Source organism: Globicephala melas, chromosome 5 (genome assembly GCF_963455315.2).
Source record: "Globicephala melas chromosome 5, mGloMel1.2, whole genome shotgun sequence".
NCBI lineage: Eukaryota > Metazoa > Chordata > Mammalia > Artiodactyla > Delphinidae > Globicephala > Globicephala melas.
The window spans coordinates 37,416,216-37,552,072 of NC_083318.1; the positions used below are offsets into that span (position 1 = coordinate 37,416,216).

General features: G+C 45.0%; 4 protein-coding genes and 1 pseudogene across 7 annotated transcripts; 3 read left to right on the plus strand and 2 right to left on the minus strand.

Annotated features, from left to right (window-relative positions):
- Positions 1–13,078: 13,078 nt before the first annotated feature.
- Positions 13,079–36,847, minus strand: ZBTB49 (zinc finger and BTB domain containing 49). 3 transcript variants are annotated; one of them, XM_030864203.2, is made up of 8 exons: positions 36,722–36,847; positions 31,049–31,219; positions 28,014–29,116; positions 25,008–25,054; positions 18,876–18,949; positions 17,323–17,405; positions 17,070–17,231; positions 13,079–14,137 (listed from the first exon to the last, which is right to left on the minus strand). In XM_030864203.2, the coding sequence occupies exons 2-8, from the start codon at positions 31,198–31,200 to the stop codon at positions 13,473–13,475; spliced, it is 2,286 nt and encodes a 761-aa protein (XP_030720063.1). In that variant the 5' UTR covers positions 31,201–31,219; positions 36,722–36,847; the 3' UTR covers positions 13,079–13,472. The 3 variants fall into 3 exon arrangements, with proteins under 3 accessions (XP_030720063.1, XP_030720067.2, XP_060155137.1); XM_030864207.2 differs by lacking the exons at positions 25,008–25,054; positions 31,049–31,219; positions 36,722–36,847 and having other exon boundaries at positions 28,014–28,064; XM_060299154.2 differs by lacking the exons at positions 25,008–25,054; positions 28,014–29,116; positions 31,049–31,219; positions 36,722–36,847 and adding an exon at positions 27,935–27,961.
- Positions 36,848–36,892: 45 nt separating this feature from the next.
- On the plus strand, positions 36,893–59,637 carry LYAR (Ly1 antibody reactive). The gene is made up of 9 exons (XM_030864208.3): positions 36,893–37,042; positions 41,870–42,045; positions 43,432–43,546; positions 46,636–46,743; positions 46,861–46,944; positions 50,115–50,541; positions 51,437–51,523; positions 54,356–54,441; positions 54,936–59,637. The coding sequence occupies exons 2-9, from the start codon at positions 41,924–41,926 to the stop codon at positions 55,068–55,070; spliced, it is 1,164 nt and encodes a 387-aa protein (XP_030720068.2). The 5' UTR covers positions 36,893–37,042; positions 41,870–41,923; the 3' UTR covers positions 55,071–59,637.
- A 16,323-nt stretch (positions 59,638–75,960) lies between these two features.
- Positions 75,961–106,175, plus strand: TMEM128 (transmembrane protein 128). Of its 2 annotated transcripts, none has more exons than XM_030864210.2 (5): positions 75,961–76,091; positions 77,731–77,872; positions 81,026–81,184; positions 83,247–83,355; positions 106,039–106,175. In XM_030864210.2, exons 1-4 carry the CDS (start codon positions 75,995–75,997, stop codon positions 83,344–83,346), a joined length of 498 nt encoding a protein of 165 aa, XP_030720070.1. In that variant the 5' UTR covers positions 75,961–75,994; the 3' UTR covers positions 83,347–83,355; positions 106,039–106,175. The 2 variants fall into 2 exon arrangements, with proteins under 2 accessions (XP_030720070.1, XP_030720069.1); XM_030864209.2 differs by lacking the exon at positions 106,039–106,175 and adding an exon at positions 84,602–85,255.
- On the minus strand, positions 80,600–80,897 carry LOC115857085 (transmembrane protein 126A pseudogene; annotated as a pseudogene).
- Positions 93,230–135,562, plus strand: OTOP1 (otopetrin 1). The gene is made up of 6 exons (XM_030864212.2): positions 93,230–93,740; positions 106,039–106,175; positions 111,081–111,139; positions 117,338–117,468; positions 118,705–119,633; positions 133,840–135,562. Exons 1-6 carry the CDS (start codon positions 93,335–93,337, stop codon positions 134,008–134,010), a joined length of 1,833 nt encoding a protein of 610 aa, XP_030720072.1. The 5' UTR covers positions 93,230–93,334; the 3' UTR covers positions 134,011–135,562.
- The last annotated feature ends 295 nt before the right edge of the window (positions 135,563–135,857 follow it).

The following is a 135,857-nucleotide window of genomic DNA, read 5'->3' on the forward strand; positions in this document are numbered from 1 at the left end:
TAGCATTTACCGTTCTCTGAAAATACCTTGCTAGCTGCTTGCCTACTTGCCTCCTTCCACTACAACGTAACCTCCAGGAGGTCCACGTCCTGGTCACCAGGCTGGGTCTGCAGTGTCTGGCCACTTCAAATCTCTCTTTGGTTCTGCCATCACGTCGCCTCCTTCTTTTGTGTCAAATCTCCCTCCGCCTCCTTCTTATAAAGACCCTCGTGATGATGCTTAGGGCCCAGCCAGATAATACAGGATAACCTCCCCATCTCAAGATCCATGACTTTAATCACACCTGCAAAGTCCCTTCTGCTGTATAACGTGGCATTTACAGGGTCTGGGGGGTGAGGACCTGGACATCTTGGGGGCATGGCTGAGCTGGCCCCAGGGCCTCGCAGAAGGCGTCTGTGCAGGGGGGCCTTCTGGAAGCCAGGGCCCGACAGGGTGTTGTCAGCCGCTATCGGCTCCAGTGACTCGGGCAGCGGGGATGGGCAGGCTCCAAAGAAGGCACACAAGTGGGCACAGAATGACTGCAGGCCTGTGTCCGCCATGGCCAAGGTCATTTCACAGCTGAGAGTGAGCTCCAGCTCCACCGGCTACGGGAGACTGTCCTGCCTTCTCCGCAGCAGCCCCGACACACGTGCTGGAGGCGCCGGACACAGCTCCCAGGATGCAGAAGCATGCAAGTGGGGAGAGAAATGGCGGGAGAGCCGGGGGTGGGCACGGCTCCACACCCGAGAATTTGTAAATTAGATGTCAGATTGAAGCCTTGAGAGCCGACGGGACTGGCGCTCTAACAGCTGGATAACGGCACATAGCGCATCCTCCATGAGTGACTGGGGAAACTGCGGGATCTGCCAGGATCTCTTCTGGGGACCAGGCTGAAAGGGGCAGACACGAGAAAGCAAACACTCTTCCACTTCCATTGCCCTTCGCGGAGCCTCTTGTTCAATAAACTAGTTTCGCTGTCATCCTCCCTCCTGGGAGGGCTCAGGTGGCCTCGCTTTAAGAAAACCTGGTAGGACAACACCAAGCCCCATACAGGAGTGAGAAACCCTGAGGAATCTTCCTTTCCAGCCTGGGCTTCCACTACAAGCAAGCTGTGCTTTGAAAATCTGCTCTAATGAACGACAGCAGCAAGGGGACTGATCCTCACAACGTTTATCACAATGAGTCTTGTACACAGAAGGGTCTACCTGCGCCACCGGCAATGAACGTGCTGCTCAGACAGCTGGACCTTGGGCGAATGGGCCCGTTTCTAGAAGGCTCTTGGTATTTTGACCTAGAAGCTTGGGCCTCTGCTGGAGGTCTTTCTAGACCCCAACCAACCTTTTCACACTGCCTGTGTGCAAGATGTCGGGGAAGCAGAGACTAATTTCCTCTGCCTGCCACATTCTGGAGCCCACGTGTCCCGGCACATTCATATCCATCACCATGAACAGGGATGAACAGGTGCCACGCACGGAGCCAAGGGCAGCTGTAACAGTGGACGGTCTCAGCCCCTGCTCTAGTGGGTGAGACAGGCACAAACCCAGGGAGCACGGTCCCTGATGGAGGGAAGGGCGCCAGGAATGATAACAGCACAGTTGCATACCTGGATCAGGTGAGCTTGTGAAGGACCATCCCACACTCGCTTTGTACCAGCCCCATGAGGTAGGTGTATCACGTACGAACGAGGAAACTGAAGCTGGGATGAACTTGCCTCTGACCACGAGAAAGGATGGACGTGACTGGGATATGGGCTTGAGTGGACAAGTGGTCACACCCATAACTGCTATACTGTGCGGTCTCGTAGGCAACTGTCCTCTGGGTAGGGATGGGGAAGGTTTATTGCAGGAGCTGAATTGTGGGGTAGGAGCTGAGGGGAAGCAGAGAGGAGGGGAGAAGGCACGGATGCCTGGGCAGGAGGCGGTGGTGATGGTGTTGCCATGTGAGAGTATGGGTGGCCCATGAGCAGTTGAGAACTGCTGGGATTGTCTGCGTGGAGGGAGCTGTGTGTGGGGAGCCAGGTGGAGCCCGGCATAGGTGTAGTGGAGTCTGAGTGACGAGCTTCTGCTTCCTGTTCAGTCACTTGCTACCATCTTGGACCTTGGGGGTGATGTGGGAACACCCTGTGTACATGCTGAGCCTCCTCTGATCCCCAATCCATCACCTCGACCAGCTGAGAGCCCAGGGCCCTGTTCCGAGACCTGAGCATTGTCTCGGCCACTACCACTGTCTCTGGCTGGCCCCAGGCCACCACCTCCATCCCTCAAGCCCTGAAAATCGCCAGGCCGGTGAGGGGAGCTGGTCCCTGATGGGTGCAGCTGGATTGGACCCCAGCTTCCCTTGATCTTGTTTGTACAGGTGGGAGGTCTGTTTGGAAAGCTTGGGTTCCAGCAGTGTCTCCTCTGGGGGATTCACAGGAAACACAAGGAGGCCACTGGAGGGCTCCAGTCAACGGCAAGCAGAGGGGGCCTCTGGCTGCGACTGGCAGAGATTGGGACTTGGTCTTTGTATTCAGGGAGACTGAGCCCCAGAGCCTCATGGCAACCAAGGCTGGAAAATCAGGGTGGGAAAGAGAAAAAGGGTTCTAGATGAGTTTGGAGCAGGGCCGGACATTCGCTCCTCTGGCTTTGTAAGCAGTCAATTCCTTGTCTTTTCTGCTTGAGAGGTTTCTGTTTTCCTGACGGAACTGCCTAGGGTCTCGCGTATAATATATAATGAACAATGGTTTTGCCTTCCTGTCTCTTGAAGCTGCTTTGTTGCTGTGATCCTCAAGGTGTCCCGTCTCCTGTGCATCCGTCACACCCACTTCAGATCCCGCCTTCTCTGGGGAGCCTCCCTCTGACCACCGCAGCCCATAGTGCTTGCTCCCTTCTGCCAACTCATTCATTCGTTCATTCATTCACTCATTCGTTCATGAGTGTCTACTGAGGGTCTGCTCTGTGCCAGAAAAGACAGGTCCTCCCCAGCACTAATCACTTCCATCCTACTCAAATCGACGATGCTGACTTTTACCTGCCCCTGGAAAACAGCGAAGACTTAGAAACCCCCTCACCCTTTTGTGCTCTTCAAAGACGGCTCACTGCAAAGCACCAACCTTCCCCAGGTGACTCGGTTGCAACTCACAGATCCACCCCCCACCCCCAACATTTATTTACCTGTGACAAGGTCAGACCCTCCAAATTACCATCCTTTTCTCATGAAAGATTAGCTGAGGAATTCCCTGGTGGTCCAGTGGTTAGGACTCTGCACTTCCACTGCAGGGGGCACGGGTTTGATCCCCGGTCGGGGAACTAAGATCCCGCATGCCGCGTGGCATGGCCAAAAAAATAAAAAATAATTAGCTGAACTGTTTGTCCCCACTGACCAAGCTGGACAGGTCCATGTTTGGTCATCCGACTTCACCAAACCTTAGTGAAGCTTCTGCCCTCCCCCAAGGCTCCTGAGGTCTGGCTGCCCTTGGCCTGGGCCAGCATACTACAGCCCTTAGCGGCCTCCCAAGGACGCTCGGCTGACGGCAGGAAAGACGTCCTCCGATGTACTGCCCATCACTCCACCTCCACCCCGTCCACCGGGCTCTTCATTGGCACGTTGGCACCTCCCTGTGGAGGAAGGGCCCTTCCCCTGCCTGGCCCTGGGAGGCTTGCTCAGCTCGTGATCCCAGCCTCTACCCTAATGTGATTGTCCCTCCCCACTCTTGCAAAGATCCTGTCTGGAAAAGTCTCTCCTTACCTAAGTCCAGATTGGTTTGTTTGTTTTTTATATGTGCTTGTCTCCTTTTTTTTCAGTTGTAGTAAAAACACATAACGTAAAATTTACCACCTTCACCCTTTTTAAGTGTACGGTTCAGTTGTGTTCATCGTTATGCTACCTCAACCACCATCCATCTCCGGAACTTTTTCACCTTGCAAAACTGAAACGCTGTCCTCATTAAACCACTTCCCATCCTTCCCTCCCTCAGTCCCTGGTGACCACCATTCTCCTTTCTGTCTCTATGAACTCGTCTCCTGTAAGTACCCATATTAGTGGAAGTCTACAGTATTTGTCCTTTCATGCTGGCTTATTTCACTGAGCATAATGTCCTCAAACGTCCATCCATGTTGTAGCACGTACCAGGATTTCCTTCCTTTTCAGGGCTGAATAATATTCCATTGAATAGACAGAGTTAGACCACATTTTGTTGATTCGTTCTTCTGTTGATGGACACTTGGGTTGTTTCCACCTCTTAACCCTTGTGAATAATGCTGCTATGAACGTGGATGTGCAACTATTTTGTCTACTTTCAATTCTTTTGGATATATACCCACAAGTGGGTTTGCTGGGTCTATTTTTAATTTTTTAAAAATTAATTTTAAAAATTTAATTTAAAACATTTTAATTTTTAAATTTAAATTAAAAAAATGTGAGGAGCCCCTGTGTTGTTTTCTATAGTGGTTGCCCCATTTTACATTCCCACCCACACTGCACAAGGGTTTCAATTTTTTCACATCCTTACCAACATTTGTTCTTTTCTTTTTTTTTTTTTTTTTGATAGTAGCTGTCCTAATGGATATAAGGTCAGATTTGTTTTCTACTTGACAAAATCAAGCAACTTACTATGCTCCAGGTGCCAGGGGATGCACTTGGGTGGCTGGAGGATGAGAAGATGAACACTGCACTGGGTGTCACTGCAAAGGTCTGTGCCCTGCAGAGGCCTCAGCGGGTGAGTGATGGGGTCAGGGGCTGTGAGGCGCCCCTACACGTCCACTCCAAGGAGGGCACGAACTAGCGAGAGATGGACACTCGGACCAACCCAAAGACCCTCCAGACTGTGAGAATGAAAGCATAAAGGCTAAAGAAGCATGGTCTGGAGGCCCATGACACAGGTGATGGAATTCTAGACCATTCACTCCGAAGGGGCTTTGGGGATCATTTCATCCTTCCTCTTTGGTGCAGCTGGTCTGGTTGGCCCTGTTTGCCTGGAGCACAGTGTTGGGGGAACCCTGAAGTCGGTGTGAGCTCGGTGAGAAAATGCTGGGATCTGCCCACCAGTGCAGGTGCAGGCAGGCAAGCAGCTACAAACATGCTGGCATGGCCCCTGGCACACACCTGGGAACAGGGCTCCTCCCCGCTGGCACCTGGCTGGCCCGGCCCTGTGGTTTGGCCCGAGCCCACAGCCCTCGGATTCCCATACCAGCTCCTCCTCTGCAATGAAAACCATCACCAGCCCCTGCAAGAGGACTTTAAGATCTTCAAACCACAGAGCTGGAGGGAAACTCAGATTTTAGTCTGCCATTTCCCAAAGTGATGATTTCATAGAAATCAGTGGCTAAAAAATTAAAAATAAGAAAAATTAAAAATAAAAATGCCAGGTAACATTTATTTTTGAGCACTGCCTGGGTGTCAGGCACTGTGCTGGGCACCCTGGACCCAGCACTTCTCTTGAGGTGGCCAGCTTAGCCCATAAGAAATGCTGAGATTCCAATAACAGATTCCCTCTTTCCTTTCCCGCCAGGAATCTCATGGCTGAAGGCGATTCTCACGTGCGTAAATTGGCAGGACTGTATGCATACTGAGAGTTTGCTAGGGCTACCATCACAAAGGAGCACCACCAAGGAGCTTAACAGACATTTGCTACCTCAAAAGTCTGGAGGCTAGAGTCAAAGTCAAGGTGATGGCAGGACTATGGCCCATCTGAAGGTGCTAAGGAAGAATCTGGTCCAGAGCTCTCTCCTAGTTTCTTGGTCGTGGCAGCAGAACTGTAATCATCACATGGCATTCTTCCTGTGTGTCTGTGTCCAAATTTCTCCTTTTATAAGGATACCAGTCATGTTGGATTAGGGCCCACCCTACTCCAGGATGATCTAATTTAACTTGACTGATTGTATCTGAATGACCCCATTTCCAAATAGGATCATGTTCTGAGATCCTGGGGGTTAGGACTTCAGCATGAGAATTTTGGCAGGATGTGGCTGTCTTCTTGCTATGTCCTTACATGGCCTTTCCATGGACAGAGAAATCTCTGGTGTCTCTTCTCATGAAGATACTAATCCTATTGGATCAGGGCCCCTCCCTGGTGACCTTACTTAACCTTAATCATCTCATTAGAGGCCCCATCCCCCAGTACAGCCATACTGGGGGCCAGGGCTTCACCGTATGAATTGGGGAGGGGGACAGGAACATTCAGTCCATAACACCCCTGAACAGGGTACATTGTATGTTATATACACACCCCCGTTTCACCTTACCCCTGCCTCTGTGTCCTCTTTCTCTCAGTCTCCTTGTATACTTTAGAAATATAAAAGTTTATTTATATTTCTATAATCTTCTTGGAGCAAAGCAAGTCTTAATAAAGAACAAAATAATGGAACCATGCAGGGGCCGGGTGGCAGGAAATGCGGTGACACTCCCAGCAGTAACCCCAAGGCCAGCAGTTTGCACACTGCTCTCCTTGGAGTCCCCAGGGGGCCTCGTGGAGCCTCCTTGGGGTCAAGGCTGGCGGGCAATAGAGGGATGAGGGGCCGTGCACACAAGCCTCTGGCCCCATCCTCTGTGAATCGGTTTCTTCTGCTCTGTGGGTTGGGCTTTCACCTGCCATGTGACAGATGAAAGATCCTATGGCCAGGACTGCTTGGGAAACCCTGAGGCCAAACCAGCCCCAACAGGTCAGCTGGCAGGAAGCAGACTCTATTCTCAAAGCCGATGGCCCATTCTCTCTTTTTTCCTACAGTTGAAGGGTCAGGCTGTCTACAGCCAAGGGCCCTGATAAAATCACTTGGTAATTGGAGAATCTCAGGGACCAAAAGTAAAATGACCAAGTTCCTTTAGCAGTCAGACTTGTCTGTCACTGGCCTTGCTGCTGTGGTCTCTCAGAATCATAGGCAGATTCATGAACTGGGTAACTCAGCACACTTCTGGTGGCAGCCCCTGGGGGCACAGGCACAGCTGCCTCCACCAGGTCACCCAGCAGGATTCCTGGCCATCCCTCCATGCCATGGACTCCAGCCCCCCGTCCTGTTTCTTGCGCTACGTTACGGGCTGAATTATGATCTGCCCCCCACCAAATTCATATGTTGAAGTCCTAACTTCTAGGACCTCAGAATGTGACTGTATTTGGATAGAGTCTTTAAAGAGGTCATTAAGGTAAAATGAGGTCATATGGGTGGGCCCTGATCCAATAGGACGGGTGTCCTTAGGAGAAGAGATTAGGAGACAGACACACACAGGGGGCGACCTTGTGATGACACAGGGAAAAGACGGCGGTCTACAAGCCAAGGAGACAGGCCTCAGAAGGAACCAACCCTACCAAGACCTTGATCTCAGCCTTCCAGCCTCCAGAACTGGAAGAAAATTAATTTCTGTTGTTTCAGCTGCCCAGTCTGCGGTACTTTGTTTTGGCAGCCCAGGCAAACTAATATGCTCTATGTTTGGAAATCTACCAAATACAGGCATAAATTAAACAACAAACAGGAGAAAATTTGGTCTATTCTGGATCAACCTTCACTTTCAGAAGTCTGTTAGAAATAATTTCCAAAAAAAAAAAAGAGGAAAAAATCATGCCTCTCACATAGATATAAAAATGAATATGTGTTGTAGATTTTATTTAACGTGTTAATCAGGGAGGGAACTGGGCAGATGTTCTAGCTGGTTCGACAGAGACGCCAAAGAACCGACACATTTTCAGGTCAGGAATATTGAAATGATATGAAATGGAGGCAGGGCTGTTTTTTTACATCAGGGGAGAAGCCAGCTGAACCTCTGCTGGACAGGACAGGGTCTGCCTGTCCGTAGACAAGAATTATTTTGCATTGCTATTGGCCCCAGGCTGAATCACGTTTATGCTTTTGCATTGTGTATGTTTAAAGGGTACTGCTTGGAAAATTATTCAGTTTGTTTCTCTTTTGCTTCTGAGAACTTCCTCCACGATGATCAAAAACATCTATCTGCCTTGGGTGGAGGTGGGGTCAGGAAGATCACAGAGGAAGCAGAGAGAAAGCTCCAGGTACTACTCGGAGGTTGGCATGCAGAACAAATACTGCAGCAAGACAACAGATTGGAGAGCCAGGGTTCTGTGAGAGACAGGGTTTTCACAATTCCTTTCTCTCCTCTGTCAGCACATCATGGGCCAGGCCCAGCTGGTTTAGAGGGTTCTCAGGAGATGGTGAGACCCGCTCTGGGGCGCAGGACACAGGATACTTTTGTCCTGAAGCCAGAGGGAGGAGAGCAGACCCATCCTGATTCAGGCATCCTGTGGGTGAACTCACTGAGGTCACCCCTTAGGAGCCTGGGAAGCCCCGGTGCCCACTTCCTGATCACCTCTGGGGTCCCTTCTTATAAGGACGTGGTCCTATGGGATCGGGTCCCAGCCTTACGGCCTCACTTTTTGGGGAGGGAGACACAATTCAGTCCTTAACAACCACTATCTAGTTCTAGAATCTTTTCATCAACGCAAGTGGGAACCCCAAACTCATGAGCCGTCACTTCCCATCCCCCCCTCCCCCAGCCCCTGGCACCTGCTCATCTGCTTTCTTTCTCTATGGACTTGCCTATTCTGGGCATTTCATATAAATGGAATCATGCATCACATGTGAACTTCTATGTCTGGCTTCCTTTACTTAGCATCGGGTTTTCACGGGTCACTGTGAGTTGGAGCTATTTTTAAAGCCCATTCGTACAGAGGAGACATGAGAACCCAGAGAACCGTGGCAAGTTCACACAGCTGTTTTGTGGCCTCTGCTCTTAGAGCCACTTGAACCCAGGAGCCTGGGACGTTGTTGGCACTCAGCAAGGTTGAAAAATAAATGAGCAAGTGACTTCCCTTCCTAGTGACACATCCCTCCAACTGGGGAGGAGAATGTTATGTTGCCAACAGGCTTCTATGTGGGGTGGGGGGCTCAGGTGAGCGCAAGCGGCCCCAGCAGCCTCTGGGGCCAGCCTTGGCATTTGAGGTCCTCCAGTCATGGTCTCTGCTATTGTGAGGGGCTATACTGCCATCTGGTGGCTAGGAGAAAACACAACATGAAACAGCTGGAGTGGCCTGTAGATTTCCTTGGAACTTCAAGGAAAAGAGGGCTTTTCTTGTGGAGCACCTGGCATCTGCCCTTCACAAACAGCTTCAGACTGCAGGGGTCGTGATGGGATGTGAGACGAGGAATCAGAGCAGTGAGGTCAACACATTCTTTGACAAGAAGAGATATTTATGACAATTTGCTTTGTGAAAAAGCAAAAAGATATGTGTATGGTACGAGCTGATTTAAAAAAAGGCGAAGTGCCTAAATTTATTTGTATCTGATTGCAGAGGAAACAAGCCAAGATGTAAACAGTGTTCTAACTCCTTGGCTGTTGAAGGGGCTTAATGAGAAGATGCATGAGAAGTACGGAGGCTGGGGTTTCCCAGGCTGGGGTGTCCCAGCAGGCGTCAAGCTGGCGTCAGGACTAGAATCACATTTGTCATTAACATCATCTCTGGGTGATGGAAATATTTTTCCTTGTTACTTGTTGTATTGTCTGATTTTTCTCTTTTGATCATGTTACTTAGAAAAAAGAAATTAAAAAGAAGAGGGTGTGATAAGCTCCCGCAGAGGCGAGGTCACGTTTCATGAATATCACAGCAGCAGGTTGTTCTCTGAAAACGCATCACCCACCCGGGCAGGCAAGCTGGGCTGGATCTGATCCTGGCTTTGGGGCCACCAACTCACCCAGGACCTTGGGACCCAAACTCCTGGGTGGGCGGAACTGGGCAAGTTCCATGACCTCCTGGAGGTCACTTTCCTCATCTGTAGATGGGGACGATCACAGGATCTACCTTGCAAGGGGTCATGGAGCTTAAACGAGTTGACACTGGTAAAGTGTTTCCATCGTGCCTAGCACAAGACAGACACCATGCTGCTATTATGACTGCGTAAGTCACCTCCCAACTCAGGGCATCTATCCGATGAGGGACTCAGACTAGAGCAGAGTTTCTTCAACTACTGTCCTTACACCACCTGCCTGAGAATCATCTGGGAAACTTGCTAAAGAGCAGCTCCTAGGCCTTGGCCCTGACCTACAGAATCAAAATTTCCAAAGATCTGCATTGTTAACAAGGCTTCCATTCGACCTCATAGAAAGCGGAGACGCATGGAAACAGGAGATAATTCCTAAGGTCTCTTCCAGTTCAGACATTCTAAGATGCTGGGGTTCTTCTGGAGACCTGCCCAATCTCTTGGCCTCTTTACCCCACTTCTGTAATGAAAGGCAGTTCTTGGCCCAGGAAGGTTCCATAGGAACCTAGTCACGGGCTGTCCTTAGAGAATGTTCACAGAACAATAAAACTGAGAAAACCTCATTCCACTGTCTGGATACTGAAGTCCAGAGAGAGGACGGCATTTGTCACACAGTTGGTGATGGAGCTGAGAACACAATCCAGGTCTCCTGACCCTGGGGTCAATGATGTGCGTGTGCACGCATACACATGTACACACACACACACACACACACACACACACTCTCTCTCTCTCTCTCTTATTCTTGCTGAGGATGGTCCATGCTATGTGCACAACACAAAGTCAAGGCCTGGCCTACTGCAAGATAATCTTCCATCCAAGAACCCATTAGCACACTTCCAAGCCTTTTCACTAATCCTAAGTTTTTCCTTACTTAGGTTAAGTCTTTGGGGCAGAGTAATAAGGGGAGAAAAGGAAAGAGGCAGGAAATATGAATTTTAAAGCTTTGGTTTTAATTTTTTCCTATACTTTTATTGTACAAGAACAAATTATTGTCCTTGTCAAGCAGGTTTATTTACGGTTACCCCAGCCTAGGCAATCTTATTCTCTGTGCCCTTGGGCAAAACCCAGGTGTATGGGAGGCGCTGCATAAATGTTACTGATGGAAGTGGGTAACTCTTCGGGTTTTTAGTCTGAGCCACCGGAAGAATGGGGTTGCCATTTAGTGAGGTGGGCAAGAGAAGGGGAGAGGATGACGAGCTTAGTTTCGAAAATTTTCGGAGATGTGTATTGGACATTCAGAGAAAGATGACAGGTAGGCAGTTGGGTACAGGATTCTAGGGTTTTGGGGAGAGGCCCAGGACACACACAAGTTTGGGAGAGATGAGCAAACGGATTAGGGTCATTAGACATGCGGAGAAGGTCTAGTGAGACGAAGGACAGGAATGGTCCAGGCCTGTGCTCTGGGGCACCCCAACTTTTAAATGTGGGCCAGTGAGGAGGGGAACAGGAGCCCGAGACTGAGCAGTCAGTGAGGAAAGGGGAAACCTAGAGCGACTGGTCCTCCAGGAAGTCTTGGTTCTTGTCTCATGGAGGAAGGATCAATTCACTGCTGAGCTGTCAGTACTGCCCGACAGTCAACTGAGATGGGGATTGAGAACTGATCACTGAGTGAGCAATGGAGACCTGGACAGAAAGGGTTCCAATGGAGTAGTGGGGACAAAGGTCAACTGACTGAACAGGGTGCCAGAGAGGAAAGGAAATTAGAGGACCAATCCAGGCGGGCCCATATTGTGACTAAAAGGAATTCCAAGATCATTCCTTTGACAATTATTTACTGAGCATCTATTAAACGCCAGGCACTGTCCGGGCGCTGGTGATAGAGCAGAGAACAAGAGACAAACATCTCAGGTGCTTACTTCCTGGTGGGGCAACAAGAGAAACCTATAGTAGGTTAGAAAGTGGAAAGTCCTAATGAGAAAAACAAGGCTGGGTGCCGGGGTATAGAGAGGTGGGGTGGGGGGAGGCAGCAGTTAGGTGAGGGTACAATCTACAGGCACAGCGATTTGGTAGGTGTGGGGGGAGGTTGAGGAGGCCTTCCTATTTGCTTCTAAGTCCCCAGAGAAACAGGAAGCAAGCTCATGGGCGGGAGGATGGAGAACACTGCGAAGGCTGAGAAGGAGTTGTCCAGGACGGCACAGGGCCTCGATCAGTGAGGAAGGAGGCCACACGGACCCCAGGCTCACCAGGAATTTGTGGTAGAAACCAGAGGATGGCTGCTTCTCACCAGCCTGGCTCAGCTCCCCACGTGCAGGAGGAGAGGGCAAGGCTTTACCAGGGAAGCTTGATAAAGAGGCCGGCAGGTGGATCACAGCATGTTGGCCCATGGGGTGCAGCCTGGGAAAGAGGTAGACAGGGACATGAGGGGTGAGGGGCAGTGAGAAGATGAGCTGACCAATGGGCTCCAGGTCCTGGTGGGGATGCAGGGCTGCTGGGGCTGGAGTACTAGAGGGAGGAGCTGGAAAGAGAAGGCGGGGATGAGAAAGGGGACAAGCGGGAAGGCAGAGGGCGATGACCATCCATGTGCGACTGCCAGGCATCAAGTTCTGAGCCAGGTGCGGCCCCAAGGAGACCGTGGGTCTCAGCTTTACCAGCCGCATGTCCTCGTGCAGGCTGCAGCCCCCCGCGACCTCAGGCTCTTCCATCTTCAGGGCAGCCTTGCGGGACTGCAGCGCCCTTAACGGTTGGGAACGTCAGGAGCTGAACCTGAATCTGACTTCAGAGCTGACGTCCTATTCTGCAACCACGGGTTTTCCATGAAAATCCTCACCTACCCGTGCCTCTCTCGTTTGTCATATTTTATTTCCGGGCCAGAGCTGATGACGACGGCACCCTCAAGCATCCTAGTCCTTTGTGCAAGCAGTTCTACAGGCCAGTGACTTCCGCGGCCCACACAGGTAACCGCACTTTCAGTGCACTTGCTCTCACTTTGACCTTCCCGCGACAGCGCTACAGGCGCGACTCACTGTCCCGCAGAGGCCGGCAGGTCTGCTGGGAGGCTGAGAGACTGGACATGCTTAGAAGCTCTGTCAGCAACCAGACCCTGGGCAGGTATTTTCAAGTGGACGAGGAGATCATTTGAGCCTTGTAAGAATGCTGAAAGTTATTCATCTCATGCTGCAGAAAAGCAAACCCAGAGAAGGTTCTAGGAGGTTGAGGAGCTTGCCCATGACCTGACCAGGAAGTGGCAGCCAGGACTCAGGCTCCGTTCTGAGGGCTCCCAAAGCCCACTGTCCAAGATGGCACAAGAACTGAACCTGGCACTTATCCCTGCAGGGTGAGCCCTCGTTGATGTCTCTTTTCATACCACTATGGTCTTTGGGTTAATAAAAATATTTGTGGAAACACAATATTATACAGAAAGGCAACTTTTATTTATTCAAATTAAATTATAGTATGAGTTTCCTATACAAATAAAATCTTTTTGTAAATAAAAATACAAAATGCTACAAATTTCAGTCATGTAAAAATGCAAAAATAATATCTGTATTATTATACCCATATATTTTCCCTTTACCACGACCAAAATGTACAGTAGTTACACGCAGTTCACACCACGTCTGGGAGACGGTCTCTCAAGCCTTCTGGGGCACAAGGCTTGTTCAGTCCCTCGTCCACTTCCACGATGTGCCAGGAGGCCTTTCTTCCCACACGCTGAGCTCAAGGCACTTCCGACGACCACCCCCTGTCAGGAGGGACAGAGTCTAGCCTCTCGGGCTAAAGCCGCCTCTGATGCTGAGCTGCTGACAGAGGACCTCACTGGTCCAGCTCGCTTTCATTCTGCAGCGTCTTCATCGCCAGCCCCCAGAGGGTCATGCTGGAGAAGAACTGTCCCTCCGAGTTCCTGTACGCAGGGGCGGACGCGCGGCTGCCCAGGGGGTCGGCGCAGTGATGGTCCAGGGCAGCCAGGGACGAGCGGATCGCGGCCATACCGTCGGCTTGCAGCGGCTCCGTGCCAGCCGAGGCCTCCACGCCCGAGTAGCTGTAGGCCTGGTGCTGCGCCTGCGGCACATGAGGCTTGGCGAGCTTGAGGGGACCCAAGCTGAGCTTCTCCTGCTCACTTGCTCCGTGAGACTGAACCAGGGACCGGAACTTACAGTGGCCGTCAAATTCTGCCCCTGAGTCTTCTTCCACTGGGTGGACGGGGATTTTAACAGACACGGGCATCAAAGTCAAGGACACGTCCTGAGAAAAAGAATCCGAGCTCTGAGATTTCTCCAGGTCCGAGGTCTCGATGGCCTGCGTGAGCTCCTCCAGAGCGTCCTGCCCCTGGTCATCAGCCCTGCAGTGCATCTTCTTGTGCCGCCGCAGCACGGCAGAGCGGGTGAAGCACTTGTTGCAGATGTCACACGTGTACGGCTTCTCCCCTGTGTGAGTGCGGACGTGCCTGCGGAGGTCGCCAGATCCTCCGAAACATTTTCCTGGAAGAAGAAAAAGGGATTTTTTCAGAGGAGAACATTCTGGAAGGAGTCCCCTCCACCCCTGCTAAACCCCAAAGGACTCTGCTTCCATGTGAACTCAGCTGAGCCCTGCTGTCACCTGCTCGCTCTGATTCCAGACTCTTCCACTCTTCTCCGGCTGTAGCCCCTCCAACCTGCAGCCTTGGTCTGGGCGTCTCGTGCGAGGGCTCTGGAGCCCCGTCTCCCTGCACAGGAGTACTCGCTGGGTGGGCCTGGGCGCCTGCCCCAAACGCCCACACTGGGAAACCGCATCAGTTTTGTTCAGATTTTCACAAATCTAACACAGCCAATCTATAGTTTAGAAGCATCTTTTCTGAAGGTACTTATGTATTCAGCTTTTAACATAATTTTACGCATCCTTCTCCAGGTCCTATTTCCTTTCTCTGGGTATAAGCTAGAGGTAGGGGATCTAGTCCCGTCATGAGAGTAGGTTAGAAGATCGGAAGAGAAAAACCAATAAATAACCTTATAGAAGTCATAACACATTTACCAAGGTCTGAAACAAACTACACAATTTACATGGACACATATTTTAGAACTTTTCACTTATTCCTATGTCATTATATTTGAATTCTCAGCTATCCAGCCCTGGTCAAGCAACAGTGGGCTATCTGGGCTGCTTCCAGCTGTTTGCTACTATACCTGAGGTTCGACTAACATCTTTTCATTGTTTCCTTAAGATAAATTCTCAGTAGTGGAATTAGTAGGCAAAAGGTGTTAACTATTTTCAGGGTCCTTAACGTGTATAAACTTCAGCCACAGTAGAGTTCCCAGCGAGGCAGGGGATATGGGAGCGGTCTCCCCTCTGCCCTCAAGTCAAGACAGGGCAGCCAGGCTCGATGTGTGTCCATCAGGAGGTCACGGTGGGGCAGCGCTTGCCTCCAGGTGTGGGCCTGCAATCCCCCAGAGCACGGAATGTGAGTATGTCCCCAGATGGGAAATGAGCCAGCCTGGGGCCTAAGAGGACTGCCTAGAGAGGCGTCGGGGTGCCAACAGAGAAAGTCTCCTCGGAGGAAACTGCTTTTACAAAACCAAGCACTAAAGGAAGTCCCGCTGAAAGAAAATGCACCTTTCCATCTCGGAAAAGTACAGCTGAGTGCTGGGGAAGGAGGACAGAGTGGAAGGGAAGGCTGTCTTTAGAAGAAGCATGAAATGCTGGAGAGACAGGGACAGGGACAGGGACGGGGGAAGGAGGGAAGGAAGGGGCAGAGAGAGGACCAAGCTTTAAACTCAGCAAAGCTCAGAATGGGAAGCCACCTTAAAACGGAAACTGTCTTTTGAATCCAAGAAAATGAAAACATACATCCACACAAAAACATGTACATGAATGCTCAGAGCAGATTTGCTAAGTGAAATGAAGTCAGTTACAAAAGATCACGTATTACATGTTTCCATTTATATGAAATGTCTGCAACGGGCAAATCTATAGGGACCGAGAGTAGATTAAGGGTTACCTCGGGTTGGCGGGAGGGGATGGGGAGTGACTGCTAATGGGTGTGGGGTTTCTTTTTTAGGGTGAGGAAAAGGTTCTAAGATTACATGGTGGTGAGGGTAGCACAACACTGAATACACCCAAACCGCTGAACCGTTCACTTTAAATGGCTAGATTTTACAGTATGGGATTTATCTCAATAAAGGTGTTATAAAGCTTTGAACCTGTCATGAAAGACCATTCCTGCTCCCTTTCTCCCTCCCCCTTTCCCTGAAAGCTGACCTTGTTAGGGTCAGAAACCATGGTCAGTGAGTGGCTGGAGGGGTGGAAACGAAGTGGGGGGAAGAGAGGGTCCTGCTGCACTGCTTTCTCTACAGGGTCTTAGCCAGCAGCAGGCCTGGCTGGGGAAGGAAGAGAAGAGTGAACCTGAAATCAAGTTCACAGTTGTAATAATAATTTAGAACTGACATTTTAAACTAGTGATTTGAGACTGCATTTGTGATTTAAAGTGATGCAATTTTACCCTTTAATAGTAATGGAGCTGCCGACATTGGTGTCCAGGAGATCTGTACACAGTGTAAGTGGGAGATACAAACAAAGCTGCCTCCCTTTGGTTACATCCCACGCGTCCTGCCCTAATTTAGATACCAACCACAACTAGAACAAGCCACTCCGAGGATGCCCCAATTCCAGGCTCCCCACAGCCTGACTCTGAGCATTTTTCCTATTTGTTCTAAACAGGTAATCGTAAAAATGGTTATTCACTCATTTGCCTGCGATTCAATCCACATTGTCAGGGGCACACGTGTGCACATGTGCACAGCTGCACCACACATGCATACAGGCCCTCCCAGTTCTTCAGAGGTTCCAACACTCTGTTATCACAGGTACCAGGCGACCTAACTTGCAATCCTAGTTTCCTCATCTGTGCAGTGATGTGCCTGGAAACTGAGAGCTGCCAGCCTTCCCTTTCCTTCCTGATGACTTTTCTGAGGCGTCAAATGCCGTAGAAACGACCTTTGCTTCATGATACACAATATGATCTCAAGAAGCCCTCCCTCTTGAGCCTACCGTGTGCCCCCGAGGCCCCAGCAGGCCACCATGCTCTAGCCCCTGCTGCTGCACCCCACGCTCTCCCCCGCTTTTCCAACTGCCAACCCTCCACGGGCCCAGACCAGGAGCACAGGGCACCTGGGACTCAGTATCAGTCATCTGTGTAACTGGAGCACCCAGGACGGTTCCTGATACCTTGCAGACACTCAGTAAATGCCTGCTACACAAATGCAGACGAATCAGAGGACCAAGGTGGTTAAGAAACAGCATCACTTCCATTTTACCCATGAAAAAAGGGACGACTTATCTGAGACCCCTAACAGCCCAGGACGGAGTGGGCACAGACCCCGGTGCCCTCCCCACACGGATGACCAGGTGACCGCGGGTCTGCGGTGGGCAGGAACTTACCACAGGCAGAGCAGCTGTAAGGCCGCTCACCCGTGTGCCGAACTCTGTGCTTTACCAACTTCCTCTGCATGTTAAAAGACTTTCCACACTCATCACAGGTGAAGACTTTATCAGCCGTGTGTGTCTTTTTGTGCTCCTTCAAATTACTGAAGTTACTGAACCCTAGAGAGACCACAACAGGGGTTAAATTGAAGGGCTGAGAACATTTTAATCAGAAATTTTCAAGGAAGAAAAGGGAAACCCTCAGCTATACCTCGACCACAGATGTCACATAAGTGTGGTTTTTCTCCTGAGTGAATAATGATGTGACGCTGGACATCACCAGAGGCTGCAAACCTGTAATGCAATTTGGAAATTCAATTAAGAGCCTTTCTACGTCACTGCAAATCTTTCTAATTGCAAGTCGCTGAGGGAGGAGATGAGCTGCTCCCTCTATTACTTCGGAATGTGATGAGGAGTGGCCTGATTTCATTTCAGAGATTTAAAAAAAAACAAAAAAGTTTACTTTTATTCTCTTTTTAAAGGAAAGTAGAAAATGATCCAAGTGTTTTGTTTCTAAAACATTTTTTCTTACCTACTTTCACTAACCTTTCTTCTTCAGAGGTGATCACTAAGTTGGCTTGGGGAGTAACTCCAACCCAACCCCCAGTATGAAGCTCTATGCTCTTTCCTTCCCACCACACTCGATAGCAGGATAAGAGGTTGCATTTGGGGGAAGGTGTTGCATAGAGACATGATTTTAAATGCATGGAGCTCAGAAGGCTCACATTTAAAACATCCTGCAAAACAGGGACCCCAAGCGAAGCAGCAGGGGGCTTATACTAAGAGGCGCCTCAAACAGGCAGTACATGTGACCTGGGCACTAAACCTGGGCAGCTATGGCAGAAAGGGAGACATGTCAGGCTAGGTAGCTTTCACTTCTTTGTTTTCTACCATCTGCAAAGGTAACTGTCTTCCTGGAACCGAATCAAGAGTGCTGTCCCATCCTAGCAGAGGACTGTGACTATAGCTGTCCTATGCCCATCCCACCCCGCCCCCAACTCCTGAGTACGAACTTATCAGGGGCCGAGAATCTGTATGTTCCCAACACAGCATTTAGCACACAGTAGGTGACTAATAAATGCTGAATGAATGACTGGTTAAACGAATGAAGAAAACACTGTGTGACTGGTATAGTCCTGGTTGTTGCCTGCTGTCCTAGAATGACCAACCAATAGATCATAGAGTATGTGGACTCCCGACAAACACCCCCAGTGAGGGCGGGGAGTCCACGCTGCAGGCCGGTGTGCCTAGAGGAGGGACCATCTCCTCATACTGCTCTCCACCTCCAGAGGGAGACTGTCACCAAGTCAAGCCTCACTTTCCAAGTCCAAGGCCTCCCCAGCCCTCAGGCTTGCCAGGCCTTCCTGTGGCTGAACTCTCGGCCCTTCACAGGTCTGGGTGCGCAGCTGGGGTGCCTCCTACCACCTCCTCTCCTGATTCCAGGCATTCAGGCTGCGAGTCTCATTACCCCTACCAGACAGTCACCTCCGTGGGGGCCAGTCATCTATTTTAACAGACATTTTTGGAATGAATGGAAATTTTAGCATAATTTTGTTTCATGTAAAATCCCATTTCCTAAGACTTGTGTCCTAGATTCTCTTTCCTTTAATTAACATTTCCATTTCTTTTTGCTATTCTCATGTGTGTCACAAGAAAAGCCAGAGGGTTTGGCTTTACTGTGTTCCTGAGTGACAGTGAGCCCCTACGTGGCTCAGAGATGCCAAGACTGCTCCTGACGTGCGAATGAACGAGCCCAGCACTGACCTCTTCCCGCAGATCTCGCAGATGTATGGTTTCTCCCCAGAATGCCGACGTAAGTGAGTCTGCAAATTACCCGCCTGTAAAAAAGGAAAAGAAAAAACATGCCAATAGTGAAAAAAAAATTTTAAGAGCACATGAATTCAAAAGGAAAACTGGCAGATTTAGCCAGGTTCCAGTCCAACTTCCAAATGAAGACTCCGGATGCACGACTCAGACAGACGCAGCCACATGCAAGGAGATCAAGGTCCGGCCTGGTTCTGAGTCAGGAGCAGCCCCGCCCAGCAGTGAGCTGAACAGGGGAGCCTCTCAGCTCTGCTCCACGCCAGCCCCTGGTCCGTCCACGGTGTCGCACCCCTCTAAAATGGGCCCGACACACTGTGGAGGCTGCTTTAGGGGTCGCTAAGCTTGTGTTGTAAACAGCTCTTGATGTATTTTATTTCATTTTTTTTTTTAAAACCTGGACCACCTATACGCAACATCATTTGAAAAAAAGGTAGCACTTGTACTTGGTTATTTCAGTATTCGTTGTTTCTTCCTGAAAAATAGCTTTTGTTTATAAAGAAAGTAAGACATTTCCAAAAAGTATTTCTTCTTGGCAGTACAGTTGTTCTGCCTGACAGGTTGGTCATTTTCACCTTCGTGCAAAAAAGCAAATCAGGAGATTCACAGTAGTCCTTCAGCTGCAGGCCTTTTACGTTTCTAATCTCTGAAACTAGCAGGGCTTTACGAAGAATAACTGATTTAAATGGAGATCACAAAATAGATTTCCATGTACTAATCAACAGGAAATCAATATTAAATTGCCTAAAGTACAGTGAAATTAAACCTGCAAATGCCTCAGATATTACAAAAGCTACTGGCAAATGTTTCAAATTAGGATTTGGAAACACAATCTTCCATTGTTATAATATAATACTCTCAATCTGTCATTTCCCAACTTAATTTTTTTATAGTGTTCTCTTACAAAAAAACACTGAGCAGGATGACTATATCTAAGGGTAATAATGTTGCAGGCCTTATGCACAAAATTAGCCAAAAAAAGAGAATGAACAGTAATACCCAACTCACAAACTTGGCTATGTAAATTTACAAATTTGCTATGTATATTTTAAACGAAATGCAAAGATAGTTCATGGTTATAGGTTTGAAGGTGGTTCTGAACCCGTGGACAGGTATAAAGAATGTTGTCTGTAGATTTTATGTTATATAACACAGAAGATTCTTTATGTCTATCAGACTCTGGGAAACACTAAGTTAGAGACTACATTTCAGAATATGATAAATATAGCTTAGGAAAAAACTTGTTTATTTTAGATAACCAAAGAGAAAGAATCTGGCAAAACACTGGGAAATACCCAGCTTTTAACTGAATGACTATTAATAACAGTAATAAAACAGCAAATGTCAACAGCAATAGATATTTGGTCTACTCAGGCCTTTACAAGTACAGTATAACTAAATTACTCTTAGAAATTGGTATTATTATCTCTGTTTTCTAGGTGTAAAACTGAGATTCAGATAAATAAATTAGTTGCTCTAGTTACATGGTAGGCCAGAAATTAATATTAGTTTGTCTGAGTTTAAACTCTTGTCTTACATGAGGGCGTGCAAGTTTCTGTGAATAAACTAGCTTGTGCTGAATTCAGTATGACAAGCAGTCACTTTGCCATACAGGAACCAGTTCACTGGAGTGGAGATAATGCACCACTGAGGGCTTTAAATCAGTCATTTCCAAATTTCAGAAAAGCTTTTCATTTAAATAACAATTTGAATAGCACCATCTGCTCAACAGTTAAATTAGATCCCTCTTGTTTCAAGTTATTTTGTAAACTATGTATTATGATTGAAATGCATTCTGATTTGATTCTTAGCAATGCTGCATCTTTCTTTTTTAAATAAAGCGTAACAATTACTTATTTTCAAAGTAAACAAGTAAACAATTACTTTGGTTTTCAAAGTAAACAATTACTTGTTTTCAAACTGAATGATCTTCCACTTAATATTATAGTACACAACAGTAAAATAAACTTTAAGATGTTTCCTTAGCTATTTAATACTGGACATGTCTAATGAAAGTAATTATCATTCCCCCAAATAAAGGAGCACAAATTAGTCTGATAAATGGTATAAAAGTAGATTAAATAATGGAAACATTCAGGCAAAAACATCCAATAATGCATTCAGATAATTTATACCGAATTACATAGCACAGTGGGGCCCAGATTATTTGCCCTTTAGTCAAGAGTATTTATTTTTGGTAAACTTTGCTATGCTTTATTACACATCTTAGAAATCATCTATAGTTGGATCCATGAAAACTCCAGTAAGTGCTAATACTAGTAGCCCTCATTTATGAAGAGTTTACTATGAATGGAACACTTTGCTAAGCAGTTGCAAATAGTGTTTCAGTGAGTCGTCACAATGTCCTCATAAAGTATAATTCACACATTACAGGAAGTAAACAGAGGCTCTGGGAGGGAAGCAGCCTCAGCCCCCATAGCTGGGATGGAATATTCTAATTCAGCTTCGTCTGTGGACTCAAAAGCTTGTGCTGCTGTTGGGCTGAAAAATATCTGCACAAAAGGAAGTTCCACCCTTTCTAAGTGGATACCATTTTAAATTAGGATGGAGTTGTCAGAATTTTGAAGTGAAAAACTCTGTTGTAGAAAAGAAGTTAACACCTGATTTGTTGAGCAGTTTAAAAAATAAACTCTTTCTAATAGGTACCTGAAACTCAGTATTTAAACATGATCAAACCAGGCAGAGATTCTCCGGCAGAGTACTCTTCTAGTGGCTGCTGATTGTTTATATAAAAAAATAGAGAACCGTAAAACTTCAGAGAAAGAGAACTCAGATCTTAAAAGTAATCTAGTTCAGAAGTTTTAAGACTTTGAAACAAAACAAAAAAAAATATGGAGATTAACACTGAGATATCACCTAAAGAACAATGATCATTATATTGATAAAAGGATATTTAACACTGAAAATGTGAGAAATATCACCTCAGAGCTGAAAATTTAAAAATTTAAGAAAAGTTCATTAAAATATTCTTATTTTTTGCATTTTCACCATGGATGGGATGAAACTTTGCCACCCCTGGCATCGGGCCACATCACTGCCCTGGAATGTGTCTAAGCAGCCTCCTACGGGATGCTGTATCCCGTCAGTCATGCCCTGGACACGACACAGGAGCTGCTGGGAGGGCACCGAGCCTCTTAGAACCTGTCCTTCTGCAGCAGCTGCTCAGTGTTTCTATTCTGCCTCCTTGGAGAGACAAAGCAACTCCATTCCTCTCCCCAAAGACAGCTAAATACACTGTTTCCCTTTTCCTGTTTCTCATGTGACAGGCACTCCAGACCTGTCACTATCTTAGTTTTCTCCCCTGGATGCATCAAATGGCCCAGGTTCTCCTCCACACGGGAGACACGTGGCTCCAAATGGAGCCTCATTCATACTCTAAAGTACTGCGTGACTCTTACTTGCTGAGATCCAGGCCCGTACAGTGTCCAGAATTATATTAATACGTGCATAGTTTGTTGTCACAATCCAGGCTTATCACAGCGTTTTAAAGCTGAGGTCTCAAACTGCTTGCTGACTTATAATTAAGGTTGTGGCTGACCTTTTTTTTAAAAAAAAAAGACTAACACTGCGAAATACTACACAGCATAAAAGATTAATTCTTATTGGTAGGTCTGTTTTCTAAATCTTCCAGAAAGGAAAATATTTCCAGTCCATTGTAACCACACGTATTCCAGTTCGTATGAGAAATGAAGGACAGGTTACTGAGTATTCGTGTGTAAACGCCACCACTGCTCTCTCCACCTGGAATGCCAGAGACTCTAGGCTGATCAATGACTCCGTCTTCAGTGCCCACCCCGCCCCCGCCAGCTTTCAGGTAGAAATGACTACTCTCCTCTTCATACCGTTGCCTATACAAGTGTCACGGCACTTGCAGCGTTTCATTGTGCTTTATCAGTTTATACAACTGTTTCTTCCTCTAACCGCAAAGCTCCTTGAAGCCTTTACTTGTCTTTGTGCCCTAGCACATGGCAGAGCTTATTCACAAAAATTTTGTTACTTCATTATGAAATAAAACAGTGATATACATCTGTAAACTATTATTATACATAACTTTACAGTCATAAAAATCTGGTAAACATAGAGACACCAACACAGAAGAGGATTTCTGTAACGTTTATCTGACAGGGCTGCCCTTGGTGGGACTCGAGAGGGAAAGTGTAGGACAAGGTCTGAAGCAGTGGACAGGGCTGCCATCCAAACCACTGTATTAAAAAGTACCAACACTCAAGCCCCAGCCCCAACCAGCAGAGTCAGAATCTCTGAGGGTGAGCCCGGCATTAACGCCAGGAGAGAAGGCCGAAGGCAGATTCGATGCTTGAATGCCTGGGTACACTTTATTTGGTTAGCACTGAAGAGTCAAGGAAGGGTTCCAAGCAAGAAAAGGAGAGAACCTAAATTGTTATCACAACGTAAACGTACAAAGGACTTTCATGTCCATTTTTTCATTTAATTCTAATAGTCCCATGAGGTGGTATTATCCCTATTTTTAAGAATTAGAAAAATGAGGCCCAGCGTAGAGATTGCTAACTATTAACGGTCATTAATCCAGGTTTTACGCTTTCCCACTACACCAAAACTAGAAAGGTTAAAATGGTGGGATGTGGGGTGGAGAAAGTGCACCTTAGGAAGACTGGTCTACAAGAGCAGAGAGGACAGAGAGAGAAGGGAGGCAATGGCAACAGGAGAGGGACTAGTGACGTGTCCTGAGGACTCACCATGAGCCAGGTGAGATGCTAATCATCTTATGAACTCACTGACTCCTCACACACCATGGGGGTCAAGGGTCTCACACCCTTGCTCTATAGATAAGAAAGCTGAGTGCCAAATGGTTAGGTAGCTTGTCCAAGGTCAGAGCAGTAAACCAGAGGCTGGATCCAAATCCAGACTGTCTGGCTCTAGAGGCCAAGCTCTGACCCCCAGGTGAGGCTGGTAGGAAGAAGCACAGGCCTCAACGAGAGAGGCAGGTGGAGCAACGACCCCTCCACTCAGTTCAGCAGCAGCTCACTGAACACTTGGTGGGTGCACGGACCCTGCCTGGACTAGTAATACACAGGAACACGTTAGGATGAGGTGAATCACTGCTTGCAGCCAGTAGGAAGAGTGAGAAGTAATTAGATGGCAGGTCTGGGTGTGTGGGAGACTGATGAAGGGTAAACTGGAAGAGCCGGCTCCGTGGGGATGTGACAAAAGCAGGGGCCGCACTCCTGCTGTTGCCGTGCTCCACGGGGCCACGCTGCCCCGCTCTCTCCACAATAGAGGGCTCGAGTCCTCCGTTGAGGCCCAGCCCCAAGGTCCTTCCCCAGTAAGACAGCATTTGCACATGCTGTTACTCCAGGATTAGCATGCGTGTGTAAAAAACAGTTGTGGGGTGACTGCTTCCTCTGCAGGACTGTGCACTGGGACCCTGCGAGAAGCTTCTGGAATGCCAATGCCCGGCACGTGGCAAGGGAAGAGTTACCTTCCATTTCAGAAGGAAAAGCAGGATCCCACAGCCATTCTATCATGTTCAAAATTTTCTTTAGAACATTCAATCTCTAGGTTTCTCTACGTCTAGTGCCCAGATCAGTACAGAGCCCACAGGAGGACACAACACATGCCAGCTGAGTGAGAGAATACATGTGCAATGGTAGTGAAAGCAGGGAATGAAATGTGTTTGGTCTTTTCTCCAACATCCTAACACCTAGTGTCTCAGTAAGAATAAGGACATTTGTCTTGGATCCAGCCCAGCACAACGTGCAGCCCCCAAGTGGTGTTCAATATGGTTTATATCACTTGTGGAGGAAAAGAAATATACTAGAAATGGACCCATCCTTAATGGGGGAAAAAGGTATTGTGAGAGTTCACACACTTATAAAAAATGGTATTTTCCGCCCAATGAACTAGAAATTTCTTTTCTTGAAAATTATTTTTTTCTTGATTTAGTCTGAAGTCTTTTAAGTTACAGATATCATCAGAGGCTTCTCTCCCAAGTCCAAAAGTATATCTTATCTGTAATAAAAATAAACACTGGGTTTCAGGTTTCCAATTATTAACAATAAATAAAAGAATTCCCACCTGAGAGAAATGTTTCCCACAAATGTTACATTCAAAAGGTTTCTCACCTAAAACAAAACAAAACAAAACAACAACTTGTAAAACCATGGGTAACATCTGCAGGATAGTTTTCTGTGTAAAATGTTTAAGCTGTCTCTTTTGTCCCACCTTCCAAACCACAGCATTACATACTTTATCAACAGACTATGAAAACGGGAGCCTCTGTCCTCATCCTCATCATCTCTCGCGCCCTTAGATGACAGGCAGAGATGATAAAAGTGAAATCTATATTTACTTTTCTCTAAAAAATTAAATTGTTCTCCAAATTTACACCTGTGTTGAAATCAAACGTATTTATCTGCATTCAAACCATATTTAGGCTTTGGACACATACTTTTCCTTCAGTTGAAAATCAAATGTGAGTTTTCTGGCTGAACAGCATGAACCTGGTCACCCGTCCTCAGCCTGACTCCTGCAATGACCACCGATTCCTAACAGAACCAGGGTGACTCATTCACACCACATGAGGTATGAACCTGGGACAGCCCAAAGCAGAGCGGGATCTCCTGAAAGTGTGATAGGAAAAATCCCCTCCCCACTGCCTTTCAGCCTTGGTTGCAACGTGCTGACAGGGGAAAAGAAGATTCCATGATGAGACATGTTCCCCTGCTGACTGCCTGGCCCCGACTTCAGCAACTCTGAATAATTACAGTTTGGTACAGAATAGATGGAAAGAATGGACTCTACTACAAAGAAACCACAGCAATTCTGAAGACAGTCTCTAGAAAATAATCTGTTTAAAAACATACTTCAGGTACTGCCTTTAACACCTCTAGAACCCTAATAAACAGACTGTTAAGACCAAGAACCTTCCATTTTTCCCACTCCCCTCAAATCAAGTGCGTTCATTAAGAGCCTTTTAAAAAAATAACACAAATGTTTCCCTTCCTACTGTATTGCTGGGGTGTGCCAGCTTTATGGGCTTCTGCTAAGGTACTTTTATTTTGATCTTTTCCTAAAAACTATTTAATGGCTTCCTCAAGGATAAGGGGGGAGCTTCTGACCCCAAGTACAGTTGACCCTTGGACAACAGGGTTTTAACTGCACAGGTCCACTCATACATGGATTTTTTTCAGTAGTAAATATTACAGTACTACATGATGGAAGTTGGCTGAGTCTGCAGATGTGGCGGAACCAGTAAATGGAGGACCAACTATAAGTTAGACTAGGATTTTCAACTGCTCAGAGGGTCAGTGCCCCTCAGCCCTGCGTTGTTCGAGGGTCAACTGTAATTATAATCATATGGATGCTGTATTTTGGACTACATTTATGTCTGAAGTTAAGGGATAATAGATGTTACGTTAAAGTCCGCCCTATGAGATATGAGAGTCTGAAAAAAGAGATCACTAGTTCCTAAGACTCTCAAGTGACCAGGGTTAACAACCCTACTCCAGTGGTTCTCAAAACTTTTTGTTCTCAGGACCTCTTTACGCTCTTAACAACTGAGGACCCTAAGAGCTTTTGTTCACATGGGCCATATTTGGCAGTATAGTCCATATTAGAAATCAAAACTGAGTGATTTTTGAAACACACGACTAGACATTTTTCACTGGCCTCCAGAGTGAAGGCCTCATCACAGATCCTGCAGCCTTTAGCCGACTCCACTGTACACTTGTGGGAGAAGGAGAAGGAAAAGGCAAGGAGCATCCTACATTATGATACAAATAGTTTTGGCCTCAATGACCCCCTGAAAGGGTTCCCCAGATCATACTTTGAGAACTGCTGCCCTTCTCAATATATTTATGTCCCAGGAAGCAGCTGTGCCATATAACTGTATGACTACTATTAACCAAAGATGTTCTTGCAGAATAAACAATTCTTGTTTCCTTTAAAGCTAAATAGGTAAGTTTCTCAAATAAAAATTATAGTGATCATTAGGCTCCAGAAAATTACAGAATGACCTAAATTAAGTTTTTACAGGGCAAAACTGAGTCAATGATACTGTCTTCATATGGAGTAATAATAATGATAGCATCTTATATTCAAATACACCAAAATTTATAAAGGGCTTTCATAAATATTAATTCAGTCTCAACAGTGCAGTGAGGTAGTAAACACCTAAGCAAACAGGGAATCAAAAGTGATAACAGGACATCACATCAATGGTCACAATTACACAAGTACCTTGAAAAGCAGTTACTTTAGAAGCATCCTATAACATATTCCTTCTCATGCCTCTAAGATAATTGCCATTAATTTGTAATGTGTACTAGAGTCATCATGCTTAAATGCAGGAAGGAAAGTAATATATATGTATTATATTACATAATGTACACATACTGTATAACACTTTCTTTTAAAGCTTTTGGAAAAAATAAACATTTTGGAAAGGGGAGGTATGAATTACATGAACTAAGGTATGAATTAAGGTAACAAAACTTTGAAAATTCAATGTTCAGATGGAAGGATTTTCACTTGAAAATATCAAATGGTTAAAGCTGATCCTTATTAAAAAGTTTGCCTCCTGCCTCCCAAATCACAATTTTTTAAACCTGATATTCAAATTACCTTCCAAAGCTTTCAGGATTACTCAAACTAAATTACTTCAGTCTGAATTAACCTACCTTAGGCTTTTAAAAAATAAACAATCTAATTCTAAAGAGAGAACTAAATATTGCTTATCTGTTTTAGAATTAATTTGAAAATCTGAGTGCATCAAAATAATCTGCCATACTGTAGAGATGGAAAGTTTCCCATATACAACCGCAATTAAAGTTAAAATGAAACGTGTACCATTCTTTTAAACTGGTTCTATGAAAGCATTTACAGAAATGAAGATTATTCTTTAAAAGGCATCACCAAAAGTATAAAATAAAAAATAGCTAACACTCTTTGATTTTTGGGGGTAAATATCAATGACGTCATCAAGCAATAGCAAAACTTCTTACAAAAACAGGAGCAGGCAGTGGTGTCTGATCGTCTGCATTATTTCCTTTCCTTCTGCCTGCGGGGACCGAATCAGTGTACCTGTATGAGACCGTTTGTGAAGCTCCAAATTGCTGGGATGTTTAAAAGGTTTTCCACACAATTCACACGCATACTGTCTCTGTGACTGAAGTGTCTGGGATTGGTCTTCCAGGGTCGCAGTGTCTTCGGGCCTCTCCATCTCATTCATGCAATTAAAATTCTCAGAACTGATGAGTTCTTCACTTTCTTTTTCTTCAGCACTTTGGCTGTTAACTTTCTCTACACTATGGTCACTGGCAGATTCTATCCTCTTGGTTAACCTGTCATCTGATTTGGGTTCAGATGTCTGCTCTGCAGATTTCTGTGACTTTAGGAAATTTAGCTTCTTAAGGTGAATGGCCTTCTTGAGCCTCATCTGTCTGGTAGGTTGTTGGCTTGTGTGGTCTGGCTCAGGGTCTGGGGTAGGTTCACTCAAAGGCTGGGCCAGGAAGTTGGAAGGCAAGTGCTCGGAGGACTCCAGGACACACTCGGCGTGACCAACAGCACAGGGCTGGTGTTCCGCGGCATGAAGGTCTGAGGATGTGCTGAAAGTGAAAGGCTGCTTGATTATTCTCTCATGACTGGGACAGGTGGCTTGTTTATAGTACTGCTTACTGTACAAGTTTCTGAGCTTGTAGTAATAGTTTGGCTGTTTGAAAGGCAGTTCTGTGCAGCTGCCATCTAACGTATCAGGGGCTTGTTTTGAGGTTTCAGCTGTGGAAGTATGAAGACCAACTGAGGGTGGGGCATGAGAATGTGATTCATCCACAACTCTACCCTGCTGAACACCTGCTGAGCACTCCTGCAGCAAATGAGGGGCGTAGTTTTCACTGATAACACAATTAGCGTCAGGAGTCAAAGCACTTTGCAGGGAGAATGTACTGTGACAAGGCAGGCCGGGTGGCTGGTCTACACCGGCTGACTTTAAGAATGTGTGACACAGATTCAGAACATTCTGAACTTGCAAACACTGTGCCGTGTCCAGCATGACTTGTATATTGTCCTGGTTAAGATCCAGATGCGATGTGTACATGAAGTCCAGGATCTGCCCGATGCCGCTTACATTTTTAATATCCAAGTGAAAAACATCATTCTTCTGACCTGAAGAATTCTGAAAGAGGCTCCTGATAAAAGAAAGGATATCTGCTTACAGTGTTAACAGTTCATACATTCTGATAGCTTTTTTTATAAATAATATCCATGTTAATATTCAAAATTACCATCCTTCTATAAATGCCAAGATTTTAAAATTAAGTATGCTTTAATCCTTTAAAAGGTTTTGGCAAGCCATCCAATAAAGCAACTCGGACGCACTGAATTAGTGTGTTGAATATCCAAACTTCCAAGGAAATCTCACCATAAAATTTTGAAATATACTCATTGTTCTTTTTTTCAAAATGCAATTATCTATATGTAATACTAATTGCAGAGTATAGAAAACTAAAGAACACACATTTTTCAATATTTTGTGTTTAGTCTGACAAAGTACATATCTCAGACCATAAAACACATACAAAAATATTTCCGTATCTGTCTTAAAAACATCTGAAAATAAAAATAGCTATAATAAACCAACCCTAGATATACACTAATTTTTTAAAATTTCAATTTGTTAATTGTGGCAAAATACACATAATGTCAAACACTTGACTATGGTTCATACGATAAATTCAGTGGCATTAAGTACATTCACGTTGTTGTACAACCATCACTACTAACCATTTCCAGGACCTTTTCAACATCCCAAACAGAAACTCTATACCTGTGAAACAATAACTCCCATTATCCCCATCCCCTCAGCCCCTGGAAACCACCATTCTGCTTTCTGTCTCTAGGAAACTGACTACTCTAGGTACTTGACAGATACTCATTTTTTAAGCGGTAATTTATCTGGCTGTCAGATGTTTCTCAGCAACCCAATGGTCCATAAACCAGCAGTGAGAGAGCCCTATAAGTTAACGGGGGCAAAAGGCACCATAAAGCCCAGGCACTTTGTTCTGGGCACAAGTCAAGTTCACTGGTGAATGAATTTGTCGCATGTAAAACTACCAAGTTGAGTCAGGTAAATTGTCTTGCAAGTTTGTTAAAGACTTTTTATCAAATGCAATCACCTGCATCCCCCAAACAGCCTTCAGTTCTGTTCTAATATGTACTTAAGGAAAGTACATATCAGAAGTAGAGTGGGGAAAACTCAAAATAGCCAATGTATCACAACATCTAAACCTAACTGTTCTATGAAAACAGAACAAGCAAAGACCAAGTAGGGGACCATTTTGCACACGGGCAAAAAGTGCTGCCTACCTCAGTGAGCCAATCCACTATAATACAACTTGTAGCATATATGACAGCTGGGATTTAATTTGATGATTCAGGATTATCAAGGAATGAGTAAATCCTTTTCCATATGTTGTTTACTAGAGCAATAAAATAGTATGAATTTTAGGGGAAAAAAGGTACTGAAAAAGAAGCTTTAGTGCTTAAAGAGAGATAAATCTAGTTAATCAGAAAATGTATGTAGAATACATAATCTAATGTTAAAAATAAATGAAATACTATCGCTTGATATTATTATTTATAAGTAAATCTTTCACTGAGGCAAAAATGATTACAGGGGTAAGTAAACTGAGTTCAAACCTGTTTACTTAGAATAGTCAAATGAGAAACAAAAACTAAAATGTTTTAATTTAAAAAAAATAGCGTATAGAATGCTCTCTGATTTCTTATCAAAGAAATGTTCTTACCAGAAATTCTATTTCTCAATCTTTTTATTCTGAAAGGATAAGAAATGTATACAGAAGACGGACGTTAATTGGAACTATTAAAATCAAAGACAAAGTGCCAAAATAGTTTCAAGTGCCCCAAATATATTTTAGTTAAAAGGCTCTTTCCCTCTCAGGTTACTCTAAATATTCAATACAAAAGCAAAAAACCCACAATGTGCTACAAAAGATAAGGAGAGTGAAATCCAAGGAGAAAATAAAATTTAGTCAAAATAGTTCCATTCTAGAAGAGCTTTCTCTCCGTACAATTGGAAGAACAAAGTCTAAAATATGTACCTAAAGTACTGGCTGAAAGCTGCTAGAACATTCTTATGTGCTTTAAAGCAGACTCCTTTCACCACCAACATACAGTCACAAAGCAGGCCTTGAATACGCTGCTCGTGCAGCTGCTGGAGGAGGTGGCAGCTGTGAGTAGCAACTGGGTCCATGCTCCACCATCCAGGAGACCTAGGACAAAGGACATGGATAAGTTGTGATTCCTGATGCCATCACCAGAAATCAAATGGCACCCAAACCCAGTGGCTGACCTGTGCTTCACTGTCATGATTCCCTGTCACAACAGTTTAAAAAAACGAGCAAAAAACATAGCTTCTGAAGCATCTAGACCAACGCTGTTCAACAGAACCATCAGCAATGATGGACATGTTCCTTATCTGCACTGCTCAATACAGCAGCCGTGAGCCACACAGGGCCGCTGAACACTGGGAATGTGGTGAGTACGACCGAGGAACTGAACATGTAATGTAATTTATACTTAAACAGTCACCACATTTGGCAGTGCAAATCCAGAATATGACCATGCTAATACTACATGCACGTCTCTCATTTCTACTTAGATTACTTCAATGAAAAAATATACATATATAAACACTTATGAGGTTGGAAAATGGCCAACTGGATAAGATGAAATCAATACTATTGAGCAGCTGTATATGGGGCACTGAAGTAGAAGTTGAGGAAAATTACGAGCCTATTTGGGGAGATAAGACACAAGCCAAAATAAATGAACACACACCATAAGACGGCAATAAGAGAGGTACCGCAAGGCAGCACCTCCATCCATTCGTCCCTCCAGCCTCTCTGACAAGGCGCTACTTTAGCAGAGACCTGAGGAAGGAACAGGAATGAGCCGGGGCTCCTGGAACAGAAACACTGGCAATCATGAAGTGTGAGCCGGAGCTGAGTGGGCAGCTGAAGCCAAGGGAGAGGGAGGACCTGACACCAGGGGGAAGGGAGAGGCAGGGAGGGGAAGGACAAGCAGAGGGCCAGACCACGTAGAGCCTTGCAGGGCCTTTTAAGAACCTTGACTTTGACTCTGAATGAGACGGAAGCCATTACATGGATACAGAAAATTTCATCACTCATCATCTACTTACTGACTCCTCTGTGCCAGGCTCAAGGGCTACAGCGGTAAGCAAAACACCCCAGGTCCCCACCCTCCTGAAGCTTACATTCTAGGGGAGGAAACACACACACAAGTACACGACAATGAAGACAAACAGTCTGAGCTAGATACTTCATGAGTTAAGACACGGGCTCTGATGATGAGGAGCTCAGTCTAGTAAGAGATGGTGTTTGGAAGAGGAACAGTGGGGAGAAATGGAGTCAGACTGAGGTGAGACTATGGAAGTTAAAATGGCAGTTTGGTGGTAAAAACTAAAAAGCCATTACCTGTTTTCTTTGCTTTCATTCTCAATACATAAGCATTACTGAAGAAGTCACTAAACCATGAAGGCAAAATCTTTTTAACATGGCCTCTACTTCTATTATTGTTATTATTGTTATTATTATTATTATTAGGCTTACTTCCTATTAATCCCAGGTGTGCCCTCCAAAATAAACTACCTGCAGCTCCCCAAACAAGCTGTGTTCCTGGCCAGTTTTGGACCCCTAGCCCACTACTCACTAGCTATACGACTGGGCAAATGACTTCTCTGTGTCCTACTGTCCTCATCCTATCTCAGTTATTGAGATAATTGTGAGAACCCATGTGAACATTTAATATAGCCCCTGGCAATGTATTAAATATTCAACTCATGTTATCTAGAAGGAACACCTAGAGAGCCAGTTAAAATGCAGAGTCCTGGGGCCGAGGCATCTGCACTGTACGCATCCAGGTGATTCTGAAGCAGGTGGACTGCAGACCTCTGCCTTGCTCTCTCCTCAAAAGTCTCTGGTTCTGACACTTCCTGCCCTGGGAATACTTTATTGACAAATGACTCTCCCACCTTCCAGATAACGCCCACGCTCTGAACACGGTTTGGCTGAGCTGTCACCTGCTCCTGAAGTCTTTCCGGCCACGTTTCCCCTTCCCCACCGTTCCTTCCTCAAGTCTGACTTTGGGGTCACATCTGTGCGATCTTACCGCATAAATACTTCAGTAAGATACCCTGTCATTATGTCCTATCACCTGTGTCTCCAACTCTGCCGTGAGTTCTGAAGGTACCATCTTATCCACCTTCACCTGGCACACAGCAGATACTCAACCACTAAAATGCACGCTAGCTGATCTCTGCTGCTGGTTAGTAACGTTTTCTATTTGTTTCTTTTCAACTCCGTCTACATTCCCCACAACAGTGCTTCTGAATCCTTTCCATTCTCTTCATTCTCACCACGTCTGTCTCCCTCTTCCATAAAAATGACTGTGACGCTGACTTCACTCAGGTTGATTCCATGAATGACTTACTATACCCTGAGTGCCTTTAAATTCCTTTTGTGATTCCAAATTTCCCGCTCACCCCCCTCAATCCCTTCACCTCAAAGGATGAAGCGCGCCTTCTCCTTCCAAAGCTGACTTCCCTTCTCCTCCCCTTCTAGGACTCTGCTTCATCACCCCTTTCAGTGCTCCACTCTGTCCTCCACTGGTTCACCAGTCCCTGTAAACACGCCAAGATGGCCCCGTGTTGAAAAAAGCAAAACAAAACAAAACAGGACAACAAACCTTTCCCCCAGGTATATCTAGTCATCACAGGGCCCCCCTCTCACACGTTTGAAAGAGCAATCTACATACCCTACTTTACTTTCTCACCACTCCTTTCACCTTACAACCTGCTGCCCTTCTCACTGTGCTGAAACAGACTCCCCACAGTGGCCTGCCCTCAGTCCCTTCCCCCCAAGCTTTCCCACAACAGGTGGTGGTGCAGCCTGCCCACCTCCACTGTGGAACTCCTCCTGCCCAGAAGGCTCCCGGTTCTCCATGTCCCTGATCTGTCCCATCTCCAGGCTGCACTTCTTCCCCTGTGAGCCCCCCACACGTTAATGTCCCTTAAGATTCAGCACCTGGGCCCTCTTCTCTTTCCCATCACCATCACATCTATTCTTGGCTTTCACCTGCTCAGAGCAGACAATTCCTAAATTTGAAACTCCAGCTTCAGCCACCAGTTCCAAATGTCCAGCTTTCTGCTGAACATCTCCAACCGTATGACCCTTCAACTCAGAATCTCCACATCTCATCTCCCATCATCTCACCTCCTGGTTCCTAAACCCTGGATGGAGCCCATGCTCTTATGCCCATGAGAAAAAGGACATTAAAAACACAACATAGAACCTTCCTCCAAAGACTTAAATGTTAAAATACAGAAAATATTCTGAATCTATATTAGACATTCTCTAGCTATAGAGAAGTGACATGCAAAGTTATGAACCATTCCACAGTTTACTTTGACTATAAAAATTGTAACTATTCTATATTACTTAATATAGTTCTCTAATTGCTTCATGATGTCAATCCTGTGCCTCTCCAATAAGATTATAAAAAACTCCAGAAAACGAATTTGCATCTTGTATTTCTTATGTGTCCTATGAATAACAGCTATGAATAATAATGTATCATGTACCTAGTAACAATAACAACAAATATTTATCAAATGTTTCCTCTATGCCAGGCAGTATTTGAAGCTCTTTACACATATTAACTCATTTAATCCTCAGAATAACTGTAAAATAGATACTACATACTATTAGCCTCATTTTACAGACGAGAACAATGAGGCATTTGGTGGATAAAAGAGGTCCACAACTTCTCTGACCCTCTTCCCAAGGGGAGGTGGGATCTAGGTCTCCTTGAATCTGAACAGCCTCTACCTTAATCAACAGAACAGGTAAAAGGAAGGGTGTAAAGCTGTGCCCATTTCTGGGCCCAAGCCCTACAAGCCGACAGCTTCCACCTTCCACGTTTTGGACACAGGCTCTAGAAGGCCTGAGTCAATAGCAGGACTGTCAAACACACAGCTGCAGAGAGCACATGGGGCAGGAGAAGGGCTCAGCTGAGCCCAGCCTTCCAGCCATTCCTTCCCAGGTACCAGATGTGGGAGCAAAGCCACAATGAATGCTCCACACCAGCCCTTCCAGCTGATCACCACTCCCAGTCCACACATGTGGAGCTGAAGAACCACCCAGCACGGCCCTGACTGAATTCCTGACCCACAAAACCGTGAGATAAAATAAAACAGTTTTTAAGTCACCAAGTTCTGGGATAGTTTGTCACACAGCAATAGATAACCTGAACAGAGTTACAGAGGACAAACACAGCTAATAAGTAATAGGTAATCAATAAGGCACAGAATTGGGATTTAAACCCAGGGAATCTGACTCCAAAGTCCACATGCTTAACCACTTCTCCAAGTTACATGCAATAGCTCAAAGGCCTTCCTTGGAATAAGTCAGTAGCCTCTTCAGTCTACTACCTATACCTGACTATCCAGGTGATCCCAGAGATAAGCACCAAAGTAAAGCACAGCACAGCACACGAGGATGAACACGTGCAACACAGGCGCTGTGTTGTGATACAAGAGGCACGGGGCTCTCTATATATTTTCAGCTAACTCACTTTGTCACAAGGTAAAAAAATCTTCTGTCTTGTTGATCAGCGTATCTCTGGTACCTAGAAGTGTGCCTTCGACACAGTAGGTGCTCAATACATGGTTTCAGGATGGATGGAGATTCTGGGCCTCAGTTTTTTCCTCTGTGAAAGTGGAGGGGTTCCCCCATTGGGTCAGATAATCTCTAAGGTATCCTCCTGTTCTAAATGCTACAAATTTATACCAAGATAGTATAGATTACTATCTTGCTGACACCTTGATCTTGGACTTCTAGTTCCCAGAACTGTGAGAAAATAAATGTCTACTGTTCAAGGTCCCCACCAGGCTGCGGTATTTTGTTATAGCAGCCCTCACATACACCCTCTGTTCCATTCCCAACCCTGCTCACCTCCAGAAAGAAAGCCTCCTTATCACCCACACAGCCCCACTCTAGGCCTAATGCTTCTCACAATTCCCTGTTCAAACCCCGTTCAACCTTCATTCACTCATTGAAGCAACACACACTTAGTCTCCACCTCTGTGTGCGCGACCTGTCTTAAGGGCTGCGAAAAGCAGCCAAGCGATTAAGCCGTAGGCACTCTGAGTGCTTTACATTCACCAACTCCTGAAATCCTACAAGAACCCCACCACGTAGGAACCGTTATTACACCCGTTTTACAGACGCGGAACCGAGGCACGGAGAGGTCTTACGCCAGTGGGGCTGGGGGGGGGGGGCTAGGAGCTCTGTAGTCTTAAGCACTATTATCAACTACAGCGTGATGCAGCGAGCCGGGGCGGGGAGGGACCCGCTTCTTCCCGCGGGCGGTGCCCGGGCGGCCGACAGCGACTAGCCGGAGGAGGCCGGGAGGGGACGCGGGTGGGGTTTCCATGCCGAGGGAGCTGCACGAAGGGGAAGGCCCCGCTCGAGGCCCCGGACCGGTCTTGGTCTCTGAGCCAGAGCACCGCGCGGCCACGGGTTAACACGACTGATCCGGCAGCTCCACTGACCCTCGCGGTGCCCGGGGATGCGAGGGCGGCAGTGGTTCCATGCTCTGCCCGACCCTCGGGAACCCAGCGTGGGTTCCGGGGTGCTCCCACCGCGCCGAACCCGCACGCCCTTAAGAGGCCGGCCTCCTGGCCCGGCGCCTACCTTCCCCTCGGAGGCCGATCCACGCCCCGCCGCCTTCTCTTCTCTTGCCGCCGCCGCCGCCCTCAGCGCCGCTAGCCGGGTTCCGCCGGCAGCCGAACCACCCAGACAACGCCCCCTCGTCCAGCACGATCCGCCTCCGGCTTCCGGTTGCGTCACTTCCGCCAGGAGGTGTGGCCGCGGCGCGCAGGCGCGCGAGAAGGCGCAGAAGCGAGTTTTGCTGGGGGAATCTCTGGAGGGAGGTGACGGCTCCGCTGGGCGGGCGGTGGCGATTCCACGTGCTCTCGCGGCCGGTTGAAACCTTTGGCGGGCGCTGGCTCAGAGGTGAGGGGTGGTGGCCCAGAGGTCCGACCTAGGAGGCTGGGGCTCAGAGAGTGGGGCGGGGGACGCGCTGTGGCCGATGCCTGCGTTTCCACCGTTAGAGAGTCTCTCCTTTGGCGTATACGCATGGAAGGAGGAAATGCATTCAGGTCCCATTCGTACTCTGGGGAAGTGGAAGGAGTTCTGGACTTGGGATGACCAATCCCTCCGGGTTTTAAAATGGAAAGGCCCCCGTGCCTTGAACCCACAGAGGGGTTTGCAGCCAGGATGGTTGGTCACCGCTGGACTGGGCTACAAGGCATGTTGGGGACGAGGCGCTTGCCTTCTTTGAGTCTTGGGGAGCTGGGTCCCAAAGGAGGAGGCCTTAGGGCATAGTGGTTGAGAGCCCGGGACTTAGGGCCAGAATAGCTGCGTGTGAATCCAGGTTTGCCACTAACTGTACGTGTGACCTGCTGCAGGTTACTGAACCACTTCGTGCCTGGTCTGTCAAAAGGGAATAATATAGAATCTAACTCAGAGAATTCTTGTAAGGATTACATGAGCCCAAACGTGTTAACCGCCTATGATAGGGCTTGGCACATAGTAGATGCTCAATAAATGTCAGGATTTTCTGCAGCCCCTGCCTCTGAGGAGAGATTAGGGGCATGAAGTGGGGTGTGAGTGCGTACAAGGCTGCCTTTCCTGCAGAGGACCCATCTGGGACTTATTCAAAGAGCGGCCCCAGCCTTCCCCACCAGTGCCTAGCATAGTGCCTGACAGGTAGGCTTGCACAGATAGTTATTACACCAGTGTTTAAACCCGTGCTGGTGATGTAGTGTGTGGGGAGGGTGTGAGACTGGAACTGGGAGGCAGAGAGACACGGCTCAGCTTCTCCCAGCCTCAGCTGGCTCATCTGTCCAGTGGAGATGGGTGTACCTGCCAACTAGAGTTTTTGCAGAGCAAGGGAGAGGTCCTCCCTGAGTGCACATCCAGACGCTCATCACCCCACATTCAGAGGTTTAGGTGTGATGGTGGACAGTTTGTACTTGTCTGTCCTTCCCTTTCACCATACCCTTCGTTTCTTGGAATTCTCCCTCCTCCCCGCCACCCCCCAAGGGGCTCAGGGCTGGCCTAGATGACCAGATGCATTGTTTCACAGATGGGAGAATTTAAGTTTTGAGGGTTGAGTGCTCAAGGCCACAGCTCACTGGGGGCTGTTGACAGCTTGGCCCCTCAGGTGGGCTGTTTCGGTGTGTGATGGTGGCAATGGGGTTTAGGTCTGTGTGTGTATGCGAAGGAACGTTTTAAGAATAGTTGTTTTTTTTTTAATAAACAATACAAAAATGTGTAGGGAGGAAGGTAAAAAATCACCCCAAATACAATCCCAGAACAAACCTGAGTTCATGTCATCAGGGAACAGGGCAGTAGCGTGGGCACCCATGGGGTGGGGAGCCATAGGAGACTAGAGAGAGTTTATGAAGATGGATGGATGGACTGAGGGTCACATTTAAAGAAGCATGTGTTTGGAGGGGACTGGGAGCCATGTCACTGACGTGCAGATTAATAGATCACAAGAAATTCTACCATTGGGTAAGGATCCATCACTGACATCTGGGATCTTGTTTAACTTTCCACACAGTGCTCTACGATAGATAATAGACCCATTTTACAGATAAACGGAATCTGCGAAGTTTAGGTACCTCGAGGTCATTTAGTTTTCACTTGGCAGATGCGGGCTCCAGCTCAGATCCTCTGGCCCTGACTCCAGGCCCAGGTCAACAGAACTCGGCCACCGTCTTGATAAGAGGAGACTGAGGTGCCGGGATTGCTTCACAAGTTCCCGGCCCCATACTGATGCTGTCTGTTGCCCATCAACTCAGCGCTACTGTCCAATACCCATCATACTCTGCTGTGACAAGGGTGGTCTCCTTGGCCAGTGTGGCCTGGCTTTAGGCTAAAGACTTAGATTTCCTTTAAATGGACGGTCATGACATATATGGCACCTGAACCCAGTAGACAGGTGTCCTAAAAGTCTTAATGCAGCATGTTTTTAGCTTTTCTAACCTCTGAGCTACAAATGTTACAAATTTACCAAAAACATCATTTGAAAGTTTAATTATTTAAATTTCTTGCACATTTATTTAGTCTTGTGAAGTTTGAATGAGTTGAGTCTTTTGTTTCAGGAAGTGCAGTGCTATCTTCAATTAGAGGAGCTGAATTTTCACAGGGTGTCTTCTTGTAAGTTTGTAGCGTTTGCACTTCTGAAATTGTCAGCCCTGCGCTCAGGCTTGCCAGGCAGGCTGTGCAGTTAGGGTGGTTTTGGGCTTGCTGTTTTGCAGCCCCTCCCTCCTCTCCCCACACAGGCACACAGGCAAGTGTTTACTGCATAAAAGAAAGGGGTAAGCTCCTTACAGACCTTACCTCCTTAGCAAGCAGGTGGCCACACTGCCCCCATTGCTCATCAACTCTAAAAATGCAGTGATGGCTCTAAAAATCCAGAGGCACTGTGAGACTGAGTTCTGGCTTACTGTGCAAGCTACCCATTCTACCTTTTAAAGAATCGCAACAGATTTCTAAATGTAAACATATGCCACGAAAAACCAAATGAAAACGTTTGGAGGGGTATTTTTCTGACGGACACGTGACCAAGTTCTAATCCTCGCCTGAACTGATGTTTACACTGTGTATGGTTAATCCCCAGAGGTAAAAACATGTTTTACACAGATATTCCGATCATCTTTTTTGTCAACATCACTGGCTTTGAGTTGATAAATTTTGTCTCCAGCGGTCCTCTTCAGGCCTTTAATTCCTGACCTTCCACTGCAGCCTGCACCACCCAACTGGATCTCAAAGCTTGCCTAAGCCTCCTCCCCTCCCCTCTCCCCCTTGATTAAGATACAGAATAGACCTCAAAAATGAAGGTTGGAAAGCTCCAGTCCATAGCTTCAGTTTGAGGGGGTATTTTTTTCATTGTTGAATCTCCTTATGAAAGTACTTTTAAATTTTCCAGCAGGTAATTTGGCTCATCGCAGCTGCTTCTACCTTGTGTGTACAATGACAGTCCATTTCTGGGTGCTTAATTAATGGTTTACTGTCATTCTTAGACCAAAGTGCCGCTAGAGACTGTTTATTTGACAGTGTGGTGTGGGCTTTTGTTCTGGCCTTGTTCTCCTTGTGAGGCAGGGTGGCTTCTCTGTTGCCTGCCAGTAATCTATCATCCTTCTGCTGGGTACAGAACGCTGGCTTTGGGGGAATAGGTCATAGTCCAAGTGATGCCAGCCCCCCAGGACTTGTGACTGTTTCACATGTCTTTACCATAATCAGGCGAGAAGATGGTCTTCGTTGGTGCGCATCCCAGAACCCTCAGGTTTGTTTTCCTCTGGATTCTCTGCTAGGCTGTAGCTGACCACATGTAACCCTGATGGTGAGCTGAGGAAGGGGTCCTGGGGTCAGGGACCCGCGTTTTGTGTGTAACACATCAGGCAAACTGACATCCAGCAGTGCTCGGTGGGGCAAGAGACCCCCAAGAGAGACCAGCTGGGCCTCTGTAAACCCTGGAGTTGCAGCCAGGATGTACATTTCCATTCAGGGTTGAATGGATGGGAATAGCCCTGATCCTTGCTTAGGTATGTCCTCTCCAGCAGTGACTCAGAACGTGGGAGTGGAGGAGAGACAGTGATTTCATACATGAGAATTTTCCACGACCCAGGAGTCACTCATTTGTGCTGAAGGATTCTCGAATGAAGTCTTATCTGGAAACAAATTGTATCAGTTTACTTGATCCTTACCTTCACCATGAGGAAGAAAGTGCTGGGTTAAACAATTGTTCTCAATATTTTTGCTGTGAAACTTATTTATAATGTGAAACTTATTTATAATGTAAAATGACAACACTCTTAGAATCTAGTGATAAAAAATTATATAACCCTGGAAAGTTACTATGACTTCTGTCACACTTTTAGGTGAATTCATGTTTTGTTAAGCACAATAGCATCTCCGTGAACTTTTTAAATGGTAGTTATGTGTAGGTGTGGACCCACTTGATCATGGGGCAGTGCTCGGGACACTTGGGTTTGGGAACACCCTCCAGTAATGCAGCACCCAGCATTGGGACACCTGAATATGGTCCCGTTTCTTTCTTATTGATCTGACAGGGAGCCACACCTACTCCTGTCCATTAAAACTGAGAGGCACATCCTCATTTTTAACATCTGGTGGGTACATAGTTATGCCTATAGGAGTGCTTTTTGTGCTTATAGAAATTATTTTTAGGCCTCTTCTCCACTTTCCAAACCTTCCTCAGTTCCCCTTTTGCTGTGTTCTTATTGTGTTTGGGGACTTGAAATAATTTGCAGCGCATACCTAGAGGCATTAGAGAGAAAGAGAACGCATGTATGCACTTTAAGTTATTGGGAAAGGTAGGATATTTCATTTAACGCCCCCAAAACTCTTCATCTCTAGAGACAGCCTGTGAAGCTTAAATCCTGGTTCCGCTACTGTGTGACCCTGGGCAAATTACTTAATCTCTTTGAGTCCCAATACCTCGTGTAAATTGTGAACAGTAATAGTCCTTACCTCATAGGGTTGCTGTGAGGATTAAATAAGTTCATTAGCTTAAAGCTGTTAGAATAGAGCCCAGCACATGGTAAGCACTCAACAAAAGTTAGCCATATTATTATTGTTGATTATAATTTTACTTATGTGGTGGTAGAGGTTTATGTAGATTGCTAATCAGCTTTGATTCTGTTGTTGTTTTCATGTGAAAAGCTAGCTGTCTGAATCATATATTTGGAAAAGCAGTTTCAGACTACAATGATAATTATCTTTTTTCCTTTTTGATTTTTCTTTTAGGATAAGACTTAAAACCTGTCTTGGATAAAAAAATATTTAATCATTTAGCTAAAAATGGTATTTTTTACATGCAATGCATGTGGTGAATCAGTGAAGAAAATACAAGTAGAAAAGCATGTGGCTCTTTGCCGAAACTGTGAATGTCTTTCCTGCATTGACTGCGGTAAAGACTTCTGGTAAGTTCCACAGAATTCAGGTAGATCCATAGTAAAGGTCCAGACCAATTATGGAACCCCTGGTCCCACAAAGCAGTAAAAAAAAAAAAAAAAAAAAAGAATAAGCAAGAGGCAAATTTGAGAAAAGAAATTAAGAAAAAAAATTAAAAGTGCCTTACAAGACCATTTGCCTTTTAAGGGTGATGTAAAGAGAAGACTCAGGGAAAGGGAATTATGGGTTCGGTCATAATCTGATCAGTCTGTGACACTTGCTGTTGTGTCCTTGGCACCGTTACCAGACCCAGGGAGGTGACCACGTGGAGTAGGGTTTCAGGGGTGTGGTGTGCTGATCACAGTGAAGAAATGGATTTATAGACCGGAAAATGAATTTATTAATTCACAGTGGAGGAGCTATCTGGGAGAAGAGGCTCGGCCCTCCCTAGAAAATCGGCGGTGATGGTGGCAGTGAAGCTCCTGGCCCCCCGTGTGTCAGGTGCTTCCACTGAGAGGGTCTCTGGAAAGGGGAGGACTGAGGGGAGGGGCAGGATGGATCTTGCTCGTCCACTGTTTCTTCGGGAGGGTCATTTGTAGTTGGCCAACCTCAGCCTCATACTGATTCCCTTCAGCTTCAGACGGTTCAGGTAAAAAGGTCATTTTTGGTGCATCCGTCCTAATGGCCTCTATGGCATTTGGGGGATACTTGCTGACAGTCCCTTTTAATTTCTTTCTAAAGCAGTGATATTTAAAAAAAGAAAAAAAAAAAGTTTGGAAACTGCTAAAGTCTTCGTTCATACCTAATCCTAGGAGGAGGGATATATAGAACAGGTGAAAATTGGGTGGTTTCTCCTTAGGGGACTTTGCCCTCAACCTTGCTCCCACGTTTCCCTGAGGACCCCATAGAGCTTTAGAAAGATCGTTTGAGACAGAATCAAGTTTCCTTTTTTTCCAAGACTCCTAGATCTTTTTTGTGACCTGATACCACCATTTTACACCACCTTTTAACTTAGTCTACAACTGATTATTGATTGCCTACTATATTACCAGGAAGTCCTACAGGTTTTGTAATTTAAGATAAAGCCACCCTGTTGTAGAGAGTTCTTTCCTTTTTTATTTAGTATATATTCATATATGACTAAAAAAAAAAATGCTGCCTATCAATTTGATTTTAAGACATTTGTATATAAAAATGGGTGGAAAGTTTGGTGGTGGGTTTTGAACAGTTGGGAAGAAGGAAAATGTGATGTGACCAGGAGGTTACCAGTATAGTAAGTGAAAGAGGTGAGATGGCTGTACAGAGCACAGATGTGAATGTAAGTGTGGACGGCAGAAGGCTGGGGCAGCGTGCTAGCTTTAGACAGAGACTCCAATTTGAGAATCAATCTAACGGTGGAACTTTCTCACTTTAAGGGGTGACGACTATAAAAACCATGTGAAATGCATAAGCGAAAATCAGAAGTATGGTGGCAAAGGGTATGAAGGTAAAACCCACAAAGGTGATGTTAAACAGCAGGCATGGATTCAGGTAAGGTCTTCCTTTTCTTTTCTTTTTATTATTATTTTACTTGGACTGTATCTCTTTTTTTCTTAAAGACTTCAACTGTTTTGTTTTTTTTTAATTTGTTTTTATTTTTATTTATTTTTGGCTGCATTGGGTCTTTGTTGCTGCACGCGGGCTTCTTCTAGTTGCGGAGAGGGGGGGCTACTCTTCATTGCGGTGTGCAGGCTTCTCATTGCGGTGGCTTCTGTTGTTGCGGAGCACAGGCTCTAGGTGCGCGGGCTCAGTAGTTGTAGCGCATGGGCTTAGTTGCTCTGCGGCATGTGGGATCTTCCCGGACCAGGGCTCGAACCCATGTCCTCTGCATTGGCAGGCGGATTCTTAACCACTGCGCCACCAGGGAAGCCCTGTAAGATCTAATTCATCAAAAAGCTTCATCTGACATCTTCTAGTTTCTTGGGACACCTAAGAAACCAAGAATAAATGTTATCATCCGTGCAGGCAAGACCCAGAAACATCACGTCTTCGGATAGAGCTCTTTATTTCTCTTTCAGTGCAACTGCAGTGTATTTTGTCTTTAATCTACACGTTTTGCAGATTTCTTGCAAAAATATTTCCAAATTCTCACTGACTTTCCCTTGGCTACGAAACCGAATGGAACCTTTCTAATCTGTATCTGCATCTAGTGAAGATGCATTTTTTATAACTCAAACTATGTTAAGCTGTGGTGTCTGTCATCAGAGTCGGGCAAAACAGAGACATTTTCATAAATGTGAGGAATTTTCTACTTCTAAAATAGAATGAAAGCATACATTATAAAAGTGGCAAAAGCAATGAAATCCCTAGTTTACTGAGGTATAGCTTCCAGTATGTTATTCACCATTTACAGAAGAGTAGCAGGAGGAAAGATTCAGAAAGGAAGGTAGGAGAATGAAAAGACATGTCATCTGTGTGGAAACTCTGTATTTTCCTGGAAATCAAATAAATAGTTACTCTCTTTGATGACAGAGTTTAAATGTGAAATTTCTGATATTGACTAGCTTACTGAGTTAGAAAACTCCTGGGAGGGAAAATCGGTTCACGAAGGACTAACAAAGTCTGCCAGTGCAGATTGAGACGCTAGTGAGACCCCTTGTCTTAACTGAGATATTTGGGCCGGCGGCCATCAGCCATACTTTGGGGCCCTATGTCTGCTCTCCCTGAGTACCGGATAACATTCCTAGGCCCCTGAGCTGGAGGTACCTGGTGTGTGAGTTCTGTGTGTGTCTGTTGACATCACATCTTGAATGAAATCCTCTAGAGCAGAGGTCAGCAAAGTACAGCCCACAGGTCAGATCCGGCCCACTGCCTCTTTGTAAAGTTTTATTGACACCCAGCCATACCCATTTGTTTACACGTTGTCTATGGTTGCTTTAGTGCTACAAGGACTGCACTGAGTAGTTAGGACAGAAACTAAATGGTCTGCAAAGCCTCAAATCTTTTCAGAAAAGGTTTGCCCACCCTTGTTCTAAACTGTCAGGCTTCAGCAGCCGTGCCACTGTATTAGAGATCCGAGGACTTTGTTCCGGATTCTGTCCTGGTGCACCGGTCCGCTCCCCATCCAAGTCCTCTCTAGCTCCCTAGCTGGCATCGTTAGCAGACACCTGAGACCGAATGTGGTCTGCTGGGAGAGTGCACGGGTCCTGCTGCGACCTGTCCAACAGACATGGATTTGGGTATTTATTCTGTTCCTTAAATCCTTAAATTCTCCATTTTTAAAGATTGAATTTTGGAATCCCATCAGTGTTAATGTTCACCAAGCATCCTTCCCAATGTCTCTGTGCTTACACACAGAGAGTGGATAGTGGGTCAGGGAGAAATACCCTATTTGGCATGGATCTCAGTGTTTTCCTCCAAACTCGGTCGCTGGTACGCTTCTCCTCTGGTTCAGCACGCGGCTCTGGCCTGTGCTGAGCTAGCCTGACTTCTTCCTTGTTCATGCTTTCTTGATTTGTTTTTCTGCCTGGGTGCCTTATCCTCTTTGTATCCTGTATCAGTTTTTTTCTGGTCTGTTTATATATAGCTGCAGTTCTTCCCTAATGCAGGGACCCTTTCCTGCACTATATTTGTTTAGCTGCATTATTTGTCTTTATTTGTTGGCTCATGAGTGACCATCTTTCTTATGGATTGCCATCTCCCTAACTTTAATAATTACCTTTTTCCTCTGCCTTCACTGTGATTGCCATAAGCCCTTTCTCTAGATCACTTATTTATTTTTCATCTCTTGTTCTTGCTATGTCATGTTTGTTTGTTCGATTTTAATATTGTTGTCTTGATCTTAAATTTAGTCCCTAGAATATCCACTTTTGTCTTATTCTTTTGATCACTTTTGGTTTGTTTATACTTTTTTCTTTCAGTTTTTAAAAATTGTGATAGATTATACATGACATATAGTTTACCATTTTAAAGTATATACAACTAAGTACATGCACAATGTTGTGCAACCATCACCACCATCTATCTACAGAGCTTTTTCATTTTTTGGTAGGGATTACATTGGAATCTGTAGCTCTCTTTGGGTAGTACTGACATCTTAATAATATTGTCTTCAATTCATGGACATGGGATATCTTTCCATTTATCTGTATCTTTAATTTCTCTCAGCAGTGTTTTGTAGTTTTCAGTATATGTCTTTCAGCCCGTTGGTTGGTTTAGTTTGTTCCTAAGCATTTTATTCGTTTTGATGGTATTATAAGTGGAATTGTTTTCTTAATTTCTTTTTCGATTTGTTTACTGTTAGTATATATAAATGCAACTTGATTTCTGAGTGTTGATTTTGTATCCTGTGACTGCTGAACTTGTTAATTGGCCCTGAAGATTCTTTTTGTGGAATCTTTTGGGTTTGCACCGTGTAAGACTATGTTATCTGCGAACAGAGATTATTTTACTTCTTCCTTTCCAGTGTGGATGCTTTATATTTCTTGCCTAATTGCTCTGGACTTTCAGTACTATGTTGAATTTGTAAACATAGACATTAATACAAAATCTGTACGTGACGTGTGAACCCGCGAGTTTGACTTTCATGAAACTCATCTGTCAATTATTTATTGTTTTTGTTTTATCTTCATTTTTTGTAGAAAATTAATGAATTAATAAAAAGACCCAATGTCGGCCCCAAAGTGAGGGAACTTTTAGGGCAAATTAGTGGTTTTGACAACGTTCCCAGGAAAAGGGCGAAATTTCAGGTATGTGTTTGATATGACTTCCTTGAATGGAAGGGATATGGGCCTATTGGTGACAGCTTATGTATACCTGTCAAAATATGGGATAAGTGAGGTTTTTTCTTTTTTTTTTTCATACAGAATTGGATGAAGAACAGTTTAAAAGTTCATAATGAATCCATCCTGGAGCAGGTGTGGAATATCTTTTCTGAAGCTTCCAGCAATGTAAGTCAGATCTCACTCTAGACTTGCAGTGTGGCAAAAATGATTGGTAATAATGAAACGGGAATGTCTTATTTTTGGAGGTCAAGACAGCCTTCTTTTTCAGAGAGCCTCTCTGTGCCTTCATTAATGGGAAGGAATAAACAGTGCACTGCAGAGAAGATTTCCTTATTGTGCAGAGAAAGGTATTTAATCCCAATGTTTGATAATGGTACCAGCTAACATGAATTGATCCGCTTAGAAATCAGGCAGCGGGAAGTGTTAGAAAGAACAGGACCTTCGGGTTTCTGACAGAGCTGGTTTGGAATCCCTGCTGTGCTGTTTGCCAAGCGTTTGATCTTGAGCATGTTATTTAACCTCTCTGAGCCTGAGTTTCCTTATCTTAAATAAAAGTGGGTATTTATGCTCAGTACTTACTGGGTACCTGATGTGTGTCAGGCCCCAAACAAAAAATAGAAAATATCTCAGGTGTGATAGTGCCACCAAGAAAAATAAACAGGGTGAGGACAGAGAGGGTGACTAGGTGTTCTTTTAGGTGTGGGGTGAGGGATCACGGAAGGCAAATGAGGGTATACAGGCATCCCAGCTCATGGCCAGCAGGTAGGGGGCACTCGGTAAGTGCTGGTCTCCTTCCTTCTGCTGGACGGAGAAGTCATGGGAGTAAATGAGTCAACCACCTTCAGTCAAAATGGTTTGATCAGAGAGGCCCCAGACGTGGAATACACATGCAGAGAGTCTTACTTTGATATCTTGTAGGCACATTCTTGGTTACATTGTTAAACATTTTTCTCATTAATTCAGTTGCACTTAGCTCCTACTTGGAGCTTAAGTCCCATCTGGAGACATATTGTTAGTGTTTCAAAAAAACCAGTGGGGTCTGACTGGTCTTCTATTCTAGTCACCTTGTCAGCAATTGATTTGCTTTTTTATGTAGAGAGAATGGTTTTGGCCACAGATTGGGATAAAAATGAAACTTTCTCTTGGCAGTATATCTAGCGTGTGTCTCTAAACATACAAACTAGGCCTTTGAAACCTTACAACCAATCATTTAATTGGCAGTCATGTGGCACCTGCTTTTTAAAGGTTATTTACATTTTAACTAAGAATCAAAAGTTTAAAATTACTTAGTTTAACTCCAGAGTTCAAAAAAAAAGGGTTTTCCACTTTCCTTTTTAAAGCTGTGAACATACTAAGAATTAAATAAAATAACCAGCAAGCAGCTCGTGGTAAACTCTGAGCTCTGTAAAACGAGGCTTGTTATTGCATTGCCTTTGTGCAGTAAATGTCCCAGCATGTGCCTAGAGATTGTGGTGCAAAGAGTTCAGAGGCCCCGGAGGTGTTGGGCTGGAGACTTTATATTCTTCTCAGCTGCAACACTCTCTGTACCCTGGTGTGCATCGCACCTGGTCACTGTGGACGCAGCCATCCTCAGGCCCAAGTCCTGCCCTCCAGAGCTGTATTCTAGTGGGGGAGACAGACAGACAGCTGCGTATAAGGGTTGATGCTATGGTGTGAGGTGGTGATACGGGCCAGGAAGCAATGGGAGGCAGGAGACGGGGCAGAGAGTAAAGGAGGGTGCTCTGTCAGGAGAGAGTCAGTGAAGTCGTCCCTGAGGGGACCACGTTGGAGGAGAGCCTGGAATGACATAGGAAGTAGATGGGGAGTGAATTTGTTCACTCATTTATTGAGTAGCTGCTGGGTGGGTGAATGTGTGTCTCCCTCCCTCCTTCCTTTCCTCGCTCTCTCCCCTCCCTCTCTCCACCTTCTTCCAGCAGCTGGGGGATTGGTTTGGAAGTGGAGGCGAGGCAGCAGCTAGAGACTTAGCTGAACGGGTCAGTCTCAGGGCTGCGGCGCTCAGACCCTGGTGTGATCATGCCCACTACACACTGTACCCTAGGAAGGAGCTTGTAGGACAGGGTGTCCCTCTTCCTCCTGAGATCCTTTCTGAACTCATCCCTGCTTCGCCCGCATGTACATGGACGACTTGACTTCTCTGAACTGCTGCTGAGAAAACTCCAACTATTTAGTTTAATCTTTAGTATTAATATCCTAAATGCTACTCTTTGAGCCCGGGGCTGGGCATTGAGGGTTGCCTGAGGCGGGAGCTCAGTAGAGTTCTTGTTTGTCAGTGAAAGCCAGTCCTTCATTTGGTCCAGGTTGGGGGCAGCATTCCCCCCTTGTGGCCTCGCCTCTCAAAGGAGGAGGACTGCGGTGACTTGTGCCAGTCACCTGGCCGTTAACTAACAGAGATGGAACGTGGGCCCTGGCTTCGGACTGTCCACCACACGGGCAGCAGCCCCGGAGCCGCCAGCACTGACCTTGGCCCTGTCCCTCCAGATGCATCAGGGCTCCTTGAGCAGTTCAGTGAATTGCTCCACATCTTCTCTTGAGAAAGGGCAGGCCTAGAGACTGCAGCAGGCAATGGGGCTTGAAGTCATTTTTTAAAACAGTCTGTGTGCTGGTTTGAGTAAGGTGGTGCAGTAAATGGGAAGTTTATCTTATTCCAGCTCACGTTTCCATGGTTCCTTACTCTCCACTTTATACTCTGTCCAGGTGTCCCTGACTGTCCGCTAAGGGTAACCATCAATCTAAACACTGATGATGATAACAGCACCTCTGTCTAGTACTCAGTCGTTTACAAAACTCTTCCCGTACATCTGGCTGCTTTATTGAGCATCGCTTTTCTCCTTTTATTTGTACATGAACTGTATCAGGTAGATATCACTAGCTTTCTTTTCACAGATGAGGAAATAGGTTTGGAGCAGGTAAATAACTTGCCCTGAGTTACCTGGCTAGTAATGAACAGAGCTGGAACTTGAACCCAGGTCTGCAGATGCATAAATCTGGTGGTTTCTGCCACACCTACATGCTCATCTTCTACCAAAAAGGCAAATAGCGAGCCAGAATTAAAGGTCTGGCTTTTACATGGCATACAGATTCTTCACTTTTCCAGTGGAATGAAAATGTTAAGTGCAGAGAGGAATGTGGGCTGTGGGTAGTTTTTTCCATCTTTGTATATTTACTGCCACATGTTAACTGTTTTTGGGGGTGGTCACAGTTGTAAAATGGTAAGTAATAAAAATTTCCTTAGAAGAATTTATTCAGTAGATACATGAGATGATATGTGTCTGGAATGAGAATTTATGTGTTTCTTGGTTTCGCTTAATAATAAGGAACCAGTCAGTAAGGGGCAAGATCAGAAGCCGCTGGAGCAAACGGCCAAACCATGTGCAGAGAACAACGCCAAGGTCGCGTCCTCCAAAGCAAATGACAGCGTGGAAGAGCCAGCAGAGACGAAGAAGAATAAGAGAGAAAGGAAGGAAGAACGGCAGAAGAAGAGAAAAAAGGAAAAGAAAGAACTAAAATTAGAAAACCACCAAGAGAATTCAAAGAGTCAGAAGCCTAAGAAGCGCAAAGCAGGACAGGAGGCCGAGCAGGAGGCTGCAGGGGAGGCCGTCTTCGAGGCCGCCAGCTCTGCAGGGAAGAAGAGCCAGAGGAGCAAGGCTGAGTGCACCCAGGACGGGGCGGTGGATAGAGGCGCAGAGCGGGAAGGGGAGACAAAAACCAGTCTAGGGAAAAGAAAGCAGAAGCATTCGGAAGGTTTGTGGCTAGCTTATGCTCCAGGGTTTGTTTTTTGTTTTGTTTTGTTTTTTGTTTTTTTAATAAATTTATTTATTTTTGTTTACCTTTGGCTGCATTGGGTCTTCGTTGCTGCATGCCGGCTTTCTCTAGTTGCGGCGAGCGGGGGCTCCTCTTCGTTGTGGTGCACGAGCTTCTCATTGCGGTGGCTTCTCTTGTTGTGGAGCACGGGCTCTAGGTGCTCGGGCTTCAGCAGTTGTGGCTCACAGGCTCTAGAGCACAGCCTCAGTAGTTGTGGCGCACGGGCTTAGTTGCTCCACGGCATGTGGGATCTTCCTGGACCAGGGCTCGAACCCGTGTCCCCTGCTTTAGCAGGCGGATTCTTTTTTTTGTTGTTTTGTTTTTGTTTTTGTTTTGCGGTACGCGGGCCTCTCACTGTTGTGGCCTCTCCCGTTGCGGAGCACAGGCTCCGAACACGCAGGCTCAGCGGCCATGGTTCACGGGCCTAGACGCTCTGCGGCATCTGGGATCTTCCCAGACCGGGGCACGAACCCGTGTCGCCTGCATTGGCAGGCAGACTCTCAACCACTGCGCCACCAGGGAAGCCCCTGTTAAATACTTTTTAAGCTGTGAGTTTGGGATGTCTAAAATCTGTTAGACCTTGCATTTTGAACCACGTAAGGCAAAGAGCATAAGGTTTGGGATCAGGCCGTCCTGGGCTTAGTCTGGGCAGGTACCATCACCTCGCAACTGCCCATTTTGTCATCTGCCTTGGAGGAGAAACCCCACGGGGCTGGGGTGCTTGGGGAATGAGCAGGGTGATGGATGTGAGGGGCCTGGCCATGTAGGCTTCTCATTAAATGGTAGCCGCTAGTATAAATGCGAAGTATTTTTTTAAATCTTTCTAATTACTTAGTTGAAGCAGATTCTAAGAAGAAAAAGATTAAGCTCCTGGGACATTCTGAGGACGGAGAACCGGAAAACCATGAGGCTTCTGCAAAAGGTATGGCTGCCATCATTTGGAAGCTCTGCCCTCTTTAGGCTGGGGGAGGAGGAGGAGAGCTGGGCCCGTCCGATGGTCATGCCCTCCAGAGGCACGTGGAAGAACTTGAAGCAAAATCCGTTTTCTAGGGTGTGACTGCTAAGTAATGAGCGAGAGCTGTGTGAGTTGGTCGTACAGGGTCTGTCCAGCTTTGAGGATGGAATGTAAAGCTGTCTGGATTGGAAGCATGTGTTATCTTTGGAGCTTAAAATAAACCCTGGTTCTGAGGCCCTGTTCGCTCTCCCTGCTTTCTTGTCCCTGCCTCTCATCCTCTCCTAGAAGTACCCTGAGGTCCAGCCGGGCTTGGCTTTTCCTCCTCCCGTCTCTGGGTCTGTCCCTGCTGTCCCCGCGCTCAGAGCCCCATGGCCACCCCGTCCCTCAGCCAGAGTGCGCACTTGGCAGCTCCAAGGTTCCTCTTGAGCACTGCCCCCTCCGCAGAGCTGTTCCCACTGCTCAGGCCTAGAGCACTCCCTAGGGTCCTGCCAGTCAAGAACAGGCCCGAGGACTCGATGGGAATCAAGACTTTATTCACAGAACTTCAGTAACTGCTCGAGTTGGGTTAGATTTCTTAGCTTGTAACTTTGATTATGTGAAGCTTCTCTTTTTTTTTTAAGTTAAATTTTCAGTTTTGAGATAATTGTAGATTCACGTGCAGTTGTAAGAAATGATACAGACTTACGGACCCTTCTGTAGCCTTTACCCCATTTCCTCCGAGGCTGATCCCTCACACAACTGTAGGACAAAATGCCACTGGGCTGTTGACCTCGTACAGTCAAGAGACAAACATTCCCGTCCCCACTTATAGCCACACCCACTTTCCTCTCGCCCCACCCCCTCCTTTACCCCAGAGGTCAACACTGTCCGTTTACCTCCATTTACCTCTCCGTTTACCTCTCCATTTCTATAATTTTATAATTTCAGAATGTGACATAAATGGCATCATTTAGTCTGTAACCTTTTGAGATTGGCTCTTGTCACTCAGCGTTGTTCTCAGGAGGTTCATCCAGGTTGCTGCACATCTCAATAATCCATTCCTCTTCATTGTGAGCAGTGGCCTGGTGTGAATGTACCACAATTTGGTTATCCATTCATCTGTTCACAGACATCTAGGTTATTTCCAGTTCAGGGTTATTATGAATAAAGTGCATGTACAGGTTTTCCTGTGGACATGCGTCATGTTTTCTGGAACAAATGTTCAGGAGTGCAATGGCTGTCTAGTACGGTAGTTGCATGTTTAGTTTTTTAAGAAACTGCCCACTTTCTCAGAGTGGCTGTACCGTTTAATATTCCCTCCAGCAATGTGTGAGGGGTCCAGTCTCCCCACACCCTGGCCAACATTTGGTGTTACTGTTTGTTATTTTAGCCATTTCAATGGGTATGTAGTAACAGCTCACAGTGGTTTTAATTTGTATATCCCTAATGACGTTGAATATCTTTTCATGTACTTATTTCCCATTTGTCTATCTCTTCATTAAATTGTCTGTTCTCGTTCTTTGCCCATTTTCTAATTAAATTGTTTGATTTTTTTTAACTGTTGAGATTTGAGAGTTCTTTATATATTCTAAATACTAGTCCTTTGTGAGATATGTGGTTTGCAAGTTTTTGTTCAGTCTGTAGCTTGTCCTTTTATCCTCTTAACAGTATCTTTTTGTAGAGCAAAAGTTTTTGATTTTGATGAAGCCTCACTTGTCAGTTTTTCCTTTAAGAGATGATACTTTTGATGTCATCTAAGAACTCTTTTTGCCAGCCCTAAATCCCAAAGACTTTTTTTCTGTTTTTTTCCCGAAATGTCTTACAGTTTTAGATTTTTACACCCAAGTCCATGATCCATTTTGAGTTAATTTTTATGAGGTATGAGACTTGGTTCAAGGTTCATTTCTTTGCTCATCAACGTCCAGTTGGTCCACACCATTTGTTGAAAACACTGTCTTTTCCCTCAGTGAATTGCTTTTGCACCTTTGTCAAATATCTGTTGGGCATATTTGTGTAGTTCTGTTCTGGGTTCTGTCTCATTGGTTTGTGTATCCGTCCCTCCACCACACATTCTTGACTAGAGTAGTTATAGCCAAAGTTTTGAAATTGGGTAGGCTTATTCCTCTCGCTTTATTCTTTTTCAGAATTAGAAGATTTAGAATAATCTTGCCTATGTCTGCAAAGAATCTTGCTGTGATTTATATAGGAGTTGCATTATACCTGTATATTGATCTGGGGAGAATTGATCACTTTACTGTGTTGAGTCTTCTACGCCATGAACATAGCATGTCTTTCCGTGTATTTAAATCTTCGATTTCTTTCATTAGCATTATGTATCTTCAGCCTATATGTCTTCATCTCCCCAGAAGCAGAAGTTCCCGAGATGAGTCCTAACCTGCTGACAGTAATTATTTGTGGCTGTCCTCTGTCCTCTCTGGTTCAAGGTTCAGCTCCTTTCGCTCATCTTTGCCTTGCTTACTGTGCTTAGAAAGCCCCTTGATCTTAGTGGATCCTTAGTAAATCTTAAGTTCATTAGATACAAGCCCTATCTTTTTTATAGGAATTTATAGGATGGTGGTACTTAATGGTTCTTAGTTAACCTGCTCACTCTAAGAATGAGTTCTGTGGATGGTAGTCAGCGCTTCTCGGCCACTGTGATTGGACAGGTCAGGTGTCTGCAGCACGGTACTGTGGCATCCTGTCCGTTCTGGGCTTCTTCATTCCTGGGTAGCAGCAAATAGATGGTGCAGAAATGGTTTCTTAACCCTTTTGGTAGTACAACAAAATACAGTGTTTTACATATAATTCTCTATATCGTAGGTAAATTCAACTGGAAGGGAACTATTAAAGCTGTTCTGAAACAGGCCCCAGACAATGAAATAACAATCAAAAAGCTAAGGAAAAAGGTATGAAGTACGAACCAGGTATATATAAGCTGGGGAGAATCAGTTCTTTATTTTAAAATGTACAGTTTTGTTCTGTTTTTCTAAATCTGAAATACTGTCGTGTGTATGTGTGTGTCGCAGTGACTTTCAAGTTGCTCCTTTTAGCCCCTCAGGGCTTGTGGGGAAGGGATGGAGCCAGACCCCATCCACGCTTCCTCAGCCAGAGCAGTGCCTACATTAAATATGAAAATTACTGCTCTACGTATGTTGCTGTCTTTTGATTATTGCAGAACGATGGTTTTTTCTCGTAACTTTTTATCAGTGTCTGAAACATGCAGCCAAGTGCTCACACGTGTACAGCTACACGAATTGTCACGAGCAGGACACCCTTGTGTAACCAGTACCTGGGTTCTTTCATTTGTCACTGTCGGCCTTATTGTGGGTCAGAGAAAGAACATTGTAGGTCAATTTTCAGGACAAATACACCCATTTGACAGTTGTTTTCCTTTGTGAAGGTTTTAGCTCAGTATTATGCAGTGACAAATGAACATCACAAATCTGAAGAGGAACTCCTGGTCATCTTTAACAAGAAAATCAGCAAGAACCCCACCTTGAAGTTATTAAAGGACAAGGTCAAGCTTTTAAAATGAACATTTTTATATTTAAAAATTGAATCCATTCCGTTGATCTTCTCCTTTCACAACTGTTTGTAAAACATGTAATGATAACAACTCAAATTTTGCTTTCCAAAGCTGTATTTTTAAGTTAAGAAAAAAATATATTTTTGGTAGAACTTACATGAGAAAATAAAATATATTCTTGTCCCAAGTTCTAAATTTGTGGTAGTGAAAATATTTTTAAATGTGACAGGTCAAAAAATAACTTGGGGGCTGCCCTGGTGGCGCAGTGGTTGAGTGTCCGCCTGCCGATGCAGGGGACGCGGGTTCGTGCCCCGGTCCGGGAGGATCCCACATGCCGCGGGGCAGCTGGGCCCGTGAGCCATGGCCGCTGGGCCTGCGCGTCCGGAGCCTGTGCTCCGCAGCGGGAGAGGCCACAACGGTGAGAGGCCCACGTACCGCAAAAAAACAAAACAAAACAAAAATAAATAACTTGGTCAGACTAGAAAGCAGTTGTTTTAACTACATCACTTCTACACATTTTCAATTAGAGGGTTTTGTGGGTTAGTTTTTTGCGTGGTTTAATGTACATGTGAATTGTAGTATTTCATCCAGGAACAGTCGAAACAGTCCTTTGTGTGTCATAATCCTTGCACAGCCAGAAGTTCTGCTCTTTAGAGGGGGTTTCTCTGTAACAGTTTGGCCCATCCACTCTGGCCCAGTCCATCTTCGGCCACAGATGGCAGATTTGTCGGTGACTAGATTTTGGGGTGTGGCCTGTGACCAGGTATAGGGAACCGGCTCGTTGGAAACTGAATCCGTTATTCGGTGCTCCAGTTGGATTGACATGCTTTCAGAACTGGTCCTCTAAATCCTAGTTTATTGTGCAGGAGGAGAGCCAGGCCACTCTTTGATATTTGAGTAGGTTTTGCCCACAAGTCCCTTCACAGCTGGTGTGTGTGGTAAGAATCACCCCTTTAACCAGTGTTAACTATCATCACTAATACCTCTCACTACAGGTGAAAGCAAGAATGGGGCATGGAACAAGTGTTAAAAGGATTGGGGGGGCATTAATAGGAGCAGGGAGGCAACAGGGCAGATGGAGATACGCTGTGAGCCTCTGAGTCCCAGATGAGCCGGCTTTCCTCCTGCACTGTGTTCTGTTCTGATCTGGGGATGTGCTGCTGTGTCATGGCGGGATTCAGTGGCACTGTGTTAGGAGCAATGAGGACCCAGGCTTTAGAATCAGGCCTGGAGTCAGGCCCTGGCTTGGTCCCTTCATAGTTAACTGCTCTGAACCTCACTCTTTTCATCTGGACAGTGGAACAGTAAAGGTCCCTCTTGGGTTGTGAGTGAAGGGAGTAATTTGTGTAAAGCCACAACACCATACCTAAGCCCAGAGACACCCATTCAGTGGTTGCCATCGCTACTGTTAGCAGGAACGGTTTCTGAGCCAGGAGAGGCTTTAGATGTTTTGGAAGCAAAGGGGGGAAAAAGTGGGAAAGTGAAGCTTGACCCAGCACACACAGAGGGACAAAGTAAAGCCCTGAGTCCAGTCCAGGACGTCCCTGTCCGAGCACTCCAGGGAGCAGAAGCGAGCACCGCCGTCCTCCGGGGATGGGGGTGGGGCTACAGCACTACTCCCTGGGGGCACTACAAGCACCACAGTATTTCAGGATTTGTGTTGATTTTTATTTTTCCGTCAGTTTTACTGTCATGCGTTTAAGGCTGTTCCAGAATGCTAGCAGAACATTGGGCCGGAGGAGGTAACCCCTCAGCTCCCAGACGAAGCAAGGCCAGCAAATGGTGATTCTGATGGTCAGTGTCATGGGCAGGTCTCTTCGTTGGAAACTGCAGTTGGTGGCAGGAACGTCTCCCCATGCCTGGCTGCAAAGCACAATCTACAGCTCCTTCCCAAGGTCTTGGCACAGAGACCACCCTTTGGTTTTGGCGATTGCCTGCCTGACTTGAACTCAAACACAGACGATATTGGAACTCTGGGGACTTCGGAACCAATCTAATGACATTTGTTTTGGGCTTTACAGCTTCATTTTGTCTAAGTTGAGTGTAAGATTGGATTCTACCGTGTTCCGCCTGTCCCTCTGCTGGTCTGATGGGTCTGGCACTTGGGTTTCCCCAAACCTGCCAGGTATGCATTTTGACACACTTAAAAAAAATTTTTTTTCGATACCTTCCTTTCTGGCATTCCTGGCATTTGTCAACTGTATGCACTGGCCATTTTCTGTGATGCTGTTTACAAATAGGATTTGGGAGAAGGTGGGCTGTATTCTGCCCGCCAAAAGATTAAGACGTGTTGCCGGCTGGGGTCCTCCTTTATGTCAGATACACAAGGCATTTTGCAGTCTGATGAGGAAACTGAGGCTCAGAACAGTGAAAGGGAGGCCAAGCAGGAGTGAACCCAGGGCTGCCCTTTCTTCTGATTGGCTGTGACAGCCAGACTTGTGCTGATGCAGAAGTCTAAATATTCAGGCAGCTGAAGGCAGGGGGCATTTAGGTGGAGAGAGTTGAAAAATTGCAAAACCACTCAAGTTTCCCCAGGTTAATCTTGCTCCAGGCAGGTACGAGTGGTTTGTTACCTCGGTGTGAAGTAAGAAAAAAGAGGCTTTCAAAGACCCTGTTCCTAGTTCTCTGTTTAAACCCACCTCACAGGGTGGTTGTAAGAATAAACTAATAAAAGTCAAGGTTAATCGCATTGTAACAGGTCTGCAAATTTTTATGAATATCCTTAAAAAGTTATTGTATTATCCTTCTAAACACGTCATTTTTCTTTCAGAGTTAAACCTTGAGCTGATCAGGTCCTATTAAAGCAATTTACTTTGATAGTATTGGGTTGGCCAAAAAGTTCGTTCGGGTCTATCCTTAACATCTTGCAGAAAAACCTGAACAGACTTGTTGGCCAACCCAGTATCAAAGCAGCCTGAATTTCCTCTCTTTTCTGAAATAGATTTCTAGGACTTGGGGAGAAAAAGAAACAGAAGAAGCAATCTTTGGTGTAGATTGTTTTCTTTTAGATTGCAGTTGAATAAGGAAAGTTCTAAGAAATCAGTAGTTTTATTCAGTTCACCTCCATTGGTGAAAACATGTATAGTTCTTTATTCCACCACTGAAAACTGATCCTCCTAGGTGTTTTTTTGTGGACTCCCGCATAAAGTAGATAATTGTATATTGTTGACTTTTACCTGGATATAGAACCATGACACCGTAGCACTCTTAAGATTATAATTCCTTCCTTGTGGAAGGAAATTAGAGATCAGTTATGCTCAGATAGGAGAAAAGGCATTTTATATGTAATTACCAGTACTTTGTGGTTACTGGAACTCAGCATACGTTCAGCCTTTATGCCTTCTAATTAAGCTTTCAAGATGGCTAGAATAGGCCTAAGTTTCTTTTCTCCTTAGCCAAGGAGAGTGTATTGTATTTCTCATTTCCTAGGTACAGCAGTGTTAACTTTATGTTGATTCATGAATGACACATGGGCAGGAGGTGGGTTGTGTAGTTAATCCTCGTTCTCTCTCAAGTAAGCTGGATTTTGGCAGAAGAGTTGGTACACGTGAGAACCTCGCCCCTTTCAGGTTCGGAAGAGGAATCATTGATCATAAGCATGCAGTGGGATTTCACAATTAAGGAGATTCTGTTGGGAAGTTGTGTGCACTGATTTTTGCCTTTCCTCACAAACATATGTTTGGACCTGAATCCTCCAGTACCCTAAGAGCCTGCAGTTCTGCTCTAAGCCCTCTTGTTGTTAAAATTATGTTAAGTCACAGGGACTAATGAGATAATTCCAGAGTGCCTGCCCTGGGCCAGACTCTGCCCTGTCTTCAGGGAGAGGGAAACAGACAACCTCAAGGCAAGCACAGTAAGAAGTCCTGCGGATGAACCAGTTGTAAGGTACACCCAGAGGGGGAGGGAGTCATTCCGCTTAGGGTGGGGATGGAGGCCGTTAGGTTATTACTGGCCCTCTAGATTGAGTGACAGGTATTTACTAATTCCTTGTGGGCCCGGGTCATCTTTCTCTTACTCTTGCCACCTCACTGTAAGGAGGACCCTGTGAGGCCTTCCCGGAAGAGGTCCCCACCCACGTGCTCCGCCTGCCTTTTGTCTTAGAAAAACTTTAGTCAAAGAATAAATTTAATCAGAGAAGTGAGAAAATGCAGAAAGAAAGGAAAACAGGCAGGACAAAATACTCATACTTTAGCCATTAAACAAAGTCAAGAACCTTTAAACAAAGTCAAGTTCTTCCTCAAGGACTGTAGATAATATTCTGAGCCGTGTCCTTTGAGCTGTTTTGCAGATTAAAACCCTCACCAGGTGGAAGAAATTAACTGTGTGCTGCCCACAAGCCACGTAGACCCCAAACCCGTTGGAACCTGAAGGTTGATGATGCTGATTCCTGATTACTTCACCACCAACCGATCAGAAGAACGTCCATGAGCTGATCATGTCCTGCTCCTTGAACACTGTAAGACCCCTCACTACACGCTCCAGTGGGGAACACACAGTTTTGAGGGTGTTAGCCTGCTGTGGCCCCCTTTGCCTGGCAAAGCAATAAAGCTATTCTTTTCTACTTCACCCAAAACTGTGGCTGCGTTCCTATTTGTCCCTGGTGAACAGAGGCCGAATTTCGGCAACATCACCTCCTTTCACCCTGACTCTCATTCCCACCCACAAGGGAGACGGTGGGAGGCGGTAAACGCTAGGCAGGGCTCCATGTGCCAGAATGAGACTTGACATTGACTCTGACTTCATCTTATTAGCCAAGGGCAGGTTATGTAGCGTCCCTGAACCTCAGGGGTTTTGTCTATTATACTGCCTTCGTAGGGTAGACAGAGTGAAATTAAAATATTGTACATGAGGTGTCCGGCACATAGTAAGTATCTGATAATATTTCGTCTTCCAGTGTGTGAAGTCTGCCCAGACTGCACTGTCTACCATGGATTATCTGAGGCACTGGCCCCAGGGAGAGGCCACATCCTCTAGATACCTTGCTTTTTTCCAGCACATGGCTTTCCAAGTGACTGGACTGTTAAAGCAAAAAGAACCACAGTGGCCAAACCGAGCAGTAAGGCAGCATGTTTTAATGTAGAAATCCACTTTAATTCTGAAGTAATTCTCTAGTTTTCAGTTATATATAATCATTTTTCAAGATACAGATACAGCCATAAGACTGTCACACAAACCTATATTTTTGATAAAAGCTTTCTGTTGAAGTCTATACATACAGAAACATAAAAACTTGCATGGACAGCTCAAAGCATTTCACAGAGTGCACACACTTAAATGCCGTTACTACCCAAATCAAAGAAATAGACTCTAGCCGAAGGGTAAGCATATCCTTACTTCTGTCAGCATGGATTGATTTAGCCAGGTTTTGAATTTTATGTAAATGGAATCAGGGCGTGTACCCTTCGGGTGTCTGGCTTCTTTCACTTAAGATTCCATGAGAGGACTTCCCTGGTGGCGCAGTGGTTAAGAATCCGCCTGCCAATGCAGGGGACACAGGTTTGAGCCCTGGCCCGGGAAGATCCCACCTGCCGCAGAGCCACTAAGCCCGTGCACCACAACTACTGAGCCTGTGCTCAAGAGCCCGCGAGCCACAGCTACTGAACCCGCGTGCGCCACAACTGCTGAAGCCCGCGCGCCTAGAGCCCATGCTGTGCACAAGACAAGCCAAGACAATGAGAAGCCCGTGCACCACAATGAAGAGCAGCCCCCGCTCGCCGCAACTAGAGAAAGCCCGTGCACAGCAAGGAAGACCCAACACGGCCAATAAATAAATAAATAAATTTATTTAAAAAAAAAAAGATTCCATGAGATTCATCCATGTTGCTTTGTAACAGGAGCTTATGCTGTCTTTATTGTATAGTATTTCTCCATTCTACTGTCAATGAGATGTTCAGCTTTTCCTATGGGGCGGGGGTGGGGGAGGGCAGCTGAATGTCTAATGAAATCAACATCTACACATATACTGGTACATACACTTTCTCATTTCTGCTGAGTGCCTGCCTTGGTGGAGTGGAATTGCTGAATCATCAGGTGGATTTCAGCTGTAATAGATACAGCCAAACTGTTTTCCAGGGTGTGTTTCCCAGTTTACATTGCCACCCTCAGTGTGTGAGGAGATATGTGTTTATTTTGCCCCAAAATGCGCTGAAATTGAGTATTTCTCAAATTTCTATCTCTGTATCTAACTCCTCTAAATAGCTGTTAAATTCAATGCTGTCAAGTGTAATCCCCGGGGGTTACCACTAGATTATAAAACTGGAAAATGTCATCTCCAAGTTTTCAGATTTCAGTCTCGAATGATGTTAAAAATAAATCAGAATAGCAATTTCCCTCAGCTTAAAAAATGACAACTACTTAGATACTCTACGACTGTCCTTTTAGATTTCAGATTTTTTAACTTGTAATTTGGGGCTGAACCTTCCTTCTGTCTGTCTTGGTTACAGACAATGAGGATTTCGGAGAAACCACTGTATGCCCTGGTGAAAAAGAAAAGTTTCTTTGTTTTAGAGGTCAAAGGCTAATGTAGCTTTTTTTCTTCTGGGATCCAGGGAAGCTTTAATTTATTCCCTTTGATATAAGTCATTAAACTGCCCTTTTAGTAGCTTAAATTGTAATTGCTGAGTAAATACATGTGTTTGTCAGAGTTGAAAGGTCAGACATCGCTGGGAAGGTCAGGCCATTGTTTGGCCACAGAGCCAGTATTGTGAGCTGCTGAAATACGACCTTTGCTGCTGCGCCTTCTTGGCGACCTCAGGCCAACTTCTGTTGGCGGCCTGTGGTCATCCATATATTAGATTTCTCCACTGTAGATCAAAGGTAGGTAAAGACTGGGTCCTACTGGGTAGTTTGAACAGCGTTGCTCTTGGGATCTGGCATCGAGTTTACCTCGGGATACTAATAGTAATGTAATAGGATAGCTCTGCTCCAACCAATTTTATCCTGAACAGAGAGGTATTTTACAGCTAAAATTTAAACGGCAATCTCTCAGTTTTAGAAGAAGTTTAAGGTAATAGAATTTTCTCAATTTTAAGGTGTCCCTGCATAAAATTTCTTAAGCTTCTTGGCCCTTGTCACCACTTGATTCTAGTTTAGATGCTGTGACAGCTGGCATAAACTTTTATAGCATTTGGTTATGTTTTGCTTAATTTATCCATATTTCATGATATCCCCCAAAAGTGTTTGGTGCTCTACTGTATGAGGATGTTTGAGAATAGTGAGTCTGGAAGGAGAGATGGTGGTTCCAAAGCATTGTTGTGGTGGCAGGTACTGTGTGTAGGTCCCTAATGTCCGGCTTCCAGTTTCACCCAGCCTGATGCTGGGTTTCATGGTGTGGCCGCCCTTCCCTTTCAGCCAGTTCTGCTCCCATTGTCAATTTTTTTTTTAAGTTGATTTACAATATCGTGTTAGTTTCAGGTGTACAGCACAGTGATTCAGTTTTATATGTATATATATGTTAATAACCTGTATATATAGGTTATTACAAAATATTGAGTATAGTTCCGTGTGCTATACAGTAGGTCCTTGTTGGTTATCTGTCTTATCTAGTAGTGTGTATATGTTAATCCCAGTCTCCTAATTTATCCCTCCCCCACCCCCCTCTCCGTTGCCAGGCTGGTTTTTTCTCCCCCTTGTTGTTTTCTTAACCTGAGGGCCTGCAGGTTCCTCAGGAGTTGTGGCCGTGCTGGTGGAGGTGATGCCCAAGGGGAGGTCACAGAGCCCAGCTGACCCTTTGTGATCAGGATTTGCCCACCAATACAACCGTGAAACACCTTGATTTTCCTAAGATTGGCAGGGGGGTCTCCCTATGGATTCTGTTTAATATATGTATGTTTGCATATTTACTTTAGTGATTTTCAGTTCATCTAGATGAGTGAAGTGAGTCTTTTAGGGAATGACACGAAGATTCTTACTGATATAAAAGCAGTCCCCAGCTAGCATACTGTACTGTTGTCTGGCATGTCCCAAGCCCTCAAGCTAATAACAGCAAATAGATTGTATCTGACCTATCAACTCCAGTTAATTGCGGGTGGTTTCTGGTGTTCTTGAGGATTTGAGGTCTTATCCCTCTCTTAGGAAGGGGAAGAAATGCTGTTTCCTATTAGCAATGCCTGCCATGGGTTGGGTAGGGAAGGGGCCACTACATGTTCCCTTCTGGGTTTCTAACAGGATGAGGGAGTCTGGCACCAGGGAGCCAGCATTCGGCGAGAATGAGTCCTCCGGGCACTCTGACTTTTCCACAGCTTCTGTTCTGAGAAGCTCTGAGTCATTAGCACGGCAGCTCAGTGCTTAGGCTGGGAGCCTAAACCTCCGTGGGTTCAAATCCCAGCTCCACTTCACTAGCTGTGAGTCTTGGCAGAGACCTTTACACTCTGGGAAACTAGGTATTCACTCAGCAATTACAATTAAACTGCCAAACGGGTAGTTCAATTACACTCAAACCTCGTTTTACTGTAATTTGCAGACATTTGCATTTTTTACAAATTGAAGGTTTGTGGCAACCCTGCATCAGGCAAGTCTATCGGTGCCATTCTCCCAAAAGCATTTGCTCACCTTGTGTCTCTGTGTCACATTTTGGTAATTCTCGCCATAGTTCAAACTTTTTCATTATTATTATATTTGTTATTGTGATCGGTGATCTTTCATGTTACTATTGTAATTTTTTGTCTTGCATTTAAAATTCAGGTATGTACATTGCTTTTTTTAGACATAATGCTATTGCACACGTAATAGACTACAGCATAGTGTAAACATAACTTTTAGATGCACCAGGAAACTAGAGAATTCATGTGACTCGCTTTATTTATTTTTTAAAACAATAGAAATGCATTCTCCCACAGTTCTGGAGGCTAGAAGTTCAAAATTAAAGTGATGGCAGGGCGGAGCTCCCTCTGAAGCCTGTGGAGGAGAATCCATTCTTCTTCCCTCCTCCTGGCTTCTGGTGGCTGGTTGGCGATCCTGGCACTCCTCCAAGCTCCTCTGCACTCCTCGGCTCACAGTATATGCAGTACTTCAGTCTCTGCCTTCCTGGTCACAGGGCATTGTCCCCTTGCCTCTCTGTGTCTCTCTTCTTCATATAAGGACAATAGTCACTTTGGATTAAGCCCACCCTTCTCCAGGATAATCTCATCTTTGCTAATTACATCTGCAATGACCCTATTTCCAAATAAGGTCACATTCTGAGGTACTGGCGGCTAGGGCTTCAATAAAGCATCTTTAAGGGACACACTTCAACCCATAACGCTCAGGGTTGCTTCCTAGTCCACTGTCAGTTCCCTTAGCCCTGCCCCTAGCTTATTAAAGAATCCTTTCATTGAACCTTCTTCATTTACCCCTTTGAGTGTGCGATTCCTGCTCTGAAATGGATCTTTGACCCTTACGAGCTGTGTGACCTTGGGCAAGACACTTAACCTGTCTGAGGTTCCTTCACCTCTACAATGAAAATAATTTTCATACCTTCCCTACCTAATTCACTGAGTTGCTAAAAGGTCTTTGTAAACCAAAAAGGCCCATGGCACTGACGGGGATCATTATCATTCTGTGTGTGTTGAAAGGTACGGCTAGGAAAGGGCCATGTCTAGACTGTTCTCTTTGATCTGAACAGAACCTAGCCCCACATACCAATACATGCTGAATAAACGCTTCTCGATGTTGTTGATGACCTACCTCGTGCATCCTGGCCGGTATTGAGAGGCTGAACACTGAACTGCTCCCCGGAAGACTTGCTTTATTGAGGACATTTAGTTCCTCCTCAAGGGCTGTAGATAATATTCTCAGCCATATCCTGCGAGCTGTTTTGTAGATCCTGAAACCCTTACCAGGTAGAAGAAGTTAACTACATGATGACCAGACCGTAGCCATGACATAAGCTGCCCCATGTCCTCAGCCTGCCTATAATTCCGAGAATTGGCCTCAAATAAATGAGAACAAACCGATCCTGGAACTGAAGATCAACTGTACTTAAAACAATCAAGATGACGCTGATCAGACAACCGCGTGACCAGTTTCCAGATGACTGTCGGAGCTGACTGTGCCGTTTCTGCATGTAGCCCCCTCCCTCCACTTAGAAAAGCTCTTGCCCCCTGATTGTGTGCGTGGGGGGCAGTGGGCCTGTGGACAGCCGTCTGCCCCATCCCCTCCCCCGGTTGCCGGCATCTGACATAAAGCAAACTTTCCTTTCCACCAACCTTGCCTCTTTATTGGCTTTTGAGCAGCGAGCGGCTGGACCCCACTTTTGGTTACAGTATCCCAAGTGATAGATATTAACATTTACTGAGCATTTTTCACATGTCAGGCGCTTTTCTAAGGGCTTCACATGTGTGAAGTCACTCTTGGAGGCACTCGCAGTCCAGCTAGGGACCAATGGGGGCAGGTACATGGTACAACGGGAGAATCGGGTGGTATTGGTCAGGCCTCAGTGTTGCAAGTAACAGAAACCTGCTCAAATTAGCATGCATTTGAAAAATAAAAATCCTTCTTTTTTTTTGGCTCAGAAATCTGTGAAGTCTCAGCAATGGATAAGCACAACAGCTAAGACTTACTGGGGGAACTATATTCAATATTCTGTAATAAACCATAATGGATGAGAATTTGAAAAAGAATATATATATATACACAATATATATATGTATGACTGAATCACTTTGCTGTACACCAGAAACACACACAACATTGTAAATCAACTATACTTCAATTAAAAAGACTTATTGAGAGTTTTCTATGGGCCAGGCACTGTACTAAGCACTTTGCATGCATTTTTTAATTTATTTTTTATACAGCAGGTTCTTATTAGTTATCTATTTTACACATATTAGTGTATATATGTCAATCCCAATCTCCCAATTCCTCCCACCACCACCACCCTGCCCTCCTGCTTTCCCCGCTTTGTGTCCATATGTTTGTTCTCTACATCTGTGTGTGTATTTCTGCCTTGCAAACTGGTTCATTTGTACCATTTTTCTAGATTCCACATATATGCATTAATATACGATATTTGTTTTCCTCTTTGTGACTTACTTCACTCTGTATGACAGTCTCTACGTCCATCCACATCTCTACAAATGTGGCTGAGTAATATTCCATTGTATATATGTACCACATCTTCTTTAACCATACGTCTGTCGATGGGCATTTAGGTTGCTTCCATGACCTGGCTATTGTAAATAGTGCTGCAATGAACATTGGGGTGCATGTGTCTTTTTGAATTATGGTCTTCTCTGGGGTATATGCCCAGTAGTGGGGTTGCTGGGTCATATGGTAATTCTATTTTTAGTTTTTTTTTTTTTTTTTTTTTTTTTTTTTTGCGGTACTTGGGCCTCTCACTGTTGTGGTCTCTCCCGTTGCGGAGCACAGGCTCCGGATGCGCAGGCTTAGGGCCATGGCTCACGGGCCCAGCCGCTCCGCGGCACGTGGGATCTTCCCGGACCGGGGCACGAACCCGCGTCCCCTGCATCGGTAGGCGGACTCTCAACCACTGCGCCACCAGGGAAGCCCTATTTTTAGTTTTTTAAGGAACCTCCATACTGTTCTGCATAGTGGCTGTATCAATTTACATTCCCACCAACAGTGCAAGAGGGTCCTGTTTTCTCCACACCCTCTCTAGCATTTGCTGTTCGCAGATTTTCTGATGATGCCCATTCTAACCGGCGTGAGGTGATACTTCATGGTAGTTTTGATTTGCATTTCTCTAATAATTAGTGATGATGAGGAGCTTTTCATGTGCCTCTTGGCCATCTGAATGTCTTCTTTGGAGAAATGTCTATTTAGGTCTCTGCCCACTTTTGGATTGGGTTGTTTGTTTTTCTAATATTGAGCTGCATGAGCTGTTTATATATTTTGGAGATTAATCCTTTGTCTGTTGATTCGTTTGCAAATATTTTCTCCCATTCTGAGGGTTGTCTTTTCGTCTTGTTTATAGTTTCCTTTGCTGTGTAAAAGTTTTAAGTTTCATTAGGTCCCATTTCTTTATTTTTGTTTTTATTTCCATTACTCTAGGAGGTGGGTCAAAAAAGATCTTCCTGTGATTTATGTCAAAGAGTGTTCTTCCTATGTTTTTCTCTAAGAGTTTTATAGTGTCTGGTCTTACATTTTTTAGGTCTTTGATAGATTTTGAGTTTATTTTTGTGTACGGTGTTAGGGAGTGTTCTAATTTCATTCTTTTACATGTAGCTGTCCAGTTTTCCCAGCACCACTTATGGAGGAGACTGTCTTTTCTCCATTTTATATACTTGACTCCTTTGTCATAGATTAGTTGACCACAGGTGGGTGGGTTTATCTCTGGGCTTTCTCTCCTGTTCCATTGATCTATATTTCTGTTTCTGTGCCAGTACCATATTGTCTTGATTACTGTAGCTTTTAGTACTCTGAAGTCAGGGAGTCTGATTCCTCCAGCTCCGTTTTTTTTTTTCCCCTCAAGATTGCTTTGGCTATTCGGGGTCTTTTGTGTCTCCATACAAATTTTAAGATTTTTTGTTCCAGTTCTGTAAAAATGCCATTGGTAATTTTATAGTGATTGCATTGAATCTGTAGATTGCTTTGGGTAGTATAGTCATTTTCACAATACTGATTCTTCCAATCCAAGAACATGGTATATCTCTCCATCTGTTTGTGTCATCTTTGATTTCTTTCATCAGTATCTTATAGTTTTCTGAGTACAGGTCTTCTACCTCCTTAGGTAGGTTTATTCCTAGGTATTTTATTCTTTTTGTTGCAATGGTGAATGGAATTGTTTCCTTAATTTCTCTTTCTGATCTTTCATTGTTAGTGTATAGGAATGCAAGAGATTTCTGTGCATTAATTTTGTATCCTGCAACTTTACCAAATTCATTGATTAGCTCTAGTAGTTTTCTGGTGGCATCTTTAGGATTATCTTTGTATCGTATCATGTCATCTGCAAATAGTGACAGTTTTACTTCTTTTCCAATTTGGATTCCTTTTATTTCTTTTTCTTCTTTGATTGCCATGGCTAGGACTTCCAAAACTATATTGAATAATAGTGGAGAGAGTGGACATACTTGTCTTGTTCCTGATCTTAGAGGAAATGCTTTCAGTTTTTCACCATTGAGAATGATGTTTGCTGTGGGCTTGCCATATATGGCCTTTATTATGTTGAGGTAGGTTCCCTCTACGCCCACTTTCTGGAGAGTTTTTATCATAAATGGGTGTTGAATTTTGTCAAAAGCTTTTCCTGCATCTACTGAGTTGATCATATGGTTTTCATTCTTCAGTTTTTTAATATGGTGTATCACATTGATTGATTTGCATATATTGAAGAATCCTTCCATCCCTGGGATAAATTCCACTTGATCATGGTGTATGATCCTTTTAATGTGTTGTTGGATTCTGTTTGCTAGTATTTTGTTGAGGATTTTTCCATCTATATTCATCAGTGATATTGGTCTGTAATTTTCTTTTTCTGTAGTATCTTTGTCTGGTTTTGGTATCAGGGTGATGGTGGCCTCATAGAATGAGTTTGGGAGTGATCCTTCCTCTGCAATTTTTGGAAGAGTTTGAGAAGGATGGGTGTTAGCTCTTCTCTAAATGTTTGATAGAATTCACCTATGAAGCCATCTGGTCCTGGACTTTGTTTGTTGGAAGATTTTTAATCACAGTTTCAATTTCATTCCTTGTGATTGGTCTGTTCATATTTTCTATTTTTCCTGGTTCAGTCTTAGAAGGTTATACCTTTCTAAGAATTTGTCCATTTCTTCCAGTTTGTCCATTTTATTGGCATAGAGTTGCTTGTAGTAGCGTCTTAGGATACTTTGTATTTCGGTGGTGTCCATTGTAACTTCTCCTTTTTCATTTCTAATTTTATTGATTTGAATCCTCTTCCTCTTTTTCTTGATGAGTCTGGCTAAAGGTTTATCAATTTTGTTTAACTTCTCAAAGAACCAGCTTTTAGTTTTATTGATCTTTGCCATTGTTTTGTTTCTATGTCATTTATTTCTGCTCGGATATTTATGATTTCTTTCCTTCTACTAACTTTGGGTTTTGTTTGCTGTTCTTTCTCTAGTTCCTTTAGGTGTAAGGTTAGATTGTCTATTTGAGATTTTTCTTGTTTCTTGAGGTAGGATTGTATTGCTATAAACTTCCCTCTTAGACTGCTTTTGCTGCATCCCATAGGTTTTGGATCGTTGTGTTTTTGTTTTCATTTGTCTCTAGGTATTTTTTGATTTCCTCTTTGATTTCTTCAGTGATCTCTTGGTTATTTAGTAATGTATTGTTTAGCCTTCATGTGTTTGTGTTTTTTATGTTTTTTTTCCCCTGCAATTGATTTCTAATCTCATAGCATTGTGGTCAGAAAAGATGCTTGTTATGATTTCAATTTTCTTAAATTTGCTGAGGCTTGATTTGTTAACCCAAGATGTGATCTATCGTGGAGAATGTTCCGTGTGCACTTGAGAAGAAAGTGTAATCTGCTGTTTTTGGATGGAGTGTCCTATAAATATCAATTAAATCTATCTGGTCTATTATGTCATTTAAAGCTTGTGTTTCCTTATTAATTTTCTGTCTGGATGATCTGTCCATTGGTGTAAGTGAGGTGTTAAAGTCCCCCACTATTAATGTGTTACTGTCAATTTCCTCTTTTATAGCTGTTGGCATTTGCCTTGTGTATTGAGGTGCTCCTCTGTTGGGTGCATATTTATTTAGAATTGTTATATCTTCCTCTTGGATTGATCCCTTGATCATTATGTAGTGTCCTTGCTTGTCTCTTGTAACATCCTTTATTTTAAAGTCTATTTTGTCTGATATGAGTATTGCTACTGCAGCTTTCTTTTGATTTCCATTTGCATGGAATATCTTTTTCCATCCCCTCACTTTCAGTCTGCATACGTCCCTAGGTCTGAAGTGGGTCTCTTGTAGACAGCATATATATGGTTCTTGTTTTTGTATCCATTCAGCGAGACTGTGTCTTTTGGTTGGAGCATTTAATCCATTTACATTTAAGGTAATTATTGACATATATGTTCCTATTACCATTTTCTTAATTGATTTGGGTTTGTTTTTGTAGGTCCTTTTCTTCTCTTGTGTTTCCTGCATAGAGAAGTTCTTTTACCATTGTTGTAGAGCTGGTTTGGTGGTGCTGAATTCTCTTATCTTTTGCTTGTCTGTAAAGCTTTTGATTTCTCCGTTGAATCTGAATGAGATCCTTGCCAGGTAGAGTAATCTTGGTTCTTCCCTTTCATCACTTTAAATATATTGTACCACTCCCTTCTGGCTTGTAGAGTTTCTGCTGAGAAATCAGCTACTAACCTTATGGGAGTTCCCTTGTATTTTATTTGTTGTTTTTCCCCTGTTGCTTTTAATAATTTTTCCTTGTCTTTAATTCTTGTGAGTTTGATTACTATGTGTCTCAGTGTGTCTCTCCTTGAGTTTATCCTGCCTGGGACTCTCTGCGCTTCCTGGACTTGGGTGGCTATTTCCTTTTCTGTGTTAGGGATGTTTTTGACTATAATCTCTTCAAATGTTTTCTCAGGTCGTTTCTCTCTCTCTTCTCCTTCTGGGACCCCTATAATGTGAATGTTGGTGTGTTAATGTCATCCCAGAGGTCTCTTAGGCTGTTTTCATTTCTTTTCTTTCTTTTTTCTTTATTCTGTTCCATGGCAGTGAATTCCACCATTCTGTCTTCCAGGTCACTTATCCATTCTTCTGCCTCAGTTATTCTGCTATTGATTCCTTCTAGTGTATTCTTTGTTTCATTTATTGTATTGTTCATCTCTGTTTGTTTGCTCTTTAATTCTTCTAGTTGTTTGTCCTTTAATTATTCTAGGTCTTTGTTAAACATTTCTTGCATCTTCACGATCTTTTGCCTCCATTCTTTTTCCAAAGTCCTGGACCATCTTCACTAACATTATTCTCAATTCTTTTTCTGGAAGGTTGCCTACCTCCACTTCATTTAATTGTTTTTCTGAGGTTTTATCTTACTCATTCATCTGGTACATAGTCCTCTGCCTTTTCATCTTGTCTACCTTTCTGTGAATGTGGTTATTTTTCCACAGGCTGCAGGACTGTAGTTCTTGCTTCTGCTGTCTGCCCTCTGGTGGATGAGGTTATCTAAGAGGCTTGTGCAAGCTTCCTGATGGGAGGGACTGGTGGTGGGTAGAGCTGGGTGTTGCTCTGGTGGGTGGAGCTCAGTAAAACTTTAATCTGCTTGTCTGCTGATGGGTGGGGTTGAGTTCCCTCCCTGTTGGTTGTTTGGCCTGAGGGGACCCAGCACGGGAGGCTACAGTCTTTTTGGTGGCGCTAATGGCAGACTCCGGGAGGGCTCATGCCAAGGAGTACTTCCCAGAACTTCTCCTGCCTGTGTCCTTGTTCCCACAGTGAGCCACAGCTGCCCCCCCGCCTCTGCAGGAGACCCTCCAACACTAGCAGGTAGGTCTGGTTCAGTCTCCTATGGGGTCACTGCTCCTTCCCCCGGGTCCTAATGCACACATTACTTTGTGTGTGCCCTCCATGAGTGGAGTCTGTTTCCCCTAGTTCTGTTGAAGTCCTGCAATCAAATCCTGTTAGCCTTCAAAGTCTGATTCTCTGGGAATTCCTCCTCCCATTGCCGGACCCCCAGGTTGGGAAGCCTGACACGGGGCTCAGAACCTTTACTCCAGTTGGTGGACTTCTGTGGTATAACTGTTCTCCAGTTTGTGAGTCACCGACCCAGTGGTTATGGGATTTGATTTTATTGGATGGCGCCCCTCCTACTGTCTCACTGCGGCTTCTCCTTTGTCTTTGGATGTGCGGTATCTTTTTTGGTGAGTTCCAGTGTCTTCCTGTCGATGATTGTTCAACAGTTAGTTGTGATTCTGGTGCTCTCGCAAGAAGGAGTGCACGTCCTTCTATTCTGCCATCTTGAACGAATCCCTACATGTATTAGTAGTTTTAATCTTTACCCAATCTTGTAGACAAAAGAGAGGATCCCTGGCTTGCCCAAGGTTGAAACAGCCAGTAATGACAGAACCAGTAATGACAGCTGGCCAGGCAGCTGGCTCCAGAGTTCATGTTCTTAACTAGCTTAAGTAGGGTTTGGCTGGATTCAGGGGTTGAAACAGTGCTGTGAGACTGCTTGGCTTGGCTTGCATCTCAGAGCTTCCTTCCTAAGGTGGGCTCCTCTGTGTGTCTCCATGGTGACAAGCCCACATGGACCTCAGACAGGTCTTCCCAACAGCTCTAGCCTAAGTCCTGGGGACTGACAGGTCTGGTCTGGGTCATGTGCCCTCTCCTAGGGCAGGGTCAGCCTCCTGAGAACACTGCAGGACTGCTACAGAAGGGAGAAAAAGTGTTTTCTCAGAGGAAGGGATGTCTACACCAAAGACCAGGGTTAATTGTGACCAAGGGTCAAAGTGAAAACCGAGTAATGGAATTCCTATGTCGACGAAAATAATCAATAAACAATCAATAATTAGAAAAGAGTTTTATTTGCGCCAAACTGAGGACTAGCCCAGAAGCCTGGTTCCCAGATTAAGAAACTGCTCTGGAGAAGCAGGTTTTCAGCACAGTTTTGTATCTTGTCAGAACAAAGAACATTAAACAAATCAGGGATACATTTCTTCAAGGTTTTAAAAAAATACCAATGCATACACATACAGCACATACAGTAATGGCCTTGGCACCTGGGAAGGGAGTCTTATCATCAAAGGAGGACTAGCATTGGCGTCCCAGGAAGAGGGGCATTTAATCTTTATTTTTAAAATGGACATTCTTTACATCTGGTCAATGTGCCCTTTTCTTTAATAATTAAAGCAGATGTACAGGGCTTCCCTGGTGGCACAGTGGTTAAGATTCTGCCTGCCAATGCACGGGACACAGGTTCAAGCCCTGGTCCAGGAAGATTCTACATGCCGCGGAGCAGCTAAGCCTGTGTGCCACAGCTACTGAGCCTGCGCTCTAGGGCCCATGAGCCACAACTACTGAGCACACATGCCACAACTACTGAAGCCCTTGCACCTAGAGGCTGTGCTCCGCAACAAGAGAAGCCACTGCAATGAGAAGCCCACACACCACAATGAAGAGTAGCCCTCGCTTGCTGCAACTAAAGAATGCCCGTGCACAGCAACGAAGACCCAACGCAGCCAAAAATAAATAAATAAATAATTTAATTAAAAAAAATAAAACAGATGTACAAAGTAGGTTTGATAGGCCAAAAACAGGCTATTTTAGTTAGCATAAAATTCTGGTTAACTCATGTAGAAGCCAGAATGATTTCCCTATATCTCAATATGTAAAAATTACTTTTATCACCTGCTATGTGCCAGGTGTTTGCAAGGCATTGGGGAGCAGCTATGACATGGTTGTAGCCCCCTGTCAACTGGGAGAGCACAAGCAAAAGGAAACTTGCAACAAAGAGTAACTGGAGGGCTTCCCTGGTGGCGCAGTTGTTGAGAGTCCACCTGCCAATGCAGGGGACACGGGTTCGTGCCCCGGTCTGGGAAGATCCCACATGCCGCGGAGCGGTTGAGCCCGTGAGCCATGGCCGCTGAGCCTGCGCGTCCTGAGCCTGTGCTCTGCAACGGGAGAGGCCACAACAGTGAGAGGCCCACGTACCGCAAAAAAAAAAAAAAAAAAAGAGTAACTGGAGCCCAAGGAGAAGGGAATAACTGATGAGGAGGTAAGCAGGAACCAAATCCAGAAAGCCTGGCAAGGCCAATTAATAACTACCATTGCTTGAACGTGCGAGGCACTAGCCTAAACAATTGGTATACACTTATCTTCACTCTGGTACCTACTGTGTCACAGATGAGGAAACTGATACTTAGAACAATGAAATAACTTGCCCAAGGAATCCAGAGTGATGGCACCAGGATTCAATAGTCTATGAACACCTTGGATTTAACCACATTGCTAAGGGAAGGCTAGCAAAGGTCACAGTCAAATTCATTTTTCCCCCAAAAGTAATCCACAGTCAAAATGAAATTTCTTGGTTGGTAGCAAACTGATATCATACATCTATCATTTCGGTGCACAGTACACACATTGAAGAACTTATTTAATGGGCCCTAGCAATGAAGATGTGGTCATTAAATACCGGATTTTTTCCAACCTGCTTTTAAGTATCATCAATATGGTCTGCAAGAAGTGCATTTAAAATATCAGGGGGGAAAAAAAAGCTGAAAGGCATTCGGATCCAGATACAAAGGCCCTGAAACCACCAAAGGGGAAACTGATCTGACCCGAACATACTACATATGGAAACCCTGGAATGGTTGCGATGCTCTAGGGTATATTCAATTACAAGGGAGACCCAGCACTGACCTTTTTACAAGGAGACAATCAACAGAAGACTGTATTTGATGAGAGGAATTCACTTCCTGTTAACAAGGCTTCTAACCCTGTACAAGCAAAAGGAGAAGGGAGGGCAAAGACCCCAGGTGGCTTTGAAGAGATAAACCCTGGTTCTTTAGGAGTCTGAAAAGAAAAAGAAAAAAACAAAACGGGAAAAAGGAGGTATTGTGTAGAAAGGCCATATGATCCACCCAGTTGTTAAATCCTTTGCTCCAAAGGGTTTGCTACAAGGGCTGAAGAAATGATAGAAATAAACCCGTAGAAACTTGACATTCTTTTCTTGAATATTTATTGCATTTCTTCTGCAAACACTCACAACACATAGTGATATTAAAGAGTGCCTAATTCAGATTTTACTTCCTGGGTGCCTTTCTGGACTATCCATCCCTGTATTCAACCTACCTCAAGCCACTCTCCCTGGTCCCCATGTACTACAGCAGAATGAAGGGCTGCCCTTTATTTGGTGCTCTCATAACCTCATATGCAGTATCTCTGTTATGGCATTGGATGGAAATCGTCTCCACCACTAGATTCTAACTTGCCCCTGTCCTCAGCATTTTAGCAGATGTAGCTGCTCAGAAAATGTTTGTTGACTGAATTAATGAAACGCTTCCATACATTTATAAATAGTGCTTTCTACTGTACTAGGTCTCTGTGGTCATTTTTGGCCCAGGAGCTCCTCAAGGGCAACGTCACGTCTTATCCATCTTATCTCCATTGCCTCGCATGGTGCCTAACAGTTCCTAGCAGACAGTAGGTGCTCAGCAAAAGTTTGAAGGGTTAAGCACAAAATTTCTCAACATATGACACGGTAGGAAGGAGGCAAGAGAGTAGCAAACAGGGTTACTGATGGAGGAAAACTTGTGAATTAGTGACACAGTCTTTTTCAGTTTATGAGCGTTAGTGATGGGAACTGACGGATTTCTGGCAAAGTACAAATTTAGCTTTCACGTTTCTGGCTGGGGGTAATTTCTCACAAGCCGTAAGAAGGGGGCTAACATGAACCACATACGGGTGCTTCACATTTAAAACCCCAGAACAAATCCATGAGGCAGGTATAATCCCCGTTGTACAGAAGAGGAAACAGGCCCAGAAAGGTTTATTTCTTGCCTGAGCCCACCTGAGCGGTCAGCGCCAGGCCCAGACTCCACCGCAGGTTCCCGGGCCCGGCCCAGCGGTCCTTTCCTCCTCCTGGGTGACCTCTGACTCTTTCACGTCTAGCTGGGCGACTCCTGAGGAGGAGAAGGAGGAAAGAAGCTGGGGGGTGAGATGCTTTGGGTATGCTTTGGGCATACCGGAGCCACAGGGTTCAGGACGCAGAGCACAAAAGCAACGAAGTGCCCCCGTAGGGCCTAGCACACCCACTCGCGCGCATTCGCCGGCATCGGTAAGCTTGACCCTTCTGGGCTTCCGTAGTTCGGAACAAACTGGATATCTCTAGACGGGGAAGGATAAATATTTTGAAATTCAAATCATGTTTCCGGATTTGAGCACTGAGACAGCAAAGCCTAACCCTCCGTACGTTCTCACGAACTAAAACTGCGAAAACAACACAGCCTCTCCTCTTCACAAAAGGAAATCCCTCCCTCCTCCGGCGAACCGAGGCCGGAAGTTCCGGTGGGCTTGACGTCACTACCGCCCAGTTTCTGGGCGGTGCTAAGATGGACGCTCTACAGGCTCGGGAGAGACTTCGGCGGAGATACCTGTTCCCGCGGGACGTGGTGGTCCAGCAGGACCGCGAGGGCTACGCCGGGCCGGGTGAGGCACCCCCCGTGGCGCGCTCCGAGTCGCGCAGAGGTTCCCAGAGGCGAGGCGCCGGACACGGCCGGCCCCGCGGGCCTCTCGCAGCCCTACCCAGTCAGGAGGGACAGGGTTTCGTTTTTTCAAGGCTTACCAAGTAGTTTTGCAAGTCGGGTATTTACTGTCGTAAAAGACCCTTAGAGATCAGGTAGCCCTGCGCATCTTGGTCTTCAGGATTCCCAGGAGAGCTCGTTTAACACCGGTTTGGCCATATCCATTAAAATAAAAAATATCCACAGATTGTATTTCTAAGAACCTAACAAAGGAGCGTACTCGTAGCAGTATACAAGGGCGTGTGTGCAAAGTCTTTAATCTCAGCTTTGCTTGTAATAGCGAACGACTGGAAACATCAAATTGTCTGTCAGCAGGGAGCTGGTTAAATACACTTGGCTGTTTATACATGACACGGCAGGCAGACTTTTATGAACCAATGTGGATGCTTTTCAAAGGGAGGCGGAGAACAACGTATGGTATGCCACCATTTGTGTTCAAACCAGATAACATGCGGTGTGTGTTCACCTGTAGATGCATAGAACATGCAAGAATTCAGTAGACGTTATTACTGGTAGCTGCTTTGGGGCTGGGGAACTGGGGTTAAGGATAAAGAGAGCGATTTCACCTTAGATCTTTTTGTCCTGTATGTTGTAAATCTTGTGTATTTATTACTTTTAAAAAGTAAACGCAGAAAACAACATGCGCAGGCATGCTGGTTTATAAATTTTGAGGGTGTCTCGCAGAATTTGTATTATGAATAAGCTTCCCAGGAATTCTGATGGTCAGCTAAAAGCTCGGGAACCTTGGCTACATACTAGTGGTTCTCACATGAACTGATAGAGAGGGCATGTCAGTCACATGGGGAACTTGTTAGACCCCATTTGACCCATTCTTTCAGATTGGGTCCCAAATGGAAGGAATTTGACTTGTCCATCACCTGTCTAAGACAAGTACCATGTTGGGACTGGACCTCCAGTGTGCCCTTTCCACTTTTGAGCTGCCTCAAAAGGTTGTGTTTGTTTAAAAAATTAAAATATGTAGTTGTAAGTAGTGTTTTTGGAAAATCAAGTCCATTTTGTGTTCTAATGTTTGCCACTTGCATTTTTCTTAATTAACAGGACTAATGACTTTCCTAGACTACATGTGAAGCATAGCATTAAAATTCCTACACTACCAGATGGCATTATTCTTTCCAAAAGACTATATAAATAAATTTGGTTGCAAAACTCATTTAGCAGCAAAACAAGTTGACTATATTGGACAGGTTTCATGGCAGGCTCCTATTAATTATTTCTAAAAATATAAACCTATTTCGGTGGTTTTACAGAAGAAATTGGTACTATCATGGGAGAGAATGTGGTTCTTAGAAAGCTCTAGGAAATTATTTTATTTGACTTAAAATAGGTGTAATTTAAAAAAAAAAGAGGAATTCCCTGGCAGTCCAGTAGTTAGGACTCCGCGCTTTCACTGCCGAGGGAGCAGGTTCAGCCCCTGGTCGGAGAACTAAGATCCTGTAAGTGGCACGGCGTGGCCAAAAAAAAGGTATAATTTTTCCTGTGACGTTAATGGTTACTTCATAAGTTGAACTCTCTGTTACTTGCAGAAACCTCTACACCTGTTGAGAAAAAGGAGAAACCTCTTCCAAGACTTAATATCCATTCTGGATTCTGGATTTTGGCATCCATTGCTGTGACCTATTATGTTGATTTCTTTCAAACCGTTAAAGAAAACTTTCACACCAGCAGGTAAGAAAACTTTATTGCTTCGTAAGTTAAACACACTTGTTTTATTTTTCACATTTTGTGAGCCGACTTCTTCAAACGCTTAGTAGGCACCTACTTTCTGCCGGGCATGGTGTTGGAGGTGCTGGTGACGCAGAGTTGAAAAAGAGAGTGTGTGTTCTGGGCACGTACCGCAGAGTGGGTGAGGCTGGAAATTATTTCAGTGGGCTTTCTCAGCACAGGTGTTTTGTAGGATGAGGACGGTAGTGAATTTAAGAAGGACCTAATCCTTTTGTAAACCATGCAGAGAGAATGACTGAAGGTCTTTAAGAAGATCAAGTACAAGAGCATTGGGAGGAGGGAATGAGAATTGTGGTGGGTGGGAATTGGGTCTCAGAGCTCGTTTTCAGAGAATAGTTACAGCCAACAAGGTAACCACATGTACAGGCTGTGATTGAATTAGAGTTGAGGTCACTGGTGGGAGGAGTCAGGAGCTTTGAGGCAGGATGTCAAATAGTCCATCGTTCATGAGGATTGAAATCTCTTTAGTATAAAATCTAGGAGTTGACATGGAGGGGAAGGTTGTTCATCACACTCCTGAGTCCTCACTGGGCATTGGAGAGTGTTCTGGAGGCCTCTAGATAACAGAAAAAGAGGGAGAGGTGTTGGTGAGCATCGGAGCTGGCATCGAGAGGGGTGATTTGCTTAAAGTGCAAGTGTAATTGTTTGGAAGTACCAGCGGGGCTAGAAAGGTGCAGACGGGACTGTTTGATCCGGTGATATCGTTGGGGGTTGGGGGACACACAGTCTCTCCCGCAGAGGCCCTCAGGAAGAGCAGTGACTGCTGGAGGGGCGCCTGAGGAGAGTGAGGGAGCAGGTGGTCCGGGGAAAGCAGGCGGGGGGTGGGGGGGCGGTGTTATGTAAACTGTGGCAGGGAGAGAGCTTGTTCCCCTTCCTTATTTCCACAAGCAGGAGCTTTCCCTAAACACTCCCATCTTCTGGCCCTTCCCCTCACTGGCTTCTTCCCTGGGAGGTGCTAGACCTCCTGAAAGGGTTTGGGATGAAGAACCAGGCATGTAGCTCAGCACCTTCTTCCTCTTGGGAGCCAGCTGCCCATGGGAAGCACAGATTCTGGGCTGCTTTTCTGCACCATTGTTTTATGGGGCGACCCTGACATGAGAAGGTCTCTAGGTTTTCACTGTGACTTGAAACCCAGTGGGGAAGTCTGTCTCTTTCTGGGTTTCAGTGTGAGGAAGCATGTTGTCACCATTCACCAAAGCTGTCTTCTTTTCATAGCTATATCAGTAAAGAAGCTGACAGTTGGTCTTTATCAGTTTGGTTTCTTTGTGTCTTTCAATTGGTCTAGAACTTAGGCTGGGAAAAGAAGAGATGGTTGTTTCAGACACCATCAGTAGCACCTGCTGCTTCGTTCATGAAATATCTCATGAGAGCCTGAGATGTATCCAGTTATGGTCACAGTGATGAACAAGGCACATTTCTCACCCTCCACCAGCTCATTTTAGGCTGTGATAGATGAGTAAGTCATGTGGTGCGTACTGTTTGCGTGTGCGAGGGTATGTGCGGGATGCCATGAGTGCACCTAGAAGGGGCACCCAGTCCAGGCCAGCCTCAGGAGGTAGGCCTTTTTGAGGTTTCAGGAGAGATGACAGGATTTGTCCATTTGTGTCCTATGTATCCTCGTATATGAGAATACAAAGTATTCTTAGTAGTTAAAGGAGATGGTGAGGTAAGGAGTAACTCACTACACTGTAAGGTGTTTGGGGCGCCCACAGGAGTAGCGGCACACAGTAGCCCACCGGTGGTGTGTGACAGAGCCTGGACTCAGCCTCCGGACCAGGACTGGGGGGCATGAAAAGAAAGTGGGAGTCATAGGGCTGTCCTCAAAGAAGTGTCATCTTAGAGGAAAAGAGACAGAAACGCATGGCCGAAGGCTGAGGATTTTGAGTAGAGTCGTGTTGCGTTCTTGCTGAGGCCTCGGTAAGCAGCGGGGAGTTGGGGCAGCTGTGGCGGGAGGGCGCTACCCAGAGGCAGTCCGTGCAGGCTGCCTTCTGCTTTCTCGAAAAGGGTTCATTCCTCTGATTTTCCAAATCTGGCCTCCTCCCATGACCAGCAGGGGCTGGAAGGAAGGGGCTGATGAGCTTTTTCTCACACACACTGAGCCAAGTCTTCTGTGGAGTTGGAAGGAGCAAAAAGCCATTGGCCCTTGAGGGAGGACTGGAGATATTCTAGAAATAGGAGGGTTTCATTTAGAAATCTTTTACGAGAGGCAATATGAATTAACTCCTTCCAAATTGATATTCAGTATTTCAAGAAACCCAGCTTAACTTGGAGGAGTTGATGGTATCTGTTGAAATCTTTATTACTCTCACACTCAACACTTCAGAAACAACCAGAAAGCCGCTCGCTTTCCTGTATGTTTAAAGAAAACGTCCTTTTTTGTCAGTTAGTTTATGAAAGTGTGTGTGTGTTTAAAGTCTTACTTTTTCATCCTTTTGTGTGTCTCACTCTCATCTTTACCTACCCATCTCCTATTAGATCTAGACTTTCTGCAAGCTGGGATTGAGTAACTGTGGGTCCCTCTGCCCCTTCTCCAGTTGATATTCTTCTTAGAAATAGATATTTAGTCTATTAATGTTAAGATACCTGATTTGTTAAGTGCTGTCAATTAGCACTTTTTTTTTTAAACCACTTTATTTTTGTGTACATATTTGCTTAACAATCACTGAATTTCTAGTCAGCTTCAGGTATCTGAAGAGCCTTTAAAAGTAGTTTATATTGTCTAGACCCAAGGTATGCTGCACACAGTCTGGAGCAAAATTGCAAATAACATCTGTCCTAAGATAGGCATAGAAATTCTGATTCAGTAAGTTAAGATGCTTCCTTTCTCTAGTGGCAGGGCTGAGTCATACCTGGCTGGTAGGCCCTGTGTTATGGGACAGGACTCAAAATTCAAATCACCTGTATTCAAAGGTAAACTTACAAAACCTTTGTCAGATACATGCACTGTCAAAAATGGGATCACTGCCATTGGTATGGTAAGCCAGCAACGATATGAGCCTATGTCACATTTCAGATGTGTCAAAAAAGATTATTTACTATTAGGCTGCAGAGGATGTAAAAGAGGATAATAGAAGGGTATTATTTTTGTCTCTACAGTTGGTTTCTGTTTGGCGGTACCTTGTTGCTTGTTAGCTTATCGATTGCATTTTACTGCATAGTCTATCTGGAATGGTATTGTGGAATTGAAGATTATGATATCAAGTATCCAACGTTGATACCTATTACAACTGCTACTTTTATTGTAGCAGGAATTTGGTAAGTTACCTTTAGAATGAAAATTTTTTTGATCAGGTAATGATGTACATGGTACAAAATTCAAGAGGGAAAAAAAAAGGGAATGATGGGAAAACAGTCTTCTTGATTCCCTTTTCAGTAGTGTCTTTCTTTACTTATATATTTAGTTATTTAAAATACAAATGGTGACATGCTATATATATATATATATATATATATATATTGCATTTTGCTTTCTAAATCATTTTCATTGTGAAGTATAATACAGACATAAAAGTGGAAGAATCTAAAATATACAGCTGAATTATCATGTAGTGAGCCTTGGTGTAACCCTAACGAGAAAGATCTGTGCCGGCCCCCTCTAACCCCTTCCATGCCCCCTCCCAGTCACTGTACCTTCATTCCTGCCCGCAGGTAAACAGTGTCCCCACCTTCATGGTAACTGCTTTCTTTTGCATCTCTTATAGAAATGGGTTCATATAGTATGTATTCTTTTCCATTTGACTGTTTACATGCAACATTATGTATGATTCGTCCATATTGTGCATAACAGTTGCTCGTTTTCATTGCTGTTCAGCATTCCATCTTATAACCAACTCCCAGTTTATCTGTTCTGCTGTTGATCGCATTTGGATTGTTTCCAGTTTGGGGTTATTATGAGTGATGCTGTTAAGAACATTCTTGTGTATGTCTTGTGTGCCTGTGCGTGCTTCTGTTGGATGTATATGTACATGCATACATATATACATATCTCTAGAAGGGAAATCGTTGGCTCATCGGGTATGCAGACCTCCAACTCTAGTAAATAGTGCCAAACTGTTTTCCAGAGTGATCTTTTTTTTTTTTTTAAATTGAGTTTGGAATTCTTCCATACCAGTACATACAGATGTGTCTCATTCTTTTTAACAGTTACATCATTATCACTGCATGGACATATCATGATTTATTTAACCAGCTCCCTGTTTTTTTATTCTTTCGCTGTTATAAATAATGCCACAATTAACATCATTTTTCATAAGCTAAGAGGTTCTCAATGAAAAGTTTTTTTTATGTTTATAAAAGTATTTTATAACTTGCTCATTAAAGAAAAATCTGTAAATTACAGAAAAACACAAAGGAAGTAAATCTCATGATCCTGCCAACCAGAGAGAAAACTACACTGAACATTGTGTATGGGCTTTTAGGTTTTTTCCCTCTCTTTATATTAATTGCATTTTAATTTGGGGAAAACCACACACCTTTGTACATATTCAGTTTAAATGTATTTTTTCTATTATGTATTTTCTGTAGTTGAAGTTTATGGGTGTTTGACATATATTGCATTGTGATGCAGTTTTTTATTAACCCTTCGGTGACGAGTGTAGACAGTTGTCTTATTTTACAATTTCTTATAAGGCTAATGTCACCCCCGGAAATATTATTGTATGTTTTAGAACAGTAGGATTATAGCTATTTAAATGTCTACTTCTCAAAATATTATGTTAGTCATTAATTATCTGAAACACTTATTTAATTGACTATAATTTTCCTTTATTAACTTCTGCTGTTAAAAATTCAGTTCATAAAAATCATTGCACTTAGAAAGTGTGTTATTCTTACCTGGTGACAGGAATAGTATTTTTCTCAATGGAAAGTTTAATAGCAGCTTATAAATGATTACTTTTTCATTCTGTTTCTAGCAGAAAAATACTTTAACCGTCTTTTTTTTTTTTTTTTTTTTAACCATTATAGTTTGGTAGTGTGTGAGATCGTAAAAGCAGGCTGTAGTCATTTTATTTCGTGTTCCTTTACAGATACTAATGTTAAGAGACTGAAGTGTCTGTTAAGCCAGGCCAGCTCTCGTTAGAGGAGCTTTAGTGATTCCAGTTCTGAGTACTTTGTGAAGAAATTGTGATATTTCCAATATTGGCTAAGTCACATATCTGAGAAGCATGATTTATATATAGAAAGTTACAGGCTGAATGAACTTTCCCAAACCGGGTAAAAGTGAGTCCTTTAAATCTAGATTCTGCAGTAGAATATAGTTGTGTAGAGTATAGCTATAGTTGTGAACTGTGTGGCTATTTTGTCCTTTTCTTTTCAGCTTCAATGTTGCTTTATGGCATGTGTGGTCATTTTTCACTCCACTGCTGTTGTTTACCCAGTTTATGGGGGTTGTAATGTTGATCTCACTCCTTGGATGATTTCTAAAGGTAAGATTTCTGGAATGGTATTTCTAATAATGAATGCATTTGAAAAAGTCTTTCATGATAATTTTCAGTGGACATAGCAGTAACGGACTAGTAAATTATTTCAGTCATGTTTACACGAGAGTTGTTCATCCATTGAACTCTGAGGTAGAAGGGACTGTGATCCCTTTCCATTTGCATAATTTTGTTCTAAGTGACTACTTTTTAGAGAAGGCACCCTGACCTTCCAAGATCTCATGAAGAGAGTATTTGCACCTTCCAATATGGATAAGTTCACACATTGATTCATTTTCTATTGCAGTAAACTTCCATCTACTTCTATACTGATGACTATTGGCTAGATTGTTCTTAGTTAATGGGAATATGGGAAGAATGGGCAATTTTACCCAGTTGAGAAGAAAAATCTGTTTTCTAACTGTCCTGGCTGCCTCATAAAAATCTGATGGATGGCACACCAGCCTTTCCCTTCCATGTTATTTATAGAATTTCTGCTTCCCCAGAGACCACCGTGTCCCTGGGCCTGCTGCCTTCACGGTGGGGTCTATTTGCTAATTGTCAGATAACTCATTTATTGAATAAGTATGTGTTCAGAGTACTCACTGTACATGCTTAGGGACATGGTGAAAAAGACAGACGGTCCCTCTCTTCATGTTGCTTACGTTAGAACTTGGAGAAAATCTATTCCATATGTCAGTTTACTTACTTGTAAACTTGAAAACTGAGACCCAGAGAAGTAAACTTGGAAAACTGAGGCCCAGAGAAGAAAAAGTTAATGCACTCAATTATTGGGGTGCAAAAGAAAACTGACATTTCAGCTCACAGACAGCATGTTCTCCCTTTGGAGTTTTAAAGGAAAGTCCCTATAACCAGATAAAGAAGAAATGGATGTCCTCTCATTGTTGCTAGTCTGAAAATAGCTGCTAGCACACACATGCTGATGTGCAGAGTCCCCTCCACACGTTGTGCTGTGTCTAGGACCGTTTGGACTCTCACAGTATGTCCTCTGTCCCTGTTGACCTGTCGCCACGAGAGCATTCCCTCATCTGACCCTGTCTGCTTTGAATCTCTGGCTGTTCCGTATTGAGTTTTTCCACGTGTTCAGGAGCTTTTGACTTACTGCCGACATCAACGTTTAATTGGTAACAGAGAGCCAGAGAATGTTGTAGGCAGGGAGATTGAACTGTGCTAAAATTTTTAATATTAAATCCAACAGCCTGAGATAGAATGTCTCGCTTGGGTTTTCTTTCAGGTGTAAGGGCATGTCAGTTTAAAGTGAATGATTAATATCCTGCTAGCTGAAAGCACCGCAGACATAATGGAAAAGCTACAGTGTGTTTTTGCATCTATGAAGTGAATGGTTTCCTTGGAAGAATTGTAACTTTATAGCTCTGTAGTTGAAATCAGAATAAATTATATTTCATTTGTATATTCCTAAACTCATTATCGAATTTTTCAGATTCAAAGTAGAAATATTCTATTCAAGACAGAAATAACTAATTTGCAGTGTTAATCTGTTTGGATCATTGGAGAAATTGTTGGTGTAAAAATTTAAATGAATTTTCATTAGAGATGCATAATGTACTCCCGATAGTTCAGAGAAGTTGTTCACTCTTCCATTTAAGGGTGAGCAGTTCAGTGGTTGAGATGACTGGGTGTGTATATAGAGGAATGATAGTGTCATGTGCCTTTAACACAACTTCAGCAATTCCTAATAATACCGTTTTTATAATAGCTTTGTAAGGAGGAGGACCAGTTGAAAGGATTTTGTGTTTTCCCATCACTTAAGATTTATCACTGTGTAAATTACAGGGTTTTTAGCATTTGTTTAACATATGAACTTTTAATCATCTTAAGTGCGTGTAATTTTTTTCTTAATATTTAAATAAAGTATTTCTATAACTTTCTTGTGGGTTTTGTTAATACAAACTTTGGAATTGTTTCTGTCTTCAGCTATTAGCACTTTCACTATAGAAATAAGGCTTCTTTTTAGAGAAGGCTACTCTGCTTTTCAAAGACCAATGCAAGACAGTATTTGCACTTTCAGATGCAAATATGTTTACATTAAACCTAAACATCGTAAGCACTGTGACATTTTAAGTACCTTATGTTGGTTTCTGCGCTCCCCACCCACAAGGGACTTCAGGTGATGATATGTTTCAGTCAACACTTGTGTCTGGCTCGGATCACACCCTGCAGTAGTAGTTAATCTTGACCTTGAGCAGCAGTTAGTCTTTCTCCAGCTGTGAGGCAGGAACATTATCTGTGTTGTTGGGTTGTGGGTGATAAGAATAATGTTTATGAGACACCTACTACAGTGCCTGGCACACAGTAGGTGCTCACTCAATAAATGGTAATGGAGAGGGAATGAAAGACAAAGTAGATCAAAGAGCAGGAATGGGAAGAGGCAGGCATGATCGGTAAACAGAATCAAGCTCAGTTTGTGTACATATGCGTGTGAGGGTGTGTAGAGAGAGTCATTTAAAGTAAGGAGCAAAGTCAGGCGAAGGTCAGAATCAGGTGGCCAAGTCAGTCAGTGATGTGAGGGTCTAGTGCAAGGCGGAGGTTGCAAACCCAGGAGGTAGGATTAGAGGGAGCACTGATTCAGACCCTCCGGAGGGAACTTGGTGCGGGGCAAGGGACGTACCCCCCCGTGACAACTCCCACAGAGTCTTTGGGCAGATTCTGCAAGAAATCTTTCCTTCCCTCCCTCCCTTCCTTCCATTTTTCTTTTCTTGCAACGTAGTTTTACTGTTGATACTTGGTTAGAAACCTAAGGCTGGGATTTTCCGTGTAATACAGTCATTAGAACCCAGTTAGCCAAGTGCTGATACTGTGGTATAGCTAGGGTGGTAAGGAGATGATCCTGTTACAAAGAGACATCTGAATAAATTTGTTTAAACAGAATCATGACTGGTCCCTGTGCCCATTAAATAAGTGCTGTGCAGATTATTTGTGGGTCTTTTCCTATTGTTATAATTATTATTTTCTAAAATAAATTTATTTATTTACTTATTTATCTTGGGCTGTGTTGGGTCTCTGTTTCTGTGCGAGGGCTTTCTCTAGTTGCGGCGAGCGGGGGCCACTCTTCATCACGGTGCGCGGGCCTCTCGCTATTGCGTCCTCTCTCGTTGCGGAGCATAGGCTCCAGACGTGCAGGCTCAGTAGTTGTGGCTCACGGGCCCAGTTGCTCTGCGGCATGTGGGATCCTCCCAGACCAGAGCTCGAACCCGTGTCCCCTTTATTGGCAGGCAGATTCTCAACCATTGCGCTACCAGGGAAGCCCTTGTTATAATTATTAAATAAAAACTGTGTCAAGCAGTGTTGTTGCTGCTTCTAAACAAGCCTGTGGGAGGAGCATCCACTCAGAATAGTAACGAATAACGGAACTAACTGTTGTGAATGTTTATCATGAAAGTCAGGGATACGGTAGAAGCAAGTGTGTGCTCTTAAAAATGTCCCTGACTGACAATCCCAAGTGTCAAGACCGAGTCTTCCACCTGGGTTGCACACTGGTTGCTTCAGGCCTGCTGCTCAGAGGTTCCCATTGCAGCTCGTGACAAGGCTGTCTCGTGAAGAGTCCTCCAGGTGATTCTAACGTTCAGCCTCGTTCCAGAACTATCCTGTTCCAATCCCTTTGGGCAGAGATGTCTCTGCAGAAGCTAGAATGTTCGAATTGTCAGGGAACACAGCGATAGCAGAATCGAACTTAGCTCCCTAGGGTAAAAACCAGATGGAGGCTCCCTCCAAATCTGTGTCTGGGACCTAGCTTGGGAGGCAGTGGTCTTTCTAGGAGACTTTATAGCATTTAACATCCTGGCTGTCTCAGGGCTCTTTGGTTTTATACAACAATAACAAGAAAAGGTCTCTGGCTATGCTTAAGCAAAAGAGAAATACATTGGAAGGGAATCGAGGGAAAAGCTAAGAGCCACATCTTTATAAGTAGAATCATTTGGGGCGGTAGGGCGGGGTGGTCCTAGGTAATAGGGGTTAATAGATGCCCTCTTCCGTGGCCACAGTTAGGATAACTGCCCTTCACTTAAAAATATTTAAAGACTTTGATTCAGCTCAGTGTTTCTTGAGATGCGAAAGAGCTTGGTAGATTTTAAGAAATGTTTACATAGAATTCATAAAAATAAATAACAATCAGGAATATTTCGCATACACAAGGACTAATTTGAAAGAAGCCAAATTGCAGGCTCCGGGTCAAGGGAAGATTGGGAGTTGAACAGAAGAGTAAATTATTCCTAAAAAGGCCACAAAGATCTCTTCTAAGTCTCTCAGATTCAGTTTTGAAGTTGAGGAATGGGATTGTCCCAATTCAGCAGAAATGTAATGTGTAGCTATTTTATTTCTAAAGCAATGTGAGCAACTAGCTTTTGGTAGAGCTGTAGCTTTGGCAAACCTTATACCTCACTTTGGGTATATTCGTGATGCCTTGAGATGCATCATTCCTGTCCACATACAAATGTGTTGTACTGTTTACCATCTTCAAACAAACACCCAACATAGGGCTCCCTCAAGCTTCTCCAGTTATTAACCACTTTTTGGGTCCCCTTTACAGCAAAACTCCACCGAAGAATTCTCCAGGCTTATGATATCCAATTGTGTTCCTCATTAAAAAGAAATTGTATTAGGACGTATGGACGCAAAAGAGTGTGTGTAATGTTCCTCTATGTATAAAAATAGGGTCCAAAAGGATGTCAGGAACTTGGTCCCTCCCCAGCCCACACTCGGGTAGGAGTGGATCCTGGAGTTCACTCAGCTCACTGCTTCCCTTGCTCCTGTGCGCCCAGCCCGCAGCCTGATCCCCACTGTCTCTCAGGACCAGCAGGACTCCTTGTAATCCCTCCACCCCTGTCATGGTGCCGCCACAAAACCTGGGATTCCTTCTCATACCCTGGGCTGACTTCCACGTGCATCTGTCTGTATGTCCCGGTTATCACCTATCACTGCATAACAAACCACGCCAAAACTAAGTGCCTTAGGACAACCACCACCCTTTATTTTGCTCAGGAATCTGAAATTTGAGCAGGAATTGATAGGAACAGCTTGTTATGTATGGGGTGACTCAACTGGGACTGGACGGTCCACTTCCAAGGTGGTTCCCTTGTGGTTGGTGAGATGGTGCTGGCCCCCAATTTCACTCCGCCTGGACATCTTCATGGGCAGCTTAGGTGTCCTCATGGCATAGTAGCTGGGATTCAAGGGTGAGCTTTTACATTAGTTTTCTGTTGCTGCTGTAACAGATTGCCACCAATAGCGCTAAAAATGACAGAACTTGATTATCTCACGGTTCCTTGGTTAGAAGTCTAATATGGCTCTCAGCAGGGCTGCATCCCTTTCTGGAGGCTCTTAGGGGAGAATCCATGTCCTTGTTCTTTCAGGCTGTTGGCAGAATTCAGTCCCTTGCAGCTGAAGGACTGAGATCCCCATTTCCCAGCTGGCTGGCAGCTGAGGGCCGTTCTCAGCTTGGAGACGCCAGCCACGTGCATTTCTTGCTCGTGTAGCTTTCTTCCTCCATCTTCAAAGCCTAGGACAGTGGGTCAACACATCCCTCTTACACTTGGAAATTCTCCTGCCTCTTCTTCCATTGCCACATTGCTCTGACCCACTCTTCTGCTGCCTCCTTCACTCCTAAGGGTCTGTGTGAATACATTGGGCCCACCCACCTGGGCCACCCAACATCATCTCCGTGTTTTAAAATCCTTACTTCATTTCAGTGTTCCTTTTGCCAGGTAACAACATATTTATAGGTTCCAGGGAGTAGGGTGTGTACATCTTTGGGGCCATTACTCCACCTACCACGGTGTTCCTAGAGACAGGAAAAGGAAGCTACTGCTTAAAGTGTGGGCTCAGGAGCTGAGTGTCACTTCCATCCTATGCTACTGGTCAAGCAGTCACAGATCCCCTATTTAAGGGGAGGGGGACATGGCTTTGCCCCATCCTAAAGGAGGAGTACCAAAAAATTTGGAGGTCGTGTTTTAAAATTGCCATAGTCTAGCAGCCACTGTGGAGAGCAGTAGGGAGTTTCCTTAAAAAACTAAAAATAGAGTTGCCATATGATCCAGCAATCCCACTCCTGGGCATATATCCTGAGAAAACTTGAATTCTAAAAGGTACATGCACCCCAGTGCTCATAGCATCACTATTCACAACAGCCAAGTCATGGAAGCAACCTAAATGTCCATCAACAGACGAATGGATAAAGAAGATGTGTATAAATACAATGGAATACTGCTCAGCCATAAAAAAGAATGAGATAATGCCGTTTGCAGCAACATGGATGGACCTAGAGATTATCATACTAAGTGAAGTAAGTCAGAAAAAGACAAATATCAATGTCATATGATATCACTTATGTGTGGAATCTAAAATATGATACAAATGAACTTATTTACAAAACAAAAACAGACAGACATAGAAAACAAATATACGGTTACCAAAGGGGAATGGGGATGGGGGAGGAATAAATTAGGAGTTTGGGATTAACAGGTACACACTATGTAAAATAGATAAACAACAAAGCCTACTGTATAGCACAAGGAGCTATATTCAATATCTTGTATAAACCCTAAGGAAAAGAATATGAAAAAGAATTATATATATATATATGAGATTCACTTTGCTGTACAATAGAAACTAACATTGTAAATCAACTATACTTCAATAAAAAAAAAGAAAAGTGAAAATTGCCACAGTCTAATCTCTGTTCATAAATTCTCTAGATTCCTTCCACATGCAAAAGTCATTTATCTTCCAGGAATCACTGAAGTTTCATCCCATTACAGCATCAGGTTCAGGCTCGAGCTCCCGGATCTCATCATCTAAATCAATAAAAGGTGCCTCATCAGACAAAAAGCATAAAATACCTAAGAATAAACCTACCTAAGGAGACAAAAGACCTGTATGCAGAAAATTATAGGACACTGATGAAAGAAATTAAATATGATACAAATAGATGGAGAGATATACCATGTTCTTGGATTGGAAGAATCAACATTGTGAAAATGACTCTACTACCCAAAGCAATCTACAGATTCAATGCAATCCCTATCAAACTACCACTGGCATTTTTCACAGAACTAGAACAAAAAATTCACAATTTGTATGGAAACACAAAAGACCCCGAATAGCCAAAGCAATCTTGAGAATGAAAATCGGAGCTGGAGGAATCAGGCTTCCTGACTTCAGACTATACTACAAAGCTGCAGTAATCAAGACAGTATGGTACTGGCACAAAAACAGAAAGATAGATCAATGGATAGAAAGCCCAGAGATAAACCCACGCACATATGGTCACCTTATCTTTGATAAAGGAGGCAGGAATGTACAGTGGAGAAAAGACAGCCTCTTCAATAAGTGGTGCTGGGAAAACTGGACAGGTACATTTAAAAGTATGAGATTAGATCACTCCCTAACACCATACACAAAAGTAAGCTCAAAATGGATTAAAGACCTAAATGTAAGGCCAGAAACTATCAAACTCTTAGAGGAAAACATAGGCAGAACACTCTATGAGATAAATCACAGCAAGATCCTTTTTGACCCACCTCCTAGAGAAATGGAAATAAAAACAAAAATAAACAAATGGGACCTAACGAAACTTCACGGCTTTTGCACAGCAAAGGAAACCATAAACAAGATAAAAAGACAACCCTCAGAATGGGAGAAAATATTTGCAAATGAAGGAACTGACAAAGGATTAATCTCGAAAATTTATAAGCAGCTCATGCAGCTCAATAACAAAAAAACAACCCAATCCAAAAATGGGCAGAAGACCTAAATAGACATTTCTCCAAAGAAGATATACAGACTGCCAACAAACATGAAAGAATGCTCAACATCACTAATCATTAGAGAAATGCAAATCAAAACTACAATGAGGGCTTCCCTGGTGGCGCAGTGGTTGAGAGTCCGCCTGCTGATGCAGGGGGCATGGGTTCGTGCCCCGGTCTGGGATGATCCCACATGCCGCGGAGCGGCTGGGCCCGTGAGCCATGGCCGCTGAACCTGCGCGTCCGGAGCCTGTGCTCCGCAATGGGAGAGGCCACAGCAGTGAGAGGCCCGCGTACCACAAAAAAAAAAAAAAAAAGTGTACAGGTGGTGGGATAGGGAGGGTGGGAGGGAGACGCAAGAGGGAGGAGATATGGGGATATATGTACATGTATAGCTGATTCACTTTGTTATTAAGCAGAAACTAACACACCATTGTAAAGCAGTTACACTCCAATTAAGATGTTAAAAAAAACCCCACAAAAGCAACTGTACAGTTGGTGCCTCCTCCGGGAACCTCTCACCCTTCTTGGCAGACTCAGGGCTTGCCCAACCCTCCCGCCCTAGGGCTCCTGGAAGGCAGGGCTGAGTCTCATGTTTGATACTCTATAGCTTCTCAGCGAGTTAAATAGTTATCCATTGAGTGTGTCTCCACCAGAATGTCAGCTCCGTGAGGGCAGTCTTTCATAACTGAATTCCTGGCACCTAGAACAGAGCCTGAAATGATTCAGTGTAGTATAAATGAGTGTTGACCACATAAATGAATGAACAAAGTGAATGATGGCAAGTCCTCAGGTTGACTCCCTCCCAGCCCAGGGCTCCCTCACAGCCAGGACCTTCTGGCAATCAGAACCAGCTAAGTAATTTGCTGGATCCACTGCAAAAATGAAAATGTGGGTCCCCCTGTTCAAAAATTAAGGATTTCAGAACGGCAACAGCAGGATGTTAAACCAAGGGGGAAAGGGTGTCTCCTGAATGCTGGGCCCTATGCTACTGCACAAGGGGCTCGCTGTGAGCCCTGCCTGCCCTTTCCTGGGCTCCATCCCCCAGCAGCTCCCTCCCAGCTTCCCGCTCCAGCCCTGATCTCAGCCACGCCAGCCCTTAAGACCTCCTGAGAGGGGCACTCTGGCGGACCAGGTCAGCTTGGGGGGCCTGGGGGAGCAGAGGGAGATGCTCCGGTTCCCCCGGCTCCAGGGAGGATTCTTGCCAGCCCCCAGCCCCAGCTCAGCTCAGTCTAGAAGTAGCTCCCCATTCCCTTGGAGGAGGGAGAGAGATGTTCTCTTTTCTTGGAAGGTGGCTTCTGTCTTGTCCGCATCTGGGCATCTCCTGGCAGACACCCAGGTACACCAGACGGACAGACAAACATAGACACAAACGAAAAGGACACCCTCTCCCCCTATTCATAGATCTAGGGACAGGGGCTGCCACCCCCTCCCATCCTCCCCGACCCAACCAGACACACCCAAAGACTGACCTCCAGAGAGACACAGCAACACGCAACAGAGAAAACAGACCGTAGAAATACGCAGAGACGAGGACAGGCAGACACTCATGCACACGGACGCGTTCGTCCGGGCTCACCTAGACCTCCGTGGTCCGCTACGGAGACGCTCCGGGGCACCAGAGGAGCGCACTCACCCGCGGGGCCCTAGACGCGCCGCTCCGCCGCGGCCACGCCTCCGCGCCCACACCCTCGGGCCGGCTCAGGGCGACACCTTGCCCGCCATCCCACCTCTGGGAGCCGGTGGGAGGCACCTGTCATCCGTCATCGGCTCAGGGGACAGAGCTGAGGATAGCGGGCGGGTCCGGGCGCGCGGGTCGGGGAGCGGGAGGACGCGCGGCCATCGGGACAGGGTTGGCCCCAGGCCGAGGCACCAGGGGCGGGGAGCGGCCCGCGTGGGTCCAGAGTGGGCGGAAGTGTTGCCCCGGACATTGAGGAGGGAGAGAAGGTGGGCGGTGCGAATTGGGGAGCGCGAAGAAGCCGGGGTCAGCCCGGGTCGGCGGGGGGCGGGGGGGGAAGGTGGTAAGTGGATCGGGTGGGTACCTTGACCGAGGGTAGGGGGCAGAAGGCGGGAGATCAGGCGTCCGAGGGTGATCAGGACAGCGGGCTGTTTGGCAGAGGGCGTCGGGGCTAGGGCAGAAGACAGGGGCAGCGGGTGGGGCCCGGGTCGCAGCCGCCCCCGGGACTAGACTCAGTGCGGGTCCCTCAATGATGCCCGAGGGCCAGGGGGCGCCTGCCTCTCCCCAGGCGTTTCGGAGCAGCCCGGACAGGGGCTCGTCGGGACACGCAGCCTGCCCGCCGCCCCAGCTCCCGGCCCCGGGGCCCCCGGAGTCCCCGGAGTCCCCGGCCCCTCGTCGGGGCGCCATCCGCGCCAGCTTCCCGCAGAAGCTGGCGGAGGCGCTGAGCAGCCAGTATGGGCTGAACGTGTTCGTGGCGGGGCTGCTGTTCCTGCTGGCCTGGGCCGTGCACGCCTCGGGCGTGGGCAAGAGCGACCTGCTGTGCTTCCTCACGGCGCTCATGCTGCTGCAGCTGCTCTGGATGCTGTGGTACGTGGGCCGCAGCTCCGCGCACCGCCGCCTCAAGGACACGCACGCCGGCGCGCGCTGGCTCCGCGGTGAGTCCCCGAAGCAGCGAGCCGGCCGGCGGGTGAGTGCCCAGCGAACCCAGCCTGCTCGCCCGCTAGCCGCAGCCCGACAGCAGCTCTGTGCCCTTTCCTCCTCTGACTTCTCTCCTTTAGTCTTTTTCTGCCTCCATCTTCCTGCACATCTTTTCTGCCCGCCTCCGCCCACCTTCCCTTCTCTCTCTTTCTTAAGGCTGGATTATTGCCATAGTCTCCTCTCTCCGCCTTCAGGCTCTTGCCTTACATGCCATCGTTGGAACTACGGTTACACAAACCTATTCACATCTTTCCTTGTTTAAAGCCCTGCCATGGTTCCACGGACCCCATGATGGAGGCCACACTCCTTATCCTGGCATTCAAGGCCCGCTAAGATCTGAGCTCAGATGCCTCTTTAGTTTAATCCTCCCCTTGGCCTGCATTCTGTGCTCCAGTCTCAAAGACTTTTAGTTCCCATCACAATATTTCATGCTTATCTGCCTTTGCATATTCTGTTCCCTCTTCCTGGAATGCCTCCCACCTGCCTTGCTTTAGGAGATAGGGCTCAGGCCCCACCCCGTGCTCCCCAGTGATGCTTTTCAGACCCCCTCTCTCACCCTTTGGGGTTCTGACTGCACTCCTTCACCCCTCACTGCGCCCTGGGAAGGCACTGTGCTTCTTGTTGACACTTCTGTCCCCTCCACCACACTGGGGGAACTCTAAGATGCTCATCTCTTCGTCCTAGAGCCAACTCAGGGCCTGGCATAGAGTGGGTGCTAAGAAAATGCGGTTGAGATGAATGATGTAATCAATGAGTGGATAAATGTTCAGGCAGCGGGGCATAGAAGCACTTGCTAGGTACCCACAACACATTGATTGAAACGTTGTCAAGACAGGAACCCTTCTCTCCTCAAGGACCTTGCACTGTTGGAAGGGAGATAGACATGATGCAGGTCAAAGGGAAGAGGTGGTGGGGAGTCTGTGGAGAAAGCGGGTGCCTGAGAAATCTTCCTGGGAGGGGCCGGGTACATTTCACTCTGTGTGGTCCAGACACATCACAGGTCTCTGCTTGAATTCTCATGCTCGATCTGAATTTAAATCTCAGAGTGTGGCTGTCATTTTCCTTGCATGCTCTTGGGCACGTTATTTAGTCTTCCCACTCCCCTAGTTTCAGCATGTGTAGAATGGGAATCACACGTGTAGGACCAGTGACTGCTGGGTACAGGGTGGGCGCCCAGCACACAGTCACTCTCCCTCCCACCCACACTCCCTTCAAAGGTCTGCCCCAAGGACACCTTCTCTACACACCTGGCAGGAATTACTCCTCACTCCCATGGGCTGCCACAGCTCTCTCTGTGTAGAGATCTTTGGCACTTGTCAATTTCTGCCTTGTCTTATGACTAGTGGATATAAGCCTTGTCATCTGGATGAGATTTTAGGTTTCTTAGGCTCAGGGACTGCTCATCTTGCCTTTGGAAAAACTGCACACAACTGCAGCGTGGCCCAGATTCCTGCTCTGAAAGTAGTTGTTTCAGGGAGGTTCGTGGTTTTGTGACCCTATAAATGGCAGTGAATCCAGTGTCACAGCAAACAAGCAAACAAGAATAAAATGTTATTTTGAGGTTGTTGACTTAAACGGGCTAAAAAAATATTGCATACAGAGGCTTTTGACCTATGCTTTCCTGTAGTGGCAGGATCCTTCCTTGGTCTTTCCCTCACTTCCTTCCTACTCCATCCTTCTTTTCTTCTTTCTTCTCTTCTTCTTCTCTCCTCATCCATCCCTTCCTTTCTGTGTTACTCCTCCCTGTTCCATCCTCCCCCTCCTCCCTCCTTTCCTTTCTCTCGCCCTCCCTCCCTCTCTCCCTCCTTCCTCTTTTTCTCTCTCCTGCCCTCCCCTCATCCTTCCTTCCTCTCTCCCTCTCTCCTTTCTCCCTTCCTTCCTCTCTCCCTCCCCCACCCTGTTCTTCCTCACTCTTCCCTCCTCTCTCTCTCCCTCTTTCCAGGAAGACTCTAAGCCCTGGGACCCCAGTCAATGGGTGAATGGTCGTGCCATTTCCCAAGACTGGGAAGACAGGAGGAGGAGTAAGGGTGGGGATGCAGAACCAGGATTCCTCTTGTGGACGGGTTACAGCTGAGATGTCCATTAGACACCAGGTAGAGCTGGAGCAAATGAGGCAGTGTAGGGGAGCACATAGTAGGTGTTCAGTAAAGGGGGTGGCTGTTTAGACACTCAGCAAGTTACCCCATAATAACATAACTATTCAAGTGAGCTATGTGGATGACGGAAGTGGTGCTGACCCTGGAAGTCTTGGCTTGATGTCTCGGCTCTGTTACCTTCGCCTTTCTGAGTCCCGGTTTCCTCATCAGTAAAATAAGAATACTGGCCACCTCTCAGGGAGGAGCTGGGAGAGGTCGAGTGAAAGCTGTGTGCAAAGCACTGTCTATCCCTGTGAATGAGCTGCAGTTTATCGAAGAAGCAAGAGCCTAATTATCCCCAAAGTACCCCAGGAGGCCATAATGCCAAGGGAAGTACCTTCAGCCCCAGCAGGGACTGAGGATTTCCCTGGAATCCTAGCTGGAAAAACAGGTTTGACTTAGCTCTGCCCTGGCTTCTGTGATGGTCTTAGAAGTCTGGGGCTCTGAGAAAGAGCCACCCTGTGGAATTCTGGGCACTGAGGTTTTCCAGAGAAAGTTTTTGGGTCTTGGTACGGGCTGTGAGGCATTTCTTTGAGCAGGAAAACATTCTGTCCCACCTACTGGGTGTGAGAAAGTGAAGACTTTCTTTGGAACAAAATATATAGACTAATTTTTAAAAATGAGTGGAAATGGTGGATTATTCATCCAGATCCTCTGTTTGCTAAGTAAAGAGATTGATTTCTTCTGGAGGAAGTGGCAGCAGCTGGGATATCTCATGCCAGTGCCGTGTGTCCAGTGACGTGAAAACCTAATGAATAGCCATTTCTTCCTGTTAATTACCAGGGTCCTGCTTCTGTTCTGTTTCTGGTCTCTTAAAAGACCGCAGTGGTGAAGGTAGTCCTTTTCCTTGTTTCTGGCCTGTCTCAAGCCCAGAGAAGTGTTATTAACACAAAATCATGGCAATGACGACAGTATGACTAACAGCCACAGTTATTGAGTGCGTTTGGAATGCTGGTACATTAGAAGCATTGTCCCAGTTGTTTGTCACAGTGAGGCTTTCTTTGTGCGTGTGAATAATCACTCCCAAATCTACTTTCATGAGATCAGATTTTTACAAAGTGCTTTTTACTTAAAATGAGGCACGTCCACGTATACGACACATTCCATCTCTGTCCAGTGCACCATCCTTGGAAAAGGGCTGCTCAGAGCACTGTGTTCCTTATCCCTAAGGGGCTGCAAGTAAAGGGGCAGACGTGAGTTGCTTTTGTAAGATCTGCCCAGGACAGGTGGCTGTACAGGCTGTAGAGATAAAGATTGGGACACAGTGATGGGTTTTAGAAACAGGCGGTCCAATGTGTGAGAAAGTGAAGGTTGCTAAAAGAAATGGTTCCAAGTGCACGTGTGAAGAGAGGTGGGCTGCCATGCAGAAGAGTGGCGGAGAGCAGAAAAGGAGGGAGAGGGGAAGGAGGAAGGCTGCAGGACACGAGGATGCAACCGCCCCTGCACCCAGGGGAGCCCACAGCCTAGGAGTGCAGCCAGGACTCACAGAAACCACTGGAGGATGACTGACAGGATTGCAAAACCTGGTGTGCAGTCCTGTGGCAGCGTCTGGTGTGGCCAAGGAGGGAGTGGTCAGGGTGGGCCACCGTGGTATTCCAGCCCACCCTGCTGACTTCGGGGCAGATGCAGCAAGTTCATGAACATGGGTCTGGGCTTCACCTTGTTTCCCTCCTCAGAATGCACGCTCATCTCAGTTTGATCACCTTACTCCTCTGCAGACACGGCCTCTCCAGATACTCCTCATTTCCTTGGGCTTCTGTCCCTGCTCTGGGTGTAGTGAGCCCATGTCAGTGTGCCTAGCAATTCTCCTCCTCTCCTTAAAACAATAGTTTTCTTGAGATGTAGTCCACATCGTCTACAGTTCACCCATTTAAGGTGCACAAGCCGATGGTTTGTAGGATATTCGCAGAGATGTGCAACCATCACCACAGTCAATTTTTAGAACATTTTCTCATCTCAAAAAGAAACACTGTGGGGCTTCCCTGGTGGCGCAGTGGTTGAGGGTCCGCCTGCCGATGCAGGGCACACGGGTTCGTGCCCCGGTCCGGGAGGATCCCACATGCGGCGGGGCGGCTGGGCCCGTGAGCCATGGCCGCTGAGCCTGCGCGTCCGGAGCCTGTGCTCCACAACGGGAGAGGCCACAGCAGTGAGAGGCCTGCGTACCGCAAAAACAAAACAAAACAAAACAAAACAAAAGAAACACTGTGCCCTTTAGCTATCACCCCCCAGACCCTCCCCAGGAATAGACAACCGTGGATCTACTTTATGTCTCTAAGCTCGCCTGGTCTGGACATTTTTATAAATGGAATCACATAATATGTCATCTTGGCGACTGGCTTCATTCACTGAGCGTAACGTTTTCAGTCTCCCAGCGGTTCTTGGGGTGGGTGTTATCACCCTCATTTTCTAGACCAGGAAGCTGAAAGGGCATCAGGAGGAGGGTTGAGCCCCTGTCACCAGAAATATTCGGAGAGAGTGAGAAAGAGAAGAGAGATAAGTTCCTGGCTTCGGGACAGAGGGTGTGATATTAGCAGGTGACAGAGAAGGCAAAACCTTTAACTTCCATTTGGTTTCTGTCCTCTTCATCGAGCAGAGGGGCCTTTGGAACTTGCAGGGAACAACAGAGAAGGTGGCCAAGCACACTGCATGGGGATAACTTTTGTGACGTCGGGGCAGAAACTTTGGTCTGGTTTTGTTCAGCAGTCTGGACCGAGCTCCCATTCTGTGCCAGGCGCTGGCTGAGCCCTGGGGACAGCAGGATGCTTAGGTTTGGCCCTGCGTGGAGGGCTGCAGGAGGGGGCAAAGACGGTGCAGACAATGAGGGGCAGCAGAGCACGATGGCTAAGAGCTCCCCACCAAACCCCACTCCAACCCATGTAGCCTCACTTTTCTGCCCCGGTTTCCTCATGTGTAAAATGGGGAGGATGATACCCCCCAACCATCACATAGGGTTGTATGAGAATCAGTGAGTTTGTACATATAAAATGCTTAGAGAAACCTGTGGCATTTAGTAAGAGAAATACATTATTATTATTCACTAAATGATTCAGTGTTATGATGTGCAGGGGATGGGTGGGTCGGCAGAAGGGTAGCCTGGGGCAAGGGGTTTGGGGGTTTAGGGAGAGGTCCCAGAGGAGGACCTTCTGCTTTTGCTGGAGTCTGGAAGTGAGTCCAGAGATGTCAGCAAGATCTGAGTTAGCTGGAACCCTATCTGCAGGCTTCAGATCTTGGTTTTGTCCAGTGGATAGTGGGGAGCCATTGAAGGTTTTGAACAAAGGGAATGATGTGATCATACTTGTATTTCAGAATGATCACTCCATCTGCAGGGTGGGATCTGGTTTTCAGAGGAGTAAAACAGGAGGCTGAGAGGTCAGTTAGGAATTAAGTGGACTTAGGGAGAATATGTAGGGTCTCAGGAAGCTACCCTGAATTTTAAAAATTATAAAAGAATACACAGAATATAGAGAACTGAGCATAACAGCAACACCCCAGCAAAATTCTGGAGCAGGTCAAGATGCAGGGAGTTTTGAGCAATTCCCTCAGGAAAGGGAGCCGTGATCCAGCCTGGGGTCACCGTGAGAGAGTCTTGCCTAGCTGCATGCATTATCGTGCATGTTTGGGGTTTTGGGATGGGATTTCTGCTCTAGTAGAAAATGTAAACCTGATGTCAGGATTTCAGCCTCATGATGTAGCTGCCCAAAAAGCCGATGCTGGTCGGGCATTTATTGGAAAGGAGGTCAGGCTGCACATGGAGTGTCACGTCCCCCTTTGAGCATCACATGGGTGCCTGCAGGAGGGCGGCCCCAGGAGGAACGAAAGGATGTCCAGTCCAAGAGAGAGAGGATGTGGAGATGTGGGGTGGAAAATGCTGCAGGCCCACCCCCTTCAGCTCCAGGTCAGCAAACGAGAGTCACTTCTTCAGGGAAGCCTTTCCCGATGCCTTCAGACCAGGTGTGGCTTCCGGGTTGTATGTTCTCATAACACTCTGTTTTCTTCCTAGCACTTCTCAAGCAGGAGATTGTGTCATTCAGTTTGTTTGTTGATCTGACCAGATGGTGAGCTCTTGAAGGCAAAGAACTTGTCTGAATGTAATTACCATTATAACCTGAGCTCCTGGCACTGTGCCTAACATGTAACAAGTTGATATTTACTGAATCATCAAATGGGTGACTGCATGGATGAATGGATGAAGGAATGAGTGAACCACGGCAGAATCTCCAGGGAAGGGGATGGCAGTTCTGGGAGGCTGACTGCAGTGCACTGTGGGGAAGAGCATTGTAATCTAAGCACCAGCTGGTGAGGGAAGGGTGAGCCTCCCAGCCCTGGGCATGTCCAGGTGGAGACCAGATGGCCGCTGGTCATGATGCACTGGGAAGCATCCTTGCATGAGATGGGAGATGTAAACTAACTTTGTGGAACCTTCCACCTCTAAGAGCTTATGGTTCAAGATTCTAGACTCCTAGAAGGGATCTGGGAGCCTAACACAGAGGAGGAGTCTCCCCTCTGCCAACACTAGACATTTTAGGATTATTCTCAAGGAATGTGGCTGGGGAACTTTCTAACTGGTTCTAATTCATTAAGTGTTTCTTTGTGGTTGAGTGATGATGATGATGATAACATCCCGTTTATAGAATTTTCTATTGGTGGGGCACTGTTCTAGGTGCTTTTCATGTTATGACTCATTTAATCTCCTCTACATCCCTAGGAGATAGTCAATCTTATTATCCACATTTTACAGATGAGGAAACTGAGGCACAGAGAAGTTAAGTAATTGCTCAAGGTCATCAACTACAATAAGTGGTAGAAAAAGGATTTGAAGCCAGGCAGTCGGTACCTACCTCTATACTCTGTGTACTGTGTTTTTATAGCATAATTGATCTTTATCAATATGCAAGGTGGTATTATAAAACCAAGTTTATCAATTGTGTGATTCAGTTCTTCTGTTTCTGTGTCATATCTTGTGTCTACTAGATCTGTCTAGTTCTGAAATCTTCTACTCTTTTTTTTTAAAGTAGCAGTTAAATATACAAAACAAAAATGATTTTATATGGGCTAGTTGATTATTATATCTTCCTCATACATTATGGGTTTTTCATGTGTAGTGATAAGGGCGGAAGGATTCTTTATCCTGTTTATTACGTTGAACCCTAAATCCCAAGTGGTCTGATATTAATATTGCTGTTCCTTCTTTCTATTCGTTTGCATTGCTACTTCCTCTTTGCCCACCCCTCTATTTTCCACTATTATCACTCAGTTAAAAGTGTGTTTCGTAAAAAGAACATACAGCTAGGTTTTGTTCTTAATTCAATATTCCCATCCCTTAATTAATGCGAGACTTAGATCATTCTAATTGTAATGACTTATATCCCAGACTTTATTATTTCTATTTTTCTTTATGTTGATTATAATGATTTATTTTACATTTTGTTGCCTCATGTGCCTTTTCCACGTTTGCTTTTTGGAGCACTTTGAACATTTCATTGTGTTTTTCTATTCCATTAATGGCTAGATTCCCTTTTCTCATTCTCATAACCAGATACATATTACTCCATTCTTACCTGAAAACAAAACACGCAACATTTCCCCCAGCAAGACACATCGCTTCCCACTCCAAGATCCTCCCACCCACTCTCTATTCCAGTGAGACAAGACCTTTAGAGTATACATTTGTTTCCCTCTTTTCCCCTAGTACCCATCTTTTTACCATGAGAACTTTGAAAGGTTTTTCATCTCTGCTCCCTACTCAGTCATCCCCAATTTTATTCTGTATCACAAGTCTTTATATAGCATGTAAATGACACATTTCCAGACAGTTTATCTTCATCCATTCGGATTTAACCTCTCTTATTTTGCTTTCTTTTCTATTAATCTGTTTATCTACTGGACTATTCACCCATTCACTCATTCATCCATCCATCATCCATCCATCATCCTTCCATCCATCATCCATCCATCCATCCATCCATCATACATTCATTTACACCCTCCCTCCCTTCCTTCTCTCCTTCCTTCCCTTATATGTCCATCTACCTCTTCATTCTGTTGCAAAGTTTGTTGCTCACTATCGTTGCCTCTCCTCTTCGTCTTCTCTCATTGAGAGGACTCTCTCCTAATTCACTGGTTGTTTGGTTAAAGCCCTTTTTCAGGTGAGTTATGTGGATGATATTTTTCTCCCTGTCCTTTTTTGTCTGTTCAACTGCCACCTTCTCAGAGAATCCTTTTCTGAACACCACCGTCAACCTCAGTCCTCTTCCCTGCTTTACTTTCCTTCATGCACTTAGCACTTCCTGACATTTCTTCTATGTTTATTATTTATTTGTTTATTTTTCTGCTTCCCCACTCCATGTTAAACTCATCAAGGACAGGTACTTTATTTTACTGGTATTTTAATATCCCAGGTACCTGGATCATAGTTGAACAACAAATAGTTGTCAAACAATTATATTTGGCATACCTTCAAATATCTTTCTGTCTTTTGCCCTGACAAGTGGGTACCATCTTGGCTGGGAATAGGGCTCTTGAGATGCAGTCCTTTCCTTGCAGTGGACTCTAGCTACTCTTCCACTGGCTTCTGGTTTCCCACGATGCAGATGAGAAGTCTGGTGCCAGCTCATCGCTCTATGTTTTGTGTACTCCACAATTTATGCAACACTATATGTGTGTATTTTTGTTTCTCCAGCAATCTTACTTGTTGACCTTTGAGCCCCTGGCAAAATGCCTCATGCACAGTATGAGTCCCTAAAATATTTGTTGTACAAATAAATGGATGGAAGGATGGATGAAGGAAGGAAGGGCTTTAAGAGCGTGAGAAGGCACGTGATGTGTTTGTTACAACTCTTGAAATGTCAGTGGCAAAGATCAGTGTTTCTCAAGGTGGGGTCCCAGATCACCAGCATCACCCCACCTGTGAACTTGTTAGAGATGCAAATTTGGGGGCCCCACCCCAGATCTCTTGAATCAGAAACTCTGGGGGTGCGGCCCAGCACTCTGTGGTTTAACAAGCCCTCCAGGTGATTCTGTTGCAGTTTGTGAGCCACTGCTGTGGACCAATCTCATTTTATAGATGGGAAAACCGAGGCCGGGAGCATGGAAGTGACCTGTCTGAACTCCCGTGTTCCATTGGTGGCACAGCCAGGTTCCCAGAGTTACGGCCTGTGCCCTTGCCACCCAACCAGGCTGCCTCACCTCATCTTGCTATTTCTCTTTGTAATCAAAACGAACCATGCATTTATCAAACCATTTCAAAGCCCTGGGATTGATTCTCCACTCTTACGAAGTTTCTGATTTCACTGGGGCATTTCCAGGATTTAAGAAAATGTGACTTAGAGTTGTTTCTATAATGCTTTGAGCAATGGAAAGGAGCCAGGCGATTGCATTACTCTTCACTGGAGGCTTCTTAGGCCAGAGCTGTAATATTATAGCTCCCTGTTATGGCTCATGCCCTTCTCTCTTCTCTTGCCATAATTCATGTCAAACACGATCCAGTTTCCTCTGTTCGTGGGAGAGAATGTATGAATGGTGGTTAATGTTGGCCCAGAAGGGGGATTAGGGACTGTAACATCGATCAAGTCCCCACCATCATTATGGTTTTCTTGCTATTTTTTTTCGTTTGGTTACGAGTTTCTTTTTAATGTATTTTGCATATTCCTTCCCAGTCTTATTCATATGCATATTTCTTGTTTGTTTAATTTGTTGTCAATTATGCTGGATGTACCATCAGAGAACTTGCCTTTCTTCACTTCACTAGCACAGCCCTTTTCATGCCACTGCTCTAGACCCCTCCCTATCATTTTGAAAAAATAAACTTTCTATTCTACAGACGAATTGCAAAGATAGTACAGAAAGTTCCTGTATACCTTATGCCCCTTACTTTTATTATTTAGAGCAGGAATTTAGGATCAGAGAACTGAGATTTTTGAGCAGAACAGTAACACTCTTAGATGGATCATTTTGGGGGGAAAACTTCTAGAGGACTTGTGTTGTTTTGGCCAAACTTTGTTGAATGTACGTCCCTTATCAGACCCTGGAATATGCATGAGGTCGGTCCAGTGATTAAACAAGACATAATATTGTCTTCTACTTTCAGCTTGTGAGGCCAATAGTAGAATTTGCTTTATATATATTTAAAACTTTTAAAATTGTGATAAAATAGACATAACGTACAATTTACCAACTTAATCATTTAAGTGTACAGTTCAGTGGTGTTAAGTACATTCATATTGTGAATTCATTACAATTGTAATGTCCAACACTCTTTCATCTTGTAAAACTAAAAGTCTGTATCATTAAATAACTCCCCATTTCCCCCTCACCCCAGCCCCTGGTAGCCACCATGTTGCTTTTTCCCCCTATGAATTGAGCTATTCTAAGGCATCTTCTAGGAGCACAGTCATGCAGCATCTGTCCTTCTGTGACTGGCTTGTTTCACTTGGCATAATGTCCTCAAGGTTCATCCACGGTGTAGCAGGGGTCGGAATGCCTTTCCTTTTTAAAACGGAATCATATTCCATTGCACAGATATGCCACACTTTTTTTAAAAAAAAACAGGGCAATTAAAAAATAAATTTATTTATTTATTAAATATTTATTTATTTATTTTTGGCTGCATTGGGTCTTCGTTGCTGCGCGTGGGCTTTCTCTAGTTGCGGCGAGCAGGGGCTACCCTTTGTTGCAGTGCGCGGGCTTCTCATTGCGGTGGCTTCTGTTGTTGCAGAGCATGGGCTCTAGGTGTGCGGGCTTCAGTAGTTGTGGCACAAGGGCTCAGTAGTTGTGGCTCACGAACTTTGTTGCTCCGCGGCATGTGGGATCTTCCCTGACCAGGGCTTGAACCTCGTCCCCTGCGTTGGCAGGCGGATTCTCAACCACTGCACCACCAGGGAAGTCGCTGCCATGCTTTATCTGTTCATCCATTGATGGACACTTGGGTTGCTTTCACCTTTAGGCTATTGTGAATAATGCTGCCATGAACATGGGTGTACATGCTTTTGTACCTGCTTTTGATCCTCTTGGGTATATTGCTGGACCATGTGGAGTTACTGTTTTTAAATTTTTGAGAAACTGCCGTGCTGTTTTCCATAGCGGCTACACCATTTTACATTCCATCAACAGTGTATAAGGGTTCCAATTTCTCCACATCTTTGCCAGCACTTGTTATTATTTTACTTCTCTCCCCACGCCTTCTCTCCCTCCCTCCCTCTCCCCCTCCCTTCCTTCCTTCCTTTCCTGCCTCCCCTCGCTCCCCTCCCCCTCTCCTTCCCCCCTCCCCCCACCCCTTTTCTTTCTCTTTTTTGGGTAGCAGCCATGCTAATGCACGTGAAGAGGTATTTCTTTTCTTTTTTTTTGGCCATGGCACACAGCATGTGGGATCTTAGTTCCCTGACCAGGGATCGAGCTGCACCCCCTGCAGTGGAAGCATGGAGTCTTAACCACTGGACCACTGGGGAAGTCCCTGAGGTGGTATTTCATAGTGATTTTCATTTCCCTAATGATTAGTGATGTTGAGCATCTTTTCATGTATTAATTATCCATTTACATATGTTCTTTGGAGAAATGTCTGTTCAAGTGCTTTGTTTATTTTTTATTTTTTTTATTAATGGTTAAATTGTAGTTCTGTATAGAGTCTGGACCCTCACACCTTATCAGATATACGAGTTGTGAACATTTTCTCCATTCTGTGGGTTGATAGTGTCCTCTGATGCATAATTTCTTTTCATCTTGATGTAGCCCAAGTTACCTATTTCTTACTTTTGTGGCTTGTGCTTTTGGTGTCATATCCAATAAGTCACTGCCAAATCCAACATTATAAAGGTTTCCCCCTATGTTTTCGTCTAAGATTTTTATAGATTTAGGTTTTACATTTAAGTCTTTGATTCATTTTGAGGTAATTTTTGATATACTGTAAGGTAAGCATCCAGCTTCATTCTTCTGCATGTGGATACCCAGTTTCCTAGCACTAGTGGTTGAAACAAATGTACTTTCCCCATTGAATTGTCTTGGCACTCTTGTCAAAAATCATTTGACCATTTATGTGAAGGTTTAATATAATTTATTTTGAAATGATATTAGTGCATATTAACACTTATATGTGTGTATTTCTACCCTTCCCCCTCCCCCAATTTAGGTAGTATCACGTTGTTTGCAGTCATTACCGTCATCCTGGGATGCCTTAAAATTGGGTACTTCGTTGGATTTTCTGAATGTTTATCAGCCACAGAAGGAGTTTTCCCTGTTACCCATGCGGTACATACTCTGTTGCAGGTAAACCACACGACACTTGTTGCTTGTTCCTTGTTGCCTGGATTCCTGTTAAGTGTATCCCAGGGTATATAAAACAGTCCTTCAGCTGCCTGCACTGTAAAGTGGGACTGTGTCCTCTTGGCCATTTTTGTGGGAATCTTAAGTGGCAGAACTTACACTGATGAAGAATCAGGAAACTCGGCCAAGTCAGAGTCCACCAGAAAAGGCTGTGGGGAATTTTAATGAACAGTTTTATTGAGATATAATTCACATACTCTACAATTCACTGATTTAAAGTGTACATGGTTTAGTATATTCATAGGGTTGTGCTACCATTACCACAGTCCATTTTAGAGCATTTTCATCACCACCAAAAGGAACTTTGTGCCATTACAGTCCCTCCTCTGAGTCACTGAGACCTTTTCTTTGTTCATTTGTTGTTTGCTTACTTGTGGATTAAATTCTTTAGAAATGAATGAGAGGTTCATTCTCAGCCTTGGTCAACTTGGTGTGGGTAAGAAATAAGGATTTGATATATAATTTAAACCTATAGCTTAGAATCAGAAAAATCTCATGTTTGAAAAAAACCTTAGATGGATCTCCAGTGTAGCTTCCATCCTTGGCAGAAATCCCTGGAAATGGCTATCAGAGTTGAGATAACAGTAAAAGTAATAAGTAGTATGTCTATAGGACTTTTGCAAAGTACTTTTCATTTTCACTTCTTGTAATGCTTTCAACAACTCCACGAGAACAACTGTCGGATTGTCACACTAAGGAAGGAGAGGGGACAAATGACTTGCCCTAAGTCACAGCCAAGATGCCATGATTCTTTTTTTTTAATTGAAGTATGGTTGATTTACAACGTTGTGTTAATTTCTGCTGTACCACAAAGTGATTCAGTTATACATATATATATATATATACACATTCTTTATATATATATATACTCACATTCTTTTACAGACACATTGAATACATTCTTTATATATATATACACACACACAATCTTATGCATATATATATATATATTACATTGTCCATGGTTCTTCTCCACAGAAGTCACCCAGAAAGACCATGAACTTGGTCCAGGCATACTGTTATTGCTCAAAATATTTCTGCATTCCCGATTTAGGAACATCCTTCAGGACCAATTTCTCACCTGCGAATGCCAAGGATGCCATTTTTAATCTCAGTCTTTTATAAGAAAGTGGTCTCCGCTCTGCACCCAGGTGACTGCCAGTCAGCTCTTGGTGACCTTACGGTGTTTCTTGAGATCAACACACTCTCACAAGTGAAGCTCTGTGAGAGACGAGACTGACAGCAGTTTGCCTCTGCGGGAGGAACAGGGTGGCAACATCAGTGGAACAGGGTGGCAGCTTCCAGGGAGACTTGTTTGAACGGGTCGCCTTGCGTTTTGAGAGTTGTTGAGGGCTGAATTGTGTCCCCTGCATTCAGATGTTGAAGTCCTAACCTCCAGGACCTCACAATGTGACTGTGTGCAGATAGGGTCTTGACGGCGGTAATTAAGGCTAAATAAGGTCATGAGGGTGGTCCCTAATCCAATAGGACTGGCATCTTTATGAGAAGAGGAGGGAAGGACCCAGACACACAGTGTGAGGATGCTGAAGGGAGGTGGCCATCTGCAGGGCAAGGAGAGGGGCCTCAGGAGGAACCAACCTGCCAATACCTTGATCTCGGACTTACGGCTTCTAGAACTATGGGAAAATTAATTTTGGTTGTTTTAAGCCATCCAGTCTGTGGTACTTTGTTCTGGAAATGCCGGTAAAGGAATATTTATTCCAGGGGCGTCCAATCCTATGATGAAAGTCTTATAATGATGCCAGTGACAACATGGAAAGCCTTAGGGGACCAGAAAGAACTTCCTTCCTCCCTCCCTTCCCCCTTCCCTCCTTCCTCCCCCACCTTCCTCCCTCCTTCCACTCTACTCTCTCTCTCTCTCCCTCCCTCCCTTCCACAGGGGGCAAAACCCTGTGTTCAGTACTGTGAGTCCAGGGTTGAAAAGCTGTGGTCTGTGCCCTGTGGAGGTGTCAGAGCGGGAGACAATCACCAAAACAGACTCTGTCCGCACTGTCAATGCTTTGACATAATCACCCAGAGCGGGTGCCAGGGAGGGCCTCTCACTGGCTTTGGGTACGGGGTGGTTGTCAAGGAGAGAGGGGTGTGGTGTGTCAGACACCATTACAAAGGACATGTGGGGCTGTGAAGTCTCTCCACCAGATGGGGGGAAGATGTGTGGCCCGTGGGGGGTGGTGAGCAGGGGTGACGGGCCCGGACTGGAGCCATGGTTTAATGCAGGGCTTATAAGCATGGACTCTGGTCAGACTACCTGGCTTTGGCTCACACCAGCAGTGTGACCTCGGGCAAATGTGTTAACCTCTCTAGGCCTCATGGGTCTCATCTGTAAAAATGCCTCCTTCACGGGGTCGTTGTGAGGATTAAGGTGCTGTGTGTAGAGCACTTTGCAGTGAGCGTTTGGTCAAGGCTGACAGCCACTTAGCAGCTTCGACTTTACCTTGAGGGCAATGGGGAGCCATTGAAGGTTCTGGGCAGAGGAAGGACCTGGACAGAAGTGAGTTTTCAAAAACTGTTACTTGGTGGGTTGGGGATCTCTTTCTTCCTTATTTAAGGCATTTGGTCAGTAGGTCAATTAATCAATCTTCCTATACCTGTTGGACACTTACTACGTGCATTTGCGACATTAGACGATGGGAGAATACAAAACATTACTTTCTAAAACATACTATTTATTTTTAAATTGTGGTAGAGTACACATACCATAACATTTGCCACCTTAGCCATTTTTATGTGTATGGTTCAGCAGTGTTAAGTATATTCACATTGTTGTGCAACCAATCAGCAGAACTCTTTCATCTTGCAAAGGAAGTTCTGTCCTGTTTAAACGCTAACTCCTGATTCCCACCACCCTTAGCCCCTGGCAACTGCCATTCAACTTTCCATGTCTATGAATTTGACTACTTTCTGTCTCTTTGAATCAGACAAATGGAATCCTACAGGATCTGTCCTTCTGTGACTGGCTTACTTCACTTAGCATAATGTCCTCAAGGTTCATCCATGTCGTAATGTGTCAGAATTTTCTTCCTTGTTAAGGCTGAATACTATTCCGTTGTGTGGCTGGGCCACGTGTTGTGTGGACACTTGGGTTACTTCCATCTTTTGACCATTGTGAATAATGCTGCTGTGGATATGGGTGTACAAATATCTTTTTGAGACCCTGCTTTCAGTTCTTTTGGATTTGTACCCAGAAGTGGGATTGCTGGGTTGTATGGTAATTAAAAAAATATTTATTTAAAAAATATAGTATAGGGCTTCCCTAGTGGTGCAGTGGTTGAGAGTCTGCCTGCCGATGCAGGGGACACGGGTTCGTGCCCCGGTCCGGGAAGATCCCACATGCCGCGGAGCGGCTGGGCCCGTGAGCCGTGGCCGCTGAGCCTGCGCGTCCGGAGCCTGTGCTCCACAACGGGAGAGGCCACAACAGTGAGAGGCCCGCGTACCGCAAAAAAAAAAAAAAAAAAAAGAAGTATAACATTACTGAAAAAATTGAAAAAGAGACTAAAAAAGTGTCTGTAAGCCCATTAACTGAAATATTTGTTGCTGTTTTTATGTGTTCCCTCCATTCTTTGTACTCAAGTGTACATTCTTGGCAAAGTTCTACATGTAAGGTGCAGAATTTACTGTTTTGAGTGTTTCACTTAAAAAATCGTAAACATTTTTTGTGTTGCTATGTAGTCTTTATCAAGGCATCAGATAAGTGGTCCTCTAACTTAGAATTCATAGATAAAAGCTAATTTACTTCAGTGTTTCCCTATTGTTGGGTTGAATGTCCTCTTTACCAGGAGTGACTACCATCTGTTTTTTAAATTGTTAGGTGTTTCGAGAATCAGGCCTGAAAGTGTTTTCCAGAGCAGGATAGTAAATCTTAGGTGAAACGATGTGGAAGAGAGAGTATGTGTAAGTGTAATTTCTTGTGTGTTGTTTGATTTTCTTTTTTATGACACTTAATTGAAAATGAAGGCTAAATGAGACAAATTTATAAAGTGCCCAGCTGTGTTTGGCACGTAGTAGGTGCTCAACATGTGTTTGTGTCTAAATAAGGCCCCACATGCTTCTAGAGCTCAGAAAGTGCCTGGGACAGAGGAGGTGCTCATTCAATGTCCACAAATGAATGAGTTGAGAGCAGAGAGATTTTACTGAAAAGGTACCTGCTCCAGGCACTGTTCTAAGTAGTTGACATGGATTATTCCTATTTCACTGCTCACAGCACCCTCCAAGGTAGGTTCCACTATCATACCCATTTCATAGATGGGAAAACAAACCTGCCCAAGGCCGAGAGAGCCAGGATTTGCACATGGGTCCGATACGGCCCCCATCCTGAGTTGCTTCTAGTGACTGCATGGCCAGGGGCCTGGGCAGCGTATATAACTGAGTGAAATAAAAGACCAGCTTGAACTAATTCTGTTCCTCATTTAAAGCACTCAGAATCTGGTTTCCGGCCACTGACGTAGTAACGGTTCAGTGAATATTTCTCAAATGAAGCCTGATAAGGATGACATAAACACGTGAACAGGGGTTATGGTAGGCAGGCTGCCACTCCCCAAGCCCCACCCCACGGCAGACTCGTCACTATTTCCTCCTAAACCTGGAGGCCTCATCTGATTCTCACGGCAGTGCCCCTGCAGCACTGTTCCCCCCAACCGCCCCGGGAATGGCACTGCCACCTGAGATGAGGATAGTGACTTGCCATTTTGGGGCGGGGGAGGTCACTGCACTGACTTTCCCAAAATTTTTCACACCTTTCCCTTAGGTTTTATAGCTTCTCAAGGGTGCAAATACAGTGATGGCTTTCCCATTGATGTATCTTTCTTTTCTTCCTTTATTTCCATTTAGGTGTACTTTCTTTGGGGGCACGCAAAGGATATCATCCAGTCTTTCAAAACACTGGAAAGGTAAAAATCATGGGTAATTGCTTACGTGTTGAATTTAATGTTCATTTGAAACAAACAAAACTCATCACTGCCATCTTGATTGGGGTTTTTTGGGGGTGGGGTTTGAACTGACTTTATTATTCTGTAAATGTGAATTTTACAAAGCGCTTTATAATGAACGATCACATCTTCTTGTTTGTTTGTAACGGATTTCACCTCCTGAAACGGCTCTGAGCCCACTGCAAGCCCTCGGTTTCCTGGTCACTGGTGGACGTTGTGTCTTCTGAGTTATGATACGGTGTCAGCCGTGGCGAAAAAGCAACAGTCTGGACTCTGCCAACTAGCTTGCTTGGGTTTTAAATGAGACCGAATCTCCTCTCCATCCTGACAAGCAAAGCCTTCATTTGTGGCCTGGGAAGGGGACCCTCTGCTTTGCCCTCTCTGGGACAGCTCTGGAAGTAGGGTGTTGTGGGTTGGATTTCACTTCTGTTGTCTTAGAAACTTCCCCTTTATGAGCTTCAGTTTTTCTCATCTGTAAAATGGAGATAATAGCATAGCCAACCTCTGGGGACTGGATGAAATAACTGATGTAAAGCTTGTTCCTGGCATAGAACAAGGACTCAGTAAGTGTTGGCTCTATTATTATCTCTGATCACCTCTCCCTCGAGATGATTGTGAAGATCAAGGCAGAGAATCTACAGGATAAGAGGGTGAATTACCTAAACGCATGGTATGATTATCATGTAAGAAAGCCTCTGTGCACACATACAGGGGAATCAAGGGATCACTATTTGGTTTCTAGAAAGATCCCTCATCATATAAACTGTCAGTGAGGAACAGAAAAGTCCCCCAGTACCTTTTGAAATGAAATCTGCTATTTAAGAGAGTGACTTATGAAAGACCACTGGTTGGAACTATTTTAACAGACTATTGAATTAGAAATAACTTTCACCAACCTCATTACGCAAAAAGGATCAGCTTCGACAAGGAGTGAGGCATCTATTGAGCTCCTACTGTGTGCAGAGCCTGCTGCCAGGCACTGGTGGTGATATGCAGAGGTAATGGGCTGAGATATCCAGGCATCTGAGCATCATTCCAGGAATGTGCAGCCTGTGCTCTCCCCTGTGCAGCCCCAAGCAGTGGCCTTGGCAGTGATCTTTAACTCCCATCTTAACACGAGAAGCCATGCCTCCTGGCAGAAGGCGCCACTGCTCTGCTTCCAGGGGAGGAGAATGGACAAATGGGGTCCAATGGATAAGTCAGGGACAAATGAAGTCCAGGCCCCGATGACCCAGCAAAGGCAGCTTTAATTGTGCCTTAGGGCAGGACAAAGACTTCCACATCCATCCTCACATTTAATCCAGGCTCTGCCAGGGTAACTATGGTAACTATTCTTCTCTGCATTAAATGGATGTGGCAGGTTAGGGGACTTAGCTGGGTCTCCAGAGTGCAAGTGGCCAGCTGGGGATTCCCATCCAGTTTCTCCCATTTTGTGTGCTGGACCAGGTCACCTGGTCCTCCTTCCATCAGTGAGCCTGGGCTCCACTCGCAGCTTGAGGAGAACACTTGCTGATTTTGTTCTGGGGCATGGGTTTCATTTCATCTATTCCATAGACATTCTTTAAAAAAATGTCACTTTTTTTTTTTCCTGATAAAACTTGTAAGGGTACAGTGTAATTAAAAATCATCATAATGCCACTGTTATGGACTGAATGTTTGTGTCCCCCCCAAATGCATATGTTGAAGCCCTAACCCCCAATGTGATGGTATTAGGTGGTGCCTTTGGGAAGTAGTTAGGTCATTAGGTCCCACTAATTCCCCATGATGGAATTAGTGTTCTTATAGAAGAGGAAGAGACACCAGATCTCCCCCCTCCTCGACCCCTGCACAAAGCGCACCTAGAGGAAAGGCCACGTGAAGACACAGTGACAGGCAGCCATGTGCAAGCCAAGAAGAGAGGCATCACCAGAGACCAACTCTGCTGGCACCTTGCTCTTGGACTTTGAGCCTCTAGAACTGTGAGAAATAAATATCTGTTGCTTTGTTATAGCAACCACAGCTAAGACAGCCGCTACCCAGAGGTCACTACTATTCACACTTTGGTCTGTTTTCTTCCAGTCTTTTTTCAGTGAATAGATATATACATTTTTTTCTTTTTTCCTTTTTACAATTGTGGTCCTGGTGAGGCTCTCTTCCTGACTTTCAGGTGCTGCCTTCTTGCCGTGTCCTCACATGGCCTTTTCTCTGGGCAGGGAGAGAGAGACCTCTCTGGTGTCTCTTCCTCTTCTTATAAGGACACAAGTCCTATTGGATCAGGGCCCCACCCTTATGACCTCATTTAACCTTAATTACCTCCTTATAGCCCATCTCCAAGTACAGTCACATTGGGGGTTAGGGCTTCAACGTATACATTTTGAGGGGCCACAATCCAGTCCATAACACATCTTGTTGGACATCGAATTTTTCTGAAAGTTTTTGTTGTTATATAGTACTGTGATGAACATCTTTGGCTAAAAATATTTTTGAACATCTCTGATTCTTTTCTTTTTTTAAATTATTTTATTGCAGTATAGTTGATTTACAATGTTGTGTTAATTTCTGCTGTCTAGGAAAGTGATTCAGTTGTGTATATTCCTTTTCCATTACAATTTATTGCAGGATATTGAACGTAGTTCCCTATGCTATACAGTAGGACCTTGTTGTTTATCCTCTGGTTATTTTTCTTGAGTTAAATTCCTAGAAGTAGGATTGTGGGGATAAAGGGTGAGATGTTTTCAACAAATGTATATTGGGTAGTTTGACCTACTGGGAACTCCTGGCTGAATGAAATGGGCTTTCCCATTCATAAAGCATTTTCTTTTACATGTGTTACTTATGAGAACCTCTCACAGTAGCCCTGTCAGGGACAGTAGGTATGATCATGATCCCACTTTGAGATGAGGAAACTGAGAAATGAAGTAAATGTCCAAGGTCAGGCAGCTCCCCTGTGCATAGCTGGGCAGGATCTGAATGCTGACTTTAAATCTACTGCTATTTCCATGGCATTGCAGTGGCTGCAGTGGCCAGCAGGGTTTGCTGGGTGAAATCTTTCTCTTTGATTAGTTGACATCACAGTATATTAGATATATTGGGATTAACAAAATATCATTAAAATTATTTTCACCTGTTCCTTTTTACTATTCTTTAAATGTGGCTACTAAGAAATTAAAAATTACATATGTGGCTCACATCAGTGCCTTGCATTACCTTTTGGGGGATAACGCTGTTCTAGGCCATGTACGCAGACATTTCCCAGCAGGATTTTTCATCTGAAAAGGTCCCTATAGGACTGGGGCCTAGTCCTGCCTTGGCCTTGCTTGTTGAGCAATTGGAGACAAGTCTCCTTCTGTCTCTGGGCATCTTTCCTAAACTGGATAGTGAGTGGTTTGAACCAGATATGCTTATAACTTGATTTAGCCTGTTTTTTTTTTTTTTTTTTAAATAGGGCAAAGTGTTAACCATTTTTGAGTTACTACCTTTCAGTTTTTTTTTTTTAATTTATTTTTTTCGTTGCACTGGGTCTTTGTTGTTGCGTGCAGGCTTTCTCTAGTTGTGGTGAGTGGGGTCTACTCTTCGTTGTGGTGCATGGGCTTCTCATCACGGTGGCTTCTCTTGTTGCGGAGCATGGGCTCTAGGCACATGGGCTTCAGTAGTTGTGGCACGCGGACTCAGTAGTTGTGGCTTGTGGGCTCTAGAGCGCAGGTTCAGCAGTTGTGGCTCACGGGCCTAGCCGCTCCGCGGCATGTGGGATCTTCCTTGACCAGGGCTCGCACCCGTGTCCCCTGCATTGGCAGGCGAATTCTTAACCACTGCGCCACCAGGGAAATCCCACCTTTCGGTTTTAGATTTAGATGTCTCTAGAAAAATTGGGAGGTTTGATAATCCAAAATGTGCATGACAACAAAGAGCTAGAGCCAAGTTGGGATTGTTCCCTCCAGATGGGGGTGTGTATGGCTGCTCAGTTAGCTACAGTCCCCAGCACTCCCTAATGTTATCCCAGGCCTGCTTTAGTCATTGACATTTCTTGCCATGCCCTGGAGTTTTCAAAACTTCCCTCTCCTGGACTTACCCTTTTTTCTGATCTTTCGAGCCAATATTCCACTATCCATGCTTTTAGTACATACAAGGACTTTTCTCCTGGTGTGAGAATTCCTCTTACTGGTTTGAGTCCTTTTCTTTTCTCAAGAGTGAAGTTTTGAGGAGCAGCAGTTCTGAAAAAAGACCTGGAAACATAAATTGAGATTAGAGAATGGCTCACAGAACCCTTCTTTATTGTGGTCTGGGGTTATTGGATCCAAGTGTGAGAAAGGCAGCTTGGCATGAGGAAACGCCTGCCTTTAGTTGGTAAGACAATTTCCAGATCAAATCAACAGGAGGCTGCCAGCTCGCAGGGAGCGTTTGTGGCAGAACAGCCAGCAGCTGTGGGCGGCATTAGTATTACCTGCTCAGGTTCAGTGGACCTGGGATGAGACAACGCCATTTGGACCAGGAAAGAGGAGAAGAAAGGGGAGCTGTGTGCATTATAAGTAAAAGAAAAGCCAGCCAGCCGGAGGCAAACAGCATTGTCTGCATTTGTCAAAGGCTCTATACAATGCCTCCCAGATGTCCCGGGGAAGGCTGGCCACAATCTATAGCAACTGGGCAAGCATGAGGGGCAAGCAGATGGGCAAACAGCTGACTCAGACACCCCCAGGCGGCTGTTTCCTTCCCCACTTGTGCCTCGACACTGGGAAGTTGCCAAAGGAAGCTGGAGTTCAAATGAGGAAAGACTTTGCTTGCGGTTGCTCGTGGGAACCCCAGGGGGTCATCTGGGGTTAAAACTCAGAGGAGAGGCAAGGTCAGGGTTGAGGACCCAACTGTACCATTCTTCCTGTAGGGAGATTATGGACAAGGGTGCTCTTGGTTACATGGGGAGGGGGCTCACGTCCTCTGGGCCTCTGCTCTCCAACTGAGAAGTGATCAGTTGCACACAGGTTTCAAGGAATTCCTCTCTCAAATCACCTGGACTTGCTGCACCTGCTCCCTGCAAGGCCCATTGTTAAGCACCCTGGAAGCTACCAAAGTGAGTACATCTTAAACTGGCAGCCATGGGGAATCTTTGGAGGTTTTGAAACAGACAGTGGCTCCATTGGAACCATATTGCCCCAGATCCCTCCTCTGTTCTCCAGAGTCCAGAGTCCACCCTCCATGTCATTTCTTTTCTTCTTCTTTAGGAGGCACTGTGGTCAGAGGCAAGGACAGAACTCTGAGGTCAGACTAGAACAGCCTTGTCGCTTCCTAACTTTCAAACCCCAAATGCAGCTACGTATTCTATTTGTAAATAATATGGCCTAATTCCTGAACCTATCCGAGACTCCAGCAGCTCAACAGTGTCGTCACAGAGCAGGATCTTTCTGTGTTTCCACTCTGCCACCCTCACTGGATGAGGGTTTCATCCCATGCTTGTTGCTTCATGGTCACAAGATAGCTGCCAAAACTCCAGCCTTCATGTCTGTATTGAAGCCTGGGAAAATGGGGGAGAAGAAGAAGAAGTAGGCTTTTCTCATTCTGATCTCTTCCATCAAGAAAGCAAAAGCTTTTCAGTAGTGCCCAGTAGACCTCGTCTCACATCCTACTGGCCACAGTGGCCATGCTTAACTTCAAGGGAGGCCAGATGGTGAGCTTCTGGTTGGTTTTGGTGTCTTTAGAAGTAAGTGGTAAGACAGAGGGCGTGGATAATGATCATTGGGTCGGCAACCCAACAGTAAAGGCGTACCCAGTTCTCCAGATTTCCAAAGTAGCCCTTTCATCTTTCCTTCATTGTTCTATTCCCTTTTGGAAGAAAGGGTTTGAGGTATGGTGGGGTAGGTTGCCCGTTTTTAGTAAATTTCCATCCCTGTATCCCTGCTTCCAAGACCCAGATTTTTATTTGTTTTGTTTTGTCCCGTAGACAATGAGTTGAGTACTGGCAGGTTCAAGATTAAGGCAGGATGCCAAGGCTGTGGTTTTGGAAGGTCCCATGGAACTGCCAGACAGGGGACCCTCAGGCCCAGAGCCTGAGCTGCCAGATGAAATCACAATCACTGCTAAGAAGGAAGCTTGTGTGTGTGCCCGTGTCCATGTGTGCAATGTCTCCATCTCACCTCACGGGGCTAGGAGCTTCCCAGGGCTGCTCAGCAAGTGGGTCCTTGTGTTTTTCAGGTTTGGGGTGATCCACTCAGTGTTCACCAACCTGCTTCTTTGGGCGAACAGCATCCTGAATGAGTCAAAGCACCAACTTAACGAGCACAAGGAACGGCTCATCACCCTGGGCTTCGGGAACATAACAATAGGTGAGTGGTAAGAGTTGCCCAGCTGCCATCTTGGAACAGCTTGGAAACCTGCAGAGACCAGAATGTCCATAGATGGAGGTATGGGTTTCAAAGACCTGCAGGGTCCACCCAATTCAACATCGGCCAGACAATCCTCTGTTGTTGAAAACCTTTCAAAACCTCCTAAGTCTCTCATCCTGCTTCCATAAGTAGGGTGCGCTGAGCATAATTAAAGGTTTCTTCAGTGACTCAGGGACTTGTCAGATCCAGGGTCATCATTCTGATCACCATTTCTCATGGTCCAGTTTGGTATGGAAATGAATGTCTTTGTTTACAGCCTTGGAAGACTGGTGGTTGTTTCTGTTTGTGTTTTTAATTAAACCTCTATTACCAGTTCTTTCTACTAAAAGTATAGCTTTAAAAAATCCATAGAAGTCTAATGGTATGTTGTGGTTAATTGGTTTTCGTTCATTTGAAGTTTTTATTTAACTCAGTTTATAATTTTGGCCCATCTTTATACCCCCCTTGTTCCTATTGGAGTGCCTGTCTCATGACTCTTCATTTTCTTCCAAAATTCTTTAGCATTTGTGACCTGTTGCTTCTATATTAGAGCACTGGGGTTGAGAAGAATGTGGGGTAGAGGAAGGTGCAATGTACAGGGGACTGATGTCTCAGGTTTGGGTCTTGTTCCCATCACCTTCTAGCTGTGTGACCTTTGGAAAACATTCAACCACTCCGAGCCTCCCTTTTCTCTTTTGCTGAAAAAAAAAAATTCACCTGCCATTTTCCCGCCCAGAGATAACCATTGTTAACATTTTAGTTTATGTCCTTCCAATTTTTTTCTATGTCTGTCTACCTCCCTATCTCTCTGTCTCTGTATGTATACATCACCAAGATATCTATAATTGATAAAAACGGAGCCGTACTCCAGCCTCTTTCGCAGCTGCTTTTTGTTCAACAGTGTCTTCTGAACGTCTTTATATGCTGATGAGTAAATTTCTAAAATACCATTTGCAATGGCTGGACAATATTCTGATGTATGGATAAGATCTAATTCGTGTAATTAGTACTCTTTGGGGAGTGTTCATGGCTGTCAATTTAGCCATGATATGAAACGTGACAAAAAGCCATGAAATAAAGCTTTTAATTCAATGGCAAACCCAAGCATGAATCCACAGTGAGAGTATTTGTTTGTGGTTTTCTGCTTCGCCACTGAATGTTCTAATTGTCCTTCCCTGTGGTCTGTCTCCCCGCTAGTTTTAGATGACCACACGCCTCCATGTAACTGCACACCCCCGACCCTCTGCTCTGCCATCTCCCACGGGATCTACTACCTCTACCCTTTCAACATAGAATATCAGATACTGGCCTCCACGATGCTCTACGTCCTGTGGAAAAACATCGGGCGCAAAGTTGACAGTCATCAGCGTCAGAAGATGCAGTTCAGGTCTCACGGGGTCATGCTGGGCTCGGTACTGGGCCTGACCGCACTGGCTGCCACCATTGGGGTCGTGGTGGTGTATCTGATTTGGATCGGGCGTTCCAAAACCGGGAGCGAGTCAGCACTCATCATGTTCTACCTGTATGCCATCATCTTGCTCGTACTCATGGGGGCGGCAGGGCTGGCTGGGATCCGGATTTATAGGCTAGATGAGCAATCACTAGACGAGTCCAAAAATCCGGCCCGCAAACTGGACGCAGACCTGTTGGTGGGCACTGCCTCCGGCTCCTGGCTCATCTCCTGGGGCTCCATCCTGGCCATCCTCTGTGCCGAGTCCTGCCCCCTGTACACCTGGTACAACCTGCCCTACTCCATCCTGGTGGTTGTTGAGAAGTACATCCAGAACCTCTTCATCATTGAGTCCATTCACCGAGAGCCGGAGAAGCTCTCCAAGGACATCAGAACCCTGCAGGTGGTCACAGTCTGCAATGGCAATGCCACATCCCTCCCTTCTTCTTGCTTCGAGAGCAGACCTGCAGCCGGGGACATGGCTCCCCAGGACAGCGAGATGCCACATGCGGCCAATGGAAATATGTGTCTGAGAGAAGTTGGTAGCAAAGAGGAAGAGGAGAAGAGCTGGGAAGGGGCCCTGGGCCCAGCCTGCCACGCCCATTTCCTGCAGGGCAATGCCCAGAGAAGAGTCTTAAGGAATATTGCAGCCTTTTTGTTCCTCTGCAATATTTCGGTAATCTGCAAGTTATTTCTTTATTTAAAAATACTGATTAATCTATTTTCCTTGCCGTTTTCAAATAAGGAATAAAGGCAGCTTTTAATCAAAATAATTTAAACGTAAGGTTAAAATATTAGACTGGAACATAGGCTTATATTCTACAAATTTGCTGATTGAGTATCTGTATGCCATGGACTGGGGTGGGAACTAAGAATTAAAGGTGAGAAGACGTAATCTCTTTCCTCAAAAAGATCACAGTATTAGTGGGAGAGGGAGACAAGGAAAAAATATAATAGAGTGAATATGGCAAATGCTGGGACAGGGCTATCTGCAAGGTGGAATGGGAGCATGGAGTCAAAGAGGGACTTCAATAAGTAGGGGATGCTTGAGGTGAGACAGAGACTCAATTAGGAGTGATTTTGGCTGCAAATAACAGATAGCTTGATCAGCAGTATCTTCAGTCTTAAAGACAAGAATTCTGGAAGTTGGCTATTCAGGGTTGGCTTGGCCGCTGAACCCTATCATCAAGGATCCAGACACTGTTCACCTTTCTACTGAATGTGGTTGGCACATGGTCATAGGATGGCTGCAGCAGCACCAGGCATCACATCTGGGTTCAAGACAGGAAGACAGAGGGAAGGATTGGTGCCAGGCAATGTCTACAGTTGATGTGACCACCGCTAACTGCAAGGGAGGAGGGGGAAGTGGATGGTTTGCTTTCTAGCCTCTATAATGGACGGTAACAAGGTAGAAAAAGATGTACAATCAGCCACTCAATATTGTCTGCCTCAGCCTCAAGGAACAGTTGGAAGTTTACCAACTGTTGGAAGTTTACCAAGGCAAGAAAAAGAAAGGCTTGGGGCAGAGGGCACGTGTTGTGCAAAGACACAGAGGCAAAGGACACCATGGCCTATTTGAGTAGCACGAGCAGCTTGTCATGAATTCCATACACGTGAAGCAGGGCGGGAAGCAGGATGGAGGGTCTGGTTAGACGGGTCTGGCTTGAGCAGAGCTTCATAAGCCTGGCTGAGTCTGGTCTTCACGCTGAGGGCAGTAGAGGACCCTCTCAGATTTGTGTTTTAGAATGATCTTCTAGCAGCAACGTGCAGGAAGGATGGAGGGAGGTAAGATCAAAGTCAGGGAAACCGGAACACAAGCCCCACACAGCTGCCCAGATAGGAAATGATGGAAACTTGAACCAGGGCAGTGCTGGTGGGGATGGTGAGAAGGAAAAGGAATACAAAGCATTGTGTGTTGTTGGGATTTGTTCTAGAGGTTCATAGAAGGGTGGCAGGTCTGGGTAAAAAGGAGGGAGAAGCAGCCTTTGGTGCACACAGGCATCGGCAGTGACTGTGGCTGGTGGAATGGTGACGATGCCCCAGCCCACGGGGCCCGCCCATCATCGCAGCCAACTCTCTGCTACCAGCCTCCGTATCATCAGGGCTGCTCTGTTTCCCCAGAAGCTTACTGATTTTTAGCTTCCTCTTCCTAATATCAGTTGGTGCATGTCCAGGGACTGCAACTTTTGATATTACCCTAAGGCCACAAAATTGGGGGTTCCATCTGAAGCTGAAAGGGCCATGTGTCTGCCAACCGAATCTGATTCTTGCTTTGGGTCACCTGGACCTTGGTCCCCCTCCAGGTTGGCAGACAGTTATGGGGAGTTGTGAAGGGAGAAGGGGTCCCAGAAGAGTGTGGCTCCAGGTGCGCCCTCTTCTTTCATCTTATAGACATTTATGGGGCACCTGCTCTGTGTCAGGAACTATGTGGGTACAGCAGTGAACAAAGGACTTAAAACAGGAAAACAAGAGAGAGAGAGATATTAATAACTACAATGGGGCTGCATTTTATATAAGGCTTACATTCCAGAGAGGGGTGTATCAGCTTAGATTCTTATAAAGTCAGAGTTGGTTCTAGAAAGCCCCTAAAGCGTATTTTATTTTATGCACCCCAAAGTATGAAGATCTCTCTTTTCAGTGAGTTCAGAAAGACCACTTTCCCTGTGTTGGTTTTTGCTTGATCACCAGGTTGTATACTTGGCTTGCTTTTTTGGACCAGCCTGACCGAGAATAGCACTGCTATACTAGAATCGAGTGGCAACTGATGGTCTCTTGGGACCCGAAGGCCAGGTCCAGGGCTCTGGACCAGGAGAATGACACGTTTTGTCTCTTCATCTCTGTGCTCTGCCCCTGATGGCCCCAGGCACTGCCTCCGTTCCCTGGGGAGTGAGCCAGAGGACGGAAGTCATTGCAGGCTGATGTCTTAGGATGACCTGAGCCAACTCCACGGGCAGCACTGTGAAACCCTGCACTTCATCCCATGTTGTGCCAAAGGCATCTGGCAGAGGCAGGAACTGTTTCTGTCCGGGACCAGGAGCTGGCGCAGAGGCAGTGGCTGGAGGTGCTGGTGTGCACGACCACGTGGGGCAATTGGCAGCTGTGGGGTGGACAGTAAAGGGTGGTGGGTGTGATGATGGAAGACTTTGGGTGCTGTGGGAACACTGGGGTTCAGGGGAGGCCTCCTCTTGGTGGAGCGGGGCAGTCTGGGCAAAGCAGCAGGTACGGGGAAGGCACGGATGCAGAGCAAGGTAGGGCTTTCTGGATGCGCTCAAGAACTGGAAGGAAACCCATGTGGCTAGAACTCGGAGAGCAAGAAGAGAGAGGCGTGGCCTGGTAAGCCATGGCCACAAGCCAGGACTTAATCCTAAATGCAACAGAAAACCATCTAAGGGTTTTATGCTCTGAGTGACAAGATCTGATTCGTGTTTTTATTCTTTTAAATTAAATTAAATTTTAATGGTGGTAACGAACACATAACCTAAAATTTACCATTTTAACCATTTTCCAGTGTACGATTCTGTAGCATTTAGTGCATTCACATGATTGTGCTACCATCACCGCCACCCACCTCTAAAACTTTTTCACTTTGCAAAACTGAAATTTTGTACTCATGAAACAACTCTCCATTCCCTCCACCCCCATCCCCTGGCAACCACCGTTCTACTCTCTTTCTCTATGAGTTTGACTCTGGGTATCTCATATAAGTGGAATCATACGGGATTTATCTCACGTGGTGCAAGGACCTTCAGGTTCATCCATGTTGTAGGCTGCGGAGGGAGAGGGATGCCAAGAGCGGCTCCCAGGTTCTGCCTTGAGTTCCTGACACATGGTGATGCTACTTATGGAGATTGGGGTCTCTGGAGGGGGAGCAGGCTTGGGAGGGGCTCAGGGGAAGGAAGCACGTGAGTTTAGTACTGGACACATTCAGTGGTAAGGACATCCAAGTGGACATAACCAACAGGCAGATATTTTGGTTTTCTATTGCTGTGTAACCAGTGACCCCAAATGCATGACAAAAACAACCACCATTTTACTATGTCTCAGGAACTTGTGGGTTAGGAATTCTGGCAGGGCTTGGCTGGACAATTCTGTTCCTAATGAAACTGACTGAAGCTACTGGATGGGCTGCGTGGGTTGGAAAGTCCACGATCTGGTGCCTTGGGTTGGGGAGGCTGAAAGGCTGGACTCAGTGGGGACTCTGGCTGCAATGTATTCATGGGGACTCTCCAGCACGGCGGTCTCAGGGGAGGTGGACTTCTTAGGTGATGGCTTAGGACCCAGAGCCAGGCTTCCAAAGGACTGGAAGTGCCAGTCTCTTAAGGTCTGGGCGTGGACATTGCACGGCACCATTTCTGCCATATTTTATGGGTCCAGCAGTGATAGCGTCCACCCAGATTCAAGGGAAGGGGGCATAGGTTGCCTTTCAAGGGGATGAGTAGCAAGAATTATAGCCAACTTCACAGCAGATGGAAAGATCTGGATTTCAGGAAAGAAGTCCATAAACTCTTCTTCTTTTATTCTCATTTTCTTTCTTTTTTTTTTCTTTTTAACATATTTAATGGAGTATAATTTGCTTTACAATGTTGTGTTAGTTTCTGCTGCATAACAAAGTGAATCAGCTATACATATACATATATCCCCGTATCTCCTCACTCTTGTGTCTCCCTCCCACCATCCCTATCCCACCCCTCTAGGCGGTCACAAAGCACCGAGCTGATCTCCCTGTGCTATGCAGCTACTTCCCACTAGCTATCTGTTTTACATTTGGTAGTATATATATGCCAATGCTACTCTTTCACTTCATCCCAGCTTACCCTTTCACCTCCCCGTGTCCTCAAGTCCATTCTCTATGTCTGTGTCTTTATTCCTGTCCTGCCCTTAGGTTCATCAGAGCCATTTCTTTTTTTTTTTAGATTCCATACATATGTGTTAGCATATGATATTTGTTTTTCTCTTTCTGACTTACTTCACTCTGTATGATGGACTCTAGGTCCATCCACCTCACTACAAATAACTCAATTTCGTTTCTTTTTATGGCTGAGTAATATTCCATTGTATACATGTGCCACATCTTCTTTATCCATTCATCTGTCGATGGACACTTAGGTTGCTTCCATGTCCTGGCTATTGTAAATAGAGCTGCAATGAACATTGTGGTACATGACTCTTTTTGAATTATGGTATTCTCAGGGTGTATGCCCAGTAGTGGGATTGCTGTGTCATAAGGTAGTTCTATTTTTAGTTTTTTAAGGAACCTCCATACTGTTCTCCATAGTGGCTGTATCAACATTCCCACCAACAGTGCAAGAGGGTTCTGTTTTCTCCACACCTTCTCCAGCATTTATTGTTTGTAGATTTTTTGATGATGGGCATCCTGACTGGTGTGAGGTGATACCTCACTGTGGTTTTGATTTGCATTTCTCTAATGATTAGTGATGTTGAGCATCCTTTCATGTGTTTGTTGGCAATCTGTATATCTTCTTTGGAGAAATGTCTGTTTAGGTGTTCCACCCATTTTTGTATTGGGTTGTTTGTTTTTTTGATATTGAGCTGCATGAGCTGCTTGTATATTTTGGAGATTAATCCTTTGTCAGTTGCTTCATTTGCAACTATTTTCTCCCATTCTGAGGGTTGTCTTTTTGTCTTGTTTATGGTTTCCTTTGCTGTGCAAAAGCTTTTAAGTTTCATTAGGTCCCATTTGTTTATTTTTGTTTTTATTTCCATTTCTCTAGGAGGTGGGTCAGAAAGAATCTTGCTGTGATTTATGTCATAGAGTGTTCTGCCTATATTTTCCTCTAAGAGTTTTATAGTGTCTGGCCTTACATTTAGGTCTTTAATCCATTTTGAGTTTATTTTTGTGTGTGGTGTTAGGTAGTGTTCTAATTTCATTCTTTTACATGTAGCTGTCCAATTATCCCAGCACCACTTATTGAAGAGACTGTCTTTTCTCTATTGTATATTCTTGCCTCCTTTGTCAGAGATAAGGTGACCATATGTGCATGGGTTTATCTCTGGGCTTTCTATCCTGTTCCATTGATCTATATTTCTGTTTTTGTGCCAGTACCATACTGTCTTGATTACTGTAGGTTTGTAGTATAGTCTGAAGTCAGGGAGCCTGATTCCTCCGGCTCCGTTTTTCTTTCTCAGGATTGCTTTGGCTATTCGGGGTCTTTTGTATTTCCATACAAACTTTAAAATTTTTTATTCTAGTTCTGTGAAAAATGCCATTGGTAGCTTGATAGGGATTGCACTGAATCTGTAGATTGCTTTGGGTAGTATAGTCATTTCCACAATGTTGATTCTTTCAATCCAAGAACATGGTATATCTCTCCATCTGGTTGTATCACCTTTAATTGCTTTCATCAGTGTCTTACCTACATACAGGTCTTTTGTCTCCTTAGGTAGGTTTATTCCTAGGTATTTTATTATTTTTGTTGCAATGGTAAATGGGAGGGTTTCCTTAATTTATCTTTCAGATTTTTCATCATTAGTGTATAGGAATGCAAGAGATTTCTGTGCATTAATTTTGTATCCTGCTACTTTACCAAATTCATTGATTAGCTCTAGTAGTTTTCTGGTAGCATCTTTAGGATTCTCTATGTATAGTATCATGTCATCTGCAAACAGTGACAGCTTTACTTCTTCTTTTGTGATTTGGATTGCTTTTATTTCGTTTTCTTCTCTGAGTGCTGTGGCTAAAACTTTCAAAACTATGTTGAATAATAGTGGTGAGAGTGGGCATCCTTGTCTTGTTCCTGATTTTAGAGGAAATGGTTTCAGTTTTTCACCATTGAGAACGATGTTGGCTGTGGGTTTGTCATATATGGCCTTCATTATGTTGAGGTAAGTTCCCTCTATGCCTACTTTCTGGAGAGTTTTTTTTTTTTTTTTTTTTTTTTGTGGTACGCGGGCTTCTCACTGACGCGGCCCCTCCCGTTGCAGAGCACAGGCTCCGGACACGCAGGCCCAGCAGCCATGGCTCATGGGCACAGCCACTCCACGGCATGTGGGATCCTCCCAGCCCAGGGCACGAACCCGTGTCCCCTGCATTGGCAGGCGGACTCTCAACCACTGTGCCACCAGGGAAGCCCTGGAGAGTTTTTTTCATAAATGGGTGTTGAATTTTCTTGAAAGCTTTTTCTGCATCTATTGAGATGATCATATGGTTTTTAGCCTTCAGTTTGTTAATATAGTGTATCACATTGATTTGTGTGTATTGAAGAATCCTTGCATTCCTGGGATAAACCCCACTTGATCATGGTCTATGATCTTTTTAATGTGTTGTTGTTTTCTGTTTGCTAGTATTTTGTTGAGGATTTTTTCATGTATGTTCATCGGTGATAATGGCTTTCTTTTTTGTAGTTTTCTTTTTTTGTGATATCATTGTCTGGTTTTGGTATCAGCGTGATGGTGGCCTCATAGAATGAGTTTGGGAGTGTTCCTCCCTCTGCTATACTTTGGAAGAGTTTGAGAAGGATAGGAGTTAGCTCTTCTCTAAATGTTTGATAGAATTCACCTGTGAAGCCATCTGGTTCAGGGCTTTGGTTTGTTGGAAGATTTTTAATCACAGTTTCAATTTCAGTGCTTATGATTGGTCTGTTCATATTTTCTATTTCTTCCTGGTTTAGTCTTGGAAGTTTGCACTTTTCTAAGAATTTGTCCATTTCTTCCAGGTTGTCCATTTTATTGGCATATAGTTGCTTGTAGTTGTCTCTCATGATCCTTTGTATTTCTGCAGTATCAGTTGTTACTTCTCCTTTTTCATTTCTAATTCTGCTGATTTGAGTCCTCTCCCTTTTTTTTCCTTGATGATTATGGCTAATGGTTTATCAATTTTGTTTATCTTCAAAGACCCAGCTTTTAATTTTATTGATCTTTGCTATTATTTCCTTCATTTCTTTTTCATTTATTTCCGAGCTGATCTTTATGATTTCTTTCCTTCTGCTAACTTTGGGGTTTTCTTTGTCCTTCTTTCTCTAATTGTTTTAGGTGTAAGGTTAGGTTGTTTATTTGAGATTTTTCTTGTTTCTTGAGGTAGGATTGTATTGCTATAAACTTCCCTCTTAGAACTGCCTTTGCTGCATCCCATAGGTTTTGATCATCGTGTTTTCATTGTCATTTGTTTCTAGGTATTTTTTGATTTCCTCTTTGATTTCTTCAGTGATCTCTTGGTTATTTAGGAGTGTAATGGTTAGCCTCCATGTGTTTGTTTTTTTTACAGTTTTTTTTTTCCTGTATTTGATATCTAGTCTCATACGTTGTGGTTGGAAAAGGTACTTGATACAATTTCAGTTTTCTTAAATTTATACCAAGGCTTGATTTGTGACCCAAGATATGATCTATCCTGGAGAATGTTCCATGAGCACTTGAGAAGAATGTGTATTCTGTTGTTTTTGGATGGAATGTCCTATAAATATCAATTAAGTCTGTCTGGTCTAATATGTCTTTTAAAGCTTGTGTTTCCTTATTTATTTTCATTTTGGATGATCTGTCCATTGGTGAAAGTGGGGTGTTAAAGTCCCCTACTATGATTGTGTTACTGTCGATTTCCCCGTTTATGGCTGTTAGCATTTGCCTTATGTATTGAGGTGCACCTATGTTGAGTGCAAAAATATTTACAATTGTTATGTCTTCTTCTTGGATTGATCCCTTGATCATTATGTAGTGTCCTTCTTTGTCTCTTGTAATAGTCTTTATTTTAAGGTCTATTTTGTCTGATATGAGTATAGCTACTCCAGCTTTCTTTTGATTTCCATTTGCATGGAATATCTTTTTCCATCCCCTCACTTTCAGTCTGTACGTGTCCCTAGGTCTGAAGTGGGTCTCTTGTAGACAGCATATATACAGGTCTTGTTTTTGTATCCATTCAGCCAGTGTATGTCTTTTGGTCGGAGCATTTAATCCATTTACATTTAAGGTAATTATTGATATGTATGTTCCTATTACCATTTTCCTAATCGTTTTGGGTTTGTTACTGTAGGTCTTTTCCTTCTCTTGTGTTTCCTGCCTAGAGAAGTTCCTCTAGAATTTGTGATAAAGCTGGTTTGGTGGTGCTGAATTCTCTTAACTTTTGCTTGTCTGTAAAAGTTTTAATTTCTCCATCGAATCTGAATGAGATCCTTGCTGGGTAGAGTAATCTTGGTTGTAGGTTGTTCCCTTTCATCACTTTAAATATGTCCTGCCACTCTCTTCTGGCTTGCAGAGTTTCTGCTTAAAGATCAGCTGTTAACCTTATTGGGTTTCCCTCTTATGTTATTTGTCACTTTCCCCTTGCTGCTTTTAATATTTTTTCTTTGTATTTAATTTTTGATAGTTTGATTAATATGTGTCTTGGCATGTTTCTCCTTGGATTTATCCGGTATGGGACTCTCTGTGCTTCCTGGACTTGATTGACTATTTCCTTTCCCATATTAGGGAAATTTTCAACTCTAATCTCTTCAAATATTTTCTCAGTCCCTTTCTTCTTTCTCTTCTTCTTCTGGGACCCCTATAATTCAAATGTTGGTGCGTTTAATGTTGTCCCAGAGGTCTCTGAGACTGTCCTCAATTCTTTTCATTCTTTTTTATTTATTCTGCTCTGCAGTAGTTATTTCCACTATTTTATCTTCCAGGCAACTTATCCATTTTTCTGCCTCCGTTATTCTGCTGTTGATTCCTTCTAGAGTATTTTTAATTTCATTTATTGTGTTGTTCATCATAGTTTGTTTGCTCTTTAGTGCTTCTAGGTCCTTGTTAAACATTTCTTGTATTTTCTCCATTCTAGTTCCGAGATTTTGGATCATCTTTACTATCATTATTCTGAATTCTTTTTCAGATAGACTGCCTATTTCCTCTTCATTTGTTAGGTCTGCTGGGTTTTTACCTTGCTCCTTCATCTGCTGCCTATTTCTCTGTTTTCTCATTTTGTTTAACTTACTGTGCTTGGGGTCTCCTTTTCGCAGGACTCAGGTTCTTAGTTCCCATTATTTTTGGTGTCTCCCCCCAGTGGGTGAGGTTGGTTCAGTGGCTGTGTAGGCTTCCTGGTGGGGGGGACTGGTGCCTGTGTTCTGGTGGGTGGGACTGTATCTTGTCCTTCTGGTGGGGAGGGCCATGTCCAGTGCTGTGTTTTGGAGTGTCTTTGAACTTAATATGATTTTAGGCAGCCTCTCTGCTAATGGGTGGGGCTGTGTTCCTGTCTTCCTAGTTGTTTGGCATGGGGTGTCCAGCACTGGAATTTGCTGGCCGTTGGGTGGAGCTGGGTCTTAGTGTTGAGATGGAGATCTCTGGGAGAGCTCTTGCCAATTGATATTACGTGGGGCTGGGAGGTTTCTGGTGGTCCAATGTGCTGGACTAGGTCCTCCCACCTCAGAGGCTCAGGCCTGACACCTGGCCTGAGCACCAAGACCCTGCCAGTCACATGGCTCAGAAGAAAAGGAAGAGAGAAAAAAAACAAAAACAAACAAAAAATGAACAGACAGAACCCTTGGACAAATGGCAAACCTGTACAGACAAAATCACACGAAGAAGCATACACACTCACAAAAAGAGAAAAAGGAAAAAATATATATATATTAAAAAAAAAGAAGAGAGCAACCAAACCAATATATTAAAAAAAAAAGGAAGAGAGCAACCAAACCAATAAACAAATCCACCAATGATAATAAGTACTAAATACTAAACTAAGATAAACGTAAAACCAGAAACAAATTAGATGTAGAAAGCAAACTCCAAGTCTACAGTTGCTCCCAAAATCCACTGCCTCAATTTTGGGAACACTCGTTGTCTATTCAGGTATTCTTCAGATGCAGGGTTTATCAAGTTGATTGTGGGGATTTAATTTGCTGCTCTGGGGCTGCATGGAGAAATTTTCCTTTCTCTTCTTTATTAGCACAGCTCCTGGGGTTCAGCTTTGGTTTAGGCCCTGCCTCTGTGTGTAGGCTGCCCTCAGGAGTCTGTTACCCGCCCAGACAGGGGGAGGCAGGGGTACGGTAGTCATAATTGGGATGTGGGGCGAACCTGAGGCAGCAGAGACTGGTGTGATGTTACAATAGCCTGAGCTGTGCCATGCGTTCTCCCGGGGAACTTGTCCCTGGATCATGGGACCCTGGCAGTGGCGGGCTGCACAGGCTCCCAGGGTGGGTGGGTAGTGACCTGGGCTTACACACAGGATTCTTGGTGGCAGCAGCAGCAGCGTTAGTGGTTCATGCCTGTCTCTGGTGTCTGAGCTGTTAGCCGCGGATTGCGCCTGTATCTGGAGCTCATTTAGGTGGTGCTCTGCCCCATGTGTGCAGACAGGGGAGGAATCCCCTCTCCTTGTGCACCCTGAAACAATGGTCTCTTGCCTCTCCGGCAGGTCCAGACTTTTTCCTGGACTCCCTTCCAGCTAGCTCTGGCGCACTAGCCCCTTCAGGCTGTGTTCACGCCGCCAACCCCAGTCCTTTCCCTGGGGTCTGACCTTCGAAGCCCGAGACTCAGCTCCCAGCCCCCGCCCACCCCGGCGGGTGAGCAGACAAGCCTGTCGGGCTGGTGAGTGCTGGTCGGCACCGATCCTCTGTGCGGGAATCTCTCCACTCTGCCCTCTGCACCCCTGTTGCTGCGCTCTCCTCATGGCTCCGAAGCTCCCCACTCCGCTTCCTGCAGTCTCCGCCCGCGAAGGGGCTTCCTAGTGTGTGGAAACCTTTCCTCCTTCACAGCTCCCTCCCAGAGGGGCAGATCCCACCCCTATTCTTTTGTCTCTGTTTTTTCTTTTGCCCTACCAGGTACGTGGGGAGTTTCTTGCCTTCGGGGAAGTCTGAGGTCTTCTGTCAGCATTCAGTAGTTGTTCTGTAGGAGTTGTTCCACATGCAGCTGTGTTTTTGATGTATTTATGGGGAGGAAGGTGATCTCCACGTCTTACTCTTCTGCCATCTTGAAGGTCTCTTCCTTTTCTTCTAATTTTCCCTGTCTTCTTGATAATATATCCTCTGTGTGCCCACTGAGGGCCAGCAGTGCTGTGAGTGATGAGGGTGCAACATGCCCCAGAGCTCTGGTCTTCCTCCTATGGGGCCTATAAACCAGACGGCAGGACTAGCAACAAAAAATCAAACAGCAGAAATGCCTATAGTGCTGCATGCCCTGCAGGGAAGTAAGAAAAGATGGGCGTGAGGTGGTGATTGGGTGGCCATGGTAGATCACATGGCCAAGTTGATGGGAAGGGCTTTCTCAGGCGGTGGGATTAGAGACCAGAGCTGGATGGCAGAAGGAGCCATGGGTGCTCCAGGCAGAGGAACCAGCCTGTGCAAAACCCTGGGTGGGAGGAGCTTTTCTTCTTTGAGAAGAGGAGGAAGGTCATGTGACTGGGGTGGGTGGGGGGGGACAATCTGGGGAGCTGGGCTTGGGGGTGGTAAGGGGCCATCTAACAGAGAGCTCTGCCATCCCATGTAGCAGGTAGATTTTATTTTAGATGTGCTGTGAAGCCCTTGGGTGTTTAACCAGGAAAGGGACCCCATCTTACATAAATAATTAATCTGGCGATGAGTGGTGAATAGACTGTAGGCTGAGAGCTTAAGCAGGGGCCACTGCAATGGTCCAGGTGAGAGATGGGGGTGGTGGCCTGGCAGGTGGAGTGGAGAGAAACGGGTGGATTGAGAATTGATGGATTGGGTGGCAGGCGGATTGTTATGAGAATGAGTGAGAAGATGAAGATGATGCCTGAAAATTTGATTGAGCCTCTGGGAGGAAGATGTTGCTGAGGAGACGGGGAGAAATGGGAATGTAATGTTGAGTTTGAGATGCATTTTAGACAACCAAGTAGCCGGTGGGATATAAGAGCCTGCAATTCTCAAGGGTGGACCAGGATGGTGATTTAGATTGGGAAGTCGTAGGCCCATAGCTGGTATTTACAACCAGGACTGGGTGAGATCATCAGGGGTCATGGGTCTAGGGTAGAGAAGAGGACCCAGGAATGAATGAGCCCTGGGACCAGCCAACGTTAAGAGACTGAGCAAAGGAGGAGGAACCAGCTAAGGAGGGCGGGAAGAACCAGCTGGCGTGGGAGGATGATGCTTAAGGACCCAGAACACAGAGAACACAGTGGGCTAGAGATATAAGCCCACGAGTGTTCTATATGGAGATGTTAATGAAAGCCACGTGTATCAGATACCCATTGCTGCGTAAGAAATGAGCCCTAAACTCGGCAACTTAAAAAAACAGACATTTCTTATTTCACAGCTTCTCTGGGTCAGGAATCTGAGTGTGACTTGGCTGGGTGGCTCTGCTCAGGGTCCCTTACAGGCTGTGGTCAAAGTGCCCACTGGGGCTGCAGTCATTTCATGGCTGGATTTTGGAGGGGAAGGGGGTCTGTTTCTAAACTCACTTATGTGGCTGTTGGAAGGATTCAGTTCCCGGTGGGCTGTTGGGCTGAGGGTTTGAGTTCCTTGCTGGCTGCGGGCCTGAGATCCCCCTCAGTTCCTGGCCATGGGGCCTCTCCATAGGCTGGCTCACATGGCAGCCAGCTTCCTCTCTTGCAAGAGGGGTTGAGCAAGATGGACTCCAGAGTCCTTTTGTAACCTAATCTCAGAAGTGACATCCCATGACTTGTGTCATATTCTGTTGGTTAGAAGAGAGTCATTAGATTCAGTCCAACTCAAGGGGACAGGGCTCCACAAGATTCCCAGGAGGTGGGACCATTGGGGGTCACCCGAGAGGCTGCCTGCCACAGTGTAGGGGTAGAGAAAGTTGTAGAAATGTCATTGTGAGAGGGAAGCAGGTCTAGGAGCCCAACAATTTAGGGGGAGGGAGAGGAGGAGGAACTGGGACAGGGAGGCTGAGAAGGGGGAACCAGTGTGTAGGTTCCATGAGCACCAAAAATAATAGGTTATTGCTTTATGTTTTGCAGACTTAGTTGCCATTTTATTCTCACCTGAGCCCTCTGAGACAGGTGTTAGTATTCCCATCTTATAGGTGAGGAAACTGTGGCTTGGAGATGTTAAATTATAGTCTGTAAGTGGCAGGAACCCAGGGCTGGTTCCACGGCATGTGCTTCTCCTCCCGATCAGGGGGATGTGGGCAGGGCCTGGGCTGCCTCTCTAAGCCAAGAACAAGGCAGAAAAAGGACCACAGAACTCACCAGCCCAGACTCACGTGGCTGGGACCCCCGAGCACCAATGGTGAAATGTAAAGACGGGTGTGGGAAACAGGGAGCACCACTGTAGGAAAACACTGGGGGCTATGGGAACACACAGGGAGTTCCTGCCTGACTGGTTAGATCAAGGAGGACTTCCTGGAAGGGGAGGTGTCTCAGGACTTGGAAGAAGGTAGGACTTAGCAGAAGGAAGACAGGGAGTCCCTGATAGAGGAAGAGGCAGGAGCAAAACCCTGAAGGCTGGGGAAAGGCACATTTGGGGGCTGTGCACAGCCCGGGAGGGCCAGAGTGAAGGGCGTGACGAGAGATGTGGAGACGTGGATGTGTTCCCGATCACTGAGGGAATTTGGACTGTCTCCTGAAGGCATTTGGAGCCCTGGTGAGTGGTCAGCAGAGGAGGGACAAGGTCAGATGTGTGCTTTATAAAGATCACTCTGAAGCCACGTGATGTGCTGGAGCGGGAGTAGGAGGGGGGAATCGAAGGCACCCACCGTAGTCGGGGGGATCATGGGAGGCATTGCAGCAGTCTGGGGAAGAGGAGATGGAGGACCAGACCAAGGTGAGGGCTGTGGGGATGGAGAGAACCAGGTAGGTGTGAAGAGCATTCATGCAGGATCGGGGCTCAGTGGACTGGCTCAGTGGACTCCATAGAGATTGGAAACACGCAGGGGCTGCTTACCCCTGTGACAGGTGTGACTCGGTCTCCCTGAGTCCAAGTCAGCACCTGGGTTTGTGGGGGGCCCCCGGGCGGCTGCTAGGACTACCTCCTCTTCTCTTGCAGCTCTGGATCCCTCCCGCCTTCGGCTGCCGCCCCGAGTATGACAACGGATTGGAGGAAATTGTCTTTGGCTTTGAACCCTGGATAATAGTGGTCAACCTGGCCATGCCTTTTTCTATTTTCTACCGAATGCACGCAGCTGCCTCCCTCTTTGAGGTCTATTGTAAGATATAATCTGTATCCACATCAAAGACTGAGGAGAGAGCTAACAAGAGAATTCAGTGGAGCCACCTGGGAAAGGCGAGGTCAGGCAAATATTGCCTTACAAATGTGAGAAGGGCTGCCTTTTGTCTGCGATAATTGTTTTTCCCATGAGCTGGAATTGCCCATCACCCTGGATGAGTGTAAACCAGTTAGATCAAAATCTGAGATGGCTGAAGTCTGCCCTTGGTTAGTTAATTCTAATTGAACCTAAATTATTTGATCTCCTTCGAAATGAGATCCTCTGTTTTAGAATAATGTGATTTCAGGTTGGAAAAGAATATATCCAGTTTGTTTTTCATTAAAATATTTTCTGTTATCATGTTACTATATACAACCTTTTCCTGACCATCTGCATAGTCTAATCACCTTTAAATTTTATCTTTCCCAGAGCTGATGAATGTAGCTAAAATCACATTGAGTTTATATTGTACTTTCTGAATACGTTTCATTTTTTGAACAAAGTTATTTTTATCGTCTGGATGGAAATTTGTGTATAGATCAATATAAAGACATATTTCTCACCTGAAATTTTGATATATTTTCATTTGTAAAGTTTTTTTTAATACATTAGTATCTTTCACTATAAATATATATATGCTTATTTTAGAAAATTAGGACATTTCAGAAGAGTAGAGAGAAAAATCCCCTAAGATGCCATTGTTCAATTGACAGTCATGTTTTTCTTCCAGTTTAATTGAGATGTAATTGACATATAGCACTGTATAAGTTTAAGGTGTACATTAATGATTTGGCTTACATCATGAAATGATTATCACAATAAGCTTCGTGAACACTCGTCATCTCATATAGATGCAAAATTAAAGATAAGGATCTTGACAGTCAGTTTTTAAACATCTTGATGTGTTTCTTTTAACTGTGTTGGACTCACAGGATTCTTTTCATTGTTGTTTTGTTATACCTGCCAGAGATGATGAGACATATTCAATTTTGTATGCAGTTTCCCCTCAACAGTATGGCACAAACCTTCCCACCCGCATTGTTATAAACTCTTTGTAAATATAATTTTCATACTATATTCTATTCTATTGAGTACCGTAATTAACTTAGTTTCCTATTGTTGGTTTTAGAGTGTTTATAACTTTTTGTTTTTATTAGTGACTCTGCAAAAATCCACCATATATGTAAAACATTTTCTATATTTAGAATTCCTTCTTAAGATATATCCTTAAGGGCTTCCCTGGTGGCGCAGTGGTTGAGAGTCCGCCTGCTGATGCCGGGGACGCGGAAGATCCCACGTCCCGCAGAGCTGCTGGGCCCGTGAGCCATGGCCGCTGAGCCTGCGCGTCCGGAGCCTGTGCTCCTCAAAGGGAGAGGCCACAACCGTGAGAGGCCCGCGTACCGCAAGGAAAAAAAAAAAAAAAGATATATCCTTAAAATCAGGATGCCATATCCAAAGGTTATAAATAGTTTAAAGCCTCTGAAGGAATATTGACATTTGGGATGGCTTTGTATATGCTTTTTCTTAATTCTTTTAAAATCATAATAAAATTAGTTAACTTACTGTAAGTACTAATGTGAACATCTTTTCATCTGAGTGTATATATATATATATTTTTTTGACAACACAGAGGGACATAAGAAACACCAAAATTTTTAAATAACTGAAATACTTTATATTCATTTTTGGAAAAAGTAGGAAATGGGCAGATAGACTAAAAGCAAAGTAAAACATTATCTATCATACTTTCCATCTAGGGCAGTGGTTCTCAACTGTGGGTGATCTCGTCTTCCAGGGGACTTTCGACAATGTCTGGAGATATTTTTGTTACCGCTAGGGGGCGTTACTGGCATCTAAT

Coding starts and splice junctions, on each gene's coding strand:
- OTOP1 (XM_030864212.2), top strand. CDS start 93,335: ATGATGCCCGAGGGCCAGGGGGCGCCTGCCTCTCCCCAGGCGTTTCGG. Junction 106,176..111,080: donor CGGTACATACTCTGTTGCAG/GTAAACCACACG, acceptor ATTTCCATTTAG/GTGTACTTTCTTTGGGGGCA. Junction 119,634..133,839: donor TGTTCCTCTGCAATATTTCG/GTAATCTGCAAG, acceptor CTTCTCTTGCAG/CTCTGGATCCCTCCCGCCTT.
- LYAR (XM_030864208.3), top strand. CDS start 41,924: ATGGTATTTTTTACATGCAATGCATGTGGTGAATCAGTGAAGAAAATA. Junction 46,744..46,860: donor GGAAAAGGGCGAAATTTCAG/GTATGTGTTTGA, acceptor TTTTTCATACAG/AATTGGATGAAGAACAGTTT. Junction 51,524..54,355: donor CCATGAGGCTTCTGCAAAAG/GTATGGCTGCCA, acceptor TCTATATCGTAG/GTAAATTCAACTGGAAGGGA.
- TMEM128 (XM_030864210.2), top strand. CDS start 75,995: ATGGACGCTCTACAGGCTCGGGAGAGACTTCGGCGGAGATACCTGTTC. Junction 77,873..81,025: donor GAAAACTTTCACACCAGCAG/GTAAGAAAACTT, acceptor TTGTCTCTACAG/TTGGTTTCTGTTTGGCGGTA. Junction 81,185..83,246: donor TTTATTGTAGCAGGAATTTG/GTAAGTTACCTT, acceptor TTTTCTTTTCAG/CTTCAATGTTGCTTTATGGC.
- ZBTB49 (XM_030864203.2), bottom strand. CDS start 31,200: ATGGACCCAGTTGCTACTCACAGCTGCCACCTCCTCCAGCAGCTGCAC. Junction 17,406..18,875: donor TGCGAGATCTGCGGGAAGAG/GTCAGTGCTGGG, acceptor ATTGCATTACAG/GTTTGCAGCCTCTGGTGATG. Junction 14,138..17,069: donor TTACAGCTGCTCTGCCTGTG/GTAAGTTCCTGC, acceptor TTCTTCTTCCAG/GAAAATGTTTCGGAGGATCT.